The sequence below is a fragment of the Podarcis bocagei genome (assembly GCF_964188305.1).
Source record: "Podarcis bocagei genome assembly, chromosome: Z".
Lineage (NCBI taxonomy): Eukaryota > Metazoa > Chordata > Lepidosauria > Squamata > Lacertidae > Podarcis > Podarcis bocagei.
In genome coordinates this window covers 13,160,666-13,304,495 of record NC_138140.1, presented here as the reverse complement: position 1 = coordinate 13,304,495, position 143,830 = coordinate 13,160,666, and the positions used below count along the sequence as shown (strand labels likewise).

The 143,830-nt window shown below is 45.4% G+C and overlaps 3 protein-coding genes and 1 long non-coding RNA gene across 4 annotated transcripts in view; 2 read left to right on the top strand and 2 right to left on the bottom strand.

Annotated features, from left to right (window-relative positions):
• NSMF (NMDA receptor synaptonuclear signaling and neuronal migration factor) overlaps positions 1–23,122 on the top strand; it is a 54,922-nt gene extending 31,800 nt beyond the window's left edge. Inside the window, exons 5-15 of the mRNA XM_081180307.1 lie at positions 1,592–1,644; positions 2,093–2,182; positions 5,167–5,288; positions 5,735–5,818; positions 7,164–7,197; positions 9,081–9,151; positions 11,160–11,239; positions 13,529–13,631; positions 14,429–14,504; positions 14,843–17,060; positions 17,092–23,122. Of these exons, the coding sequence (XP_081036433.1) occupies positions 1,592–1,644; positions 2,093–2,182; positions 5,167–5,288; positions 5,735–5,818; positions 7,164–7,197; positions 9,081–9,151; positions 11,160–11,239; positions 13,529–13,631; positions 14,429–14,504; positions 14,843–14,940 (811 nt within the window). The 3' untranslated portion in view covers positions 14,941–17,060; positions 17,092–23,122. The remainder of the gene's footprint in view (positions 1–1,591; positions 1,645–2,092; positions 2,183–5,166; positions 5,289–5,734; positions 5,819–7,163; positions 7,198–9,080; positions 9,152–11,159; positions 11,240–13,528; positions 13,632–14,428; positions 14,505–14,842; positions 17,061–17,091) is intronic.
• Positions 21,835–27,861, bottom strand: LOC308579364. The gene is made up of 2 exons (XR_014004446.1): positions 26,816–27,861; positions 21,835–24,671 (listed from the first exon to the last, which is right to left on the bottom strand). It is a non-coding gene; the product is annotated as an uncharacterized lncRNA (long non-coding RNA).
• A 12,713-nt stretch (positions 27,862–40,574) lies between these two features.
• On the top strand, positions 40,575–75,586 carry ENTPD8 (ectonucleoside triphosphate diphosphohydrolase 8). The gene is made up of 10 exons (XM_081180308.1): positions 40,575–40,702; positions 57,831–57,958; positions 58,478–58,595; positions 59,499–59,649; positions 61,990–62,149; positions 67,405–67,635; positions 69,457–69,726; positions 70,665–70,775; positions 72,302–72,439; positions 73,977–75,586. The coding sequence occupies exons 2-10, from the start codon at positions 57,833–57,835 to the stop codon at positions 74,157–74,159; spliced, it is 1,488 nt and encodes a 495-aa protein (XP_081036434.1). The 5' UTR covers positions 40,575–40,702; positions 57,831–57,832; the 3' UTR covers positions 74,160–75,586.
• Positions 75,587–76,704: 1,118 nt separating this feature from the next.
• On the bottom strand, positions 76,705–129,219 carry LOC308579358 (discoidin domain-containing receptor 2-like). Its single transcript, XM_081180352.1, has 27 exons — positions 128,849–129,219; positions 125,487–125,639; positions 120,317–120,419; positions 119,475–119,703; positions 118,704–118,851; positions 118,053–118,158; positions 116,421–116,607; positions 115,435–115,681; positions 113,926–114,027; positions 112,271–112,434; positions 110,721–110,916; positions 109,886–110,130; positions 108,667–108,788; positions 107,013–107,210; positions 105,831–106,065; positions 100,845–100,994; positions 85,830–85,912; positions 84,771–84,879; positions 83,680–83,814; positions 83,056–83,193; positions 81,240–81,299; positions 80,662–80,743; positions 79,928–79,992; positions 78,799–78,968; positions 78,157–78,262; positions 77,600–77,723; positions 76,705–77,440 (listed from the first exon to the last, which is right to left on the bottom strand). The coding sequence occupies exons 2-27, from the start codon at positions 125,551–125,553 to the stop codon at positions 77,358–77,360; spliced, it is 3,654 nt and encodes a 1,217-aa protein (XP_081036478.1). The 5' UTR covers positions 125,554–125,639; positions 128,849–129,219; the 3' UTR covers positions 76,705–77,357.
• Positions 129,220–143,830: the final 14,611 nt, after the last annotated feature.

Here is a 143,830-nt window from a genome sequence, read left to right as displayed (position 1 = left end):
CCTTACTTAGCAAACACTTCTGCACTGGATTCCTAAAGACAGATGTAGCAATGGCAACCCCCAAGTGGCAACTGTGAATGTAAGCATGCTGGAGCAAGTTGTGGCCAAATGGTGCACTTTCAACTTACCACCACTTGACATCCCTGGAAGATACATGCAGATTTTGCTCCCAAGATGTTAGCTCACATGTTCTCATGAACAGTTGCTGCTCCAGATGTTATTTGTTTGTGTTTTGATGAGCATTTGTTCAGGATCCTGAGCAGCTCCAAAAGTGGTGTAGACATACTTTTATTTTATTTTTAAAATAATGGTTCTGTTTTGCAAATTGCGGCCCCCTAAAAAACAGCAATAACAAAATGGCTACCAATTCCTTCTGTGTCATTGCTACAGTATATACTTGGAAAGAAGGTGATAAATGTTGAAATCAGATAAACAATGAGTAAAACAGCTATCTGATATCACCCCTTCCAAACTCTGCATGGGTCACTGAGAACATGAATTCTCAAGAGAAGTATTTACAAAAGTTAGGAACAGAAACTGTATTGCGTCAAATTGATTAGGGCCACATTCACACCACACATTTAAAAGCTACTATGACTTCTCCCGGGATGCGGGTGGCGCTGTGGGTTAAACCACAGAGCCTAGGACTTGCTGATCAGAAGGTCAGCGGTTCGAATCCCTGCGACAGGGTGAGCTCCCATTGCTCGGTCCCAGCTCCTGCCAACCTAGCAGTTCGAAAGCGCGTCAAAGTGCAAGTAGATAAATAGGTACTGCTATGGTGGGAAGGTAAACGGAGTTTCCGTGCGCTGCTCTGGTTTCTCCAGAAGCGGCTTAGTCATGCTGGCCATGTGACCCGGAAGCTGTACGCCGGCTCCCTCGGCCAATAAAGTGAGATGAGCGCTGCAACCCCAGAGTCGGTCACGACTGGACCTAATGGTCAGGGGTCCCTTATGACTTCTCTCAATGAATTCTGGGAGCTGTAGTTTGCTATGGGTGCTGAGAGTTGTTAGGAAATCTCTCTTCCCCCCTCATGGAGCTCACTAGAAAGAGGTATTGACTGTTAAACCACTGTGAGAATTGTAGCTCTGAAAGGGAAACTGGGGTCTTCTAACAACTCTCAGCACCCTTAACAAAGTACAGCTCCCAGAATTGTTTCGAGGGAAACCATGACTGTTTAAAGTGGTATCTTAGTACTTAAGATGTGTGGTGTGAACATGTCCTCGATGTAAGTTTGCTCTCTTGCATTCCGTTTATCATGCATCAATCTTTCCATGAGCGCATAACGCCAAACATGCTTCTGCCAATATGCAATTAAAACACTAGAAGATGTATTCCAGCCTCCAGCTATGGTTGATCTAGCTACGTCAATAGGAAGTTAATAAGATATTCAGGGAGCTGTTTAGTCCAAAGATTCCTTGCTTTTTTTCTGTGGCTGATCTCTACTCCACACACAAAAAAAAACACCTCCAAATCTCTTTCTATATACAGCTTGATGTATTTACCACCATGATACCTTCTGGGAAATGGCCCACATCACAGTCTTCTTGGCTCCTCAGTATTGACCACCTTCTCTTTGTTCTGCTTCTTCCAGAAACTTCAGGAAGCATCTGCGGATGGTGGGGAGCCGCCGCATGAAGGCGCAGAGTGAGTGAGGGGATGGTGGTGGTGCAGGGTGTGCTGTGTTGAATCACGTCCTGGAGCCCTAGATCTCCTAGACTGGGGAAGCAGAGGGGAATCTGTGGCCTTCCAAATGCTGTTGGACTCACAACTCCCTGCAAGGCAGCAGGGCTCAACAGTCAAGGGTGTTGGGAGTTGCTAGCTTAGCAAAACCTGGAGGGCCATAGAAGTTCCCTGCCCCAGAGAGCTGCTCTTGCCTTGCTTCACCCCCCCCCCCCGTGCCTCGCTTTCTCATCCAGACCGATCCATGAATGTAGCCTTCCTTTTTTTCTCGTTCACCTGCACTAGCTGTTACAGAGTGTGCCTAAAGAGCATGAGATTGTGAGCCAGGGCGGTGTGGTGGTTTTTCTTTTGGCTGGTCGTATAGAAAGCTGTGATAATTTAGTCCCTTATTGCCATTATTTAATTTTTTTAGCCTTTGCCGAGCGCCGAGAGAGGAGCTTCAGCCGGTCCTGGAGCGACCCCACTCCCATTAAGCCCGAAAACCTCAATGATTCCCGAGAAAGTACGTTCCTTTGTTGTGTCCTCGATGAACCTCCCCTCTCGTTCCCTACCTTCCAAAACCCAAAGTCAAACTGGTTTGGCATGGGCTTAGTCACTGGGCCATCCGTGTGAACAATTCCAACTAACCCTTAGGTTTCCCCAGAATCCTGTTCTGTCTGATTTACTGTGGGGATTAAGCTGTGATGCTGCTGTCTTAGGGTGTTTAAATTTGCTGGTCTGTGTGTGAGTTGCAGAGGGCGGCCTCTCACAACAGCTAGAATGGAGGTGAGAGAGTGTCTGTCTCACTGAGCTTCCTTGTAAGCGGGTTCTGCTTGGGGACAGGTCAAAGGTCCCAGGTTCAGGCCCCAGCTCCTCCTATTCAGAATCATGAGAACTGAAGAATAATGATTCAGTGACAGTGTGTCTACTTTGCATTCAGAAGGTCCAAAGGCCCCCAGCAACTCTAGGTTGGGTTGATACACACATTCTTCCTCTAATCCTGGATAGCCACTGCCAATCAGTGTAGAGAATATTGAGCTACGTAGGCAGACCAATGGTCTGATGTGTTGTAAGGCAGGCAGCTATGCTCTTATTTGGTAAGGGCTGTAGCTCAGGGGCTGAGGTACCTGGTTCAATCTCTGGCATCTCCAGGTAGGGAACCCGGCAGATGGCCTTCTCGGTAGTGGCGCCCGCCCTGTGGAATGCCCTCCCATTAGATGTCAAGGAAATAAACACCTATCTGACTTTTAGAAGACATCTGAAGGCAGCCCTGTTTAGGGAAGTTTTTTAATAGTTGATGTTTTGTTGTGCTTTTAATATTCTGTTGGGAACTGCCCAGAGTGGCTGGGGAAACGCAGCCAGATGGGCAAGGTATAAATAATAAAATTATTATGATTGTTGTTGTTATTGTTACTGTTATTATTAGGACTTGTAGTGTCCCCTGAAAGGAAATCCTGGAAAGCAGCTGCCAGTTGGTGTAAACAGTAATGAGCTAGACGGCCCAATGGAACAGACTGTTTCTATGAGGCCAAGGTTACCTGCACAGCCTGCTTGCATTTTCTTCCCACCTGAGAGCTGAAAAGAGGCTGGAGCTAGATAGGACACCAAAAACATGCAGCCTTGCCTCTTGTTATTTGTTTTTTATTTATTAACCCATCCTCCATCTGGGGAACCTTTGATTGTACAGTTGTACAGACAATCCTCATTTTGCGCTGGGGCTACAGAGCGCACATCAACCCATTCTGACTCCACTCCACCCCTTTTCATGACATCTTTATGGTGCTTTGGGGCTACTTTCAGGTTTGGTGCCATGATGTGCAATCACACATCATTCAGATGCGCCTAAGCCGGGAATTGGTAGTTCATCAACAACTCCCATCATCCTCCCATTCAGTGTTGGCCATGATGACGGGAGCTGATGGCACGCAGAGGTTGTTGGGCTTTGCGTGCCATCAGCTCCCATCATCATGGCCAACATGGTCCTCCAAAGGCTCCCCAGCCCTGATATATAGAGATAGCAAGAGGTATCACACATAATATAAGCAAACCACACAATAAAATTATAATACCGCAAAACTTTGCATCAGAGTAAATAGAGACAGCTAAGTACAGTATCAATGGCAGTACAATAAAACCTTTTTAGATGCTCAAGTGGTTCTTCCACTCCTCAATTAATTTCCACAAGTACCCTACAAGGTAGGTGAGCTGGCCCAGGGTCACCTAGTGAGCTTCATGCTTGAGTGTGGGATTCGAACCCTGGTATCCCAGGTCTTAGTCTGAAACTCTAACCACTACATCACACTAGCTATCATTGTGATGATAGCAGTGCCAGTCAGAGTGACAAGGGGAGACCATTCCACCAATGAACCTCTGTGGTATCACCACTTTATTCATTTATAAGATTTCTTACCTGCCTTTCATCCTATGCTCCTAGAGTGGCTTGCAATTTTAATATATAGGTATAAAAACAGATCAAAAGAGTTAAAGATTTTAAAGAAGTTTGAAACATTCCAACTGGAACAGAACAGTATGAATTCAACTCAAGATTATGGGTTCCTCAAAGCAAAGGAATCTTAGTTGTCAAAGACCAGAGCGAAGAGTTTCATCTTCAGCAAATAGTGAAAGCTCTGTGACAAAGGTTATAATACTTTTATTACTTAATAAATTTATATCCTGCCCAGAACCCCAGGGCAGCAAACAGATTTAAAGATGAAAACAAAGCAAAACAAAACACATTCTGATTAAAGCATTCTAAAGACAATTACACCTAAAACATTCTAGAAGCAAATAGAATTAAAAACATACTTCCATCCAGTGATCTTGAAGATACCAGAAACAGTATTCTTCAGCCACCAAACACCTGTGTAGACAGGAATGTTTCAGATCATTCCTGGAAGTTAATAATGCTGGAGACAGATGCCCCTCTCTAAGGGAGGACATTCCACAAAGGGGAAACCACCACTGAAAAGGTCTATTCATGTGTCGGTGTCAACCGGTCAAGTCCAAGATGATGGACACCTCTGTATGGGGAGGGAGTTCCACCACAAGGGAGCTTCCACAGAGAAAGCTCTCACCCATGCCGTCATTCCACATGCTTCTGAGGAGCCCTCTCTAAAGATTAACCCTGCTGTAAGCCCCCTAGGAAGTCCTTGGTATTAGGCAATGTGGCAAAGACGCAAACTAAGTAAGACAGGAAGATAAGCATCCTTGAATTGGGTTCAAAGGGGAATGCTCAGCCAACATAACTCTTTCAGAATCTGCATCCTAAAGGCAGCAACCAGCCTGTGATGTTTTGGTCTCCCCTTTTTTCAGTTTCGACGGCAGGCATCTTCCGGGCTTCATCTCTGATCATCTGTTGGGGCCTCTTAATTGCTGGTCTGATCATGTGAGGAAGGAGGCCAATGTGCATGTGGGCCCCTTCTTAACCAGGACACTTTAGAACATTGTATGTGTGTGTTCATGTGCATAAGGACCCCTCTGCAATGCTTCTCCCTCTGTATCTCACAGGCCATGAGCTCCAGGATTCTTGCTGTGCACTTGACAAGGGCGTTGACTTGAACTGGGAGGCAGAGAAAGAGCTTGAGGCTGCAGCCTGCAGCGGGGAAGACTTCATCCCACCCAAGATCATGGTGAGCAATACCCAAAAAGCAGTACGGGCAGCTGCCAAGGGCAGAAGTGGGGAACGCTTATCAGTACAAGGGCCACATCCCATCACAGGAAAACCTTGGGGGTACACATGCCAGCAGTCCAAGAGGCAAAAGTGGGCAGAGCAATGGAGGAAAAAAAATCATTTTTGCTAGACACACTCAGAGATGCTCACCCCTCTGTGTCCTCCAGGCAGGCAGGAGGCATGATCTCAACTAGGCAAAAGCCTTATTCAAGGAAACAGTGAAGCAGGGCCAATGAGGGGTATGAGGAGTGGTTGTGGGGTTGTCCTGTAGAATAAAGAATTAACCAGTTCAGGCCTCCATATATGGGATGTGGCCCTTATCCACTTGCCCCTGGCACTCCCTACCTCCCTTCTGTGCCCATTTTAATTGTCTCTCCTTCTTTCTTTCTCCTTCAATTTTTCCAGCTCATTTCCTCCAAGGTGCCCAAAGCTGAGTATGTTCCGACGATCATCCGCCGGGATGACCAGTCCATTATCCCCATCCTCTATGTAAGTCATAGCACAAGACCTCAACGGTCCATTCCATCTTAGTAATTTTCTGAAGTGGCATCACTTCGCCAAGTGCCAGAAAGCGTATATTGAGGAATTCCCTCCCAAGGGAGGTTAGTCTGGTCAGAAAGGTCTTTGGAACCTAAGGAGCAGGCAGTGCTGATCACTGGGCTGCTGTCAGGGCAAACCATGACAAATTGCTGGTTCCAAATGTGTTCTGATGCATTTTAACATTGTTTTCAATTAGTTTGGTTGTGTCGCTTTGCATTTTATAATGTTGCGTTTAAATGTTGTAAGCTGCGTTGAATTCCAACTTGGGAGAAAGGCAGGTTATAAATCCATCTAATAATAATAATAATAATAATAATAATAATAATAATAATAATAATAATAATAATAATAAAAATAAAAATAAAAATAAAATATATCTCTTTTAGGGAGATTCCCGGTAAAGCTAAACCAATAATCTGCATTCTATGCTGATTCTATTATTATAACATTTTATCACGCTGTTCTATGTTATTTGAATCTCCATGCTGTTGGCTGTTTCTGAGTTCTATTTTGGTTGGAGAGTGGGATAGAAGTATCTCAAATCCATAAATAAATTGTAGGCAGAAGATTGGTGGAAGATCACATTAAACGTGGGCATTGACTGATAGTTTATGGGAGAACTTGGCCAGTACAGTGGTTGTTTTCCTTCTCTTCCTGGATTATTCCCATGTGACAGAGGTTGGAAACGTTAGCTGTAAAGAAGAGTCTGTGCTGTTATTAATAAATAAATAATATTCCATCAGTGGCATGTTACAGCATAGCACGAGCAAATATAATAATAATAATAATAATAATAATAATAATAATAATAATAATAATAATAATAGCAGGGCATGCTCAAAATTCAACTCTTTTTTGGCTCTATACCAGAGGTAGCTTAAATAATAATAGTAGTAGTAGTAGTAGTAATTTTATTATTTGTATCCCACTCATCTGACTAGCCACTTGGATGGTTTTAAAAGAGGATTGGATAAATTCATGGAAGAAAATGCCATCAATGGCTGCTAACTACAAGTGCTTCTGAATACTAGTTGCTGGAAATCGGGACGGGAGAGCACTCCTGTGCTCAGGTCCTACTTATGGGTTTCTGGTTAGCCACTGTGGGATCAGAATGCTGCACCAGACGGGCCATTGGCCTGATCCAGCAGGCCCCTTCTTATGTTCCAACTCATTTAAAAAGTTAGTATCACTTTTTTTCTGCCTAGCACAATGCGCTTTGTGCCTTTCTGATGGATTGAAATGTGGTGTGTTTTTAAAATAAAAAAGCAATGCCTCTCTGTTTGTTTGCTTCCAGGATCACGAGCATGCCACCTTTGATGATATTTTGGGTACGTGAGTGTTTGGTAATTAAGCTGAATTGAACGGGACTGGGACTGGTGGGTGGGTGGGTGGGTGGGTGACATTGTGCCCTGAGACAAATGGCTAGAACCTTTGCTTCACTGTGAGTTCTGAATGCAAGACAAAGGTTTCTTCACACCGCACTGGCTCCAAAGGAAGCTCATCTCTAGAGAAAAGGGGAAGGAAGGGCTGGGGTGCCTTTTGCTGGCCTCCTTCTAATCTTCTTAGGCCTGATGGACTGCAATCCCCTTCAGCCTCAGTCAGCACAGAGGGTTTTAAAAGAGGAGTAGACAATCAACCAACTTCTCTGTTGTGGCCAATGACCAATACAGTGGTACCTCTGGTTACGAATGCTTCTGGTTACAAATGCTTCAGGATACGAGCTCCGCTAACCCGGAAGTAGCTGTTCCTGGTTGCGAACTTTGCCTCAGGATGTGAACAGAAATCGCACGCCAGAGGCGCATGCACAACGGGAAGCCCCATTAGCAAAAGCACGCCTCAGGATAAGAACGGTTGCAGCTTAAGAACAGACCTCTGGAACGAATTAAGTTTGTAACCAGAGGTACCACTGTATTCAGAAAGAAACTTTTTATGTGCATATATAAAGTAATGCAAAGCAAAATAGAAAACCATAGCAGTCAAATTACTAGTAAATGCATTGTGTTATAAAATGCTGGGTGCAAAAAAAATATGAAATTATAAGTTTGTTAAAATTAATTCCTGGCAAATTTTACATGCAGGAGAACATTAGCCACCCTCGAAGAGGTGAATGCATATGTTCTGATCTGGAAGCATAAGATGCATCTGATCATCCTGGCAATTTCTGTAAAAAGAGTTCGGTAAAAAATCTTAGGTACCGTATTTTTCGTCCTATAGGGCGCACCGCCCCATAGGACGCACCTCATTTTTTGGGGGGGAAATGAATAAAAAAAATATATTTCCCCCCCCCCAGCCACGGCTGCCGCCCCAAGCCTTGCGCACACCCGCCCGAAGCACGGGGCGCCCTCCAGAGGGCCCCCGTGCTTTGGGCTGCAGGCTGCCGCCCCAAGCCTCACGCGCCTGGCGGGACCTCCCGCCAGGCGTGCAAGGCTTGCGGACACCCACCCGAAGCACGGGGAGCCCTCTGGAGGGGGACGAGAGGGGTCGGTGCGCACCAATGCCTCTTGCTCTCCAGGCTTCAGCGAAAGCCTGCATTCGCCCCATAGGACGCACACACATTTCCCCTTCATTTTTGGAGGGGAAAAAGTGCGCCCTATGGGGCGAAAAATACGGTATATCATGATAAAAAGAACCCTGCATAAGAACTCAAGTTATCAATTTTACCTCTACAGATTTGCAGGGGTATTTATGCTGACATTTCTTTAACCTCCCCTCCAGACCTGCTGACGGAAAAACATTTAAATGCACCACAGAAAATGCTTTACTTCACACAGCACATAGTTAAACTATGGAACTCACTCCCACCGGAAGCAGTGATGTATTTAAAAGAGAACTGGACAGATTCATGGAGAAGAAGGCTATCAGTGGCCATTAGCCATGATGGCTTTGCTTTGCCAGAGGCAGCAATTATTCAGAATACCTGTTGCTGGAACTCACAGGAGGGTAGAATTCTGCTCTTGTGGTCAGGTCCTGCTTTTGGGCTTCCCAATGGGGAATCTGGTTGGCCGCTGTGGGAACAGGATGCTGGACTAGATGGGTCATTGGCCTGATCCAGTAGGACTGCCATTAAGTTCTTATGGACCAGCCCTTTGATTCCACCACGATGGTGATATCTGCACCTTGGTCAAAGCCTTTGCCTGCATGCTGTACATGTCTTATATACCCTTCTCTTCCCTCCCTGCCCCCCCACCTGCCCCTTCCCTTTCTTCCATAGAGGAAATTGAGAAGAAGCTGAACATCTACCGGAAGGGCTGCAAAATCTGGAAGATGCTGATTTTTTGTCAGGTATATAAATGCCCCCTGGTCGTTCCTTTCCTTCCCAAATTTTGGATTCACTTACCACTGCCTTGTTCACAACTTTCCCCCAGCCCTTCCCCCTATTGGCTTGTTCTCAAGAAGCTGGACTGAAGAAGTCCTTTCAGCCTGAGGGCCAGATTTCCTTCTGGGCAGCCTTCTGAGGGCCACATGACAGTGGTAGGCAGGGCCAGTGGCAAATGTGGGCGGAGCAATGAATCACAATTTTGCCTTTGTACAGTAGGCTAGTTTTCTACAGAGATTGACATACACACACTCCTTTCTGCCCTCCATCAGGGCAGTCAAAAGGGTTCAAGGACACATTGCAGCCAGGCAAACACACTCAGGGGAGGGGACAGTGAGGGGTGTGGCCTGGAGTGAGTTCTGAGGGCCAGATGGGGCGGGTGGAGGGCTGCATTCATCCCCCTGGGCTTGAGGTCCCCCATCCCATCATAAACTCCCCTCTCTGCTTCACCCTCCCAGTTTTTGAGAGATGCTAGACTGCACAGCACCATCTTCCAGGTCTGTTCCCTCCCCTTGGCAACCACCAACAGCAGATTTTTTTCCTGGAGCCTCCATTTTTGTTGGTGCTGATTCATGAAGGAGGTTGGAAAGTCTATACTTAACCCCCACCGGACTGCCACCTCCAAAGGCCTAGAAAATGTGTCATGTTTCTTAAGCACTCTGGCTTAATCAGGACTGGCTATTCTCATTATTATCTTCTAAATGTCAAAGCCCTTGTTTGTGTGTTGCCTGGTCCACCTCCTTATCCTTTTTCAATTGTACGTTGTTGAGATTTCCAAAACAAAGCAGAGCACACAAAAGGCCTGGAGTTTTCACATTTCCACCCCATCAGACACACGCCCAATACCTGTAGGCGTTCTCTTGTTCAGCAATACCTTCTTCTCTGGGCATATTTGGAGTTTTATTGGTCCGCATTCACACTGTACATTTAAAGCACAATGATACCACTTTGAACAGTCATGGCTTTCCACAAAGGATTCTGGGAGCTAGAGTTAATTAAGTGTGCTGAGTGTTGTTAGGAGACCCCTTGCTTCCCTCACAGAGCTCCTGTTCCTGAAGTGGTTTTACAATCAGCCCCACTTCCTGGGGAATGTCAACTTTTCCTCTGAATTTTTTTGCAATGTAGAGATCTGTTAAAATGTAATCAGTGAAGTCTGTAACATGGGGTGCACTTTCAAGTAAGTGAACCCTGCTGAACTCAAGCGGGGCTTGTTTCTGCATAAACATTAGCAGAATTTCAGTGTTAAATCACTGGAAAGCAAGGCTTTTAAGAATGATAGTTGACTGATTGTATGGTTTTTTTAATTGATTAATTTGCATGTTCAAACAAAAGTTCTAAAGCAACAGACACACTTCCTTTGCCTTTTGAGGATGCAAGCAGCAGCTTAGTAGAGGTGTTTTCTCTTTTGTGAGAGAGCAGGGGGAAGCCTCTTCTAAGACCGCATTTGCACCATGCCGTTAAAGCTCTATGATACCACTTTCAACTGTCATCACTCCCCCCCCCCAAGAATTTTGGGAGCTCTAGTTTGTCCAGGGTGCTCGGAGTTGTTAGGAAACTCCAATTTCCCTCACAGCTACAATTCCCAGAGTGGTTTAACAATCAGTGCTTCCCAGAGAACTCTGGGAATTGCAGCTCTGTGAAGAGAACAGGGGGTCTCCTATTCAGCTTTTAGTAGGGTGTGTGGGGGGGTAGGATTTGTCCTTTGTAATCCACTGAAAGATGAATACTTTTAATAATTAATGGTTCTTTTATTTATTTGTTTGATGCATGTTAAGTTTTGCATTACGTATGTTTTTATAATGGTAAGTCACTTTGAGACGTTTTTGTTGCAAGCAGCAAATAAATGTAATGAATAATAAGTGCCTCCCGTTAGGTGAAGCTGGCCAAATAATAAAGGAAAAGCAGTAACTGCAACAGCTCTACTGCAGCACACGCAGGCTGTTTCTCCAGACTCTGCCTCTTTTCCCCCTGCAGGGCGGTCCAGGCCACTTGTACCTTCTGAAGAATAAAGTTGCAACCTTTGCAAAAGTGGAGAAGGAGGAAGACATGATCTAGTGAGTGAGAGGATCCTGGGCTTTTTGCTTGTTTCTCATTTGGGAGCCACAGCTATGTGTATCCTGCATGTGTGGAACTTTGGACTAAAGTTTCAACATCTCAGCATTCACTGTGAACTATACTGAGACCAGCTGGTATAGGGCAGTATATAAATTCTAATAATAACAACAATATAGTTTCCAGTTCTTAGGACTGCAGAAAATTGCCCGTCCATTTTGGCTGTCTGAAATCTCTACATGTGCACAGCAATTGTGCAGGGTTTTGCATAGAATTTGGAATCTGGAGAAGCTTCCAGATTGTTGTTGATTGGGAGAAAGCAAGCTTTCATGACTTCCAATAGAACTCTCCCCTCCTGAGTAGCAAAATAGAATCGTAGAACTGGAAGGGAATCCAAGGATCACCTAGACCAACCTCCTGCAGCGCATTAAACAGCATAAAATAAATAAGCAAATACATTCATGTTTGTGGGATTTATGTATGGATCGCTGCATTCAGATCTCTCTCGTGCAGAATCTGGGATGTGTTGGCCCAGAACCAATCAACCTTGGGTGACGGTCTTACATGGTTTTTGTCCTACCCTTCAAACACATTTATTTATTTAAAATCTTTCCACCCCACTCTTCTCCATAGAAGATGATCCCAGAGCGAGCTACAGATTGATTGCCCATAAAATAAAACTCATTGCCAATAAAAATACATAGCCAACAAAAACACACACCAAGTAACACATCAATACTAAAATCATAACAGCACAACTGAGCAAACCTCAAAGCAGCAAGCATAGAGGCCAGTGAATCACTCACAGGCCCAAGTGAATAATTAAGCCTTTATTTATTGGTGCTGAAAGAGCAGGCACCAATCAGTTCTGGGATGGAGCACTTGAGAGACAACAGTAGCTCAGTGAGCTTTGTAGAGGTTTGAACCCAGATGCTTAGCCAGTGGTGGAGCTTCATGCTCCAGCACCAGGGGCAGAGAGCAGGTGGGGGCGTGGCTGGCGTATGTTCCGGGGTGTGTGGTGCGCGTCCTGGGGGTGTGGCACCCAGTGGGGGGGGCAGCCACGATGGCACCCCACCAGGATCATGATGCCGGGGGCGGTACGCTCCCCCCGCCCCCCTCTTCCTCCGCCAATGGGCTTAGCCTGACGATCTAATCACTGCACCACACTACCTCTCTGTTATATGCCAAAGCTTGACGTTACCTGGGGGTTGAGGTAGGGGAAGGTTAGCATCAATCTGTGCTGTTTGGGGCTGTTGGGAGTTGTAGTCCAAAGTGCCTGGAGGATGCCAGCTGGCCAAAGGCTGGTGCAACTAGTGGGTAAAGACTTCAGCAGACCAGGCACCAGTGAATGATCTGCAAAAGTGGACATGAGAGGGAAACAACTATTTGCATTCAGAGGTGAAACAGTGGGTTTAAACAGGGGTTCCCAAATTCCACTGGGTGGTCAGTGGAATTACTAAGAGGCAAGGGGTTAGAAGGGCAATGCTGATGGCATAATGACTATCAAACTTCGAAAAACTGGTGTCACTGGATCAAGTTCATCAGTTTTGTTGAATTAATTAAACTAGATAGTTTTCATTGGATTTTGAATAAACGTGCAATTAATTGCTGCTGTTTAGGATTTTTGTTTGTTTGTTATTATCTTCCTGAGTGGGTTGTGAATCACTGGGTTAAGGCATGGGTGGGAAAACCTTTTTGATCCAGTGAGCCAAATATTGATATCCTGCCACCCCAGCAGACCAGCTTTGACCACTCAGCTGTTGACCATCTGACATCACTCTGGTGCCAGGTGGGTGGTCCTTTGCACCTGTCAATAGAGTTGACCCACTGGGGGAGGCAGGGGAAATACCACACAAAGTGGGACTGAACTCCCCACCAATCCTGTTTTGCATGAACATTATTGAAAGTGGGAACACGTATAACTGCCCCAATACCAACCTAAGCACAAATCATTGTGAACACACCACAAAAAGGAGGGCTCCCAAAATGGACTGCCCACACATGTTTTTGGTCATAGAATTGTCCAACCCTCTGCAATGCAGGAATCTCAGCTAAAGCTTAAAAACCTCCAAGGAAGGAAAGTTCACAACCTCCCAAGGAAGGTTTCAGTGTGTTTTGTGTTGGTGGTGGCTGTCTCTGAGCCCAGGCATGGTGGGGGCAAGTTCCATTCGCCTGCACTTCACACATTAGGCAACCAGCCAGCCAGGAAAGGTCATGTGGCAATTGACAGGACGCCTCTGTGACTGACTAACGGGTTATTCCATCTTCTCTCCCCCCCTCCCCCCTCCCAGTTTCTGGAAGCGGCTGGGCCACCTGATGAGCAAGCTGAACCCGGAGCCAAACGTCATTCACATAATGGGGTGCTACGTGCTTGGGAACCACAATGGAGAGAAGGTGAGGCCTGCTACCTTGTTCCCCAGAGAGGCTCCAGGTGGCTCCAGCACAGTGTTGGGGAACCTGTTTCAACCTCTGAGGGTCACATTTCACCCACAGGCCAGTGGTGGGTGGAACCAAAGGAAAAAATTGGGTGGGGCAATAGATGTGATTTGTACCTCTGCACAGTAAGCCACATCCCAGCTATGCAAATCAGTTACTACATGTGCACACACATGCACACTCCCTATTCCATCCTTCCTTCAAAGCAAGCAAGAAGCATGACAACAGTTTACAACAGTTTACACCCCAGATAGGCAAAAGTTTCCATGGAGCATGCAGGCCAGGCCTGGTGGGGAGTGGGCATGTCCAGGGAGAGTTCCAAGAGCCGGATAGAGAGCTCTAGAGGGCCGCTCTAGCAGTTCTGATCCAGCTCTGTCCTCTGTGCTGTTCTTTTCTGGAAATAACTTCTCAAAGTCTTCCTGTCTGATATCACAGTAGTGAAACATACTGGGTAGTGGGGAAGAGCCATGGCTCAATGGCAGAGCATCTGCTTTGCATGCAGAAGGTCCTAGGTTCAATCTCCAATGGCATCTTTTGGTAGTGCTAGGAAACGCCTTAAACCCTGCTGACAGTCAGTGTAGACCATACTGGGCTAGATGGGCTGGTGGCCTGGCTTAGCATAAGGCAGATTCCTGTGCTCCAACAGCCGTGGGCCCTGGCAAGAAGCTGTGCAATTGGCAGCTGCCCAAGGCTGCCAACTGCAAACAGTGACCCTGGCCAGAAATCAGTGATTGTGAAGCTCCTTTGCCTTTCAGCTGTTCCAAAATCTGAAGAATCTGATGAACCCCTGTCGGGTTACTTTTGAATCTCCTCTCGAACTCTCTGCTCAAGGTAGGTTGCTCTGTTGCTTGGTGTGGGGGCTGATTCCAGAGTCCTCTGGGAAGGGGGGCTTATTATTGAACTTTTCTGGGAATTGTAGCTCATTGAAGACAAATGGGGAATCTCCCTAACAGTTCTCAGCACCTTTAACAAACTACAGTTCCCAGGATCCTTTGGGGGGGGGGAAACCATAACTGTTTAAAGTGGCATCGCAGAGCTACAAATGTTTAGTTTGCAGATAGGGCCATGAAATGTGGACTCCAAGGGGTTACACCAACATAGTTTCCATAGACGTTGACCTAACCTTGCTACGTGGTATTGACTCGGCCTTCTCTGTGTTGTGTTTCCAGGGAAGCAAATGATCGAGACTTACTTCGATTTCCGCCTTTACCGCCTCTGGAAGACCCGCCAGCACTCCAAGCTTTTGGATTACGATGACATCTTGTGAGCCAAGCAAGCAGTGGCTGAGAGTGGGTTGGTTTTATTGGAGTCCCAAGTGTCGTGCAGAGGGAAAGAGAGAGACCTTTTCGCAGGCACAGGGGAGGCCTTAGGCGCCCCGTCTGGGGTGGTAGTTTGTGCTGCAGAGCAAAACAGGAGTGTTGTCAGAACGTCGGGAGACTTGGAGAGTGCAGCCTGCTTACCTGGAGTGCAGTGTCTGATGGAGGGAGCGCTGTTGGAACAGGACAGGATAGGAATATCCTCATGGAACTGAGCTGATTTTTTGATCACAAAGGGCCAAACTCCATTGCAGGTCCTTTTTAAACAGACATTCCAAGCTCAGGTTTTCTTAACTACAAAAACTCAACTGATCATCTTTTATTCCCCCGCCCCCTTCTTCTCGTGCTACCAGAATGGGGGAAGCATCGCCTGTGTGCAATGCCTTGTGGTTTCATGTGCGGATGTTGCCTCTTCTTTCACAGGCAAAGGAACACCATGCTCAACCCTGCGTGCTTTTGAGATGTGAGGTCTGAAATGGTCCGAAATGGATTAAAGGAAGTTCAGGCTTTAAAATCTTGTCCATTTTAATAGGATATATATACATATATATGTATATGTGTTTGTGCGTGTATGCATACACACACACGCACACACACACTTTTTTATATGAATAGAGGGAATATTTAATTAGCTAATGCTGTAAACACACATCAGTAACTAATAGATGAGATATTTTTGGTCTGCTTGAAAATATATTTGAAATAGGAATATATCTTCTGTAGACATATATATATATATGTAATCACCAGCAGGATGGTTTTCTCACACGCTTTTTTCCTGCAGACCTGCATGTCTGCTGTTACTTGGTTTCCAGGTTAGCTGTGGAGGGACACTTTTCAACTGTGGGCTCTCTTAAGAGGGTCAAGGTGTCCTTTCAAGCAAATTTCTGATTTGCAGCTTGGCGAAATGTTCTTTTGCCAGCCGTTTTTTCTCGTTTAGATATACAACAACATGGCCAAGAAGGATCTTGGTCTGTTTCCGCAAGTAGATATATTGCAAACTAGAAATGAATAGCCATCTTTCGAAAGACTCTCTCTTGCTGCACTTAACCTAGTTGTTTGGGTTTTTTCTCTCTCTGAAAGATGGCTGCTGTATAAGGAATCAGGGAAATGTCTGCTGGAACAGCTTAGTTACAGAGGGAATGTCATCTGCTTGTGTATGGTTCAGAATTTCAACATAGGGATATGGTGTCCCTTTCTCTCCCCCCCCCTTCTTTTGCACAGAGAAGGGAATTTGCTGGTAGCAAACTGGCTCTTACCACATACTGGGCTTGTCTATTATCTGTGATTGATCGTAGTTTGGATGATCCAGACCTGTGCTTATTTACCTTTTGGAAGAAGTGCTGTGACATAGCCACGTTTTAGGTTTTTTGTGGTCCTCCTACCTGTTCAGGTGATATGAATACCTGAGGAACCTGCACTTTGTGACAAAGGTGTAGTCTCCCTGGTTATTTTGGGTGGAATTTCCTGGTCTTACTTCTTTCCATGAAGCGAAGTACTTTGGAAGCACTCAGTTGGCCTCCCCTATTTTTCTTAGTTTCTAAGAAGATTGTGAAGTGAAAACAAGTATATATGCACTATAAATCTTTCTTGTGGTAAAATGAAAACCCCACTTTAACAAGTCCACCACCCCATGTTCTCCATTGTTGTGATGGTCTCCATGCACCCTTGCTATCTGTACCATTGCCAGGGCAGATGACGGAACCGCAACCCTCACTGTCTGCCCATATTAATGCTACAACAGCTGTTCTGAGAAGCGGCGTTAACGAGAGCATCCCAGGTAGCAAGAGAGTGCTGCTGTAAAATCCACACTGTTCAAATGGCAATGGGTGTTTTAGATTTTGGAATTTTCCTGTTTCAATCATAAAGAATTTTTTAAATATGTTTCTTTTAAAAAAAACAAACCTGAAGGGTTTTTCTTGTTTTTGTAAATCTGTACAGCAACTGTATTCTACAACCTGTCATTTTATCTGTCAGTGGCAATCCTTCATTGAGAACCGCACACAGGAGAACATAAATTTCAATATTGCGCTGGGGGGAAAGATCCAAGTGAGGGAATTTGTGGATCTTTGTGTGTGTGTGTGTGTGTGTGTGTGTGAGAGAGAGAGTGTGCGCCCCCCCAAAAACCCTAATCATCAAAAGATCTGAAGCTGAAGCGGGAAAGTAGTTGGAAATAACTATTCAAAAACAAAAGTTAGACAGTTTAGGAAAAACATAAACTCAAGACTGTTTAACCCACACAGTTGGCTCATTGCTGTTTGTTATGCAAAGCAGGGGACAAGGCTTTGATTCTATTTTTTGATTTTCACAGACACTGTCGAGCAAATACTTAACTAAGCAAAGGACTATTTTTCCTTTAAAAGGGGTGAGGGGGTGGGGAGTGGGAAGTTTTACCATCTTAGCTGTGCCACTAGGGGGCAACCAAACACTTATTCCCTAGCACAAAGCCTCTGCGTAGAGGTGAGGGTAGTGGCAGCAGTTTGGTGGGATGGGGACCGCTTCATACATGATGCTCTTCACACACAGGAAATCTCAGCGTGAGATAAAGCTGAGTGCAGAACCTGCGTTGTGCTGTATGTCGCAGATCAGGCAGCCAGCATGACATCTGCCTGGTCCATAAAAAAATTTTGGCACAAGGAAATCACACTTAAAGAACTGTATCACAGGGGAACAGAATAAAGGTCTGTCAGATCCAGCAGTCAATCTCCCAGCAACCACCCCTTGAATGACCCTGCAGAGAAGCTCGTAAGCAGGGTGTACAATGGAGGAGGCAGCCACTGCAACTTCACCTCTAGTATCCAAATATATATGGTAGACTGCTTGCAAACATGGAGGCTCTCTTTTTAGTCCTCGTGGCTGATAACCACTGATAGACTTGGCCTCCATAAATCTGTCTAGGTCAGGATGGCCCAAGTAGGCTGCAAGGGCACTTTGACGCAGAACTCACAGGCCACACACTGCCCTTGCCATACAGAGCGGTGAGGAGGCCAAAATTTGACACACACACACACGCCCTTAGCATTTGAACTGCCTTCCCAAAGATGGCTAACTGGGAGTCCTAGAGCTGGGAAAGCACTTACTAGGCTTTGGGAAGGAGGCAGGAGAACTCTAGTACCCTGTCAGAGTAGTCATAACTTCCTACCCAAAGCCGGGTGGGCTTTGGGAAGGCAGCAGAGTACTGGCGGGGGGGGGGGGCATCAAATGTTGCCATAGGCCACCCAGAAAGGCAGGCTGCACATTGGACCATCCTGGTCCAGCAGTGGAGCAAGCTGATCAGGTGCCTGGGGCGGTGCCCCAGGGGCAGGGCGAGCTGGGGCAGGACGTTCCATGGGGCCTCAGAGAAGTCTGCCTGCCTCCTCCCACTCAGCTGCCCTACAGCTGGGGAGGAGGCAGCGGGCGGACTGTTTGGGGCAGAGTGGAGCCTGTGGGCGCCCAAGCCACTGCGTCACTCCCAGGAGAGATGCGTGGCTTGGGCGTGCTGCAGGCCCCACTGTGAGTGCCGCCCAGCATTTTGTCACCCCCCTCAGTGGTGACACCCGGGGCAGCCTGCCCCCACTGCAGCCCCGTTCCTTTGCCCCTGCCCCTGGTCTAGTTCCTTTAAAAAAAAATTTAAGCCCTGCCTTCTAGCTGTTTCCAGCTTCATGTGACAGTTGTATGTTCTGATTTCCCAGATCTTAATGTAGGGGAGAGTTGTGAGTGTGTAACAGTCCTTAGAGACGCCTGCGCGCGCTCTCTCTCTCTCTCTCTCTCTCTCTCTCTCTCTCTCTGTGTGTGTGTGTGTGTGTGCTGTAGAGTTATGCCATTGGAAGGGTCTCGTCAGAGCCAATGCTTTTCTTTGAGAACCACCCAGGAGAGGGATGCATTGATATCTCTCCCTGAGTACCTTGTTCTATCCATGAACCTCTACTCTTATTTGCGGTAAGAAAGTGTTTCCTTATGTTGTAACCAGATCTACCTCCCTGTAGTTCAAAGCCATCGGCTCGTCATTTTCTTGGAGGATGTGGTGAACAGACACTCGTCCTCATTTCTGCCAGTCTCTTACATAGCCCTACTTTTAACACTTTGTCCCTTCAAACGTGCTCACCCACTTCAAGCTTTCCTTGATCCAGTTTGCCTTCTGCAAAAGATCCCTTTGCAATCTATCGGTCAGCATATCCCTCCTGAAGTCTGTGAATCTGGGGCCAAATTCAGTATTCCTCTCCCCAAAAATTCTTTCTACTGGCACTCTTTTTTTAGCCCTCCTTTTGGCCACTGCACACTGGAAGCGTTTTGTTAAAAAGGATGGGAGCAGGGTTCTAGCCCTCGAGGATGGAATGATAAGGTTGCAACTTCTCAGGCAGTGCTCAGTGATTAGAACTGAGGGAGAGGTGGTTTTTCAGGCCATGTGGCCTCCTTGCATAGCTTTTGTTCCCCTTTGTGTGCAGTGAAAACAGGATGCTGTAAAATACAAACACTGAGAAACAGTACATCATCCATGTGGTTTGCAAAATCCAGCTTTCCTTGAGCAGAATACAATGTCACCTCTTTGCAGAACTGATTTTTATTTAATGAATGTAAAGTTCAAAAACAAGTCTATTGATTGATGGTGTGAGAAGCCACAACAGCACCATTTAAACACTCCCATGTTTACAGGACTATTTGCCAAGAACCCTGAATTAAAAATAGTAAACGGCCTTATGCTGTGTCAGGCCATAGATCCATCCAGCTCAGTATTGTCTATGCCAGCCTTTCTCAGCCTTGGGTCACCAGATGCTGTTGGACTACAACTTCCATCATCACTGGCCCTGTTAACTAGGGATGATGGGAGTTGTAGTCCAACAACTTCTGAGGACCTCAGGTTGAGAAAAGCTATACTGACTGGCAGTGGCTCTCTAGGGTTTCAGACAGAGTCTTTCCCAGCCCTGTCTTGGAGATGCTGGGGATTGAATTTGGAACCTTTAGCATGCAAGGCAGATGGTCTAGGACTGAGCTACCACCCTTTCCCAAAAGCATGGTCCTGCCCAGCATCTTTTTCAGATGCACCACTGCCTGATCTATGATCCCTTTCAGTACTTGTTACTCATTTAAATATAGTCTTTACAGAACGTAAAATGCTTGCAAATCTTCAGTCATTGATGCAAAGAACTAATTCTTTTTGCTTCAGAATAAATACTTAGAGCCCCACACTATGCATTTGAATATTTCATGAAAGACATACCCTTTAGTGAAAAGAGAAGCAAGGCAAATCAGAAGGTCTCTGAGAAGTCAGGTCTTTATCTGCCTCCTTCCACTCTGCACTATAAAGTGGCATTGGTGGACTTCCTTGTGCAGGGAATGCTATGGAAATATGGGAACTCATATAAGGAGATGCTGTTACTAGGTAGGGTACTTTCCTATTTTAAAAGTCATGCTTTCTCTTGTGATGCAGTTTCAGCACCACCACCCTGCATGACATGAATCTGGTACAACCACCATAATTCTTGTGGGTTTTTAGTACCAGCAATGGTCAGTTTGGAGCACCATGTGGACATAGGGCTGATGGGGATACCTCCTGTCATCTTCTGGGAGGACTTTGGTAAATCTACAGTAGCCCCATTCACTGCAGTGCTCCTGGGCTTTCTCTGAAATTCCCTCTTAGCAAGGCAGAAGAAAAAATTATCTTGCACAACTGCCTCTTAATGCAAACCAAGCAAAATCAGAATGTTCTGGGAAAGAGATTGGTGTCCAACCATTGCTTCCCACTTCTTTGCTCCTGCAAAATATATACATGCCTTTGTGACATAAGTAACACCCCAGCTTAAGTCAGACCACTGGTCTGCCTAATTCTGAATGCCCTCAGTTTCTCAAGCAGAGAAGTCTTTCCTAGTTCTACTTCTGAAAATGCCAAGAACTGAATTTGGAATCTTCGGCATGGGAAGATGTTTTTCTCACTGAGCTATAACAAATTACCATTCAATACAGTCAACTGCATTCTTCCCAATGCCCCATTGTGTTTCTGCGCTTCAGTTCTGGAAGTCCCCAAGCAGAAGGTGGCCTCAATGTGGACACAGTTCTGTTTGGGCACCATGTACCTCAGTTTTTGAGCTTCTGGCATGGAAAAATTGTGTACGGCAAGGAGTGCACTGCATTCTAAAGCCATGAACCTTTGAATTTTGTCCCAAACCTAATCCTTTTTAAAAATAATAATCAAATGAAATCACTGATTAGCTGACATGGTGGCATTTTATCCTCACTTCATTGCTCATTACAATTGGCAATTTGTACTGTTCACTGAAGACCAGGACTGTACTGGGGTTGCATTAGAACTTACCTATTCCAGTATACAGCAATAACACATCAGGTGGGTTTCCTGTGACAATAACCCCATTCTTTCTGGCCCTTGGTCTTCTCCAAGGAAGTCCATTTTGTGAGGCCCATGCCATGTCTTACTATCTTGATCTCCAGGATCATTCTCTCTGTTGAGCATAAATAGCATCCTGGCTCCGATGTAGCTATGAGCCTCAAGCTTTGGACAGGGGAAATATTATATTTGGCCAGATTCCTAGACTTTTGGATGGGCATGTGCCAAATTCTGTGGTTACTGTTAGCTTGTTTTGCAGCCTTGCCATTTTTTTGGTGCAAAAAGGGATGATTGGGTTGGTCTGAGCATCTATAGTGCTCTCCACAGTGGGTTGTAGAGTGACACTGAGGCCTGGGATAGAAAAAAGATGCTATATGTCAAGGGCATTTCACCAATATGACAGTTAGCTAAATGTCTTCACAATGTCCCAATTTGGAGGGTAACTAGAAAGTTGGATTGATGCAAACTAGTGGCACTGATAGATGTGGTCTTATCACAAAGGATGCTGTGTTGGTGAATAGATTCAGTTTTTGTTTTTCACAAACAAGTGGATAGTATTACCTGTCCTGCATAATCTGAATGAGATATTTGTTGACTGGGGGAGGCATACAGAAGACATTCAGTGTGGTGTAGTGCTCACCACTGCAGGTAATGACCAGGGAGTCCCTCATTCAAATTCTTACTTGGCTATGAAACTTATTGAATGACCTTGGGCCAGTGACTATATCTCAGCCTAACCTACCTCGCAGGGTTGTTGTGAGGATAAAATTGTGTGCTTAAAGGCAGAAGAACCTTGGGTGCTGCTCTGAGTTTTGTTTTTAGAAAGGGCCATATAAAAATGTAACATAAATACAGAAGAGCAAAGCAAGCTCTAGCTTCTTGTGTCTAATTCCCCCAGTGAGAGAGATATTTGGAACATCACAGATGAAGCTCCTGAAACTGGAAAGCTTTTGAGTGTTGGAACTGGGCTGCTTTTTAGTTTTCTGTTATGCTTTTGGTAAAAGACACAGGCTGTGATACATTTAAAGGACAGAGAAGGAACTCTGCATTTAGGAATTGCTACTTTCAACACAGCTGCTTCCATTGCAGAAGAAACTTGCCTCCTCTGCAGTGGGAGATGCTAAAACAGAAGTGCAAGGGTAGACAGCAGGGTGCCCTCCTTTTCTTGTTTGACCACAACACCCATCAGTCCCTCCCATCATGGCCTGTGGTCAGGATGGTGAGAGCTGTCTCCCATAGCATTATGTGCAGTTCTCTCTGTAGCAGCCGCCGACCTCAGGAGTATAGGGTGAGGTTTGTGAGCATAAGAATTATCTTGTTGGTTCCCACCAAGGCCAATGGGTTGTATCCAATGTAGTGCTGAATTAAAATCACTTAGCAGTATACTTGTCTCTGCTACTGAAATGTTTTGCACCAGTGTAACATAGTTGTGCAAGAGGCATAAGTAGGTTGCTCACCTCTCCACTACAGCCTTGGCGCTAGCAGGCAGTGAATGTTGGATACAACTGGAGCTTTGCTTTCAGTCCCTGGCTCCATCTGATTTACCACTGTTGGGAAGAAGAGGCTGGGACCCTGGTGTGATCCAGCAACACAGTTCTTAGTTCCTAAACCTCCTTCATTGTCCTTAAGTAGTTTTAAGGCTGGCCTTGTTGGTTCATCACCGTGCAGGTGGTCTTTCGCCTCCCGCCTCTTCAAGCTGGGCTTCTCATCTCCTGTCTCACTCACCTGTATTCAATTATCATTTCCGAAATAAATGAAAGTTTCTAGGTTTTCAGATGTGATTTAATAAAAAGAACCCTTGGGGATGACTGACATTTGGTGTCCTTTGTTCTTTTCACCACACATACCTTGTTTGCTATGCACCTTGTTTATCAACCACCCTCTGCATTGTTCCCATTATACAGGAATTTAGGAGACTCATGTTTTCATTATACGGAACACAATTTACTTATTTGGAACATACAGAGTCAGTGTAGTGGTAAGAATGTTAGACTGGGACCTGGAAGACCAGGGTTCAGATTCCCCACTGGGTGACCATGAGCCAATGCCTGTCTCCCGGCCTAACCTACCCCACAGGGTTGTTGTGAGGATAAAATGGGAAGGAGGAGAACCCTGGGTAACACCTTGAGCCCTTTGAAGAAAAAGTGGGCATAATCAGATTTTAATGGAAAAGCTATGTTGGTCAACTTTTCAATCTGTTAAAGCAACTCACAGGAGGATAGTATGATGATATAATTTGCAAGTGCGGACCTATGTTTTGGTTTTGTTGAGAGCAAAGCATCTTCAAGTCCATGCTGAAGCATCTTTCTGGGCATTATGTGTTTCCAGGATCCAAACTGGTTCTGCCTACCTGACCACGCTATTGGGTGTTTCTAGACAGGAGGGCTTCCTGTTTGGCCTGGGACTTTGCACGCACAGCAATAGTCTTCCTGGCAAGGGTAACCAACATGGTCCCTCCAAAATTGGTGGACTCCAGCTGCCATCAGTGCCAGCTGACCAATGGTGAGGAATGATGAGTCATTCAGCAACAGCAGGAGGCCATCATATTAGGCGACCCCTTCTCTAGTGTATTTGTTTGCTTCTGACTTCATTGTTCCTGCCTTCTAGCATCCCTCAGTTGCCTACAGCTTAGCCCTCGTAGACCTGCACTTATTCACATGGCAGCCATTTATATATCAGTCTTAAACACACCATTCACGTGCACCTTTTTTCTGTGGCTTTCTCTCTCCTCACCCTAGGAAGACCCCACTGCCTTAGGACTTGTAGAGTATCTCTAAAAACAGCAACACAGGTGCAGCCGCAATGTTAGCGGATATTCCATTGTATTCCAATGTTTGAGTCAGTGACCCTGGAGCCCTAGAACTAGCAAGGCTCCAAACATGACCGCTTGTGTTTACTTCCACCCCACCCCCTTTATTTTATCAAGCTTCTCTTATCAGGAAGGGACTGTAAATTGGCAGAACTTCTCGTTTCCTGTAAAGTGACACATTTACATGTCTTTAAGCCAACATGCCTTAATCTGATACTTCATTTATTGTTATACTCGGTGCCTAAAATAGAATCCAAAGTTGGCTTTGCCTTAGTGATCTAGATACAGACTAGATTCCAGCCTGTTGACAATGCAGAAAAGCTTACATGTGGCTTACTGAAACTGGGTTGACCTTAGCAAAGGTGTGGCTTCACTGACCCAGTGGTTGCTTCCATCTGTGGGCTTGGTTTCAGAGGGCGAAGCAGAAGAGGATGAAGGGAATCCCTTTTGCTGACCTGAATCTGGAATGCTAAGTGGCTTCGAGTTGAAGCGGACCTCCTGCTCTTTACCCTACAGTAGGCTTAGCTGCCAGATGTTGTCTTCCAGTGGTGTCTCTTGACGAAGCATAAAGAACCATTGGAACACAACAACACAATATTAATTTGCAGATTTATCAAAGAAAGTGAAAACGGGGGTTATTAAGGAAATAAAATTGAACGTTATAAAATAGGGAAATAAAAAAAAGTGAATAATACTAATACTGTAGTATCAAAACACACACCATCAATTCACACTATGGATGCAGTAACCATTAGTACATTCAGTTTAAGAGAAACAGACACGTTAATATAAGCCCACATTCATACCACAATCATACCGTGATGCCGCTTTAAATAGTCCCAACAAATTCAGGGAGCTGCAGCTTGCTAGGTGTGCTGAGAGTTATTAGGACACACACACACACACACCCTGTCCACCTCACAGAGCTGCAAATTCCCAGAATTCCCTGTGAGGAGGGATTGATTGTTAAACCACTGTGGGAATTGCAGCTCTGGAAGGGAAGCTGGAGTCTTCTCACAACTCTCAGCACCCTTAACAAAGTACAGCTCCCAGGGTGCCTTGTGGGAAGCCATGAATGCTTAAAGTGGTATCATAGTGCTCAGTATGAGCAGTGTAAATATGGCCCAGATGTCCAAATAGGTGTCCACATAAAACTCAAGTTGATAAGAGATAAGTTCAAATGTGGCCAGGGCTGTGACAATTCTGACAATTCTGTAGCAGATGCTGGTTATTTATTTTTCCAGGCTCACAAGTGTGTATGAGTTTCTTAGCAACCATAAAGGCTAACAACGTCCTCTTTTTTTGTCCTGCCATTTAATCCCCATAGTACTGGGATATGATTTTTAATGTACATATGTGAGGATTAATAATTTTGCCAATAGCTACATAATGGATGTGGATAACCACATTGTCTGCCTCAACACATCAGCTGCTTCAGCGAGGCATTACAGCATAAAGAATCCAAGTTTACGCAGTGGTAGAGAGGAGTTTGTGGCCACACCAGATACTGTAAATTAAAACAGAAGTGCTCCCCGCCCCGCCACCCCAAATACTGCTCAGGGTGGAGTCCCACAGGAGGTAGATGATGTGAAACTGTCTCATTTGGGAGGTGGAATTGATAGAGGATTCAAAGGGCAGTAGATATTGGACACAATATCAAAATCTCAGCCTGGCAGAAACTATGGAACAGAATGATAATTTTTTTGGCTTGCTCCAGATGAAGGAGAATATATTAAAGATGGTGTATAAGTGGTACCTGACACCAACAAAAGAGCAATGGTTAGATAAACTGACCAGAGTTCACAGAATTAGTGAACATGACCACTAAAATAAGGGATTGTGATGAAGGGAGGACAAGGGCTGAGTGGGAATACTTCAGAGAATATTTAAAAAGAAATGATATTACAACTGATCTGCAAGAAGGGGCAACATTTTGAACAACAGTAAGATAAAATCAAGGAATTGGTAGAATTAAAATAAGGTGAAGAAAACAATGGAAATGCAGCAAACCAAGACTTTATTAGAATGCCACTGAAGGTTAGGTTGGGAAGTCTGAAAAAAATAGTGTAAGATAAAATGAGTAAGGCACACTGTAAAAACCAAAAAAGCATAAATAAAAATAAAAATACACTGTGGGGGGGGGGGATGAAAGGATACTGTGAGGTAGGGATGGAAGGACAAATTGGTTTCTGTTAAATGCAAACTGACCTAATTTGCACTTCCTGAAACTAAATGCTGACTGGAAAGGCAGCTATCCTTGAAATTTCTCACTTTGCCAGATTCTACAATGTGACTATCCAGCCCAAAAATGTGCACAGTAACACACATTATGGGCAGTGGGGCATATGAATGCACAGGTGGGTGAGAATCACATACATAAAATGTTTTATACCAGGAAAAGTCACTTGGGAAAATGCATATATATTAGGAGACAGGGTCATTAAGATGCCGATGAATTTTCATGAGGATTTGAAAAAGGCAGTGTGTGTGATGCAGAATTGTGGCAAACAAGACATATTCATCCACCTGTATTCTGAGGGTGCTCCATGAGGGGATAATGGTGCTTCCCCATGGGGCATCTGGTTGGCCACAGTAAGAACAAGTTGCTGGACCAGATGGGCCACTGGGTCCTCTTACATTGTTAGCAAGCACAGGTGAAATGTGGAAGGGTTGTAGCCCAGCGGCGGAGGATATGCACCTTGCCTGCAGAAGGTCCTGTGTTGAATCCCCAGCATCCCCTGGTAGGAGTGGGAGAGACTCCCTGTCTGAAACTCTGGAGAGCTGCTGCCAGTCAGTGAAGACAACACTGTGCTAGATGGTCTTATTCGGTATAAAGCCGTTCTTAAATTGTCAGTTCATAACCGCGGGACATGTGTTAATCACCCTCCACAAGCCAGTGTTACATGCACTCTTAAAAACAAATGCGTAACACAGACACCTTTTGAAGGCAAAAGCAGGAAGAGGAAACTGGTAAAAAAAATGCACAGAATGAATAGGAAGTATCAGGGAGGGGGAGTGCATTGGTTTCTGCTCCCTACCCTCTTATCATACATCTTTCAGCGTCTTTATGTAAATCCAGTGGAGCGATTTGAATTGCCAGGTGGCCAAGTTGAAAAAGAGGCATCCCAGAATGCTGTTGGCTGGGCCTACGTGTCATTGCTACCGTCTCAAGCTAAGCTCGCCTTACAGAAAAGGCTTTTGTGCCTGCTTAGAGGCATTGTTGTCCGGCCACACTCCAGACACTCCCAACTAAGAATTTATTATCATGCCACCTCACTGTACCTACAAATCTTGGTCTTTTGAAAAGGGTTGTCTTGTGGCTCAGATGATGAGTCTTGGACCTAGGCCATGGGATGAGTCTTCTGAGAGCTGCCATATTTTATCAGGTTACACACACACAGAAACAAATTTTTGCTGAAAGCAGACCCATTGAAATTTGACCCATTGCAGCAGTTTTTGTTGTTTTAGTAAAAACAAAATGAAGCGCTGGTACTCATCTACTGATAAAAGTGCTGTGGGTGCCAGCACAAAATGGCTGCCATGGGCTGCATAGAAAGAGGTGGCAGTGAGTAGTGTCACAAAAAAGCCCTGCATCCAAGTTAGTCACATCAATTCCAGTGGGTTTACTCTAAGTAGGACTAACACTGGATACAGCCCTCCAGGTTGCCTCCAGCTAAATTCTACTCAGAGTGAACCACAGACTTGTTTAATCTAAGGGACCTAGTCCTATTATTACAATTATTAGGGTTGTCTCCAGCTAAACTGTACTTAGAATTGACCTTGTTGAATTTAATAGATGTAGTCGTAGTAATAATAATAAAAATAATAATATAATTTAAATATTTCGTGTAAACTGCTTAGAGTTTTGTCACAATCAAGTAGCATATAAACATTGTTAACTACATAACTGTTGTTGTTAATTATTATTATTATGATTTATGATTTATAATCCGCCCATCTGGTTGGGTTTCCCCAGCCACTCTGGGTGGCTTCCAACAGAATATTAAAATACAATAGTCTATTAAACATTAAAATCTTCCCTAAACAGGGCTGCCTTTGGATGTCTTCTAAAAGTCTGGTAGTTGTTTTTCTCTTTGACATCTGGTGGGTGCCTGGTTCCCTGTAACTTGGCTTCTTGCTGGGAGGGAACAGCCAGAAGGCCCTCGGCACTGGACCTCTGTTTTTGTTGTTGTTGTGTAACACAGGGTAGCCACTTGACAGTGGAAAACATCAAAGCTTGCAGGACATCAGTTGAATTGACATGAAAGTACATACGTGGGGCTGGTGGATGATAAAACTAGCTTGCTGATATATCCTTGAAGAACATGGGTGCCTTTTGCTAAAAAAACGACCCAAGCACCTTTTCTGTTTTAAGGTAAAATATATTTTTAAAATATTTTATTTTTCTTTATCCGCCAGACTAAGAAGGGTTCCTACAGTCCCTAACTAAAAAGAAAATGTGCCAAGCAATAGTTTGCTCACACCCCTGTGCGTTATGGTTAATTAAGGGGTTAATTAATGCTGCCTTGGTGACTGTAAATGCAGGAACTCTGCCTCCATGAGCTAATGAGTGATAAATGAGGACACCCTGAACTAGTCTGGACCTAAATTACCTATGAGATGTCCTTCCCATTGCTGAAGCTCTGTGGAGCGTGCCTTCTCAAGGATTCTACTTTGCACTTTAAGTCTGAACAGGAGTAATAGAACCCCTGGTGTCCTTGGTAGTCCCCCTCCAAGTCTGACCAAGAATGGGCATTCCTGCTAGTAACTCACCTATTTAAAACACAGTCTTGAAGTCCTCCAAAGTGTGAGCCTTTTCCTCCATCGGAGATTGAGTACATGTTGTTTTGCCTGTGCTAACTGCTCACATTTTCCCTTTCATCTGATTCCTGTAGTGTAAAGGCTTGAACCCTCAATAGAACTAGGTTGTTGCAAAGGACAGATCAGGGCCATAAAATACATGCTGGCATGGATGAATGGGCACTAGATTTCCCTATTTAAGAAAACATTCTTTGTGGTGGCTGGCTTTTTCTGCTGTGTTGGTCAATAAAACAGATGGGCAATTCTATAATCGCTTGCATTATACAATCCTTGCATGCTGGTTTCTGTACCTTAACTGGCCCAACCTACTTCCAATACTGGGTAGAGTGAGAAGGCACATAGGCATGGGGTGAATAACAAAGCCCCAGACAAAATTTCTCTAAAACAAGTTGTGTTTTTCTTAATAATCTAGTAAGGCAATGTTTAGCAATTTTTGAGAAATGTATATTAGAAATAATATAATTTTACCCAGAACAGCAAATATTTTTTTTAAAAACCCAACAGAGATAAATTCATCCAGTTACATCAGTTCTATACTATTTTCAGTGTTCCAGTTCTCATACGGTTTGAACTATTTTTTATTTATTGCAGCTATTCAGTTCCAGCTATGCAAGTTTTCATCTCTCTGACTTCATGACTTGCATAATAATAATTTATTATTTATACCTCACCCATCCGGCTGGGTTTCCCCATACTAACTACCCTGTATTCTACCTTTTATCTTCACATACAAAATATTTTCATCCCCTCTAACCTTTTAGCCAAACAGGACAAACGTAGACTTCTGGTTAAATTTCTGTTTCTCCTTGATTGTCAGGTTGCTAAGATGGACTTTTGACCCTCCTGTGTAAAACTTCCTGAGCAAGGTATCCTCTTAAACTTAACCTTCCTGTGAATTTTTGACCGTCATATGCCCGAGAATATTTTAAGCCAAAAGGAACCATTTTATAAGCCACATTTTACAAACAAAAACGAACAGAAAATGGTCTATATACCTTCACAACACCCAGAAATCTTCTCCCCCTCATTCATCTCTCTATTTTTGTGCAGGCACATTTTCACACACTTGTTTGGGAATTGTAGTGAAGGCGCAACGAAAGTCAGCATGTTGCCTAAGCAACCCTGGGATGCTCCTTTTCATTCTGTGTATGTAATGCCAAGAAGATTGGAACAGAAGTAACAAAGTCATGCATCTGGGGCTTGGATGCTCAACTTGGCCAGGAGGATCCAATCAACTAGAACCAGAGTATACCTAAACAAGTTCTAAACACAAACACAAAACAAAGAATCCACTCAATGAACAAGGAGAGTCTGAAGTGGCTTAGTAAGCAATCCCTTTTATTAGGGAACTCTGAGAATTGTAGCTATGGGAGGGGAATAGAAGATATCTCTTAACAACTCTCAGCTCACATCACAAATTACAGCTCCCAGAATTCTTTGGAAGAAATCATAACGTGGCATGGAAATATCTGCCAATTTCAATTCTCTGTTTATCGTTTTTCCATTCTTCAGCTCTCTGGATTCAACAACATTTTAGTGTGATTTTCTCACAATAAACACATTTTTATATGCAGATTTGATGAATATACACATTATTTGCAACACAATGTTCACTAACAGTACATTTTTGTATGTTATTTTCTGTGCTTTTTTTCTAGTAAAATAGCACTAAACCAACACCATGTTGTTACCGTAAGTGACACACTTTTAACAACAACAAAAAGAGGTGCCAGTACTGCGTATCCTTGAGTAGCACTGGTTTAGGGAAGTTTTTAATGTCTGAGGTTCTATTGTGTTTTTAATATTCTGTTGAGAGCTGCCCAGAGTGGCTAGGGGCCCAGCCAGATTAGTGGAGTATAAAGAATTATTATTATTAATAATAATAATAATAATAATAATAATAATAATAATAATAATAATAATAATAATGTTATTTCTCTAACACCTTCATTTTTATGCACACTTACTGCTAATGTATGCATTTCTGTGAACATTGGTTGGAGAATTTCACTGCAAAGCTCAGGTAACTATGAAGTTTGAAGGATAGCTGTGTTTCAGAAAGTATGAATGTGATAGATTTGGCTTTAAGTGAGCACTGGATCAAATTTCTCATCCATGCCTAGCCATGACTGTCAAAGCAGAGTAAGAGTGCTTTAAATGTCTGAAACAGAAGTGGCCATAGAGGGATGACTTGGCTCAAGCAGCCTGCTGGTGATTGAGTGGTATATGATGGGGGTGGCAGCCCCTCCTCCAAATGTCCCCTGAGCCCTCTAACCTCACCTGTTGATTTCAAGTGTGGTGAGGATACATTCAGATCTGGGGAATATTGGGCTAGTTTCCCTGAATATAATGCTGGTGCTTCTGTCCTATTTTCTAACATTCCTTTCACGCTGTAGCACATTTTCTCTTACAGAACCATGGCTTTTCGACTGATATGCTGGCATTTTAAGCTAAATTTCATCCACACCTTTGTGACACATCAGTGAGCATCACTGGAGAATGCTGCAACTCCCCACACATTTTCTGCACAGAGGTGCTTCCATTCCCCCCAGGATGTTCCCACTGAAGTGGGAGAAAAGAATTACATTACATGCTGGTATGCCACCCGAATTCCTGCAATTTTCTGTGTTGAGGCAGCTGCAACTGGATTCCCCCCCCCCCCCAGGAATCAAATGGCACAGAAAGGAGTGTTAAGCATGTACTGTATTCTGTTAACATGTTATTTATCTTATTATTTATTAATTAAATTTGTATAAAGATCTCAGGGTGGTTCACAGCACAAAAATAAAAAATAAAAACACAGAATACATCATAAAAACAAGAACGAAAACAAAACAATACCCCCCCTCACACAAAAAACCCCCCATTTAAAAGGTCACACAATGATAGTCAGCCAAAGGCCTGGTTGAAGAATAATGTTTCCAGAAGTGATTTTTACATCATGGGAAAGCTCATATACAATCTATCCTACTAGATAGATGCTGAGGCTATTCTCACTGAAGAGCAGCAAGGCAGATCTACTCTAGATCAGTGTTTTTCAACCACTGTTCCGGGGCACACTAGTGTGCCGCGAGATGTTGCCTGGTGTGCCGTGGGAAAAATTAAAAAATTCGAAAGATTTTTTTTTTTAAAAAAAGTCAAATTTTCGCCCACTAGGCGGGCGCCGGACTGTGTCCACCCTATTTTCCATCCATCCTGGGTGGGGATCAGATCAGATGGGATCGGATGAGAGCAGACAGGTGGTCCGCTCTCATCCGATTCCCCATAGAGAGCAGTGGGGCTCTGACATCTCCCTCTTCGCACACCGTGGTGGTGTGCCTCGTGATTTTTTTCATGAAACAAGTGTGCCTTTGCCCAAAAAAGGTTGAAAAACACTGCTCTAGATCGTTGCTTTGTCCTAGCTCATCTCATTAAGATGTTCTTTAATTCCTCCTCACTTTCTGCCATCAAAGTTGTGTCATCTGCATATCTGAGGTTGTTGATATTCTTACGGCAAACTTAATTCTGGCTTGGGATTCATCCATTCCAGCCTTTTGCATGATGAATTCTGCGTATAATAAGCAGGGAGACAATATACAGCCTTGTCTTGCTCCTTTCCCAATTTTCCTCTGAATGGGGGTGAAAGAGGAGAGCACAAAATATGGTCTGAAGCTCAACATCAAAAAAACGAAGATCATGGCCACTGGTCCCATTACTTCCTGGCAAATAGAAGGGGAAGAAATGGAGGCAGTGAGAGATTTTACTTTCTTGGGCTCCATGATCACTGCAGATGATGACAGCAGTCACGAAATTAAAAGATGCCTGCTTCTTGGGAGAAAAGCAATGGCAAACCTAGACAGCATCTTAAAAAAGCAGAGACATCACCTTGCCAACAAAGGTCCGTATAGTTAAAGCCATGCTTTTCCCAGTAGTGATGTATGGAAGTGAGAGCTGGACCATAAAGAAGGCTGATCGCCGAAGAATTGATGCTGGAGGAGACTCTTTGGAGTCCCATGGACTGCAAGAAGATCAAACCTATCCATTCTTAAGAAAATCAGCCCTGAGTGCTCACTGGAAGGACAGATCCTGAAGCTAAGGCTCCAATACTTTGGCCACCTCATGAGAAGAGAGGACTCCCTGGAAAAGACCCTGATGTTGGCAATGATGGAGGGCACAAGGAGAAGGGGACGACAGAGGACGAGATGGTTGGACAGTGTTCTTCAAGTTACCAACATGAGTTTGACCAAACTGCAGGAGGCAGTGGAAGACAGGAGTGCCTGGCGTGCTCTTGTCCATGGGGTCATGAAGAGTCGGACACGACTAAATGACTAAACAACAACAAGCACATTTCATAGATAAGTATGCTAAGAAACCACATGATGTGATCTACGCAGCTTTCATTGACTTGAAAACTGCATTTGACTCAATCTCGCAAGTAAGACTATGGGTGAAGCTGAACTCAACCATAGGCAAAAGATTACTGTACCTGATTAAATGCTTATACAAAGATACTGTGCTGAAAGTGCGCCGCTCCACAAATGGTCAACTTACAGGATGTGTACCAGCTACAAAGGGAGTTAAGCAAGGGTGTATCCTAGCACTGTTGAACTTATATATAAATGACATTGTCCAGTGCCTAACATCTCCAGGGTATCATGCCCCACTGGCCAGAAAACCCATCTCAATTCTACTATATGCAGATGAAGCGATTCTCCTATCTCATACAAAAGTAGGCCTAAAAAGACTGATCAGAGCATTTTCAGGGTATTGCCAGAGAGAACAGCTGGCCGTGAATTACAAGAAAACCAAAGTCATGGTCTTCTCAAGAAACTTTAGAGTCCATAGATGGCATATGGACAACCAGCCAATCAAACAGGTCAAAGTTTTCAGATATCTTGGCCTTATTTTCCAGTCCACAGGGTCATGGGGATCACACCAGAAATGTGCAAAAGAAAAAGCGCCCCGAAGCACCAAAATTCTGACACGCTTTTTCCACACAAAAGGTTGCAAACATATAACCTCAGTTCTGGAAGTGTTCCAAACTAAACCCCTAGCACAGCTATTATATGGGGCTCAGATTTGGACTGGCACTCAACTGGCCTAAACTCAAATCTCTCTGGTCTAATACCCCTAGTGCAACAAGACTGTCACAAGAGTGCCTGGTCTAAAACTGTCAATCAAAAACTTCTCTCTTGTGGTTTATCCCCACAGCCTAAATGATATCGAGCGTCAGAACAACTTGGCCACAATAAGGAAATTTTGCCCATGGTATGACCATTTTCCATCCTCCCACTTTGATTCTCTGGCTCCCTATCTAGCAATTTAAAAAATACAGACGTGCCTTTACCCTCACAAGACTGAATGTACTGCCCTTATGTCCCTGTGGAGATGGCAGCACCGAATCAGTGGTGCATGCCCTCCTAGCTTGCACTCTTTACAAAGACCTGAGAAACGAGATTATCGCCCCTCTTTTACTGTCCATCCCGGGTTGCCCAACCACTGCCACAGTGTCTTTACTCCTGGCAGATCAAGAAGACCGGTTCACTGCAAAGGTTGCAAGGTTTCTAGCTGGGGCAATCAGAATAAGGTCCACTATTTATCTGCTCATTCAGGACTCTAAACTGTGTTTTATATAATCGACTTTTTATTTTGTTCTGTGTATATTGCAATGTTCTTTTGTTGCTATGGCTGATGCAAATAAAGTTTCATTCATTCATTCATTCAAAATGGAAATTAAGAGTTACAGAAACACTGGGGAAATGCAATAAACTGCCGTGTGAGACAAAATGGACTGTTTCAAGAAGTGGCAGAGAGACATTTCTAGATTCGTCTGGCAGGGCAAGAAGCCCAGAATAAAATTTAAAATACTAACTGATGCAAAAGAAAGAGGGGGATTTGCCCTGCCAGATTTTAAACTCTATTATGAATCAGCAGCCTTCTGCTGGTTGAAAGATTGGCTGCTTCTTGAGAACACAGACATTTTGGATTTAGAAGGTTTTAACAATGTTTTTGGGTGGCATGCATACTTGTGGTACGACAAGGTTAAAGCACATAAAGCATTTAAAAACCATATTGTCAGGAAAGCATTGTTTAATGTCTGGACAAGATATAAAGACTTACTTGAAAACAAAACCCCAAGGTGGTTGTCACTGATAGAGGCAAAGGCCCAGAAAAAGCTCAATATGGAGGCCAAGTGGCCGAAATATTGGGAAATTTTGGAGCAGGAAGGAGATAAACTGAAATTACAGAGTTTTGAGAAACTAAAAGATAAAGTGCGAGACTGGCTTCACTATTACCAAATAAGAGACAAAAAAATTGGCTTCCAGGTGAAAAAATCAAAGTTGGAAACAGAACTGTTAGATCCTAAAACAAAGATACTTTCAAGAATGTATAACTTGCTGTTAAAATGGAACACTCAGGACGAGACGGTTAAATCTGCTATGATTAAATGGGCACAGGACGTTGGACATAACATCATGTTTGCTGACTGGGAACAGTTGTGGACCACAGGTATAAAATTTACGGCATGTAATGCCCTAAGAGAGAATATTATGAAAATGATTTATAGGTGGTACAGGCAGCGGCGTAGCGTGAGTTGTCAGCTCCCGGGGCAACGCAAGTAATTTGCGCCCCCTAACCCGGGGCAAGGCAAGTAATTTGCGCCCCCCCAACCCCCAACCTGCGAGTTGGCGCTGGCGCTGCCGCGCAAACAACGCTGCTTGCCCGGAGGAGGGGGGGGCAGAAGCAGCCGCCGCCTGTGGCTGGGCCGAGGGGATGGCGGCGGCGGCAGGGTGCAGAGGCTGCCCGTGCCCGGCCAGGCGTCGGTGGCGGCGTCGGCGCTGCTGCAGCGGCTGCTCCTCCTGCGAGCAGTGAGCGGAGCGCAGCCACAGCGACGGCGGGGGGCGCGCGCGCTAGGGCGCAAGGCTGGCGGTGGTGGCGGGGAGCCCGGCGGAGGAAGGAACTTGTCCCTTCCCTCTGGACTCGCGCCCCCCCAGATGTTGCGCCCGGTGCGGTCGGCACCCCTGGCACCCCCCACGCTACGCCACTGGGTACAGGACACCAGTCAAGCTTGTAAAAATCTATCACTTGCCCGATAATAAATGTTGGAAATGTAAAGAAACTGAAGGTACATTCTTTCACTTTTGGTGGACGTGCCCAAGGATTAAGGCTTTCTGGGAAATGATCTATAATGAAATGAAAAAGGTATTTAAATATACAGTGATGCCTCGCAAGACGAAATTAATTCGTTCCGCAAGTCTCTTCGTCTTGCGAGTTTTTCGTCTTGCGATGCACGGTTTCGAATAGGAATGCATTGAAAATCAATTAATGCGTTCCTAGGGAAACCGCCTTCAGACCAGGTCCGGGGACAGTCTGTCCCCGGACCTCTTCTGAAGGCTGGGGGGGGGACAAGGGCTTTTCTTCCCACCCTCAGCATTTTAAAAAACCCCGGGACAGCGGAGGACTTCTCCGCTGTCCGGGCGATCTTAAAATGCTGGCGGGCGGCATTTTAAAATCGCCCCGGGACAGCGGAGGACTTCTCCGCTGTCCGGGGCGATTTAAAAGCCCCTGGGAAGGCAGGCAGGGGGGACAAAGACTTTCGCCCCCCGCCCGCCTTCAGAAGGTGTTCCCGCCCCCCCCGCCCCGCTTCGGAGCAGCGTTCCGAAGCGGGGTGGCTGGGGCAGGTGTTCCCGCCCCCCAGCCCCGCTTCGGAGCAGCGTTCCGAAGCCGGGCGGTGGGGGCAGTTGTTCCCGCCCCCCGCCCCGCTTCAGAGCAGCGTTCCGAAGCGGGGCGGCTGGGGCAGGTGTTCCCGCCCCCCCGCCCCGCTTCGGAGCAGCGTTCCGAAGCCGGGCGGTGGGGGCAGGTGTTCCCTCCCCCCCGCCCCGCTTCGGAGCAGCGTTCCGAAGCGGGGCGGCTGGGGCAGGTGTTCCCGCCCCCCGCCCCGCTTCGGAGCAGCGTTCCGAAGCCGGGCGGTGGGGGCAGGTGTTCCCTCCCCCCCGCCCCGCTTCGGAGCACCGGGAGAAGCGATCTCCCCGCAGCCCCTTGCTTCAAATGAGGTCCGGGGGCAGCGGGAAGCGCTTCCCGCTGTCCCCGGACCTGGGGCTGCGGGGAGAAGATCGCTTCTCCCCGCCGCCCCTTGCTTCAAGAGAAGACCCGCTGTCCCCGGGGCAAGCTTCGTTTTGCGAAGCAAGCCCATAGGGAAATTCGTCTTGCGAGGCAACTCGAAAACGAAAAAACCTTTCGTTTTGCGAGTTTTTCGTCTCGCGAGGCGTTCGTCTTGCGGGGTACCACTGTACTTTCCTGAAGAAACCAGAGGCCTTTCTTCTGGGCATTGTCGGCCAATTGGTGCCAAAGAAGGATAGAACTTTTTTTATGTATGCTACAACAGCAGCAAGAATAATTATTGCAAAGTATTGGAAGACACAAGATTTACCCACTCTGGAAGAATGGCAGATGAAGATGATGGACTATATGGAATTGGCAGAAATGACTGGCAGAATCTGAGACCAGGGAGAAGAAACGGTGGAAGAAGACTGGAAGAAATTTAAACACTATCTGCAGAAATACTGTAAAATTAATGAATGTTAAAATGATGTTGGACTGAAAATAAGTGGTTTTGGTATTAAGGCTAATAAGAATACGTAAATATAGATAGTTATATGGATAAAATATATAGTTATAATAGGTTAAGAATACAGAGTAAAGATAAATGTAAGAGGGTAAGGATTTGCTGAAAGGACTTTGTAAACGGGAATACAAAAAGGGGAGGTGTGAGGAGGTCAAGGAAATAAGCAAATGAACTTAAAGATATTGAAAAATGGATTATTTCTTTTTTAAGATTTTTTTCTTTCCTTTTTCTATTTTTTCAACTACCTTTTTTGTATTTTGTATCACACTGTTTTTCTTTTTCTTCTTTTTTCTTTCTTTTTTCTTTCTAGGTCTCTTTTTTGGTAACTTCCTTGTTAGCTTTCTTTCCCCCCCCCCTTTTTTCTTCTTCTTTGTATGTGTAATTGTTGGTTTAATTATTTTTAATTTTTAAAACCTATGTTTAATGTAAAATCTCAATAAATATTTTGCCGTGTGAGTGCAGCCTAAGATTCAACTGTAAGTCTGTCTTCCTGACACTGACTGGCAGCAGTTCCTCTGGGTTAAATTATTATGAATATGGTTATGATTATGATTGTAATTATAATTATAATTATACATTATTAATACAGCGCCCATTTGGCTGGGTTTCCCCAGCCACACTGGGCGGATTCCAACAAAAGATTAAAAATACATTAAAACATCAGTCATTAAAAAGTTCCCTAAACAGGGCTGCCTTCAGATGTCTTCTAAACGTTAGATACTTGTTAATTTCTTTGACATCTGATGGGAGGGCATTCCACAGGGCGGGCACCATTACCAAGAAGACCCTCTGCCTGGTTCCCTGTAACTTCGTTTCTCGCAGTGAGGGAACTGCCAGAAAGCCCAGTGTCCCAGCTGAACGATGGGGGTGGGGACGCTTCTTCAGGTATACTGGGCCGAGGCTGTTTAGGGCTTTCGAGGTGACCACCAACACTTTGAATTGTGCTCGGAAACGTACTAGGAGCCAATGTAGGTCTTTCAGGACCGGTGTTATATGGTCTTGGCAGCCACTCCCCGTCACCAGTCTAGCTACCGCATTCTGGATTAGTTGTAGTTTCCGGGTCACCTTCAAAGGTATCCCTACATACAGTGCATTGCAGTGGTCCAAGCGGGAGATAACCAGAGCATGCACCACTCTGGCGAGACAGTCCACGGGCAGGGAGGGTCTCAGCCTGCGTACCAGATGGAGCTGGTAGCTGCCCTGGACACAGAATTGACCTGTGCCTCCATGGACAACTGTGAGTCCAAAATGACTCCCAGACTGTGCACCTGCTCCTTCAGGACCAGGGAGTCCCCCACACCCGGCTGCCCTCTGTGCACCCAAACAGTACTTCTGTCTTGTCAGGATTCAACCTCAATCTGTTAGCCGCCATCCAACCTCCAACCGCCTCCAGACACTCACACAGGACCTTCACTGCCGTCACTGGTTCCAATTTAAAAGAGAGGTAGAGCTGGGCATCATCCGCATATTAGTGAACACCCAGTCCAACTCCTCTGATGATCTCTCCCAGCGGCTTCATGCAGATGTTAAAAAGCATGGGGAAGAGGACAGAACCCTGAGGCACCCCACAAGTGAGAGCCCAGGGGTCTGAACACTCATTCCCCCCCCCCACTTTCTGGACACGGCCCAGGATGAAGGAACAGAACCACAGTATAACAGTGCCCCCAGCTCCTCTAGATGGTCCAGAAGGATGTTATGGTCGATGGTATCAAAGGCTGCTGAGAGATCCAACAGAACTAGGAAACAGCTCTCACCTTTGTCCCTAGCCCACCAGAGATCATTGCCCAGCGCGACCAAGGCACTTTCAGTCCCATGATGAGGTATGAATCCCAACTGGAAGGGATCCAAATGGTCTGCATCCTCCAGATGTGCTTGGAGTTGTTCAGTAACCACCTGCTCAATCACCTTGCCCAAGAATGGAAGATTTGAGACTGGGCGATAGTTGGCCATATTGGCTGGGTCTAAACATGTTTTTTTTTTAAGAAGCGGTTTAATGACTGCCTTTTTCAGCAGGTCTGGGAAGGCTCCCTCACAGAGCCCATTGCCCCGCAGAACCATGCAGAGTCCATCGCCCAGCCCTTCCCAGCTCGCTTTTATTAGCCAGGATAGGCAAGGATCAAGGAGACAGGTGGTTGGCTTCACTCGTCCAAGCAGCCTGTCCACATCCTTGGAGGTAACAGATTGGAATTGATTCCATGCAACTCAACTAGAGTTGATTCCATGCAACTCAGCTCTCCTGCCCCGGCCCTGCTCCCACGGCAGAGTCTACCTCTTTCCAAATCTGAGCGACTTTATTTGCAAAAAACTTTGCAAAATTGTTGCAAGAGATCTTGGGGTCTTTACCAGGCCAGAATGCCAAAGGTGGTTCCATTAAATTGCAAACCACCTGAAAGAGTCTCCTGCTGCTATTTTCTGCAGATGCAATAGAGGCAGTGAAGAAAGTCCTTTTCGCTGTCGCTATCGCCACTTGGTAGGCTCGACGTTGAGCTCTAACCCGTGTCCAGTCCAATTCAAAATGAGTTTCCTGCCACTGGTGGAATTATTATTATAATTATTATTACAGACAGGGCTCCTTCCCACCCTACCTGATGATGCCTGGTATTTGAATCCAAATCTTCTGGCACGATAAGGCATGTGAGCTTAGCTATGGGCCTCCTTACCTAGGGAAAAAGGCTGACTTTGTCTGTCACTGGAGCCCTCCCTCCCTTCCCTCCCTCCCTCCCTCCCGGTTTGGCACAGGTGACTGCTCACCTGCCATACTTAGAAACAGGAAAAGAAAACACCATCTCCTTGACCCTCAATTGTGCATGCATCAAGGAAATTCTTGCTTGACATGCTCCACTAGGGAAATCGCCTTGCCAAGGCCCCGGCTTGTAAACAAAACCTGTGGGCAGGATGTGCCAAAGAGGTGTTGCTCAACTGGGCGTCCACGACACAGAAATGGGCAGGCAAAGCAGAGTCCCAGTTCCAATGACAGGGAGGGAGGGAGGCGGAGGCGGAGGAGGGCATGATTGGCTGCATCAATATCTACAAGAAGGCAACCTTTGTACAGTGGCACATCCACCTGAGTAAGCTTTGTTTGGTGGCGACGGGATCAGACGGTTCGCTAGCTGCATTCCTGCTCGGGGTCATCCAGCTTGCCTCTTCTGCCCCCTGGAGGTAAGTGGAGAGGGGCCCCCTCTTACCACGCACACACCAAAGGCAGGTATGGAGAAATTGAGTAGCAAAATAAGTTTTCTCTTTCTCTCTCTTAATCATTACTGAAATCAGGAGCCCCATCCAGGAGGTTCAGAACAGCTGTAGGAAAGGACTGCCGTTCCCAATTATCTTGCGGAACATGCTGCCACAAGAGGCTTGTTCACACATCATACTGAGCTCAGCTACAAACTTGTCCCTAGACATTTGCAAGTGTTTGTGTGGAACAGTGTGTGCCCCCTTGATTTGTACAGCCCAGCTATTTGCATACAGATTATACACATGTTGGGTGTTATTGGAACACCTCTAAGGTGTGGGCTGTGGCGACGGTAGCCCCTAGGTTTTAGTGATCTGAAAAGAAGTTTGGGTTGGGATCAGAGTTCTGTCCATGACTACTAGTCATGATGGGGAAATGGAACTTCCACGTTCAGGGGCAGTGTATCTCTGTGCATTCAAGGGTGCCAGTTGCTGTGCAGCAATATTAAGATGTGGCTGTTGCTTCCATGTCCTGTTTATTGGCCTCAGCAGCCAGCAATTGGTTGGCTGCTGTGTTGGGGAGCTCTTTTTATATGAGTGTGTGTGTGTGTGTGTGTGTGCGCGCGCGCGCATTAATGGAGGATTGACTATTGGCCAAGCATGCTGCCTGTCGGTTCCCTCATAATATCAACATGGCTTCTAGCCATGACAGTTATAGAGCATCTAGGTTCAGGAGCAGTCTATCTTCAAATGCCAATTAGATGGGAAGCAATGGTGGGAGCAGGCAGTTGCTTTCGTGCCCTGCCTGTAGGGTCCTTGCAGGTCGTTATGGGAAATGGGAAGCAGATATTTCATGGGATCTGGGTCTGATCCAGCATGGCTCTTTTATTTTCATTCATACAAAGTGGTGCTCTGTTTGTTTGTTTATTTTATTTTATTGATTTATTTAATTTATTTTATTAATTAAATGTTTATACGTAATCTGAACCTTTCATAAAAGTGTATCAAGTCAACAAAATCATAATCAGTAAAAAGCAAAATAAAACATAATAAAAAACCCAGTAGAACAACAGTAAATACCAGTAGGTTAAAAGAAAATTTCACCCTGCAGACGCCTGTCTAAGTGGTATAGTTTTCAGAAGATGTCTGTTAAGAACTTTGCTTCAGGATGAGAACAGAAATCGGGCGGCGGCACACGGCGGCAGCAGGAGGCCCCATTAGCTAAAGTGGTACCTCAGGTTAAGAACAGTTTCAGGTTAAGAACAGACCTCCAGAACGAATTAAGTTCTTAACCTGAGGTACCACTGTACCTTGAACCTGGTATGGTAGCAAAATGGCAGTCACTGTAGTTTTCTTCCTGCTCTGATTTGCAGAGAACGACTTGTGTCTTGGCTCCACTGTAGGCTGAGATAATGGCAGCATTCCTTGTCAAAATGATGGTATACCTGCCATGTGTCCCCAGGCAAAGCATTTATTTAGAGCATTTGCAGCCTGCTCTAGAGGAGAAAAGCAAACTCAGGCACCAATTCTTAAACTGAGTGCCACAGCCACCAATGGCAGTTTTGTTTATTTAACTACTACTACTTTATTATTTCTATCGTGCCCATCTGGCTGTGTTTCCCCAGCCACTCTGGGCGGCTTTCATCAGAACATTAAAAACAGAATAAAACTTCAAACATTAAAAAATTCCCAAAACAGGCTGCCTTCAGATGTCTTCTAAAAGTCAGATAGTTGTTTATTTCCTTGACATTTGAAGGGCATTCCACAGGGCGGGTGCCACCATTGAGAAGGCCCTCTGCCTGGTTCCCTGTAACCTTGCTTCTTGCAGTGAGGGAACCGCCAGAAGGCCCTCAGAGATGGACTTCAGTGTCCAGGCAGAACGATGGGGGTGGAAACGCTCCTTCAGGTATACTGGGCCAAAGCCGTTTAGGGCTTTCAAGGTGGAAATCGACACTTTGAATTGTGCTCGGAAATGTACTGGGAGCCAGTGCAGGTCTTTCAGGACCGGTGCTATATGGTCTCGGCGGCCGCTCCCAGTCACCAGTCTAGCTGCCGCATTCTGGATTAGTTGTAGTTTTACAACTATAAATTGCACAAATGTTTTGTGCATCCGTGCCTAATCTCGCCCTGAATGAATGAATCTTTATTTGCGTCAGCCAATGACCATAGCAATAAAACAACAATACGATATACAAAAAATAGAAATAAAAAGTTGATTATATAAAATACATTTTAGGGTTTTGAATTAAATAGTGAAATAGTGGATCTTATTTTGATTGCCCCAGCTAAAAACCTTGCAACCTTTGCTGTCACCTGCTCCTCTTGATCTGCCAAGATAAAGGACACTGTGGCAGTGGTTGGGCGACCCAGAATGGACAATAAAAGAGGGGTGATAATCTTGCCCTTTTCTACATTTTTTTTATTAGTGTGTGTTTTTCTTTTTGTAAATCTACCAAAATATAAAATAAAATTGGGATTAAGGTTTTTTTCTCAGGACAGTGGAAGGCGTGTGTGCTGTGTGCCGTTGGTGAAGTGGTGGTCTTTTTCTTCTGATAGGACATGCTGGGGGTGTGTGGAATGGGGGTTTGAGGAGGGTTAGCTAAAAATGTCCCTATTTTCACCTGAGGAGTGTTGGAGGGAATGTTAGACCGGCTTCGTCTTTGTTATCCTTCCACAAGTAGGCTAAAGCCTTCCTGTCCAGACAGACCTTTGGAAACTTAAGGAGCAGGCGACACTGATCACTGACTGGGCTGTGGTCCAGACAAGCAGGATTTTAGTAACTGGTTCCAAATGTGTTCTGATGTATTTCAGGTACTATTTTTAACTACAGTGGTGTCTCGCAAGATGAAAGTAATTCGTTCCGTGAGTTTTTTCGTCTAGCGAATTTTTCGTCTTGCGAAGCACGAAATCGCATAGGAATGCATTGAAATTCAATTAATGCGTTCCTATAGTCAAAAAAAGTCCAAACAAAGCCAAATTTGGTACAACAAGAGTTTATTAAGTGCTCTTTAAAGTCACACATACTGTAAAGAGCATTTCAAAAATTGAAGGAACAATAAATTAAGTTTCTAAACATGACAGAAAAACATTTAAAAATCAACAAAGTGTACAGTACATTTTCTAAGACTCTGGGGGACAACTCGAAGAAGGTTCCTCTTCCACTCTTTGCTTCTTGCTGAAGAACCCCCTCCTCAACTGTTCCCCCAGCCACCCACCACACAGAAATTCAAATCCAGAATTTTTTTTAAAAAACAGCAGAGTGGCCCAATGGTCACAGAAAATCATTAAAATGCAGAAAAAAAACCACACAAGCTTCCAGATTCTTGCAAACACCTCCCCAACACCAAGTCCTTGAATTCCAAACACCCCAACCCAAAATCCAAACCCCCCCAAAAAAGTTTTAAAAGTTTAAAAGAAGTTTTGGAAAAGCTTCAAAAATCACCAAAGTCTTCAAAAACCTCAAAAAAGGCTACCACACCGCGTTCTATGAGTTGCTCCTCGAAGTCAAGTCGCAACTGTATTAACGGTGTTAAGAAAAAGGAAACAAACTTGCAAGACGTTTTCGTTTTTCGTCTTGCGAAGCAAGCCCATAGGGAAATTCGTCTTGCGAAGCAGCTCAAAAAACGGAAACCCCTTTCGCCTTGCGAGTTTTCCGTCTTGCGAGGCATTCGTCTTGCGGGGCACCACTGTAGTCTGTTTTTATGACTCTATATTTTATAATTGAAGTTTTTAAATGCTGTGATCCACCTTGAATCCCAATTTGGGAGTAAGGTGGGATAGAAATGTAAGAAAGAAAGAAAGAAAGAAAGAAAGAAAGAAAGAAAGAAAGAAAGAAAGTAAGTAAGTCTGGGGAAATTTCCTGAGGGCCAGACAAAGAGGTATGGAGGGCCGTATTTGGTTCTCAGGTCTAAGGGATACAGCAAACATCCCACACACATAGCAGCAACACATTTGCCTCCCCAACGTAATGAGAGTATAGCAATGCTCTACCCATCTCTTAAAGCTCCATCATTTTAACACGCTCATAGAAAAGAGAATTCTGGCCAGGGCAGATTCTCTAGTTTCTGTAGAACTGAGAGGTGATAAACCCTATCTGTAAAGTTCCCTCATCCACAAACGGCGAATGGTTCCGCACCTCATATTCCAGGCAACTATTCTGCTTACGTTTCCTCTCCTTGCTACTATTTCCCATGATCTTTTTGATTATATGATGTTTTATTCTGATTTGGTTTCATCAATTGTTTGTAGCTATAAAGAGAAAGCAAGACACGTGCTTATTATAATAATGATTTTAAAAGTGATTTCCAAATAAGTCATGTACAGAGGAAGTAAAAAATAGATGGGCTTAAGTGTGACTAACAGCTGGATATGATTATGTTGATACAATACAAATAAATCATTATTTGGATAAGATTATGTTAACATACAGTACAAATAAATCATATACAGAGCAGACCCATGGAAATCAAAGGGAAAGTATGACTCACATTGCCAATTACATAATTATTATCATCATTATAGGAGCTCTGTCCTCCTTCAGGTGTATTCCTGCCAATCATTTTCTCTACATAAAATAAAAGAAGAAGAAGAAGAAGAGTTTGGATTTGATATCCCGCCTTTCACTCCCCTTCAGGAGTCTCAAAGCGGCTAACATTCTCCTTTCCCTTCCTCCCCCACAACAAACACTCTGTGAGGTGAGTGGGGCTGAGAGACTTCACAGAAGTGTGACTGGCCCAAGGTCACCCAGCAGCTGCAGGTGGAGGAGCGGAGACACGAACCCGGTTTCCCAGATTACATGACTACCGCTCTTAACCACTACACCACACTGGTGAGTGATACCATGGAATGAACCGGCTTAGGTCCAGGGTCTACTTAGGAAGCTGTCATGATGACAGCTAGGTAGACTATTGATCTACCTAGCTCAGTATTGTCTACTCTGATTGGCAGCGGCTCTCCAGTGTTTCAGGCGGGGAATTTTTCCCAGTAGTACATGGGTAGGAATTTAACTTGGGACTTCCTGCATGCAAGGCAAATGCTCTGCCACTGAGCAACGACGCTTCCCTACTTGTGTGGGACACCTACCAGTTGACTACCAATTACAGACCAGGCCCATAGCTCAGTTGAGCATGAGATTCTTAACCCCAGAATTTCAGAATCGTGGGTTTGAGCCCCATGTTGGAGAAAAAGATTCCTGCATTGCAGGGAGTTGAAGCAGATGACCCCCGTGGCCCCTTCCAACTCTTAAGATTCTGTGACTTTCTATGACTGAGTGACTCTGTGGTTGATATAAGATTACTAATAATAATAATATTTTTTTATTTATACTCCACCCTTCCCGGTTCAAAAACTGGGCTCAGGGCGGCTAACAACAAATTTAAAACACTTAATTGTAAAAGCAGCATAAAATACAGTATAAAAACATGAATAACAATAAGATTCAAAGTTCAGAAATCACTTTGGGGGAAATCCATCTAATAAGCATTGGATAGTCACCAGGGCTAGCTGGCTGAGTTAGTCCTACTTGGGCTAGCGAGGAGGCCAGGGGAGAATTAGCTGTGGGGTCTCAGAGCAGGTAATCTTCATAAAAGGGGAGGGGGAGGGAAGAGAAGGGAAATAAAAGAGCAGGCTGAGTACAAATTAAAGGCCAGGCGGAATAGCTCTGTCTTACAGGCCAGACGGAAGGAGATTAAATCCTGAAGGGCCCTAGTCTCATGGGACAGAGCATTCCACCAGGTCAGAGCCATCACTGAAAAGGCCCTGGCCCTGGTGGAGGATAGTCTGACTTCCTTAGGGCCTGGGACCTCTAAAATATGGTTATTCATGGACCTTAAGCTCCTCTGCAGGGCATACCAGGAGAAGCGGGCTCGTAAACACGAGGGCCCTAAGCCACAAAGGGCTTTAAAGGTCCATTAATTTAGGCTGCAATCTTGTACACACTTACCCAGGAGCAATGGAGACTAGTCCATTAGTGCAAATATGGCGCAGTCTCACTGACTTCAGTCTGCCCTCAGCCACTTCCCCCCTTACACACACACACACACACACACACAGAGAGAGAGAGAGAGAGAGAGAGAGAGAGAATCATAGGAACTGTTGCTTGTCAAGGTCTCTCTCTCTTTCTTTGCCTCTCCAGCAGTGCAATGGCAGATTCAGAAATGCAGGGTCCCTTCATGGTAATCACCCAAGCCTTCTACAATTACCAGGAACAAGCTTAAAACTTTACTCTGCTTATATTATAACCGGATGTTTAATCCAGCTCTTGCAGAACACCAGCCAGCAGTCTCAATCAAAAACAGTGATAGGCTGATCAGAGAGGAGATAAGCATTCTTTCTAATAAAGTCCTTTACAAGGTTGGATATCAGTGCAAGTAAAAGAAAACGGGGGGGGGGGGGGGGAGAGAGAGACAGTGCTTTAAAAAGTGAATTATTATACACAGCATATATGGGTGCTGTTTTGCATATCGTTCCGGAAGCAATATTGTCCACCAAGGCCAGCCTCCATTCAAAATGCAGAATATCAGCTCTGTAGGAGGACAGATAATATTACATGTTATGCACAAGAGTCAGCAGCTTGATGGGTTTCACATGTTTTTTCTTGTCAGTCTGTTACTAAAAGCACACCGGCTTCTAAGGCCACGTTCATACATTTAAAGCACCACTATACCACTTGAAATAGTTGTAAGTTCCCTCAAAGAATTTGGGAGCTCTGGTTTGTTCCCTTTCCAGAGCTACAGTTCTCAGAGTTCCTGTCAAGAGATACTGACTGTTAAACCACTCTGTGAATTGTAGCTCTGGGAGGGTAATGGGATGTCTCCTGACATCTCTGAGCACCCTCAACAAACTACAAACTTCACAGAATTTTTGGCAGGAAGCCATGACTGTTTCAAGTGGTATCATAGCACTTTAAATGTATGGTGTGGATGTGGCCCAATAATGTATTGATTCTGCCTTCAGATTCCGATGATGATCCTTGAAGAAAGTTGAAGCAGAAGAGCTTGTAAGAGCAAGACTGGGGTTGATTTTGGGGAAACTTTCTTTAAGAGATTATTTTTTAAGGGTAGAAGCATCAGTGCAGCCCCAGGAACAGGCCCGTTTCCTCAGCACCCTCATGCAGTCACCGTAGACACATTTACCTGGGAGGAAGTCCCTTTGCACTCCATGGGTCTTCTCCATTGAGTGCAAATGGACTTCCTCCCTGGTACAGAAGCTGTTTTAGGGCAGCTCCACCGGTTCCCCCACACTGGGCACTGAGTGGAGAGTGCGCCCAGTAACCACTCACCTCCTTCCCAAAGCCCAGCACAGTGGCCTAGCTCAGGGGACCATAGTACCAAAGTCCAGCCCTACCAGGCAAATGTGATATGATGATTTAATGCGACCATAAATACACTCACGCATCTCTTTATCGTCCAGGCTGCTTGCTTGTTGATGTTGACAGGTGCCTAAGGTTGAGTTTTTACTCAGTAAGGACTGCAGGCTGCATTTTCTTTCATTTGTTTGGAAGATGAGTAGTTCAAGGGCACTACGTTTAGGGGTCGGCGTTGTACAGGAGCAACAGGCCCCTTCGGAACAACACACACTCCAGTGGGGGGCTGGATGACTGCAATTCTGCCCTTCTTCCCATGGGCATAGTCAAGTGGGGGGGGGCAGCTGACACCCCCCCAATCAATAAAAATGCATAAGTAACTGAGGTCCTGCTCCCCGCCTTTCCTACTTCCTCCCCACCCAGAGATCTGAACTGATTACTTGCAGAGGGATTTTGAGTAGGGGATATCTCCCAGCCCCACCTGGAGATTGTGAGAATTGGGAATTTCTGCATCCAAACTACTCCTCAGCTATGGCCCTTCCCCTAAATTCTCATCCTCAGAGTCCTGAACAAAGAGCTGTTTCTTTAAAATAGGAACATAGAAAGCTGCCTAATCAGCATCAGTCAGACCCATTGGTCTTTCTAGCTCCATATAGTGGACACTGACTGACAGCAGCTCTCCAGGGTTTCAGGCAGGTGCCTGTCCCACCTGTTACTGGAGGTGCTGGGGATTGAACCTGCAACCTTTTGCCTGCAAAGGAGAAACTCTACCACTGAAGATTCCCCCCCTCGTGCCAAAGATCTGGATGGATGACAGTGCTTGCGGAATAAGGTTCCAGTCTTCATGGTTCTGAATAAAGGACTGGTATGAATAGAAAGCTGCCTTGTACCAAGAAAGACCATTGGTCCATCTAGCGCAGTATTGTCTCCACTGACTGGCAGTGGCTCTCCTGGCTCTTTTCCCAGTCCTACCTGGAGATGCTACTGGGGATTGAGCCTGGGACCTTCTGCATACAAAGCAGATGCTCTACCGTTGAGCTGTCCCTTCCTCAGCATTAGGCTATTACTCATATCACAGGTGATTTAAGTATATGCAGGTGTGGTTTCAGAGTAAATTTTTTTTATCCCTACCACCCCATGTACTTTCAGCCTTCCTCCACACACACACACACACAGAGAGAGAGAGAGAGAGAGAGAGAGAGAGAGAGAGAGTGTCCTATATTTTCTTGCTTTCCATGTCTGCCACTGAACCAACCAAACTTCCTGTATTTTTCCATATACTGTACCTTTGTTTCAAGTGAAATGACGCAAAAACGCACTGCACCTAACCTTTCGAAAGCGAGACTTGAGACTTATCGCACGATCCATCTTCATTAAATAATAATAATAATAAAAGTAGTGACAGACCTCAGCTGACAACGTGACTGTGTGCATTAGACATTTAAAGTGTTTTTTAAAATATCCTGCTCTCGCAGTAGAACAACCTGCCAGGCCGCTGTAAACTTGTTCAAACAGCAATGTTCTTGTGCTCTAAGAGATGTCAACGCCACTATTTTAAAGGGCATAGGAGGCTGTTGCAGCCCAGATGTTATCTTGCAAACTCCCCTGACTGAACCCTGAGCCCCAATTAAAGGGGATGTCATGCATGCCATACCCTTAACTGGAAGGGCAGGATACCAAAGGATGACCAATTCATTTATCATAAATTTATTTACATTATTACATGTGGTATTACAGTATTTATGTTTGCTTGTGGGATTAACTTACCCCATACATGCCAGCTTGATAACTTCACTCTCATGAATCAGCACTGTTATAAGTGCCATGCAATACTTGTTCCACACTTGAAAGAAATTGAAATTTTAGCTTGGGGGCACCTACACTTTGGAACTCCCTGCCTATTGACATCAGGCAGGCGCCTTCCACATCTATTTAAAACATTTTTGTTTAGTCAAGCCTATCCAGACATGTAAATGTGACTTGTTTTGTTTTGTTTTTAGCAAGGGTTGATTTTAACCATCTTTTGAATATTTTGAATACCTGGTTTTTATCAATAATTTCAATGTTTTCTTTTCTATAATTGTAAATTGCATAGGGGTTCTTGTTTTTCTGGACACCACAGTTTAAGAAAGATATTGACAAGCTGGAAGTTTAGAATCAGAGTTTTCCTTCTCCTATATGGGCTGCCTTCCCAGGTTGACAAGTTCCATCTGCCCCTCACTTCCCTCTACAGCACATGCAGAAACCGCCTTCTTGACCATTGGACCCACTATTGGTCCCATCCGCTCAACCCGCCGGAGCCTGTCTTTGCATTCAGAGAAGTCCCTAACTCACCAAGGGTTTGAGACCCATCAGCTACCTTCACCTGGTTAGCTGGCCAGTTGAAGCCATTCCCGGGTTGTGGCCGCTGTCACATGCTGACAACTTCTAGGAGTCACACATGAGAGCTAGGTGCAGAGTCGGGGCCAAAGGAGGACAAACTACCCCAGAAGGAGCATGATGTGTCTGTCACCCACCAGAGGTTCTACCTCTCCCCTAACACTCCATACACCCCATTGTTAGATATAATATAATTAATAGAATACTGGGTGCAGGTGGCGCTGTGGTCTAAACCACTGAGCCTCTTGGGCTTGCCGATCAGAAGGTTGGTGGTTCGAATCCCCATGACGGGGTGAGCTCCTGTTGCTCGGTCCCAGCTCCTGCCAACCTAGCAGTTCAAAAGCATGCCAGTGTAAGTAGAAAAATAGGTACCGCTCTGGCAGGAAAGTAAACGGCATTTCCGGGCGCTCTGGTTTCTGTCATGGTGTTCAGTTGTGCCAAAAGCAGTTTAGTCATGCTGGCCACATGACCTGGAAAGCTGTCTATGGACAAACGCTGGCTCCCTCAGCCTGAAAACGAGATGAGCACCGCAACCCCATAGTCGCCTTTGACTGGACTTAACCATCCAGGGGTCCATTACCTTTTACTTTAATGAATAGAATAGAATAGAATAGAATAGAATAGAATAGAATAGAATAGAATAGAATAGAATAGAAATATGTGATGTGGGGCTTCTCCAAATGGCCCATTCATTCAGAATTAACCCCAATTTCCTTACACAAAGTTTATGTGATGGTTAGACTAGGTCTGGCTTTTATTGAGTATTTGTCCGGCTTTGTTTGTGGGGAAGTTACATGACAATGAGCATTCATTCTGAGTTTATCTTGTTCTGCTTACAGATTATTTACTTGTCTTCCCATTAGTCATTTGTTCATCCCACACTTTCCAATGTGTTTTTCTGTCACTTTCTAAAACATAAAAAGTCATTGAAAAAAACTGAAAACATAGGAAGCTGCTTTATACTGAGTCAGACCCATTGGTTCTTCTATTTCAGTATTGTCTACACTGGCTGGCAGTGGCTCTCCAGGGATTCAGGCAAGAGAACATTCCCTGCCTGAAGATGCCACTGGGGATTGAACCTGGGACCTTCCGCATGCCAAGCAGGTTCTCTGCCCCTTCCTCACAGGACTCAGTCACCAGGCTCCCTCAGCATTCTCTTTGCCAATCTTCCCAGGGCATGTTAGAATAGGTGTGCAGGGCCCCTGGTCTGCTGGCTTAATTAGTGTGCCTCCACCCTGGCCATTTCATATTTTTTTTTTAAAGAATATTCATTGAGATTATACAAAAAATTACACATAAAGAAAAAACAAACAAAAACTAACAAACATAAGCTAGCAAGAAAGTTGACAAAAAGGCAACCTAGAAAGAAGGAAAAAAGGAAATAGAAACAAGAAGGGTAAAAAAAGATATTTTAAAAAAGGATAAATCCATTTTTCAGCATCTTTGATCTCATTTGCTTATTTCCTTGACCTCCTCACACCTCCCCTTTTGTATTCCCGTTTTCCAAGTCTTTTCAGCAAATCCTTACCCTCTTTCATTTGACTTTGCTCTATACTTAACCTATTATAACTATACATTTTCATCCATATAACTATCTATATTTACCTTTTCTTATTAACCTTATTACCAAAACCACTTCTTTTCAGTCCAACATCATTTTAACATTCATTAATTTTACAGTATTTCTGCAAATAGTCTTTAAATTTCTTCCAATCTTCCTCCACCATTTCTTCTCCCTGGTCTCGGATTTTGCCAGTCATTTCTGCCAATTCCATATAGCCCATCAGCTTCATCTGCCATTCTTCCAGAGTGGGTAAATCTTGTGTCTTCCAGTACTTTGCAATAAGTATTCTTGCTGCTGTTGTAGCATACATAAAGAAAGTTCCACCCTGGCCATTTCAACCAAGCCACATCAAGTGTTGGGCATGTAAGGATGCAGCCAACCCAAAAGGGGTTTTTCAGGAAGTATCAATCAGCTGACCAGTGGCACATGCAAAGCCCTGTGCACCCAGATACACAACTCCGAAAGACCCAGCAATCAGCTGATTTCAAACCCTGCAAGAGGGGATGATGTCATTGTGATACCAGGTGATTGACAAGTGGCCAGCACCACCCCCTGTCAGACTTCACCCGCCAAGGGTGGGGGAGGTAACAACCCGCTGGCTATCCATATCTACCTCACCACATTTGGTTTACACAGACCAATGGGAAGGCAGCATATTTCATGATGGGCAGGTGTGGCTGGTATCAAATCCTTCAGGTGCTCCTCCATCCGCATCCTGCCCCTCCTGCCCACGACTGGCTCTTTGGAATGTGCTGGTGCTGTTTGCCAAGGTTTTATTTCTGGGCAGAAGCCCAAGGCCTTGTTGAACATATGGGTGGATCCCTTTGTTGATCCTGTTTTTGTGAGCTTATTTATTGGCAGTGGATTTATCTAAGGCCTGTTATATATAGTTTCTTTGAAAGGGAATGTTAGACAAGCTATGCCAGCTGTCAAATGGGTGACAGGCAAGGAAGCTGCTGAATCAGACCCATGAGGCCATGGGTCGGCAAACTAAGGTCCGCGGGCCGGATCAGGCCCAATGGCCTTTTGGATCTGGCCCATGGATGGTCCGAGAATCCAGGCAGCCGGCATAGCGCGCGCAATGGTTTTTGCAACTCAACCAGGCTTGGGGGTCAAAAGTGAGGCAGGCAGCTGCTTGAGGCAAGCCCCTTCTCCATCTGTCATGCGCACACAGCAATCTTTTCTTCCGGGGTGGGGGGTAGGGAAGAGGGAAAAGGAGCCACAGTTTGAATTTCCACAATGGAACTGCTGGTGACTGACCTCAGGAAGGGCAGTTGCGGGAGGTGCCTTGGGAACGACGCCCGCCAGTGTCTATGGCGGCGGTACTTCCCCCCGGAGGAAGCAGGGAGCGCCTGGGTGGCTGCACTCCGAATCAGTTCTGCGCTCTGCTGGGAGGCCTCTCGCTTGTTAGCTACACTGTGCAAGCCATGGAAAGGTAAATAGCTGCTGCTGCCTCATCTTCCCTCACACAGGGAAAAGAACGTTTTTGCTTGAGTGGCGCTGGTCTGACTTAGCGTGGTCAACGGCTTTTCCCTGCACACACACATGCACACACGCTCTCCAGGGCTGACAGGAATGGTGTGCTTACCTCAGTCCCCCACCCCGCCTTATGAGAGAAATAATAACTGTCAACGTGTAAAACGCAAAGGAAGCAGCATGGGTGTATGAGGGAACACCCCCCCAAAAAAAAAAGAATCACATTTGGGCAACATTGGGGTTGGTCCTAATAAGGGTTTTTGCCAAAAATGTGGGTCATAATCATGGCAACATATATTCCGGCCCACCACAAAGTTTGAGGGACAGTGGACCGGCCCCCTGCTGAAAAAGTTTGCTGACCCCTGCATTAGGCAATCTAGCTCAGTACTGCCCACACTAACTGGCAGCAGCTGTCCAGGGTTTCATGGAACTGTGTGAGAGTTGTTAGGGGTCCCTTATCCCCCTCACAGAAATATAATTCCCAAAGGTCCCTGGGAAGAGGGACTGTTAAACTACATCCATAATTGTAAAGGAACAAGGGTCTCCTTTTCACATCCTTAACAAACTACAGCTCACAGGACTCTTTGTGGAAAGCCATGTCTGTTTAAAGTGGCATGATACTGCTTTGATTGTACAGTGCACATGTGGCCTCAGTTGCTTCACTAACTTTAGGTGGCTTGGGAAGAAATGGATGGAGGAGAGAAGAGCCATCAGCCATAGTAGTTGAGAGGAACCTCCAATTCTCATACATGAGGTCCTTTGTGAGATTACAGTGTCTTAATCTTTTTTAAAAAAAGAAAAGAAAAGAAACACTTATGATATGTGAACTGCCAAATTCTACTTTTCAAGCAAGGGTAAGCCAGGAAATAAAACGCAGGCACAGAATACCTTTCAGAAATTGGCAAGGTCTGATTGGGGAGGTGGGTTAAGGTAAGGTTACCAGGTTTTTCCCCTCAGTGAATCCAGGAACACTTTTCAACTTCAATGGATTTTGTCAGGGGACTGATTTGTAAATCTGGGGACTGTCCCTGGGAAACGGGGACGTCTGGTAACCTTAGGTTAAGGTGCTCATTTGTTGCATGTTATGGAGGAATGTCCTCTATTTGACAGCGTCCTCTATTTCTCTATTTAACAAGCCATCCCATACAAGTCAACAGCTCTAGGCGGGGATGCCAGTCATTCAGTTCCCAACTAGTTGAAATTCACAAGAGGGGCATAAAGCCAACATTCTGTCTATAGTTCTATGCTCCCACCACCCAATAGAATATAGAGGTAGAGGTAGATTGCATTTGAACATAGATGCTCCATTCTTAACTTTCATGACTAGTAGGAGTCCTGTTGGATCAGATCAATAGCTTATCTAGTGCAGCATCCTGGATCTCCCAGTGGCCAGCCAAATGCCCCAGGGAATTCCACAAAGAGGGCATGAAACCAAACAGTACTCAAAAAGTATTGATTGATTTTAATATTATCAACATCTGTTCTGTCCCCTGCTGTTTAACGGAATTTGGAGGAAACCTGAAAAAGGCACGGCAGTTATTTCCTTGAAGAGAGGATTGGCGTAACCTGCCAAGCCCCCCCCCCCTCAATATTTATCTTGCCACAACATATAGTAGACTTCAGGTTCGTTCTTAGCTAAGCCACACAGCGAACTCTGGTGTAGCCACCAATACTAACACATTAACCTTCCTTTTCAAAGCCAAAAAGGCACCCACCATGTCTGTCTATGTTCTATCCTAGGGTCGCCATATTTCAAAAAGTGAAAATCTGGACACAAAGAAATGGTTTTTGACCCACTTTTAAGAAAATTCACCAAAATCTACATTTCCGACATGGGTTGCCATATGTCTGGGTTTTCCTGGACATTTGAGGGATTTCTGCCTGGACATGACTGCCAAATCCCAGGAATGACCAGGAAATTCCGAGCGTATGGCAACCTTATATCTACTGGCGAAGGCATTGCAACTCTGGATAACAGTTCCTGGGAATCACCAGTGGGGGAGAGTTGCTCTAGCGCTCACTTCCTGCTTACGGCCTCCCCATGGACATCTGTTTGACCACTGTGGGAACAGGACTGGATGGGCCTTTGTCCTAATCTTGCAGGGCTCTTATTATTTGCTTCTGAGGAAAAGTGCTGATTCACATGCTGCTTGGTAAACAAAGAGCTGGTGTGGTATGAGCTGAGTAATCACTTGTTCAAATGTCACTCCCACCATAAATGCATTAAATTACCTTTAGAAAGCACTTATATGGCCTCAGACAACTCACTCCATTCTCAGTCACAGCTACCCGCCAGTGAGAACTAAGAGCTTTCTAGGTTCCTGCTGCTGCTGCTGTTGCAGCAGCATCAGCAGCACTTACAGAGTTAAAAGAAAAAGAAAAACCAATTGCACCTGTTTATCTACCGTGTGGCCTTGGGAGCTTTCCTTTCCATTCGGATATCTTTAGTGATCCATGTAATTGATTCTGGCACAAAGTCAAGCAGCAATCAGACGTGTCGGCCAGAGATTCACACACCCATACACACATATACCAGGGCTTCCCCCCCCCCCCCCGGTTTCAAAATTTTCAGTAGTGAAAGAATTGGGGGAATCGTCATTTAGAAGCAAGGTGCAAAAGCTGTCCAAATGTGGAAGTCATCAACATAAGTTACAACATAAGAATTTCCCCAAAATTTGCATTTGTTACTGATGCCCCAACTGTACCTGCCATTGGGCAAGTAACTCACTTGGGAGTGATCTGCAGAGGGTTGGATTAGCTGACCCTTTAGGTCCCTTCCAATGCTACAGTTTTATGTTTCTGTGATTCGTGTTTGCCTCCAGCCATACAGAAATGCATTGCCCTGGTATACAGTGCCTCAGGTTACAGACGCTTCAGGTTACAGACGCTTCAGGTTACAGATGCCGCTAACCCAGAAATAGTACGTCAGGTTAAGAACGTTGCTTCAGGATGAGAACAGAAATTGCAGAGCAGTGGCGTGGCGGCAGCAGCGGGAGGCCCCATTAGCTAAAGTGGTGCTTCAGGTTAAGAACAGTTTCAGGTTAAGAACGGACCTCTGGATCAAATTAAGTTCTTAACCTGAGGTACCACTGTAATGCATTTACTGTATCAAGCTTTCAAAATATGTACGTCTCCACCCCCATCATTCTGCCCGGATGCTGAGGTCCAGCGCTGAGGGCCTTCTGGCGGTTCCCTCGCGAGAAGCAAAGCTACAGGGAACCAGGCAGTAGGCCTTCTCGCTAGTGGCGCTCGCCCTGTGGAATGCCCTCCCATCAGATGTCAAAGAGATAAAACAACTACCTCACATTCAGAAGACATCTTAAGGCAGCCCTATTCAGGGAAGTTTTTAATGTGTGACATCTTAGTGTATTTTTGGTCTTTGTGGAAGCCGCCCAGAATCCCTGGGGAAACCCAGCCAGATAGGCAGGGTACAAATAATAAATTATTATTATTATATTATTATTATGTATGCGGAAATGGAAATAAATCCACAAAAGTTCCTATCTCCACCCACCTGCAAAAATAAAAACCCAGACTATTTCCCCATATGCCCTTCAGTCATTCATTCACTCACTTAATCTTGACTTAAAAGATTATTATTGTAATAATAATTATTTTATTTTTAATCCATTATTTTATTAAAATAATTATTTTATTTTTATTAATAATTAATAATTTAAATAAATAATAAATAATCCATTATTTTAATGTTGTATTTTATTTTTGTTTTTAAGTTGTAATCACTCATCTTGTTTTTATTATTGCTTGTAAGCCGCTCTGAGCCCGGCCTTGGCTGGGGAGGGCGGGGTATAAATAAATTATTATTATTATTATTATTATTATTATTATTATTATTATTATTAGTGGCTATTCAGGACTGGTAATAAGCTTACATTCTAAAAGCCATAGAGGGGAGGGGGGAGGGGTAGCAAGCTCAGGGGCCAGTTCACTTGCCCAGATATCCCTGTGACAGAAGGTGATTATGGTAGGATTGCCATATTCGCAAAAGTGAAAATCCGGACAAAGTTGTTGTTAAGTTGTTAAATCTTTGGGATTTTTACAGCATTTTTCTTAAGAAATTGCTCTAGTTGCCATATATCCAGGTTTTCCCAGACATCTTGCTAATTCGATGAAAATCTGCCCAGGTGCCATTTTGACAGCCTGATTCCCAGACATGTCCAGGAAAACCCAGATGTATGGCAGCCCTAGATGATGGACTCTCCCTTTTGGAGCTTGGTTGGTTGATCTCTGTCAGGGATGATAAAATGTCAAGATCCCTGTACCAAGAAGGGAGCTGGATTAGAGGACTTCCCAGATCCCTCTCAACTCATGAGTCTATGATTCTATTATCTTGATGGATGGACAGGAAATTCTTCATGTTTTTATGTATTTAGCTATGGGCAACAGATGGAGCAACTGGTACCTCCCAGCAGCCCTGGTGATTCTGAGCATGTTCTCCCTCACAGCCCTGCTCCTCATTGTGGTGGGAAACCACAATGTCACACTGCCTCCAGATAATAAGGTGAGTGTGCAGCCATACCTGATACCATGGACCTTTCTTTGAGGCATATCCACTGAGTCAGTTGTTTAAGAAATAAATGTCTTCCTATTATATAGGTGTGGGGAACCGCAGGCTTCTCCATTTGGCCTCCAGGACTCTCCCCAGGCCATATACCCCTCTCCAGTTCACACCCCTCATTGGGCTCTTTGAACTTTTCTGCCTGGCCAGAACATGTCCCCTTGAACTCTGGTTATAACTCTTCTTTGTCTGGATGAAGGGTTTGTGGGTGGGGGGGGGGTAAGCTAGCCCACTGTACAAAGTGAAGAGAAACACTCATTGCTCCACCTACTTGTTGCTGCTCACCCAGGGAGTTACCCAGAAAGAAATTTGTCCCTCTGGCCAAGGAAGTTCCCCCACTTCTATCTTAAACCCTGATGTGGTTTGTTCAGTGGTTTGTTTGTTTGTTTGTTTTGCATTCTAACTTAGCAGCTCAGGTTTTGCACCACCTGACTCTTTCATTCTAAATGTCTCCCCCTCCAGTATGGGCTGGTGTTTGATGCGGGCTCATCCCACACCTCGCTGTTCGTCTACCAGTGGCCAATGGACAAAGAGAACAACACAGGCGTGGTCAGCCAAACCTTCTCCTGTCATGTCAATGGTCAGCTTCTCCTAGTTACATAAAAACATGGCAGGGGCATCTGAGGAAGGTGGGAGAGGGATCCAACAGGTCTAAAATATCAGCTGTATTCAACTCCCAGTGACCAATACCACATTGATTATGGAACCTTGAATACAGTTGACTCTCAGCTTACGTGGGGGTTATGTTCTGTACTGCATAAAGACAAAATTGCATAAAGACAAAATACTCTCTCTGCACCTCCGAATACCCTCCCAAGGTGAGTGTCATGGTGGCTGGGATTGCTGACCTTCCCCCTCCCATACAGGCACCTGCCCCCTTTTTATTTATTTGTAAAAAAAAAAAAAAATTCGGCCAAGCACGTAAAGCTGACTTTGCACAATTTAAATGTGCCTAAGTTGTGAGTCGACTGTATATGGGTCACAGAGAGAGAGAGAGAGAGAGGGAGAGAAAGAAGGCATGTCAGAGAGGGGGGAGAAGCGATGTCACTCAGAGAGGGGGCATCAGAAAGAGGGGCGTATGAGAAAGAGAGATGAGTGTCAGAGAACGCTGGGGTGTCACAGAAAATAGAGGGGGTGTCATGGGTGGGTGGGTGGGTGAAAGAGGGAGAGTAGGGATAATGGGGATTCAGTTCAGTTTGCAATTAAAAGGGAACTTAACCTAATTCGCATTTTCCAAAACAATAAAAAGCTGTTTAAAGTGCTGTCACAGTGCTTTTAATGTGTGGTGTGAATGTGGTCTAGGTTAAGCAAAATTACCTACAAACACAGGGATATTAGGATAAATTTGCACTAAAAGCCTTAATAGTGACTTAAAAAAATAAGCTGAAGATCTGGATACATGGGGAATTGAAATTAAGATGGGAAAAAGTACAGTAATGTGTGGACAGATTTGCCCATCTCTATGCGCTTTTTTGTGTTTCAGGGAGCGGGATATCAAGTTATGCCAAAAACCCTCCGCTGGCAGGTGCCTCCCTCAAGGAATGCCTTGATGCTGCTATGACCGTGATCCCCCCAGAAAGGCAGCAGGAGACGCCAGCTTACCTGGGAGCCACAGCCGGCATGAGACTGTTGAGGTACAAAGACAAAGAGCCAGGGTTTACAGAGTGAGGTGAAACCAGTCATGTTAGCAAAACAGCTGTAGTATAATAATAATAATAATAATAATAATAATAATAATAATAATAATAATGGATCTCAGATTAGGAGTCTCAATTTTGAGCTGCTTTTTTTTTTAAAGGAGCAAGTATCCAGTCTTTACAGATGCAAATACAGTATAGGCTTGAAAGAGCAGCAGTTCTAAGGGTATAAGGCATGGTTTAGGTCCAAGCTATCTGAAAAGCTCCATTCCATCATACGAACTTGGCTGAGAGCTCAGATATTTAGGGGAGGCCCCTCCTACAGTCTCACCACCCTCACAGTCATGCTTGTTAGGGACATGGGAGAGGGCCTACTTGGTGGCTGCTCCTGCACTCTGGAACTCCCCCCCAAAAAAAAAACCTAGACTGGCCCCCTCTCTGGTGTCATTCTGCCAGCAGATGATGACCTTCTTGTTCCAACAGGCTTGGGAGAACTGATTGCTTTTATGGAAAAGACTTACGCTGTGCTGTTTATATTGTAACTATCTACATGTTTTTAATCTCTGTCTCCCCACCTCGTCTCTAAATTTTAATCCTAACATCATTTAATTGTTTTTAATTAAAAAAAATTCTATGTTTATAGTAATTCTTATTTTTATATGTAAGCTCCCTTCAGTACTATCAGAGGGAAAAGGTGGGGTACAAATAAATATATTGTTGTGCATCACCCCAATACCTCAGCAGTGTGAGATTCCAGGGTTTCCGGTTGGCTTACTCAAGGTTAATGTTTCGTTTCTGGAAAATAAGACACAGCAGAGGCTGTGGTGTCTTGATGATATATGGTTTATTTACACACAAATACAAACTGGGCCTACAATGGAGGGATTCATCATATCAGCGCTGCCAGAGGAACTTGCTTCTCCCACAGGTACAGCCATGATATCAGCCACTGTGCTCTGCCTCTGGCGTTCTATGTCACATAACTCCTAACTCTAAGCTCTGTGCTTTATTTGTAGGCAGAGGCCGAATCATTTGCCACCTCACACCTTTCCTTTGATCCTCTACTGTCCTAATGGTCCATTACCTCAGGCTTTCATCTCATGGGAAGCACCAGCTTGGCTTAATGAGCTTTTTTAGCACATGCTGATTCCTGAGTCTATAGAAATATCTCATACACAGCTTAATAATACACAAGGTCAGGGACACTATAAGTTTCTAGCGCACAGCCTAATACACATGGGTCTGACTATTTTGACACTCCAAGCATTGATTAAATTCTGCCACATGCTCAGTCCAGAGAACATAGTGGTCTAGCATCCACAAATTCATAACACTATAGTAGTAGTATCCAGAGTCCTACGCAGAGTAGACCCATTCACATTAAAGTGTCTGTGTTAGGCCCCATCTACACTATTCATTCAAAGCTATATCATACCATGTTAAACAGTCATAGGGACTGTATTTTGTTCAGGGAGCTGAACAGTCTATAAGAAAAGGTAGAGTGTTCCTGGCTCTGGATGTTCCTTTCAGCCACTGTGGATAGCTCTTCTGTCCTCCATCAATTTCTTCCCAGCTTCACTGCACATTTAAAGCATACCACTCTAAACAGTCATGTGTCTCCAAAAGAAGCGTAGTTTGTTCAGGGTGCTGAGAGTTGCTAGGAGACCCCACTCCCTCCCCCCGAGCTACAATTCACCAAGTGGTTTTTTACAATCAACCCCTCTTCCCAGGGAACTCTGGGACATGACTAATTTCAATGGTCCTACATTACATTGGCTGCAATCTTTCATTTTCAATCTTCTACTTTCTACACTACTCAGTTTTATTTGGATATACAGTTGTACTTTTTTAAAAAATCTAGCTTTAAGTAAATTCTGTTGAATGTTGTTTGCATTTTTTATAAAACACATTGAGATTGATTGATTGATTGATTGATTGATTGATTACTATATTAAGCAGTATATTTTTTAAAAGTACACACACACACACACACACACACACACACACACACACTACTTACCGGTAATTTGAAAAGTTGTTTGCCTGTCGGTACTCTGTGCATTTGGACAACTCTTAAGATAGTGTAACCAAATTTTGGATGATGGCTCCTGAGATCAATGAATGAGCACTTCTGCATTTGATTACAATTGGACACCATTTTGCTTCAAGATGGCAGACTGAACCTTTCAAAACCACACCAGTATTTGGGTTTCTTAGAATACCTGAGCAATGCTGGGTACAAAGCTGCCAGTAAATAAATAAATCAAAAGAACCCCAAACTCCAAATTAGCCTCATGCTTCCAAATTCACAGTTCTTCTTGGCAAATTACCCTACAGAATGGAGAATGAGTCTGCATCAAAACAAGTTCTGGAAGAAGTTGGCAAGACTATCAAGCAGTATCCTGTGAGTTTCCGAGGTGCTCAAATCATCAGTGGAGAGGACGAAGGTGCTTACGGCTGGATCACCATCAACTATCTGTTGGACTCCTTCACCAAGGTGGGGCTGATTCTACAAGACTATGAACAGGTTTAGGATGCATAGATCAGGCATATTGTTCCAGGGCTAGAACAAGAATAAGCCAGATATCTTCCCTGGCCATGCTGGTTGGTTCTGATAGGAACCCAATAAGGATAAGCTATGTTGTGAACTCCAAATACCGTTGTGCTCTCCAATCATTCCTGACCATTGGCTATGTTGGCTGGGGCTGGTGGAAATCCAACATCTGGAGGTCACTATTTTGGCTACTTGTGGGCTAGAGCATCTTATTAGAACTAGGAAGAGCTGGGTTTGAACCCTTCCTCAGCTCATGAAGCTGATCTTGGGCCAGTCACACACTCTCACGTAAGCCTACAGGGTTATATTAAGGATAAAAGGATTTGCACTAGCTCAAGCTCCCTTTAGCTAGGGTGGGACACAAATATAATTCTTTATCATCATGATGCTGGCTGAGGCTTGAGAGATCCTATTCCACCATGAGCTACTTCATTCTCTGTGCCTGCCACGGCTACTGTTGCTTAAATATTGCTTCTGGACCTGCCCATTTCTCTAAGTCAGTGGTTTCCAACCAGTGTGCCGTGGCACCCTGGGTGCCTTGAATGATGATCAGGGGTGGCATGGGCAACCCTAGCCTCTGTCCCTCTTTCTTTCCCTCTCGTGTCTCTGCCTCCCAGAGGCTTGCACAGCTGCTTATTGCAGCAGCCCTGTCTATAAGCTCCGCAAGCAAGGGTGCGGGACAGAACAGAGACTAGGGATGGCAGCAGCTGCTGCCCAGAGGACTCCCAAGGAGATGGGAGAGGAGGCTAAGGGAACACTCTACAAGGGAGGGTGTTCGAAAAGGGGTGAGAGGTTGCCAGCTCTACAGGCAAGGGGTGACATAACTGGGCTCCTGAGCCCCACAGGGGTGTTGCAGAAAGAATGTGGTTTGTCAAGGGAGCCATGGACTCAAAATAATAATAATAATAATAATAATAATAATAATAATAATAATAATAATAATAATAATTTATTATTTATACCCCGCCCATCTGGCTGGGCCTCCCCAGCCACTCTGGGCGGCTTCCATAAAAACCAAAAATACAATAAAATATCACACGTTAAAAACTTCCCTGAACAGGGCTGCCTTAAGATGTCTCCTGAATGTCAGGTAGTTGTTTATCGCTTTGACATCTGCTGGAAGGGCGTTCCACAGGGCGGGCGCCACTACCGAGAAGGCACTCTGCCTGGTTCCCTGTAGCTTTACTTCTCGCAATGAGGGAACCGCCAGAAGGCCCTCGGCGCTGGACCTCAGCGTCCGGGCAGAATGATGGGGGTGGAGACGCTCCTTCAGGTATACTGGACCGAGGCCGTTTAGGGCTTTAAAGGTCAGCACCAACACTTTGAATTGTGCTCGGAAACGTACTGGGAGCCAATGCAGGTCTTTCAAGACCGGTGTTATATGGTCTCGGCGGCTGCTCCCAGTCACCAGTCTAGCTGCCGCATTCTGGATTAGTTGTAGTTTCCGAGTCACCTTCAAAGGTAGCCCCACGTAGAGTGCATTGCAGTAGTCCAAGCGGGAGATAACCAGAGCATGCACCACTCTGGCGAGACAGTCCGCAGGCAGATAGGGTCTCAGCCTACGTACCAGATGGAGCTGGTAAACAGCTGCCCTGGACACAGATTTGACCTGTGCCTCCATGGACAGCTGTGAGTCCAAAATGACTCCCAGGCTGCGCACCTGGTCCTTCAGGGGCACAGTTACCCCATTCAGGACCAGGGAATCCTCCACACCTGCCCGCCTCCTGTCCCCCAAAAACAGTACTTCTGTCTTGTCAGGATTCAACCTCAATCTGTTAGCCGCCATCCATCCTCCAACCGCCTCCAGACACTCACACAGGACCTTCACCGCCTTCACTGGTTCTGATTTAAAAGAGAGGTAGAGCTGGGTATCATCCGCATACTGATGAACACCCAGCCCAAACCTCCTGATGATCTCTCCCAGCGGCCGCATGTAAATGTTGAAAAGCATGGGGGAGAGGACAGAACCCTGAGGCACCCCACAAGTGAGAGCCCAGGGGTCTGAACACTCATCCCCCACCACCACTTTCTGAACACGGCCCAGGAGGAAGGAGCGGAACCACTGTATAACAGTGCCCCCAGCTCCCAGCCCCTCAAGACGGTCCAGAAGGATGCTATGGTCGATGGTATCAAACGCCGCTGAGAGATCCAGCAGAACTAGGAAGCAGCTCTCACCTTTGTCCCTAGCCCGCCGGAGATCATCAACCAGTGCGACCAAGGCAGTTTCAGTCCCATGATGAGGCCTGAATCCCGACTGGAAGGGATCCAAATGGTCCGCTTCTTCCAGGCGTGCCTGGAGTTGTTCGGCAACCGCTCGCTCAATCACCTTGCCCAGGAATGGAAGATTTGAGACTGGGCGATAGTTGGCCATCGTGGCCGCATCTAAAGATGGTTTTTTAAGAAGCGGTTTAATAACCGCCTCTTTCAGCGGGTCTGGGAAGGCTCCCTCACGGAGGGAAGCATTCACCACCCCACGAAGCCCATCGCCCAGTCCTTCCCGGCTAGCTTTTATAAGCCAGGATGGGCAAGGATCCAGGAGACAGGTGGTTGGTTTCACTCGTCCAAGCAGCCTGTCCACATCCTCGGAGGTAACAGATTGGAATTGATCCCACTCAACTTGACTAGACAGAGCTCTAGCACTTTCCCGCCCCGGCCCTGCTCCCACGGTGGAGTCTACTTCTTCCCGAATCTGAGCGATTTTATCTGCAAAAAACTTTGCAAAATCATTGCAGGAGAACATGTGGCCCGTACTGGGCCCCGATGTTGCAGGTGGTTCCGCTAAATTGTGAACCACCTGAAAAAGTCTCCTGCTGCTGTTTTCTGCAGATGCAATAGAGGCGGTGAAGAAATTCTTCTTCGCCGTCGCTATCGCCACTTGGTAGGCTCGACGTTGAGCTCTAACCTGTGTCCGGTCAGATTCGGAATGAGTTATCCGCCACCGGCGCTCTAGCCGTCTCAACGATTGTTTCATTGCCCTCAGATCCGTGGAAAACCACGGGGCTGTCCGGGCTCCATGCAATCGGAGAGGGCGCTTCGGAGCCAAACAGTCAATAGCCCTGGTTAACTCCACATTCCAGCGGGCCACCAGGGAATCAGCTGAAAGGCCATCAACATGGGATAAAGCATCCCCTACCACTCTCTGGAAACCATTTGGATCCATTAAGTGGCGGGGGCGGACCATCCGAATTGGTCCCACCTCCCTGCAGAGGGGATGGGTCGCAGAGAAGTCCAGTTGCACCAGGAAGTGATCTGACCATGGCACTTCATTTCGCTTTTACTTAGTGTCAGATCACCAACATCCATAGAGGTAAACACCAGGTCCAAGGCATGTCCACGGCTATGGGTTGGGCCAGACTTATTCAGGGACAGCCCCATGGAGGCCATGCTTTCCACGAAGTCCCGAGCGGCCCCTTGTAAGGTCGTGTCGGCATGGATGTTAAAATCCCCTAGGACGACCAAGCTAGGTGTCTCCAGGAGAACATCCGCCACGACCTGAAGCAGCTCGGGCAGGGAATCCTTGGTGCAGCGGGGAGGTCGGTACACCAAAAGGAATCCTGTACTGCCCCTATTGCCCAACTTCCAGAACATGCACTCAGAAAACTGGGTCTTCCCAATAGGACGCCTGGTGCAAACTAATGACTTCCTAAAAATCACTGCAACCCCCCCTCCCCGCCCACATGACCTGGGTTGCTGTGCGTAAGAGAAACCTGGTGGACAAGCAGCGGCAAGGACAGGCCCATCTGCTTCATCCAACCAAGTCTCTGTCACACATGCCAGGTCAAATCCTCCATCCATGATCAAGTCATGGATGGCAGTAGTCTTATGAATCATTGACCTGGCATTGCACAGCAGCACCTTCAGGTCATGTGGGTATCCCTTGCCGATTCTAGTATCCATCCGGTCAGGACCAGACCCGGAGGCAGGGATAGTCCTCAGACAACGACTAAACCTGCCTCCTCTGTAATGACATGGTCTGGTCTTAGCGTAACTCCTCCTCCTACCCGTGATCACCGAGATCGGTTGTCCCAGTGCATCCCCCCCTGTGGAACATGCCCCAGCCATTTTATGGGCTGGGGCCCACTCCCCGGCAGCCCTGAACCCTCCCCCTAAAAACAAAAGAACACCTTAAACAAACAAACAAAACCAATAAAACAATACAAACAAAAATGTAAAAATTACAAAAACATCAAAATAAAAAAAATAATAATTCCCCAAGCCCAACCAAACATCCATCCCACCCCCACCCCCCACATACAAAAAATCCAAAGAAATTTTTAAAAAACATTTTAAAAACACTCTGTGCCTCTCCGGCAGTAACAACTGTCCTTGTGAGGCCTGTTAGGCCCCGCCCTGTGCCAGGTGGTAAGTGGCAGGGAGGAGCAGGGCCCTCAGGCACTCACTCAGGGGAGTCCTCCGCCCCAGGCCAGATGGTAAGTGGCAAGAGCAGGGCCCTCAGCACTCACTCAGGGGAGTCCTCCTGGGCAGCAGGCCGCAAGCAGCACGCAGTCCTTATGAGGCTTCAGGCCCTGCCCCAGGCCAGATGGTAAGTGGCAAGAGCAGGGCCCTCAAGCACTCACTCAGGGAGTCCTCCTGGGCAGCAACCAAAAAGGTTGAAAACCTCTGCTCTAAGGAGCCAATAACAGTTGAGTAGTGGGACATTGTCAAGATGGCAGATATCCACCAGCTGATTAAAGGGGAACATCGAGCCATTTGATGTGGGCCAATTTAAGAATGCAAGCCCTGGTGGATCAGATCAAAGGCCTGCCTCTGGTATGGGGACTCTGTAGGCCCTCCTGATGTTGCTGGAGTTCCAATCCCATCAACCCCAGACTTTTGTGCTGAGGGTTTCTGGGGTATAGTAAACTAATCAGGTATGTTTGTTTTGAAAGGTCTTTAAGAGCTTACCCTTGTCTAGTCAAAAGACCATAGTTAATAAACTCCAGTTAAACCACTGGACCGGGTTCTCACATAATGCTAAACCATGGTTTATCAAACTATGGTTGTTAAATCATGGTTCAACATTGTGTCTGAACAAGGCCATAGAGCATTAGGAAATGCTAACCAGAATAAATGCAGAGGTGGGAAGATTGTTTTTTTCAAAAGTGGAAAGGAGCTCAGTCCTAAAATCAGGTAGATCTCTAAATGATCTGCCCCTTGCCAGGCCCCACAAGTGCTAACCTGTTGTGGTATCTCTGCAGTATTCTGCTAAAGACAGAGAATGGATTCACCCCACTTCAACCAATATATTGGGCGCATTGGATCTCGGAGGGGCATCGACCCAGATTAGTTTTGTTCCAGCTGGCAAGATCACTGATCCAAACGAAGCCGCTCACTTCCGACTCTATGGGTTTGATTACACCATCTATACCCACAGCTACCTGTGCTATGGTCAGAACCAAGCCCTCCAGCACCTGACCCGGATTATAATCGTAAGTCACCCGTTGCCATTCAGAAGCTAGCCCTGGTCAGAGAGACTTGGCCGGTGGTGAGAGGTGTTAACTGAAAGGGACAGGAATATCATCTAGGAATATCATCTACAAACCCCTTGAAATCTCCTGAGATTCTTGGCAGACCACTTAATGATTTTTCTACCTGTTGTACCCATTGAAATGTGCTGTGCCAGATGCTGTATGACTTTTAACGGTATTTTTATTGCTACTTTTATTTCTTACATATTTTATTTTATTGTATTACAGTTTGTTGCATTGGATTAAAATCGAACTAAAATAAGCAATAAAAATACACTTTAAATCAGTATGAATATTTAACATGAACGTGCGACAGACCACCTGAACAATGCTCACAGACCACAGTTTGCAAATCCCTGATCTGGGCTACAATAAAACAAAAATAGGGATCAAACCTTAAAGAATTTCATGCACAGTGTGGTTTTTAGATGTTCTTAAAGAAACTTAAAAAGCAGGCACCTTCATTGTATGTACTCTTTTCAGTGCCTTATAAAAGCATACTTATTTAGGCAAGCCTATCCAGACGTTTCTGGGACGCGGGTGGCGCTATGGGTTAAACCACAGAGCCTAGGACTTGCCGATCAGAAGGTCAGCGGTTCGAATCCCCGTGATGGGGTGAGCTCCTGTTGCTTGGTCCCTGCTCCTGCCAACCTAGCAGGTCGAAAGCACGCCAAAGTGCAAGTAGATAAATAGGTACCGCTCTGGCGGGAAGGTAAACAGTGTTTCTGTGCGCTGCTCTGGTTCGCCAGAAGCGGCTTAGTCGTGCTGGTCACATGACCCAGAAGCTGTATGCCGGCTCCCTGTCCAGTAAAGCAAGATGAACGCCGCAACCCCAGAGTTGGTCACAACTGGACCTAATGGTCAGGGGTCCCTTTACCTTTGCCCAGATTTTTAGAATGTTGGCTTGTGTTTAATCTGGTTTTTAATTTATCATTGATTCATTGATTTTATTCTGTTTACGTTTTAAGCTAGGGGGAGGGGTAATTGTAAAGATTTATTATTATTATTATTATTATTATTATTATTATTATTATTAAATCAAAAGAAGATAAATCATTTTTAAATTGTCCCCCCCCCAATAATTTTATTCTTTGATTTGCTTTGTAAGGTTTTATGAAGCTATTAAAAATAATTTTGGATAACATATGCAAATGAAAAGGTATAATTAACAGGTTGTAGGTAAACTTAAGGTTTACCCCAGCTCTAATTGTCTTTTTTGCTGGAGTAGAATTGATTTGTTTTCAATCACATTAGCCTCATCTGTGCTACATACTTAAAACAGTATCATACCACTTTAAACACTCATGGTTTCCCCAGAACATCCTGGGATGTGTACTTTACTAAGGGTCTGAGAGATGTTAGGAAATCCCCTATTCCCCTCTTAGATATACCATTCCCAGAGTTCCCTCTTCGATTGCTAAACCACTCTAGGAAATGTAACTCTATGAATGGGAAATAGGGATCATTCCACTCCTCCAGGAAGTAATGATGGCGACCGACTTCAATGACTTCCAAAGAGGATTAGACCAATCCATAGAGGAGGATACGGCTATATGTTCCACTTCCACTGTATGCCTCTGAATGTCAGTTGCTAGGAATTGCAAATGAGGACAGCATTATTGAGCTCAGGTCTTGGAGCGTCCCATTGGTGCCTCTGGTTGTCCATTGTGTGAACAGGATGCTGGACTCGTTGTGCCATTGGCCCAATCCTGCAGGGCTCTCCTTATGTTCTTATGAAGGTACATCTGGACTATGGTTTCACTCTGTGGTTCTTGTCTCCAGAATTCAAGCTCATCGGATCGGGTCGATCATCCTTGCTACCCAGAAGGCTACATTTCATCCTTTACAACTGCGTCTGTCTATAGCAGTCCGTGTGCCAAGCAATCAATGCCACCTCCAGCCTCGAAGAACTTTACTCTGGTGGGCACAGGCAATGCCACCCTATGCCGGGAAACCTTCAAGAGTATTTTCAACTTCTCAAAAAACTGCAAATATAATGACTCCTGTGGTTTCAACGGGGTCTACCAGCCTAAGGTCAACGGGAAATTTCTGGTATGAGAGCATGCCAATTCATGCTAAAAAGTTGGGAATTGGGATGTTCCTCTGTGTGTCTGTGTTTGTCATGCCCTTGGGTTCACACAGAAGTAATGAATAGTCCAAATGCACATAGGCGTAGCCGGGGGGGCAGCTGCCCCCCCCCATAAAATAAATAAATAAAAATACTTAAGTTAAAGTAGAAATTGTGACAGATTTTTCTGAGTGCTTTGGGTCAAAAGAAAGTAATTTAAAACAGCTGATGTTGAGGCATTTCATTCCAATTCTGCTAGAAAGAGCCAGATAGAGGATGATGACAGGTGGGTGTCCTGCCCCCCATAACCCAAATCCTGGCTACACCCATGCAAATGCAATGTATCAGTTGAATAATACTGGAGTGTTTATTACTTTTGTTTATTGTTTGCTTATTCCACTGAAACATAGTTTTGATTTTTTTTGTTATCTCTTTTTCTGCTTTGTAAATGAATTTCATTACTGATTTATCATCTGATTTTATTTTGTTGCAAGCTTTATTCAAGGACCTCATCCTTCGGTTTATTAGCTAAAGTGAAAAATAAAGTAGAAAACTGCTTTATATTGAGAGGAACTCCAGGGTTTCAAGCAGGGTTCTCTCCAGCACTACCTGGAGATGCCATCAGAGATTGAACCGGGGACCTTCTGCATGCAAAGCAGAGGCTCTACCATTGAGTGATGGCCTTTCTGCTAAAAATAAACTAAGATCCTAGTTCTCATGGTTCTGAATAATGGGCTGAATTAAATAAGAACATAGGTCCATCTAGTTCTCTCCCAGCCCTACCTGGAGATGCTGAGGAATGAATCTGGGACCTTTTGCATGCAAAGCATCTGCTCTACCACTGGTCCACACCCTTCCCCAGGCTTCTATAGCCATTGCTGGTTTGATGTCTCACCTGTTCATGTTTTATTTTAAATTTCAGGCTTTTTCTGCCTATTACTATACCTTCAATTTCCTGAACTTGACTGAAACTCAGCCACTGGCCACTGTTGAAGATACTATCAAGACGTTCTGTGCCAGGAAATGGGATGAAGTAGGTATCCTATCATCCTGGTGTGGTTTGGAAGGAGGTCACAAGAGACTTGTTGACCAATCTGTAAAATGAACATATATTTACAAATATATCGGTTGAGGCACTCCAGTTCGGTAGCCCAAATTCTGCTGCTCGCACACCAGATCTCTTGGGCAGAGTTGATGAAGGACCTTTTTCTGCCTGAGGACCACATTCTCTACTGGGCAACCAGACAGGGGGCCACATATCATTGATGGGTGGGGCCAGAAGTACAAGTGGGCATGGTTAGAGAGGCAAAGATGGGCAGAACAACCCATTAGAATTTTCCCTTTCGTACAATAGCCTCTTTCTGTACACATCCCTATCTATCCTCCATCAAGCAAGAGGCATGATCATAGTTCAAATGACACAGCCCAGCCCAGCCAAAACACTCAAGGAGGGCACAGAGCAGAGTTGCTGAGATGTGTGGCCTGGGGAAGCAAGTGTGGTTGGAGAGGAGCCAGTGTGGTGTAGTGGTTAAGAGCGGTAGACTCGTAATCTGGTGAACCGGGTTCGCTTCCCTGCTCCTCCACATGCAGCTGCTGGGTGACCTTGGGCTAGTCACACTTCTTTGAAGTCTCTCAGCTCCACTCACCTCACAGAGTGTTTGTTGTGGGGGAGGAAGGGAAAGGAGAATGTTGGCCGCTTTGAGACTCCTTCAGGTAGTGATAAAGCTGGATATCAAATCCAAACTCCTCTTCTTCTTCTTCACCTGGCAAGAGGCCTGAGGGCCAAATACAGAGATTTGAAGGGCTGGATTTAGCCCCTGTACCTGAGGTTCTCCACCTTTTCTCTAGGAAGACAGCCAACAGCCTTCAGATGCTACCAAAGCCCCAGACTCAGTTCCCTGGGTCTGTTCTCAGCCTGCTCCAAAGTCGTCGACAATGCTTTTTACCTACACAGAAAGGTGTTTTAGCAGGAATACAGTTCGACACTGTGATATGAACTACACCTGCCAAAACCTTTTGTACTATGCAACCATGAAGAACAAACCATGGTTCCTTATCCCAGATGAGGCCTTGTTTGAGGTACTGCCACTGGGGGCCGTCCAGTTGGCATTGACCTATGCTCATCCTTAAAGGTGTCACAAGACCCAAAGCTGTCTTTTCTGAAACACAGCTGCCCTTCTGGAAAGTCCTGAAGGTTCACACAACAGCACCCTTCAGTCACCTTAATCCAGGCATGGGAAACCCTGTCACCCTCCAGATGTTGCTGAACTAGAATTCTCACCAGCCTCCAGACAGCACAGCTCATGGTCAAGGGTAGTGGAAGTTATAGTCCAATGACATCTGGAGGGCCACAGGTTCCCCATCCTTGCCCTCAAATGATTTCAGGTAGTTGCGCTGAGTTGCTGCTGGTCAAAGTAGCCAATGTGGTGCCCTCTAGATATGGTCAGACTCCAACTTGCATCAAATCAGGCAGTATATCCAATGGTCAGGAAATGAACACTCTCCTACCTCAGCTGCTCTTGAAATGCTGTCTCTCTCTCTCTCCCTATCTTTCCTCAGTTGAAATCCAGTTACTTCAACGAGAAGGAGGACCATCTGAAAAACTACTGTGCTAGTGCCAACTACATCCTTACTATCTTGCTGGACGGTTATGGCTTTCGAACGGACACCTGGAACAACATTGCCTTCCGGATGCGGGTGAGGGCAGAGCTGGAGGTCATGTCACTATATATGGTTTAGGTCCAAGGTATCTGAACCAGCCCAGGTTTTGAAGGGACTGATTGTTTGCAGAGAGTTTGTCCTTATCCCTTCTGACTCTGCCCATTTCACTTCCCCACCCCCACATAAGCCATTCCTTTCTCCTCCTTGCCAATGGTCTGAAAAAAATCACTTACACAAGGGCTTCTGGAGGTGAAAATAGATATAGATCACCTGTGTGGGATAATTAACAAAATACTTAGCTGGAACTCTAGATCCAAAGCACAGGACTAAACACTTTCTCCAGCAAGAGAGAGCCCCCAGCAACAGAGTTTAATTTCCCCCCCAATTTTTTTTATTGATTTTCCAAAAAATTTAAACAAACAAACAAACATACATACATCTTAACTGTACTTAATCCAATCTTAGTAACATTGTTAAGTGACTTCCTCAAATCCCCGACTGAATTTCAGTATATATCATTGTAACAGTTTTCCAAAACAAGTTTCTCATAAAATTTACTTAATCACTTAACATCTTTCTTTCTTTTCATCTTTACTTTAAACCTATTATTCTATAACTTCACATATTTAAATCCTAAGCCTATCTGTTATTTGCAAGTATTTCTATTTAAATTATCTTAGCATATTTTACTAAATAGTCTTTGAATTTCATCCATTCCTCCTGGTACTCCTCCTCCTTCCGGTCACAGACTCTTCAGGTGAGGTCAGCTAGCTCCGAAAAGTCTATCATCTTCATCTGCCATTCCTCCACTGTTGGCACTTCTTGTGTTTTCCAATTCTTAGCTAATAAAATTCTAGCTGCAGTTGTGGCATACAAAAACAATCTAACATCTTTTGGGGCAATTCCAAACCTGTTATTCGAAGAAGAAAGGCCTCTGGTTTCTTAATAAATGTATATTTCAACTTTCCCCCCCAATTCATTATAAATCTTCTCTCAGAAGTCTTTCACCTTAGGGCAGGTCCACCACATATGATAAAAGGTACCCTCTTTTTCTTTACACTTCCGGCATAGATTATCACTATTATGATATATCTTTGTCCAGCAACAGAGTTTAAAAGTCACAGAAGCAAGCAGCAGTGTAGTGTGAAGATAGAGGCTGTTGAAACCATTTTAATATCCCATTTAGTCCACTTTCAGAACTTCCCTGTTTCTGCTGCTCTTAGCCACAGACCCCAAACCTTAGTGAGTTTTGAAATGGTTTGCTTACAAAGTTCAAAAAGTCAGGTTCATGCATTTATCTATATAGCAGCAAGTAAACACGGGTAGAAATCTTGGGATACAAAATATAGTGAAATAGCCCTAAGTACTGGAGCCCCAGGTTCTTTCCCAGCCCAGGAGATGCTGGGGGTTGAACCTGGGACCTTCTACATGCCAAGCAAACACTGTTCCTATGACAAGGAAGCTCACCTCTGCCTGAAATGCCAGCTTTGTGTTGGCTCATGGCAAGGCTATTAGCATTAAGTGGTAGGCACTGTGTTTGCCTTTCTTTGTGACTCTACTCTCTCTCTTGCAGGCTGCCAACTCGGAAATTGGCTGGACTCTGGGCTACATGCTGAACCTCACCAATATGATCCCCGCAGAGGCCCCCCGACAGCTGAGAGGGCACGAGGAAGGGGTGTGGGCAGCCAGCATTTTCTTCATTGCCGCTGTGCTGGCAATCTGTATTGCCCTGCTGGTCATGTATTTACTGCGCTGAGAGAAAGGGGCTGCATTTTGGACTGTTCACCTCCCCGCAGCCTTTGTGTGGGTTAGGGTGGGGCAGTCAGCACCAGCCCCTCAGTGGACCCACAAGCAAGCAAACACTAAACAGATTGGCAGGCGCCACCAAGCCAGACCAGCTTCAACTCTCTAAGACCCAATGGGACAAACATACACTACTTGCCCAACTAACACTGATTATGCCTTTTCTTTTCAGAAGTACATGCAGTATATAATTTATTGTACCGCAATCCCCCCCTCCCCAGCAGTATATTAGCTATGTAAACCATAAAGTCCCTGGTTCGAAACTTATCTCTTCCGTGAGCTGTTGCAAAGGCCAGAGGCAAGCTGCTTTCTTTCTCATCAAATCCTCCCCCCCCCAAAAAAAATGGGGTGATGATAAAACTGTTCTGTGTTGCAGGAATCTCCTAAGACTCACTGGGCATAATGGAGGTAGGGGTTTGACCCCCCCCCCCCCGGAAACACTCTAGCAATATTATTACTAATGTAAATTAATTGTAATAGGAATGAATTTACAAGTACTATTAATATTGTTTCTCATCCGCTGTTTACTGGACCAGTAGTTCACTGGTGCCAACCTGTGGGGCCCATGCAAGTAACTGGCAAATGCAGATGCCTGCCTTGGTGGGCAAGAGAGCGGGACTTCAAGGCTGCTTATCAGGTCTTAAGATTGATCTTGGCACCAAGGTGAGAGACCAGTTTAAAGCAGATGATAGATTCTCAGGCAAAGGAATTGCAAGGTGCCAGGAGTCAATCGGACAGGAGCTACAGTGGTCTGATTCAGGCCTGGAAGAGGAACTGCCTGGGATGGGATCTCCAAAGATGCAGCCACGGACAAAAAAAGTGTACTAGAAACACCATGCAAATACTGTAAATACTTGGGGGAGTTGATTCTATGGGGCTGGTTCTCATCTCCCTGTTGTGGACAACTAGTTACATTCTTTCTTTCTTTTTTGCACCAAAATATTTTTGTGGGTGAAAGGATCTCTCTCAACCCCATCAGGAACTAACTTTCCACAAGACTTAAGGCATGTGCAGGCTGTCTTCATTTTCCAGTTGGGATTCCATTACATACCAGCAAAATTCAAATTTGAAATGAAATTGAATATGAAGTACTTGGGCAACAAAAAGAGACCTGGACTTTTTGTAGCAAGAAATGCGATGGGAAAATGCATGGAATAGCACTTACATGACCCAACACCATAGAAATTCCCTGCAAACAAATTGGAATGAGTGTGCAATAAACAGTTGGACGCTATATGACCTCCCTGCGAACTCTGCAGAAACAAATCAGGACAAATGTTCAATAAACAGGTCATCAGGAACTGACCTCACAGTGCTCGCTAGAAAACTTTATAATTCTTTTTATTGCACATTTCTCAAATAAAAACTTTGCTAAGTGTTCACTGTGGACTTATGAAGCCAGGAATTATCTGCAGTGCTCTGCTTTTATTGAAGGATTTGGTAATGAAGACTAAATTTGGCTTTCAGAGAAACTTATCTTTCATGAAGGAAGCTTTGCACTAGTCCTCCTGGGTTTATGAAACCAAGGATTACCCAGCAGCACTTTTCCTTTTAGTGCAGGATTTGGTATTGGAGGCAGGGTTTGGCTTCCGTGATTGGCTGGGGATGATGGGAGTTGTAGTACAAAAGAGCTGAGGGCGCCAGGTTGAGGAAAGCCTACCTTACAGGCTTAGATGGCTGTAAAAAAGGAGAGGAGACAAGTTCAGGAAGCTAGATCCACAGCATACATTTGAAGCATGCCTAATGCATATTTAAAGGTTGTAACTTCTCACAAAGAATCCTGGGAACTATAGCTAGTTAAAGATGCTGTGAATTGTAGCTTTGTAAGGGGGAAACCATAGCTTCCAGGATTCTTGGGGAGGGGGTCATTACCTCAAATGTGCATTGGATGTGCTTTAAATGTATGTTGTGAACCTGACCGTAGTCATGAGGGAGGGACACGGGTGGCGCTGTGGTCTAAATCAGAAGGTTGGCAGTTCAAATCCCCATGACGGGGTGAGCTCCCGTTGCTCTGTCCCTGCTCCTGCCCACCTAGCAGTTCAAAAGCATGTCAAAGTGCAAGTAGATAAATAGGTACCACTGTGGTGGGAAGGTAAATGGCGTTTCCGTGCACTCTGGCACTCATCATGGTCCTCCGTGCGCCAGTGGCGGTTTAGTCATGCTGGCCACATAACCCAGAAAACTGTCTGTGGACAAATGCTGGCTCCCTTGGCCTGAAAGCAAGATGAGCGCCACAACCCCATAGCCGCCTTTGACTGGACTTAACCATCCAGGGGTCCTTTACCTTACCTTTACCTTTTACCTTTTAGTCATGAGGTCTAAATTCACATTCAGCAGATCCCTGAATCACAGTTGCTGGGGAAAGCTGTCCTTGGGGAATGGTTGTTGCCTTCCAGCCCTGCACATATAGCTTTGGTCTGATCCTGCAGGGCTCTTCTCATGTTTTTACTGTTAGCAGACCTTGCAGCTTGGAATTAGAGTGGAACAATCACTTCCAATTTCTGGAATTCAAAGGCTTTATTCATGCAGAAACTGTTTACAGAATGAGTGGAGATAGAAGGAGAGAAATAGCATATATCTTGTCTCAAAAAGTTAGGACAGAGCAACAAACAAAATAGCTCAGCTTTTAGGGGTGGCATTAAGGATGACAAAGCAAAGCGATAAGCCAGTGCTGGCAAGATTGCTAGACCAACAGTGCCCTCTGGTGGTTTAAAGTAATTCATGCATTAACTACAAACTCAAAAGAAGGAAATATATTTGCTTTTCACCAACACTCCAATCCAATTAACTTTATTGTACTGGCCATTGGCCATGACAAATGTGAATCAAAAATAAATATAAGCAAAAGGGATGCTGCGCCACAAGTAATAGTCTCTATTTAGATCTCTGAGTTTCCCTTACATTTCACTGCTATATTGTCCAGGGTATTCTTGCTGATCTTTTCAGCCAGCAAAGCAAAAAGGGTGACTTTATGAGTCACTGAAACGTTACTAAGAAGCCAACACTTCACCAACACTTAGAAGCATTTTAAGCATGTCTGAAGGGCACCACAGCACCGAATGGCAAGGGAAGGGTCGATTGTAGCATCTGTGATTGAATGGGTGCGTGATCTAGGGGACAAACCCCCTTTTTTCTGTTCTAGGAGCAGGTGTCAACAGCACTCTCGTACAGCAAAGCATTTTGGGAAAATGCCAGTGGTTCCATTGCAGCGTCCTTCCAGCCACTCCTCGTTCACTGTGAAAACACAACCAAGGTGAAGGCAGGTGGGTTTACGGCCAAAGGCACAGATCAAGAGAAGGGGATGAGGAAGGTGCCTCTGGTGCCTTTTAATCTGGGGGGGGGGGTCATTTTTCCCTTCAGGGACCATCAAACATCCATCTCTGCCCTGCCTACCTTCAGAGAGGATCTCCAGCTTGTCACCTTCTTTGAAAGACAGATCCTCCTGGCCCTGAGCAGTGTAGGGGTGACACGCAGTCATGTGGTAGAGTACTGGCCTGCTCGTGGTATCCCTTTGGGCCTTCAGAACACACACAAATGGGACTGGATCAACACATGCACTGGAATCAGAGGGTTGGTAAGGAATCTCAAGAGTCATCTAGTCAAACCCCCTACCAATGCAGGGAATCCACTAGTGCAGCACCCGTAATAGGTGGCCAGCCAGCTTCTGACAAAGAACAGCCTACCCACTTCCAAGGAATTTCGCTTCCACCATCCAACAGCTTTTACTGTCAGAATGAGGTCATAGAGGGAGCTTGAGCAAAACAATTAACTCTACCGCTTCAGGTTGGAGGATACCATTTCTGAATATTAATATTATTAATAAAAATAATATCTCACTAAAAATTGAAAACAGCAAGGCAGGACTGGTGTGCTAGCCTCCTGCTTGCAGGGAAAGTTGTTGTTGTTGTCCAGTCTTTAAGCCCGATAACCCAACACCAATCAACGCGTACCTGGCACCAGAGGGTCAGTTGACCACCTTCCATGCTTTGCCAGATGTTCCTCAGTTCTTCATCATTGCTAACAGGGATCAGCTCATCACTACCTGAAATCTTGTACCTGAAAAGGATCAGTGATGCAATCATCCACAGGTACATAGGAAGCTGTTAAGGCAAGAGTGGCATGGACACACCATACATTTAAAGCTCATGGCTTTTCCCAAAGAACCCTAATACATATGCATTTTTGTAAACATTGTTGGGTTGGAGAACTGCACCACAAAATTAGGAGAAGTGCAAATTTCAAAGGATAGCTGTGTACAGTGGTACCTCGGGTTACATACGCTTCAGGTTACATATGCTTCAGGTTACAGACTCCACTAACCCAGAAATAGTGCTTCAGGTTAAGAACTTTGCTTCAGGATAAGAACAGAAATCGTGCTCCGGCGGCGCGGCAGCAGCAGGAGGCCCCATTAGCTAAAGTCGTGCTTCAGGTTAAGAACAGTTTCAAGTTAAGAACAGACCTCCATAACGAATTAAGTACTTAACCTGAGGTACGACTGTATAGGTTTGAAGATTGTGTTGGAAAGCCACAGATCAGACAGATTCGGCTTTCATCCCTACCTGGTGCCAGTTCATGTGTATCTCAGAACCTACCTCACTGACATCCGTGTAGCCTGCTGGCAGCATTCTTCCTGTAGCAGGTTCCTAAAGTCAGCCAGGGATGGGGCAGGACTCATTTTCACCTTGACGGAGTAGGACGTGTGAATCTTCAGCAGGATGAACTCATTGGTGATGTCACCAGCCTCCCCAGAAGAGGATAAGTCCTGCTCAAGAGATGGAAAGGTATGGCTGAGCAAAGGGAACATCTGAAACAGTGTGTGTGTGTGTGTGTGTGTGTGTGTGTGTAGTATAAATAAAAATATAACAACTCCCCTTCCTGACACCCCAAACAGCATTTTCGGGTACAGATTGCATTTCATGGAAGCACAATATAATCTACAAATAGGATTAAGAAGCTTTTATTTTAACTTGGTATTCAGTCTCCTGTAACAGTATTTTTCCCTTCACAGTGCTCATTGTTTATTTATCACCTACAATCAAAATAAATGACTCTGTTCTTTAGATCCACATCTCATTTTTCTTAATTTATCTAACTTTTCTCTAGTTAATCCTATTTTCCCTTGCAAAGACCATACCATCTGAAATGTAGTTGGCAGGGGTGGCCCATCCCATTTCACCACCTGAAGTAAAACAGGAATTGCTGCCCCACCACCACCATGTACCCTACTTCCAGCACTGCTGCACCCCCGTTTTTGCCAAACTCCTCAAAGCATTGCAATTCAGCTTCTCCGCCTTGGGGCAGTGAGGATGAGTAGCAACACTGTGCATCCAAACACCTCCCTCTTGACAATGGAAGTGGTGGGAAGAGGACCGCCTCTTGCGCTGAGGTGGGCGTTTCACCCCTCCTCATGGATGGGCCAGCTCAGTTAATTGGAACCATTCTGCCAGATTCCTAACTATTTATAAAACCAATAAACAAACACCAGTCTGCCAAAAACATGTCCGCCTTTCTTTGACCTCTCATTGCTTGGATTTTGTGAGACAATCTTTCCAGGACAGCTGGCTGGCAAACTTTACAATGCCAATATTATAGATTCATACAACTTACAGTTCTTCTGAAGCAGATTTTAGGGCTGTTCATGATGCAATAGCTAAAGCCCTTTTGCAACTACATTATATTATGTTACGTCGCATTATTGCTATGGCAAATATAGAGTCTCACCTCTAGGGATGTATTTTGACCAGTGATGTTCATGACTGCCCTGTCGTCATCTTCCTTGGCTGGTGCTGCAAAACAAGCTTCACCCACTTACTAATAAAGCTGCATATGCTTTTATATTTTATATTTATTTTAGTTAATATTTATTTAATGTTTAGATTTTAAAATTTATACCCCACTCTTCACCATATGGCTCTCTTAAAGTGGCTTACAATAACAAAATGCACAATATGCAATTTAAAGAATCTCCCCTCAAGATAAAAAAAATCTAGGAACTGTAGTTTATTAAGGGTCTGGGAACTCTAGCTCAGCCTCTGGGAGGTGTAAACTATAGTTCCCAGGAATCTTTGAGGAGGAGATGTGTTTCAAATTCCAGGTGTGTACACAGCCTAATTCCATTAGTTAAACCCTGCCTTTATCACATTACTTTTATACCCCATGCCATGGTTCTTCCCCCTCCCCATTTTGCCCTCACAACCCTGCTGGATAGATTGGGCTGAAAGAAAGGGAGAGGAGTTACTGGCCCAAGGTCACCCAGTGAACTCTGTGGCTGAGTGGGGATTTGAACCCTGAGCTCCCAAGTCCTAGTCAGACACTCTAACCAATATGCAACAATGGTTCCTTCTCCCTCTATCTCCTTTGCTGTAGGCTCTGTAGCTCTGCACACCCACTGGGAGAAACGGGAGGATATAAAGGGTCCCTCCAGACATCTGACAAATCCCCTTCTTGTGGCTGACCTGATTTCTGAATATTTTGCCTCTCGCAGGGCAGGGTGGGGGGTTCTTTTCCAGGTGGTGGGGGAATCCCACTGCTGCCTTTCTGCAAGAAGTGAGAAGTTTCGAGATATGCCAAATCCCTTGTATGCACACACACAAAAGGTTGCTACTCTCTTTAGCTTGGGGTGGGAACAAAAGTAGATGATAACCAGAGGAGCAAAGCAAGGGGTGCTAAAGTTCAGGAATACCTAATACAGGGTTGCCAACTTTTCCAGCCAGCCTCTGTAGCTGTGCCTTCTAAGAGCAGCTTCCTTTGCATCTCTGAGGTGGTTAATATGTTGATCTACGCACTGCAATAAGTTTCTGCACATCAGCAAATATTGTATTGAACAGCGCAGGCACTGGCTACTTTCAGGTCAGCTGGCCACTTTTATGGCTGTGAGAGAGAGGCAGGCTGATGTGGCAATCAGGGAGGTATAGGTGGTTTAGAGCAGGCAGTGCTTCTAGAGAGAAGGCAGGGGAAAGAAATTGGCAGCTGCTGTCTCTGCGCCAGGAGCCTGTGAGCATCCCACATACTTCCCTTGCTTCCCTCCCTTCACCTGGGGCTGGGGATCATGAAAGCGGATGCCACAATCTTCCTCAAAAGCAGAAGAGATGACCTGTGAATGGAAGGAGGGTGGTATAAAATGAGCATTACTTTATTTATCATTTTCAATTTTATACATTTCACTGATTTCACTATCATTTTGACATTTCAAAACATGACTTCCTCTTTCTGCTGTTCCTTAAATTTATTTTTAATATTTTCTGCATATCCAAATTAACTTCATTTGCTCATTTATTCCTCTATTTTAAATATATACTCTTATAAAACTGCAGGTTATTACAAGAATCCTGCCAATGTTCTTATCTGTTTACAATTTATCTGTAAATAGTCAATAAAACATTTCTATTCTTTTATAAAAAGTTTGCTATCTTGATTTCTTATTTTTCCGGTAAGTTTTGCCATTTCTGCATATTCCATGAGTTTTTGTATTCATTCTTCTTTTGCTAGGTCTTCTTCTTTTTTCCATTTTGGGTCAAGTAACATTCTTGCCGCTGTAGTTGCCTGCATGAATAAATTTCCTTATAGCTTGGGTAGTTCTGACCCTAAAATGAGCATTACAAGCCAGAGGAGTGCAGTGTCAACTACTGGCTGTTATTTGGGATCCTGAGAACAAATACATGTTAATGGGCCTTGTCTTGGAAGCCTCTTATTTATGGAATACTCTTGCTGTGGGAGGAGTTCCTGGCTCCAACCTTGTCATTGATTTGGCACTATTTTTGATTTCCCAGGCACTGGGGCAATGCCTATTATTTGCTATTGTACTGTTAAATTTATGTTTCACAATGCTTACGTGACTTTATTGTATGTTATTGGTTGTAAAGCAAAGTATTCATTTAACAAACCTTAACAACAACAACAACAACAATTTTCTTTCTCCTGTCTTGGCTCATCCATCTATCTCTCTATCTCTGTCTGTCTGTCTGTCTGTCTATCTATCATCAGCATAAGGGGCACCAGCTGAATGCAAGAATGGTTTGGAGTAAGGCAGACCTGGCTGTGGGTTGTGAAGGCCGCTCCCTACAAGGCCCTTTCCACCTGGCCTAGGGGGCGGGGCCCACACTCACTAGCCCTACTGAAGAGGCTCCTCATGAGGCCGGAGGAACATCACCCGGCTATTGTTTTATTGTTTTATTGATTTAATATGCTGTAAACCGCTTTGAGATTTTTTATTAAAAATGTAAAGCGGTATAGAAATTTAAAAATAAAAATAAATAATTACTCTGCAGTTTGTGCAGCCATAGGTGGCCATGCCAATTCTAGCATGAGGAATGGCAGGCAGGCACAGGCAAGCTATTTAACAGAGGGGAAAGCAAGCCACTGTATGAAGTGACTACCCCCTCCCTTCTTTAAAAGGGCATAGAGCAAGAGAGGAGGGGCTTGGGACAAGTAGGATGAGCAAGGGTGGGAGCCCCTAGCAAATCCCTCTACAAAAAGTGCCAAAACGATTTACAACCAGAGTAAAAATGCAATCAAAAATATAGACAAGCCTGTTTAAAAAAATACTCAAAATGCAAACATCCAATAATTGATGATGGCCAAAAGTCCAAAAAAGAAAGAAAAAAAGAAAGGGTGCTTTTGCCTGATGCAATACAATGGCAAAATTGGTGCCAGATGGGACAATTTTGTAAACAGGGAACCTCCCCGACAAGCTTTATTTCTACATGCAAGATTGTTGGGGAAGGGGAGTTGTACAGAAGAACATTCCAGAATGAGAGCCCCACCCCTCTCCTTTACCAAAGTAGTTCAGCCCAGAAGCATGCTGACTCCCTTTGGGGAAAACTAGCCCCATCACAGCAGAAGAACATCACCCCTTGTATCTGCGGAGTCAGAGGTTCTACCTTGGCCTGGCCCAGGAAGTCTTTTTCTTCTAGCTCTTCCACGTCCTTCTTTGGGGGCTTGAAGATCTCCCCCTGAGGGACACTCCGGGGTTCCAAGAAGAGATGTTCCTAGGACAGGGCAGGTTTAGGGTAGACTATTCACAACAGGGTTATCTTGTCTTGGATATACATATTTACCTGAAGCTGCAGAAAGGAAGTTCATCTTGTCTAGGCTCCTGCCTTGCAGAGGAAAATCCTCTGTGTAAAGAGTTGCCAGAGGGCAGTTCTCTCTTTCAGGGGTGGGGAACCTGAGGCCCAGGGGCCATATGTGGCCCTCCAGGCATCTCCACCTGGCCGTTGCAAATCCCCAAATGCCACACCCCTTGCTGCCCTCTCTTTGCACCTCCCTTGAGTGTTTTTCCTTGGCTGGAATGTGTCCTTGAACTCCAGCAGTGCCTCTTGCTTGTCTGGATGGAGAGGTGTGAGTGGGCAATAAAAAGGGCACCTGGAGACGCCCTGTGTGTTTCAGCCTCTGCTAAGCAACCTCTTCCTTGGAAGGTGGATCTACACTTCCAGGAAAAACTGACTTCCTCAGGTTAATGCAGCAAATCATACCTGCACTTGCTTCAGAGCACTATCAAGGTGGTGGATTTGACCCTTTGGGGTCTCTCTAGCAGCCTCCTTCAGTGTTTGCTGAGCATCCTGCCACTGTCCAAGATGGCAGTGAGCCGCAGCAGTGTTGTACGCCACCTGCAGACCACACAAGAAATAACATTTCTGCTGGATGCAAGCCTCAGACCTTACACTGGGTTCTTCAGCAGGAAGGAAAGTCCTCAATTACTAACTTTGTAAGACCTCTAAATAGTAAACTCTTATCATTACACAGGTTTCATGGCAGAGAATCGTAGGGTTGCATCCAGTGCTAATCTTACTCAGAGCAGACCAGTCAGATACCTCTTGTTGGAAGACCACAAGAAAGATCTAATTGCAACCACACTTTCCCTATACATAATCCCGATACATGAGTTCAGTGGCACCCTGTCTCTGACAGTGGAAGTGGAACATAGCCATTGTGGCTAGTAGCCACCGGTAGCCTTATCCCCTTCTTTTAATTTGTCTAATCCTCTTTTAAAGCCTTCCAAGCTGGCCACCATCACTACTTCCTGTGGGAGTTCCCCCTCACAGAGTTACAATTTCCAGAGTGGTTTAGGAATCAATCGCACTTCATGGTGATCTCTGAGAATTGTAGCTCTGTGTGGGGAATGTGTATTGGGGGCGGGGGGGGGTTGTTAGACGTCTCGGCATCCTGAACAAACTAGACTTCCCAGGATCCTTTTGGCTAATCCCTGACAGTTCAAAGTGGTATGCTACTGCTTTCCAGAATGGGAAGTCCATGTCCCATGAGATTCTGGGAGAACATGTGCACATGTTTATTTGTACCATTCAGCTTCTGTGTACACAGGTATACAGACTGTTTGGGCAAGCTGTGAAGGGAAGGGTAGAGGAAGTATGAGAGGATAGGCTATGAAAGGGGAGGTGTGAGGTGAAGGAAGTGTAAAGGGAGGGGGGGTTGGCCAGGTGTAGAGGAAGGGGGGTTGGCAAAGGGGTTGGTGAGCAGAGCAAACAGGGGCAGCAGTCCCTAGTTATGTCTATTATGGATTGCTTTGCTGCATCATCATCATATGATTCTCTTAATATCACCTTACCTCCCAGGCACACAACACAAACTTCAGACCCAGCTGCTTATAATCAATGCAGGGGTTCTTCCTGAGGTGCAGCAGGGCAAGCCTGAAATCATTCAGGGCTTCTTCATATCTGGCAGGGGGAGAAAACAACAATGTCTGTGTTTAGGAAAGTAAAAATACGGTACTGAGATCAGGAAAAGAATTGCACTGTTATTGCTGTTAGATATATCCTAGGTGTAAGGAACCCCCGTGGGGTCTGAGGACCCTCCAGCCCTCCCCCTTTGGCCAACATCCCCTTAACCATGCCCACCTACCCCACCCCTGATGACATATGTGCACAGAACAGGATTGCAGAGACAGAGCCGGATTTACAGAAGCCGTCCTGGTTTCTGATTTGATTCTGGAATGTCCCACTTTTCCTTAGGACGTCCCAACATTTCATCAGAGAAATGTTGGAGCATATGGTGTGCAACCCTCAAGCCAAGGAGATAAGTAACTATACATCCTTTGGAAGACATCTGAAGGCAGCTCTGTATAGGGAAGTTATTTTAATATTTTATTATGATTTTTATATATGTTGTAAGCCGCCCAGAGTGGCTGGATGGAGCAACCCAGTCCAATGGGTGGAGCATAAATCATAAAGGTAGTAGTAGGAGGAGTAGTAGTAGTAGTAGTAGTATGGAATCAAACATCCCTATTTTCATTGGAGAAACGTTGGAGGGCATGGGATTGAACTCCACTTTCCGGTTTACAGAACCCACAGGATTTCTGTTTCTCCTCTCTACATTTAACAAATCCCCTATTTATCAGAAATTCAACAGATGAACATCTTTCTGGCATGGAGCGAAGCTGGAGGTAGCTGAATTCTCTCCACCATTCCACGGCTGTTAAAGGATGGAGGGGCTCCACTAAGAAAAAGGTGGCAACTTGACATCAGTTTCTGCCCCACATATGCTGCATAGCTTGGCTAGTTGTTTGCCTTCCTTTTCCCTGCTTGTGCGCTGGATTCATTCTGGCTCCTATAATATTTGTGTGAGCTCAATTATTGTACCCTTTGACAGTGAAACAGCAGACACTCACCTCTCCAGCAACAGGTAAGCATATCCTCTCTGGAAGAAACCCACAGCTAAGCAATTGTCTTTGGAAATGGATCGGTCAAATGCCTGGAGGCAGAAAAATAACATTAAGGTTGCCAGATTTCTTTTTTTACTCCTGTGCTTTTTAACAGCAGGAGAAATTCAGCAAGAAATGCTTTTTTCCTGGCACAGAGATGAAACAATGAGAAAAGGCATCACTTGTTTGCTTTTACTGGGTGTCAGGCTGTTTAGAGGCAGAGAAATAGAGCCAGCCATAAAAAGTTGACAGCTTTTTCTCAGCAGGGCAAAATGCATTTTGAGCATGTTGTTTGATTTGGTTTGATATAAGGAGAATTCCCTGGGTGTCTAGATCCAGATTTGGGGCAAGTGTTCTTTGGTGAGAGAGCGCATGCAGTGATTTAAAATCTCAAAACATGCAGCAAAGTAAAGCGTGGAAATGCAGGATGTTAGACGTTTAAAATAATCCCCTTCTAAGCTGCTACAAAAGCTCCCCACTTTCCTTAGCATATACAATATGTTTGGTAAGATAAATATGATTTACTTACAAAACCATTCAAAGATCAGATTCATGTGCTTTTCCATAAAGCAGCAAGAAAAGCCAGGCAGCAAAACTTAGGTTAGTTCTAAAAAGGTAAATGTTTCTAAAATTCAGCTTAGGCACCCTTGCTGGAAGAGTTAACATGGCAGGGGGAAATGGTGGAATGTAGGAAAACAAAGAGTTTGGTAACCCTTCCTCCCAGCCTGAGGGGGTGTGACCTAGTTAAGTCAGGTAGGACAGCTCACTCTATGTTTTTAACTCCTTCATGCATTAATTATAGTTAAGCATGTTGGTTATATTAGGTGAGCTATTTCCCACAGAGAAAGGGACTGCAGCTCAATGACTTTGAACCCACTTGCTTTGCACATGGATGGGACTGAGTTCAAAACTGACCCCTGACATCTCCAGTGAAAAAGCGGGGGGTGGGGAGATCCCAAGTAGCAATAGCGAGGGAAAAGTCATATTTTTGACCAAGACCCCAGAAAGCTGCTGCCAATCAGAGTAGGCGACATTGGTCTAGATGGGCAGATATTCTGACCTGCTGGCATAACAGAGCTTCCTATGCAGGAACCAGGTATAAACTAACTCAGCCCACCTTCCCAAGCTTGGTGATTCTGAGAAAGAAATGCAATGTCTCTTCCGGAATTTGTTACCTTAAGCTATTGCTGCACTGAGAGGCTAATTCTGTTTTTGCTTGCAAAGTAGGTCAGGAATTCTTCCAGGGATAAAGCATTAAGGAAGAAACTTGCAAAGTCATTGTTTCTTCTGTAAAAAGGTATTCCACTGAGGCTTAACTAAGGTTGGACAAATCAATCAATTTCAGTTTCTAATCTTTCCAACCTTTTGTTCAGTTTGCCAAATTTCTGGATCAGTTTGCAGATTAAAAAAAAAATGTTCTCATGAAAATTGAGCAGCTTTGTACATATTTCTGCCAACATGCACCTCTCTTTTTTGCAAGTGATGTCCCTGTTACGGAAATTACGGGGGGGGGGCACATCTTTAAAGTTAAATATTACAAATATTATGCCTGAATGTATCCTTTCAACTGGACAGCTCAGGGAAGTTACCTAGCTTTAAAAATAATATAAAATCATCTCCTTTCTCAGTTTCCTCCATTCCAAAGCTATTTTCCCCTCGGAAAAAGGACTCCAGGAAGTTCCCAGAGGTGACAATTGCTGGGCTCATTGTTAGCCAAAGGAAGCCAAATCACATCACCAGACTCGCCTCAGGCTCCAGACATGCAAAGGAACTTCTATTGTACTTTTGGGTGGTGGGTACTTAAGACATATTTGTCTATGCTAATCTTATACCTGAGTCTTGCCCTGCCATGTCTGCTTATGCTAATCTTGTACCAAGGACTTGTATGGACATGTTTGCCAAGGTTAACCCCTCCCCTTTTGTGACATGCCAGTGATGTAGCAATGATGTAGCAATGATGCTGTACGAACTGTATTCTGGGATATGGTGGGAAAGTTTTAAAAGTCTTTGTCACCCCATCCTTGGGGTTCAAATTTGCTCTTTGAACCTATTGCGCAATAAACTTTGGTCTACAGCTATTTGCTCCGGTTGGCTGGACTCCTTCCTTTATTCCGCAGGGACCTGCAGGCTCTGCCTGACGAGCTGGGTGACTGAGCAGCCTCACACCTAGATTTTCCATAACATCCCCTAATATTTTTGTATGTTATTTTCACTAATATTTTCATTATGTGTTCTTATGGCTGGAGAATTACATCACAAAATTTGGTGCAAATATTTATGTGTGTGAATTAGGTATCTTTGCATTAACACGAAAACTGAACCAAATTTCTTAACATCCCTAGGCTTAGCCATATCAGAACACTTTTTCTGTTTTGGGCTTCTTGTATTCTGCCTCACCAGTCCCAATGGGCACCAGCTAGTTCTGGAATCTGAGGCATGTTGCTGACTCATTCGTTCTGGGAATTTCTAAATTTGTTCAACAGTTGCTTCCTGCTGCGTTAACCTGGTTCTCCAGGAAGTGCTGAATATGAATATCCTTTCTCCTCCCCACAACACTTTTTATACCTGCACTGATTTACTTTATGTGAGGCACTTCACACGTTACATTCCTTACGTGCACAGTTTAAATACTTCTTTCCTCCCACAAGTGTATACCTATTGATTTATATTTTTTTAGTGTCATAGTGCAACCCTGATTTATTTATTTAACAACATTTGCAGTAGACCACTTATCTGATTTTTTAAAAAATCACACGCCTCTAAGGCAGGGGTTGGCAAACTAAAGTCCGCGGGCTGGATGAGCTGCACCTGGGTCGTAAATCCGGCCCGTGCCCCACGCCACAAAGCCGGAACCTGCTGTGAAGCCGAGACTCCCAGCAACGGCAGCGGGAGGAAGAGGCCGAGCAGCGGCGTCTCTGCCACTTAATTGCTGTGCCTGGTTTACCTCAGCGCAGCGCGGGACCTCTCTGCCAATCAAATGCTGCGGCTAGTTTACCTCAGTGGGGTTTGATTGGCAGAGACATCCCCACGCCGTGCTGAGGTAAACCAGGCGCGACGTCTGTTTTGCAGAGCTGCCGCGACTCGGCCTCTTCCACCCATCGCAAGGAGGCAAGGCAGCGCCCACCACCGGCTCCGGCTCCGGCTCCGGCTCCGGCTCCTTCCGCCTCGCCACCTCCAGACAGTGGACCGGCCCGCTACTAGTAAAAATTGCTGATCCCCTGCTCTAAGCGATTTACAATGGGCAATCTAAAACAGTCATTTAAAAATACCAGTTAAGAGAAGCATGGAAAACTAGTTAACATACATTTTAAAAATATAATAAAATCAGCAGCCATAAAGCCATTATGCATAATAAAAACACATGTAAAAATTGGTTGTTAAAATGACATGCCTGGGTAGGTTTGCAGAAGTAAACAAAACAAAAAAGTACAGTGGTACCTCGGTTTATGGACTCAATCCGTTCCGGAAGTCCGTTATTAACCAAAACCGTTCTTAAACCGAGGTGCACTTTCCCTAATGAGACCTCCCGCCGCTGGTGCCCTTCCACCATGCGGATTCCATTCTTAGACTGAGGTAAAGTTCTCAAACCGGGACACTACTTCCAGTTTTGCGGAGTTTGTTAACCGAATTGTTCTTTAACTAGACGGTTCTTAAACCGAGGTACCACTGTATTTAACAATTGTTGAAAACAATATAGTGAAGGCCTAATCTACCTCACAGGGTTGTTGTAAGGATAAAATGGCAAGGGGGGCTGCCACCTTGAACTCACTGAAGGAAAGTTGGGATATGAACGTAATAAATAAGCAGATAAAATATAAATATCATCAATACATATGAATATGTCATACAGGCAGGTCTGGCTCTGGGTTTGAGAGGCCCAGGAGCAAAGTGTGCTCTGGTGGGCTATACACGCATGACTTTCTTGGTGGTGTCAGTATCGGTGGCTAAAGGACTGCCACCTTCATTTCCCACAATGCTCTGGAGCGTCCAATCTACTGCCAACCCATGACGTTGTGGGAAATTAAAACAGAGGTAGACCAGCCTTTTTCAGCTTGGTGACTTCAGGATGCTTTGGACTACAACTCCAGTCAGCGCAGACAGTTCTGTGTTGTGTGTATGCTCCATGGAAAACCCGAGTTCGAACCTGTCATGTGTGAAATGGTCTTAACACCTACCTCCAGAGCTTGCTGCAGGTCTCCCCTTGAAAGATGCAGGCAGCCAATGTTGAAGCTGATCTTTGAAGGAGGGTTTTCAATGCTGCAGAAGATGCGTAAGGCAGATTCCCAGCTGCCCTTCTCTAGAGCTAAAACTCCTTTGTTCCAATGCCTGACCAGGTCACTGTAAGCCATTGTCCTTCCAGTATGAGAGGAAGCAATCTGATTTGGAAGGCCTGGCTCTTTGGAGCTTGCTCAGACTATGTGCTGTTTGGCTTTGCTTCCAGAGACAAGCAGACCAGGAAGTTGAGCATCTCTCTCTCTCTCTCTCTCTCTCTCTCTCTCTCTCTCTCTCTCTCTTTTTGTCCCAACTAACCTTTATTGCTCAAACAGGGAAATGCAGGCAGAGGAGGAGCCACTCTGGCAGCAGGTCAGTTTACAGACAAAGTCTTTTCTGTGCAGAGCCTGGGCAAACAACAAACCCTCTGTCCCAACTTTTTTATCATTAGGTGCACTGTCTCTTTTTCCTTATCACAATGTCCAGGTCTGTAGTAAGAACTGGAATTTATGAAGTAATATTGAAGGAGAGCCTTTGACCAGGTGTAAAGTGCCTTCATCTCCACAGACTGCAACCTTTACTGCCCTTGAGCCATTTAAAAGAAATGCAGATTTTCTGTGTCCCTTCTCCATCCACCCTGTCCTCATTTCCATTCCCAAATCCTGTTGAATAAATGGGATTAAGATCAGGAGTTAGTTACAGACTGCTATGAGCTGTTCCGCCTATATCAATGACCAGTGAAATGTGGCTCATGCTAGCTGCTCCACTTTATAACTAATCAACTGCATTTTGCACTAACTGGAGCTTCCATGCCATCTTCAAGGGCAGCCCCAGCTAGAGCACTTTACAGTAGTCCAGAGCATGAATTATTATGGCCAATCTAGGAATGGCCATATGTGGCAAACCAGCCCATAGCTGGTCAAAGACACTCTGCACCATCAAAGGCCTTTGAGCCTCTGGTGACAAAGTTGTATCTAGGACATAGGTGGGGAACATTTTTCAGCCTGATGGCTGCATTCTTAATGGGGTCCTTAATGGGGTATAAACCTTGTCAGGTGTCGAATGATGCCAACCTCTAGTCTCTTCTTTCTGGTCCCTGGGGTGTCAGCCTCTAGCAGTGGCATAGCGTGGGTTGTCAGCACCCGGGGCAAGGCAAGTAATTTGCGCCCCCTAACCCGTGGATTTGCGCCCCCTAACCCCCAGATGTTGCGCCCGGTGCAGCCAGGCCCCCCCTGCACCCCCCACGCTACGCCACTGGCCTCTAGTCCCTTCTTTCTGGTCCCTGGGGTGTCACTTGTCCCTGTTTTTGGCCTTATGGCCTTCTTAATTTTTTTTGTGAGAATCGGACACTTAGATAAAGAATGAACCTATATTCATCTTAGAAATGTTGGGAACCATAAAGAATGACTGTTTATTATTATTATTTATAAGATATTTATTAAGATTTTCAAAGTATTACATAGTGAAAATAAAAAAATAAGAAAATACAAAATAAAAATACAAAATAAAAATGGTTAAAAACAACTCATTCTTTCCATTACTTATTTTTCATTAGCTTATTTCCCGGACCTCCTCACGCCTCCCTTTTTTGTATTCCAGTTCAGTTTGTTGGTTCAGCAAATCCTTACCCTCTTTGTTTATCCTAATCTTTAATCTTAAAATATTGTAACATTAAATTTTTACCTATTAATAATCCATTTTTCATATTCCCTTATAATATTACAGCTGAAAACCACTTAATTTCTATCCAACATCATTCTAACATTCATTAATTTTATAATATTTCTGTAGATAGTCTTTAAATTTCTTCCAATCTTCTTCCACCGACTCTTCTCCCTGGTCTCGGATTCTGCCAGTCATTTCCGCCAGTTCCATATAGTCCATCACCTTCATCTGCCATTCTTCCAGGGTGGGTAGATCTTGTGTCTTCCAATACTTTGCAATGAGTATTCTTGCTGCTGTTGTGACATACATAAAAAAAAGTTCTGTCTTTCTTTGGCACCAATTGGCCGGCTATGCCTAGGAGAAAGGCTTCTGGTTTCTTCAAGAAGGTGTATTTAAATACCTTTTTCAATTCATTATATATCATCTCTCAGAAAGCCTTAATCCTTGGGCACGTCCACCAAAGGTGAAAGAATGTACCTCCAGTTTCTTTACATTTCCAACATTTATTATCGGGCAGATGATATATTTTTGCAAGCTTGACTGGGGTCATGTACCACCTGTATACCATTTTCATAATATTCTCTCTTAAGGCATTACATGCCGTAAACTTCATACCTGTGGTCCATAACTGTTCCCAGTCAGCCATCATTATGTTATGTCCAACATCTTGTGCCCATTTAATCATAGCAGATTTCACCGTTTCATCCTGAGTATTCCATTTCAACAGCAAGTTATACATCTTTGACAAAGTCTTAGTTTTGGGTTCTAACAGTTCTGTTTCTAATTTTGATTTTTCCACCTGGAAACCAATTTTCTTGTCCGAATTATATGCCTCCATTATCTGATAATAATGAAGCCAATCTCGCACTTTGTTTTTTAGTTTCTCAAAACTCTGCAATTTCAGTCTATCTCCCTCTTGTTCCAAAATTTCCCAATATTTCGGCCACTTGGCCTCCATATTGAGCTTTTTCTGTGCTTTTGCTTCCATCAGTGACAACCACCTTGGGGTTTTGTTTTCCAATAAATCCTTATATCTTATCCAGACATTAAACAATGCTTTCCTGACAATATGATTCTTGAATGCTTTATGTGCTTTGACCTTATCATACCACAGATATGCATGCCATCCAAATACGTTGTTAAAACCTTCTAAATCCAAAATGTCTGTATTTTCAAGAAGCAGCCATTCTTTCAACCAGGAAAAAGTTCCTGATTCATAATAAAGTTTAAAGTCTGGCAGGGCAAATCCACCCCTTTCCTTTGCATCAGTTAATATCTTAAATTTTATTCTGGGCTTCTTGCCCTGCCAGACAAATCTAGATATGTCTCTCTGCCACTTCTTGAAGCAATCCATTTTGTCCACAATTTGCAATGTTTGAAACAAAAACAACATTCTAGGCAAAACATTCATTTTTATCGCAGCGATACGACCCAGCAGTGAAAGCTTCAAGTTTGACCAAATTTCTAAATCTTTTTTCACTTCGGCCCAGCATTTTTCATAATTGTCTTTAAGTAAATTCCCATTTTTTGCTGACATATTAATCCCCAGTGTAATGTGTATGGGTTGCTCGTGCGTAAGTTGCCGCCTCTCCAGGCTTTGTTGCCTTGCTAAACCTTTCAGTCTGGGCAGCCCTTCACTTCGTGGCTGCCTCAGTCGCTAGCAGAATCCGCCAGTGGGCGTTTCTTAAATCTTTTCCAACATAAAAGTTGTTTGACACCCAGTCTCCTCCTACTCTCTCTGCGCAGAAGTCTTCTGAGCAGCGTGGGCAGCGGAGGACCCGTGCTCTCCCCGCTGGTGTCCGGTGAAGAGTCCTGGAGCCCTCTCGCCGATTCCCCCATCAGCCCCTCTATATCCCTGGTGTTGCGCTGATTTGCTTCCCCATCTGCGGAGCTGCCTCTCTCCCTGCTGGGCCCTTCTCCAGCATCATTTGAGAGCCTTCCCTCCACCTCTAGCTCCGATGTCAGTTCCCTGACACCCAGGTATTTCACTTTCTTAACCACTGTCAAACCTGTCTCATTCTGAAACCTCTCTCTCTCTGTTTATTTACCGAATTTTTCTCTCTATAAGACGCATCAGACCATAAGACACACCTGGTTTTTGGAGGAGGAAAACAAGAAGAAAAATATTCTGAATCCCAGAAGCCAGAACAGCAAGAGGGATCGCTGTGCAGTGAAAGCAGCGATCCCTCTTGCTGTTCTGGCTTCCGGGATAGCTGTGCAGCGTGCAATCGCTCCATAAGACACACACACATTTCCCCATACTTTTTAGGAAGGAAAAAGTGAGTCTTATAGAGCAAAAAATATTTAATTTATATACTGCCCTTCCTCTGAAAGGGTTCCATATCTTTGAAGAAAGACCATGGTGAGACCCCAATGCACCAGTCTCAGAGGGGCTGCCTGCTGCATCTTTGTAAGATTCTCTGCTCTTCTGCCTCCTTCTGCTCAGCATCTATCAGAGACAGTCATTCTGCCTCATCTCTGCATCAAGTTGGGTGTGAATGGAGCATTCAGTCACTGCAGATACCAGGGTGCAGCAAAAATTTGAGGAATGCTGGGAAAAGTTAAGGAAAGGGAATGCCTTGTCCCAGATGAGCCTCTCTGTACTCTGAGATCATCTGAAAAAGGGATTTTGTTCTAATTACCTTCATGTCTAAAAATGTACATTGTTAAGTCTCACTTTTCTCCAGGGCCTCAAAAAGGCACTTCAGCAGAAATTTTTGCAATGCAGAAACACCCTAAAGTATGATCAATGAAGGCTGAAATGTGTTGTACACTTATTTCATAGTAAGCCCCAGTGAACTGAAGCAGGACTTGCTTCTGAGTAAGCATGTGTAAGATTGCACTGTAAAGTCACTGGAATGAAAAGTGTTAAAGAAATTGTTCTATGGGTTTTTGGTTGATTGATTTGTATGCAGTAGTTCAAATAAGAGAATACAGCTCTCCTAACAACTCTCAGCTTCCTTAGCATCATCATCATCATATTAACAAACTACAACTCCCTGAATTCTCTGGGGGAAGCCATGACCATTTAGAGTGGAATTGAAGTGCTTTAAATGTGGGGTACGAATGTGACCTAAGATGGCCCTAACCACCCACTGGAACGGCACAATGCTTATCTGTGTCGCAGCAGACATCATAGTAAAAGCTTTCCATCCTGGGTGAGAGGAAGAATGACTCTTCTATGATAGCCTCAGTCACACATTGGTACTGCGCCCTGATATGGGTACATATCACAAGCAGACATCACAGGAAAAGTGTTGCCTCCTGTGTGAGAAAGAACAGGGAACGCCTTCTCTAAGATGGCACTAGGCCACCTGTTGGCTTGGATGATGATGTGTCTATGCATCACATGAGCCCACGTGAGAGAAGAGGCAATCCCTCCTGTGTGAGAAACTGGTGATGCCTCTTCGAAGATGGCATCTGCTGAGGGTAGCCAAAAGAAACAAGGGCAAAGTTAGCATAAAAAATGACAAATGTCAATTTATATAGATGTCAGTTTAGAATTATAATGAAGGGGGTTTGACTAGATTTGCCTGAAATCCCTTCCAACAATTTTATGATTCTTGGATGCCTTCAAACAGAAGACAGACCTTTACAGGTTTTATACACAGTTGCATCAATAATATTGTTTTCTCTTTCTCTCTTTCTTTCTTTCTTTGTTTTTCTTTCTTACCTTCTTTCCTTCTTTCTTAGCAACTTTCTAATTACTGTAGTCTGGACACAATTTTTGTCGATGAAATGTTTTAAATTCATTAATCTAACTGATTAATCAATTAAATGTTTGTGGGCTCTCTCAAAAACCAGCTCAATGCATTTGGTTTTGCAATCCCATTGGGAATCACGGGAAATGAATCTCACAAATTGCAGAAACAGGGAGAGAAAAGAAACCAACAGAATTTATTGGTCATTTGTCAATGTAAAAAAAAACAAAATGAAACAAACAAGACAAAAACAAGCCTCCATGGCAAAGGTGTGTGATTGCAAAGGAGATGCTGGTTAAATTCATATATATTATATTATGTACACATCTGAATGCCATTTCTAAATACAATATGTACACAGTCATACAACAGCCGAAACAAACAACATAAATCTGAGCTTGGTTAGCAAAAAATAAGGCAGCAGTGGGGAGAGAGAGAGAGAGAGGCCTTGTTTGAGGGAATTATATGTGCTCTGGGACAAAATGGCTGATATATCCACAGTTTCGAACTTCAAGTAACATGGGAAGAAGCTGTCCCAATTCAGGCCACCCTCAAAAGATGAGGCAAAAGGTGCTCTCTCCACAAAATCCTTCATTCCTATCTTCTGTCGCTGGGTTATGCACTAGAAAGGCCTGGCTACACCCTGCCGTGGTCATTTGCTGGGTCATTTGCAACATTTAACCTAGCAACATTGCTTGGCTGGGTCATTTGCAACATTTAACCTAGCAACTGACTCCTAAAATGGCCAGAGGACCATGGGATCAAAAGCAAGAACATCCTGGCCTGTTCCTACAGCCTACAGTTTCAGGGTTGTAGAACAGATGGCCTTCCAGATGTTGCACTGCAACACCCATCAGCCCCTAGACAGCACAACCAGTGGTCAGGAACAATGGATGTTGTAGTCCAACAACACCTGGAGGGCCAGAGGTTCCCCATCCCTGGAGAAATCAGCCAGTGAGGCTTCCCTTACCATCTCCTTTGCATGTCACAGCAGAACAAGCTGCTGTTCAAGGCACAGGAGAAAGGGGACCCTACCTGTTTCTCACATGGCCAGGGATTTAAGATAGCCAGTGGTGATACCCCCAAAATGTATGGCAAAGTTCTCTCCAGTGCCAAAGCTCCTTTGCCATACATTTTTGGTGGAAGAGCACCTGGTTGGAGTCCCTAAGACTTCATTTCAATCCGTCACATCTCCAGCTCTCAGTGCTGGGAAAGATTTCCTTAACACCACTGCCCAGCCACTGTAGACATACTAGGCTAGAGCAGGGATGGGGAACCTATTGTCATCCATAAGGTATTGGACTCAAACTTGCATCAGCCGGCATGGCTAATAATCAGGGATGATGGGTGTTATAGTCCAGCAGCTTCTGGAGGGCATCCCTCCCCCGCCCCCAGGCTAGAGACAGCCCTGTGGTCAGGCCTAGTATAAGGCAGTTCCTTTATAGCTATTAGTCTTGTCATTTTCATGACAGCTGGGGTAAAAAACAGGACTTCTGACCCAAACTAGTATTTTACATGGTAAAACAAGTCCAGTGGGATCCAATGACTAGAAACCAAATGGTTGTTATTCTGACTGTAGAAAAGCCATTAAAAATCCTCCCTATAAAATGGAAATTATGTCCTACTTCATATGGCTGTTGTGACAGAGGGAAGCTGTAGGGAGCGGGGAGCACAGAGGACAATAATAATACCACACTGGGAAGGGGAGTGGCACAACTAGTGAATTTTCCATGTGAACATCTCACTTAACATCAAGTGGATGATAGCACGGGCACCCATAGCATGCCATGGAATGTTTGCTAACATTTCTAACTTCAGAGGGGAAGGCTCAGTCATGGAATGTTGAAAATCAATACACTTGCTGCTAGGAAAGTGGTTTGGGGGTTTTCTGGTGCAGAGGGGAACTTCACACCAGAGTTAGGGAGAAAAGCAGCTGTGTAGTGCTGGGGAGGAATCTAGGGAGGTGAGATGCTTGAGAATGGCTGAAAGCCCAAGTTTTAGCAGTAGGGGGAGCTAAAAGATGGGGAGGAAGAACATCACACATAGGCTCTAGGAGAGGAGTGAAATGAGAAAAAATTGGCTAAAATTTCACATTCAGAATGATGAGACAAACAAAAACATTTGGTCTCCAGTTTAACACACCAAGATAAAAAGTCAAGCCTGAGAAGCACTGAAATTGCTTCAGAGGCTCTAAGAGCCATGTCCAGAGGAGCAGATGCAAAAACAGCAAAGAATCTTCTGGTACTTTAAAGCATAAGCCTTTGTAGACTACAGACCACAAGTTCATCAGTTGCATGAAGGTGTCATCCTGAGTTTTAAGCATATTTCACACACAGTTTGGGAGGCGTGGGGGTTGTAAAAAGTGAGGTCGGAGGGAAATGAAAAAGTACAGACAGTGATAATCATGTTCTTAACAGTAGCAATTCACTGAACAGTTCTTGACAACACAGAAATCCTGGCATTGGCAAGCACATATAATGTGCTAAAGATCCTTTTGTCCAATATTTCAAGCACTGGATGACACGAGCTCTAGTCCACAAAAGCTTATGCCATATAAAGACTCTTTGTTGTTCTAAGATTTAGGACAGGGTGGAGCTGGAGGGTGGTGGTATAGGACAGGAGGGGCCACCAAGAGCAATGAAGATAAGCCACTGCTGCTTAGGAAGGACAGGTTCCCATAGTCAAATCTGGTTGGCTATTGTGTGAGTTCCAGAAAGGATCACTATGGGCAAACCCATTTACTTGCATTCAATATGTGCATGACTGCACATATGCGCATCAGCCCAAACCCGGAAGTAACCTAAGAAGTCACAAAAAGGGGCGGAATGGGGCATTTACAGGCTTTTTCAGTGGTGTTTCAATTATAAGCGATTTCACGGATGCACACAGTGCCTCGGAACATAACCCTCGCGTAAATGGGAGGTTGCCTGTGCTTATAATATGCCATCAACAACCCAGACTGCAGTCATTTCCAAAAACCTCTTTGCTACTTAACAATGCTACAGTCAATTATATATCTGATGCTCAGGTTATCTGAATTCCAGTTATCCCCAAATTTCTGGCTCCCTGAATATACTGCTGCAGGTTTGTAATAATCTTTTCCTAGGGGGTGAGGGCTTTTTGAAAGCTGCTTCTTCAACCCCCACCCACCCCTTTCTTTTTGGATTGCAAACCATTTGGTGCCCCTGACACTCACCCACCCCAAAAATTGAGACAACCCTCTTCCGTGGGAGATTAGTTGTCTCTCTGCCCGCCCCGCCCCCATGATTAAGCCCCGGGCTTCACTTTTAATTCCCTTTTGGTGCCTTAATAAAGTGGTATCTGGAGACAGAGGGAGGTTTCATTTACAGCATACATTTAAAACACATTTAAAGCACATGACTTCCCCCCAAATAATCCTGGGAACTGCAGTTGGTCAAGGAATGGCAGCCCTGTAAGGGCTAAACTACAATTCTCAGGATTCATTCAAAGGAAGTCAAGTGATTTAAATGTGCTTCAGTTGTATGGTGTGGATGCGACCAGATATCTATGTCAGTCCGTTTTGGCAACAAGTTCATTAGCACACAAGGCATCAGCATCATCATGACAGTAGTAACAGTGTCCACTATTTCCCCCTAAAAGATCCTCCACCACAAAAAGACCTCTATTTACCAGAGAGCCCTCAGTGACCTTCCTTTGACCATTAACATTCTTTCGCCCCTTTTTAAAACAATTTTAAAAATCCAGTGTGTAAGAATTCACACACGTACACCCTCCCTGCGAACATGCAGTCACATCAACCTTCCTCAAACCCCTGAAAATGAAGCTGTGCAACTCTTTGCTATTGTTCTGGTCACAAATGGCTGCCCTCCTGTTCCTTGTAGGGTTCCTTCAGGGAGAACAACACACCAACATGACTTCCAGGAAGAGTGAACACACCCCTGAAGAACTGAGCTTTCCTGACAGGTGGAATAAACCCCAACTGTGTTTTGAATATAGCAGTTGCTGAGAATCACGAGTGCGGAAAGCGCTGTTGTGCTCAGGTCCCGCTTCCACCACGCTTCCCACTGGGGCATCTGGTTGGCTGTTGTGAGGATACTGGATTAATGGGCCACCTGGCCTGGCCAACCAACAGGACTCTTCTTACAGTCTTCAAAGAGAGTGTTTTTTGCCACTTTTGTGAGGAGGAGAAGAAGAGAATGGGCTGATACAAATACCCTCTCCAGGAAGGAAGGCCCATGAGAAGATGTTTCCTCAGCCCAGAGAGTCTCTTGGCCATGGCTGAGGGAGGCAGCAGCTGCCATGGCTGCCTCCTTGGAGCAGAGGTCCCAGGAAGTGGATTTTGACTAAGGCAGTGAAGCCCCCTCAAGTGGGGCCGTATTTCTTTGGTCATGGCAAACGCCCATGCAAACTCTGTGGTAAAATACGCAGCAGAAAGGGCATGTCACACCCAGTTCCAAAGGAATCCCAAGAGATAACCACTCCAGCTGTCGCCTCAGTTGTCTGTTGAAATCCACCTGGTTTCAAACAATGTGGCAAGGGGGCACAACCAAAATGCTAGGATGTTTTAGGCCAAGAAGAGGCAGGTGGGTATCTCAACTGTGTCCCTCGGGTGCTTTTTGCAGGTCAAATGCTACCGTCCATTTGCTCCACCAGAAACAGGTGGATGGCCTCGAATGCTGGGCGATCTTTGATGTCACGGCTCCAGCATTTCATCATCAAGGAGAACAGAGGATTGGGGCACAGGGGCGGCTGAGTCAGATAGACCTGTGTGAGCAGGAAAAGAAGAGTGAGGGTGGCGAGGGATTTTCGAACCACAGATTTCTGGGCTGAGCTGAAGATGCTACCCATCTAGTTACTCTTTAATGGACTGTTGCTGTTTTACTGGTTTAAATTTGTATATATTTCTCCATCCTACATAAATAAATGTAGAACTCATAGGCTTTGGCTTGGAGCTCTTCCTCCAGTGAGCAGCAGCTGGCTGTGATTCTGAAGTAACAGGAAGAGGTAATAGTAGCCAGAACCACTCACAGCATCACACACAGGAAGAGGAAATAATGATTTCCTGCCCTCTTAAGCAACCCAACCTCTGGCTTTGGAGCTCATCCTCCAGAGTGGATCAGAAGCCAATAAAAGAAGAGAAAGAGGTGGCAGCTAGGAACCACATATAGCAGCACACAGGAGAAGAGGAGACACTGATTTCCCCCCTCTGATCTCAGAGCCAGTCCTCCAGGAAATAGCTCTTGGATGTGATTAAAAACTGAGGAAGTGAGAGAAGAAGGTAGCAAGCAGGGCCCACACACCACCAGCAGCACATACAAGAGGAGAAGAAACCAACTTCCCACCCTCTTCAGCCCAACATGTAAAGCACCAGCGTCAAAAGGATGCCCACGTTCCCACCATGCAAAACATCTGTTTTGGGTACCTGCCGGCCTTGGTCTCGGAAGAACTCCCCCGTGTTCTCAATGACCTGCTCATCAGAGAGCCAGCTGTAAGGCTGCTCCTTGCACAGTGTGAACATCTCCCATAATGTCACACCAAAAGCCCAGACGTCGCTGGCCGTGGTGAACTTGCCCTATGATGAAAGAGAAGAAGGCCACAGTGTCAGAAGACCATGGCAATGTGCACATCCCTCCCCACCACAAAGAGTCCTGGGAACTGTAGTTTACCCCTCACAGAGCGACAGTTCTCAGCACCCTTAACAAAATATAGTTCCTAGGATTCTTCTGGAGGGAAAATGTGCTTTACATCTATGGTGTGTGTACAGCTTATATCAAGACTGAGCTACTTTTGGCCCTTGGTTGGGAGTTGTCATTGCCACAAACCCTGAACCTAGGCAACAAAGTCACACCATATAAGGACTTGCGAGCAGAAAGGAATTGGACTTAAAAATTTACTTTAATTTGGTACTGAAACGGGAAGGTCTAAACAGGAAGTCAGCCTTCCGTTTCTTTGTAGACAGAATAAAGCAAAGACAACGTAAACTAGAGCTCAGAAAATCGCTTCTAAAGGATTGGCTTTCATCATTTAAAATTGTTGAACCCCCCTTCGGCAGCAGGAGAAGAAGGGGGATCTTTTTTGGACTGTTTAAACCTGCAGAAGTGAGTTTAAAGTAAAGTAACTTTCCACCGTCCTGATCCTGGAGCACGGTGTCAGGACTGACGTTTGAAGCTCATTGACCAGAGACAAACGTTTTTGACAGATAGTTAAAGGAAGAGAAACATAGTGATTCCATTGTTTCCTTTCGCACTTTAAAGGAACAAATATTGACAAAATATCTCAAAAAGGATACTTTGTGGCAAGAACAAATAGAAGTTCTCCCCCTAGAGCAGGGGTGTCAAACTCAAATTCATCGGGGGCCGCATCAGCAGTTTGGTCACCCTCAAAGGGCCGGTTGTATCTGTAGGACTATGTGTCCACTCTTTATTATCATAAATTATTGCCACTGCATTCAATTATTACTGTTTTTTGTAATAATGTAATAATGTAAGTAATTCCCGCTTGGATTACTGCAATGTGCTCTACGTGGGGCTACCATTGAAGGTGACCCTGAAACTACAACTAATCCAGAACGTGGCAGCTAGACTGGTGACTGGGAGCGGCCGCAGAGACCACATAACACCGGTCTTGAAAGACCTACATTGGCTCCCAGTACGTTTCCGAGCACAATTCAAAGTGTTGGTGCTGACCTTTAAAGCCCTAAACGGCCTCGGCCCAGTATATCTGAAGGAGCGTCTCCACCCCCATCGTTCTACCTGGACACTGAGGTCCAGCACTGAGGGCCTTCTGGCAGTTCCCTCACTGCGAGAAGCAAAGCTACAGGGAACTAGGCAGAGGGCCTTCTCGGTAGTGGCGCCTTCCCTGTGGAACACCCTCTCACCAGATGTCAAAGAGAAGAACAACTACCAGGCTTTTAGAAGACATCTGAAGGCAGCCCTGTTTAGGGAAGCTTTTAATGTTTGATGTATTTTAATATTCTTTTGGAAGCCGCCCAGAGTGGCTGGGGAAGCCCAGCCAGATGGGTGGGGTATAAATATATTATTATTATTATTATTATTATTATTATTATTATTATTATTATTATTATTTATCCCGTGAGTCCTGTATCTAGCAGTATTTTGCTTTTGTCTTCCCGGTACCCACATGCATCACGCCAATTTTATTCCAGGCAGTAAGTACTGGTACCTTACTCAAGACTCGTTAACGTGCTGTAACTACCAAAGCCTGATTTCCAATACGTGCTTTCGCGTGTGTGGGTGGCATTTTAATCCACATTAGTGACTGACAAGGTGAAACTGGAGCAGGGTAGTGATTCCAAATCACCGCCACATTCAGAATAAAGGCTTGCCATCGACTGGTGTATTTGTCTCATCAGTATTGTAACAATTCGATTCGGACCATTGGTCCATCTAGCCCGGCACTGCCAGGCACTGACTAGCAGCGGCTCTGCAAGGGTTAAGGCAAGAGTCTTTCCCAGCCATATCTGGCGACAGTGAGGGTTGAGCACGGCTGACTAGCAGCGGCTCTGCAAGGGTTAAGGCAAGAGTCTTTCCCGCGCTAAACAGCCTCTCCCCAGCGAGGGGTTGCTCGCAGAGCACAAATGGTCACGTTCAGACCAATCCACAAACTCCTTACGTTGTGTTAGCGGCTGATGTGGATCGGTAGCCTGCAAATAGTTTAAACTGCCACTTTTTGAACAATAGACCCTGCGACAGGCGTAACCACTCTATTATGTCGACAAGCAAGGTCGAAGTTCCACTGGGATTTATTTAAATGTTTGCTTCGGAGGAAGCGGTTTGCGGATCGTGGCCCTAATGCAATTCCCAGCTAGTTTCCCCATCCCAATTTAATTATCCTTATGGGATTTTTATGATTACCAGGAGCTTTCCTCGCCTTGCAACTGCCTCTCTGCAAAAAGTGAACACGTGCCTTGGGAGGAACGAGACTTCTTTAGAAACCAGCGCGCTTTTTCGCGTGGTTGCCGCTGGTGCCAACCGGGGAGGCGCGGAGAGAGGAACCTATAACTTGATATCTCTTTCTCCGCAACAACTGCTTTTCGGAGAAAGCTCTGCAGAGCGAGCCGCTAAGCAGGCGTGAATCCGGCGCTCTGATCCCCCGAGCTCGGCTGGCGCGCCAAAACGCCACCGCCCGAAAAGGAAAAGTCCTCTGTCGCCTCGCCATTGGCTAGCAGGAATGGTCGTGGCTTGCTATTGGGCAGCGTGGAGGGGAGAGCCCTCCTTTAGGAACGTACTATGGCTTGTCTGGCATTTTTCTCTCGGGGGGGGGAGAAAGGGGTGGGACGGCGCGTGCCTCCTTTCCCGCTTTGCTGCTCGGAGCCGGACTCCCGTGCGCTTCGCCTTCTGCGCGCTAAAGCGAAGAGGCGGCACTGCGGCAGCCAGATTTCGTGCGGAGGGAAAGCCCAGCCTTGTTTGCACAACCTCGAGCCAGTCAGTCACATAAAAGCATCAGCCCGCCCCCAGGGCCGGCCTCCTTTTCTCTGAATGTGCGGTGCTGCCACCCCACCCCGCCCCGGTCTTCCCCTCAATGAATACACACAAGCTTTCTCCTTTAAAAAAAAAAGCGCGAATAAAAAAAAGCGCTGGCGGCCGGCGGCGGCTACACGGGCCACATGAGGAGGTCTGCCGGGCCGGATTTGGCCCGCGGGCCTTGAATCTGACACCCGTGCCCTAGAGGGAGACTGTGAAACTGTAACTAATTCCAGGGAGCTTGCAGCTGTCTCAGATTACAATCGTGGGAATGGACTTGTGACCTTGTAGGACAATGTATTCAGAGGCTCTGTTGTGTGCTCTCTGTAAAACAAGTGCCCTACTGGAACAGTTAAGTGAGAAGATGGATTTGATGACTAATGCGGCCAGAATTTTTGAACAGGCAGTGGGAAACTATGTGGAGCCCACCCAGGAATTAGATCAGGAGTGTGTCCTGACAGAGCAGATGAGAGAAGAGGATGTTGCTGAATCTTGGGCGTCAGAGATGGAGGGAGCTGCGGCCTTGCAGGAACAAGAGCTTTTGGATCTGACAAATGAACTTGGAAAAAGCCAGACTTGGAAAGATAAAGTTTGGATTGGTTTGGAAATGGGGGGTTGGATAGACCCCCCTATGCAGGGATGTTTGGACTTTCTGAGTCTGGCAATGGGCCGTGAGATGTTTGGAGCTGTGGGGGCTCTCAATCTTGGAGGGATTCTGAAACATCTTCTTAAACACCACATGGAGTTGAGTCTGGACTATGGAAAAGGGGCTGATTTGTTGAAAAGGGTCAAAAACATCACCAAGCTGGAGTTCCCACGAGTGAAAGGAGAATATGAAGAAGAGCTGCGGAAGGGACATGGAAGAGATTTAAGGGCCTCGGATATAAGGTTACCAGGTTAATGTGCTAGATCAATGGGATAAAAAGGACTGACAAAACCCGGGACCAGGAGGAAGGGACGCTGGATGAAGATTGGATTGTTTTTATTTCTCTTTTTATTATCAGGATTGTTTTATAAAATTGATGAATGTTAGAAAAATGTTGGAACGAAATTACTTGGCTCTAGCAAAAATGTTTAAAGAATTAGGCAAGAATATTATGGTTGTGAGAAGTCGGTGAAAATAAGATTTAAGTTTTAAGTTTTTAAGGTTTTCTATAAGATAAGTTGAAAATAGATTAAGGTAATGTAATGACAGAATACTATGAAATATGGAAAGGATTTGCTGCATAATTATTAACCAGGATACAAAAAAAGGGAGGAGGAGGAGGTCAAAGAAAGAAGGCAATGAGAGTTGAGGATTTGAGAATGATGGATTTATTTTTGTTTGTTTGCGGTGTATTTTTGTTTTTTGAATTTGTATTGTTTGATGTGGTTTGTTTTTTCTTTGTTTTTTCTATTTTCTTTTTCTGCTTTGTTTTTTCTTTGTAATCTCAAAAATTTTCAATAAATATCATATTTAAAAAAAACACAAAGTCACACCATAAATAGCATTAGTGTGCAAATCCCCCATCAGTCACTAGCTTTCCTCAAGACCTCCATGCTGCAGATTTGATGCATCTAATCTAGAGATTTAGATGCGGTTTAGCAGCCATTACCTCTCTCTTGGACTGCCAGGTAATTGTTGTTCGGGTGGGACCCCCGCTAGTGATCTCCAATAGATAATTCTCAACTACACTACAAATCCCAGGATCCTCTGAGGGAGCAAAACAGTTGCAGTGGTATATAATGAAGTTAAGTTCATAGGGCAGCAGACATGAGGCGAAAACCTTCAAAGCAGGGCTGGTAAAGGGTGTGGGCAGGGGAGAATTCCGAGGGCCAGACAGAGAGGCTTGGAGGGCCATGTTCACCCCCGATGCCTGAAACTCCTCCCCAGTCCTGTCTTAAATACATTTGCAACAACAGCAGAGAGATATTGTGCCTCTTACCAGCAGGATGCTTTCCCAGGCCATCCAGCGGATTGGCAGCACAGCCCGGCCCTGGATCCGGTAGTAGTCGCCACTGTACAGGTTCCTGCTCATGCCGAAATCGGCAATCTTAATGGTGTAATTGTTCCCAACCAAGCAGTTGCGTGTGGCCAAGTCCCGGTGCACAAAGTTCAGGGAGGCCAAGTACTTCATGCCAGAGGCAATTTGGGTAGCCATGAGCAGGAGGTGGAGGCAACTGAGAAATGAAGAGAAAGGCGAGATAATCAAGGGAGGATCTTTTACAATCCCACCAAACCTCTGCCATTTCTGCAGGTCAAGATGGGAAAATCTGTCTATTTCAGTTTCTCTCTTTTCTCATCATAAATTCAGTTCTCCACACCTACAAATATAGGTGTGGAATACTGTATATATATTCCTCGTGAAAATTATTTGGCATTTTAGTGCCAATTTCTCCCAATATGCATGTTTTTTGGTATGCAATTTTACCCCATACAGGCTCTGCATTTTTCCTGGAAGCTGCCCAGAGTGGCTAGGCAAGGTATAAGAAATATATTGTTGTTGTTGCAAAAAAATTCCATGTATGATCTTTTAAGTAATATATGCATTTATCTGCACACTTGGGTAAAATGCATTTTTGTACCGATCAGTTGGTTGGGGGGTTGCACTGCAAAATCTGGAGGAACTCAAATCTCCCAAAGTTGGCTGTGTTTCAGTTCCCGAATTGTTTTAGAGAGCGGGCATTTTGCAGGCTCACCTTGACATGTGAACGGAATTGAATTTCTTTTCTATCTGTAGCCATGAGGGCTACATTCAGCCTCCACCTCCATAGTTAGCACTATGTGGTGGGGAAGGATGTGCACTTGCCACTAAATACCAATAGCTGGGCTTCCCACAGGCATTTTGTTGGCTACAGTGGGCTTCATTCTGTCTAATGGCAGGGTTGACTCTATTGGCCATGATTGCTATATGCAGCCTCCACATCTGGAATCAGTATGCCACAAAACACCAGTAGCTATTTCCCTTATAGCTTGCTTGTGGGCTTCCCAAAGGCCAATTTGGCCACTGTGGGCAGCAGCATAGTGGCCTAGTCGGGCCATTGGTCTGGCCCAGCAGGAACAGCATAAGGGGGGGGCTACCCGCTCTTTTCTCCCCCCCGGCCCACTGCCCCTTCCCCTCCATCACCTAACGCAGGGAATGTTGTTGGAGAGTGTGAAGGTGCTTCTGCTCTGGCGTTGCAGCAGGAACTGGTGGAGATCCCCATTCTCCATGTACTCGGTGATCATGCACAGCGGATCGTCCCTCACGCACACACCCAGCAGGCGGATGATGTTTGGGTCCTTCAGCCGGGACATGATCTTGATCTCCTTCAGGAAATCGTTCCTTGGAACAAGATAAAGACACGTAAAGAGAGTAAGCCAGTCACCTGATGAAAGACATCTTAAGTCAATTTATCAATGTGTTTTAGCCAATCAAGAGACTGCTCAATGACACGATGTGCAGGGGTGGGGAACCTCAGCTCCAGGGGCTAAATGCAGCCCTGCAGGCCTGCCTGGCCCTCAGAATTCACAGAGGCCACACCCCTTCACTCTGAGCCCTCGGAACTCTCCATAGGTGGGTTTGCACTAAAATTATTAACAACAGCAACATACTAATTGTCACCTGTACAATTGTCTCAAGGCAATGTTCAACAAAAACTGCAAACAACAGCTAAAAATACACACAAAAGTAAGTACATTTGAAACAAAACTAAAACTACACAAAATGTAAACAGCTTTGCAATTTCTCGTAAACTACTTTGCTTTGAGCTTTTTTTACATCCAAGAGATGTATAATTTTTTATGAAACAAAAGATAGATACTAATCTGTTTTTCAATCTGGGAAAGTCTGTCAGAACAAATATATCTTATTTTTGGAGGTGGGTGGTGGGTGGGACGTAACTATGTACACAAGTTCTGGGAGCAGGTTGCTCAGCTGAAAGGACCATCTCTCCCCATATAAACCAACCCAGGCTCTGTGTTCATCATCTGAGGCGCTTTTTCTTCTTGTGCATCCTCCACACGCAGTCCAGAGGGAGGCAACACGAGAACGGGCCTTTTCGGCAGTGGCTCCCTGTGTGTGGAATGCTCTCCCCAGGGAGGTTCATCTGGTGCCTTCATTATACACCTTTAGGCACCAGGGGAAAACATTCCTCTTTAGGCCTTTGGCTGATTAATATTCTACAGCCTTTTTAATGTGTTTGTGGGAGTTATTGTTTTTGTTGTTTTCGTTTTAACTATTTATTTGTGCTTTTACCTTGCTTTCTTATCCTGTGGACCACCCTGAAATCTTATGAAGGGCTGCACATAAGTCCAATAAATAAAATAAAATAAATAAAATATGAGCTTATTTGGCAACATTCATGATTATTTTATATGTTTGGTACAAATAAGAACTTTGTATTCCACTATGGGGTCTCTTTTACACCACTCATTCTTTTTAATGCTTTCCATGATTTTTATTTTATTACCCTGTAATTTATTCTTCCTGCTTTTATGACTGTTTTTATTATTGCTTTTAGGCTTAGGGATTTTCCTTTGTTTGAATAATTTTAAATACGTATAGATTCAATTGTTTCTGGGAAGTGCAGTTGGTGGGTTCCTGTTGTTTCTCGACAGGAATTACGTTCCCACAGAATAGGGGCAGCCACACTAAAGCCACTGCTCAGAGTTACTGCAGAGCAGGCTTCTGAGATCTTTGGAATTTGCAGCAGCAATAACAAGTGAATGGATTTCTCCCAAACCCCCATCCCTCATGAGAGCAGACTCTCTCTGGAATTGGCACCACAGCTTGTGCTCACCTGGCTGTCTTGGTGACATTGGCTCTCAGCATCTTTACAGCTACCAAAACTGCCTGGCTGGAGGCTTCTGAGGAAGCACGACCCAAGAATTCCAGGAGACCATCAGCTTCGCACAGGTGGACCTTCGTGGGAGAGGACAAAATCAATTTTAGAGTAATTGTCAAGCAGAGATGGAGAGAAGTAGACTCTTCTCAATGCCCTATCCATACCGTCCATTTTACCCACAAGCCTGTTAGGTGCATATTAGAGCAGACAGCTAATTAACACTCTTGCAATCTACCTGAAGAATAATTCTTAGACTATTTGGAAATAATGGTAAAGGCTAGATCTAGCTAGGAGGGCCCAGGGTGCAAAAGAGTCCAGTAGTTGTTCACAGTTGTTCTGTCGGCTATTTTTCCAGACCCTGTTTCTTAATCACGACTGTGTGCTCTGCAGATATAAGGAGGCAGAGATTTCCAGAGTTTGTCGCTGTCAGCACTGTTTCTGTTCCACTACGGTTCAGCTTCTGCTAAATCCTATGTTACTTGTCATGCAATTCGCAAAGGTCAAAATGAAAGTAATTAATTTCAATGCATTTCAGTGAAAGAGGGGCATCAAAAACAATGCAGAAAGTAATGCAATTATTTCTGTAGTGTTTGTGGATTAAAAAACAATGATGAAAGTGGATATTTCTTGTGTCCCCTTGAGTGATTTCTGTTCCTGACCTCAGACGAATATGTGCAATGTGGCAAATTCTATTCACCGTTATTGTTTCCAGGGGAATTCTCTGACAACCCTCATGTACTCTGCACTAATTTGGCACACATGCAACCTAAATTCTGCACCAAGAAAATCTGGACTCTGAGACATGAATAAATTATGTGAATAGAGCAGATTTGCTCCCCCCCCCCCGTGGTTATTCTGCTAGTGATAAGGCATTATGGACAGGGATCAAAGCTTCACCCCAACCATTGGGCATGAGATTCAGCTACCCTTCTGTCTGGCTGAGAGGATTTCTCTCTCACCCTCTTAAGGACAGAAAGCTGCTCTCTTTCAAGGAGAGCTGGCATTTGCAAGAAGAATGATCTCTGAGCCGGCTATAATCCTCAGGGTTCTTTTTCTGCTCTTTGGGGAAATGCAGCTTGCACAGCCTTGTCAATTGGCAGCCCTCAAACCAAATGGAGCCAGCTTTTCTCATACCTGGTTTGAAGTATATCTGGAAAAAGGAATAAACACACACCTCCCCAAACTGCCCTTCTCCCAGCTTTTCCTTGAGCCGCAGCTGCTGCCTTGGGAACTCAGCCACTGTGATGTCCTTCTTGGTCAACGAGTCCACTGTGATGGCTGGCACGGCATATGTGTTGTTTCCCGTGACGCCTTGCAGGCTAACAATGTCCGTCTCTGCATAGTGGGGGACGTTGTTCTGGAATCCCTGGTGAGGGGTGCACTTGGTGATGTCTGGCTCGGCATAGTCACCACTACATGCTAGAACAACAAAAAGGGGGGTTGGCAGATGAAGATGTTGGACTTTTTGGAGCTGGCCGACCTTACTGGAAGAATCCGCGATCAGAAAGAGGAACATCAAGAAGATTGGAATAAATTTAAGGAATATTTAGCTAGATATCATAATATAACATAAGTTGAAATACTTGCAAGTACTAAATTGGCCTAGGATTAAAGCATGTTGAATTGTATAATACTATGGATTGAGAATATTATGAAAAGCAAGGAAGATAGCAATTTGAACAAGTTAATTTTATTAGAAAGTGGATATTGGAAAACTGCTATAATGAGATTTATTGAAATTCAGTTGGGGGGATTTGAGGAAGTCACTTAACAATGGAAATAAAATTGGATTTCTAAAAGTTAAGTGTTTTGCATGTTTGTTTGTTCTTCTTTTCAATATTGTAATGTTTTTTTCTTTTCTCTGTGTTATATCTGTTATATCTGCTAGAGGCAGAGCACATAAGTATATGCTTCACCCTGCCTATTGGTAGAGCCAGCCATAGTTCAGAGTCCACACAGTCCAATCTGTGTGCTCTGAAATGCATTGCTACCACTGCAGGTGGTCCTACCTGAGTCCTCAGCGCTTTGGGAGAGCTCAGGCAGTTTCTGAAGGAGAGTGATGGGCTGGTGATATTCCAGGTCCAGTGGGAAGACCCTCTCATAGGTGGGGTTAGTCTGGTGGATCTGTGTCTGGCCATTGACAATTCTGGAGCTGTAAAAGGACAGCCGAACGGTGGCGTCTTCTTCCAGGATCCGCCGAGGAGCCTAAGAGCAGAGAGGAGAAAGCTGGTGAACCCTCTACATCAGGCATGTCCAACTCCAAGGAGACTGCAATCTACTCCCACTATAAAAAACTGGCAGTGATCTACCCATTGGATTGACCAAAGTTGTTGAGTTTTTGGGAGGGGAGGATTGATCAGAGCTGTTGAACTTTTTTGGGAAAGAAACCCTCATGACTGCATGATCATCCTTGAAAGTGTACAGTCAATACCTGATGATATTTCAGAAGCAAAGGGACATGTATCCTTGTACTCTTTTGTTTGCTACCTTATCCTTGTACTTAAGTGTGTGAGCCCATCAGCCAAAAGTCTGCCATTCTGAATAGTCTATTTGGTTAATTGGTTAATAATAATAATAAACCCACAAAAGCAGGGCTTGAAGGCAATAGCCCTTTCCCATTGTTGCTCACTAGTGGATGATGTTCACTGGTTGACTTCCTCATGCTCAAAACTAGAGATCTCCTTGCCTCCTCCATAAATGTGTCTAACACCCTTTGAAAGCCATCCAGATGCTCACACTGCATCTCTACGACAGTGAATCCTGCACAGAATCATAGAATTGGAAGGGACCCCAAGGGTCATCTAGCCCAACCCCTTGCAATGCAGGATTCTCAACTAGACCATACATGACATCCAAGCTCTGCTTAAAAGCCTCCAAAGAAGGAAACAGAAGTCATTCCTTTCATCTGTCCTGAACTGCCCCCACAGGGTGATCCAGTTCCCCACCCCGATCCAAGTCCTAGAACACTCAGTGTGGGAGATGCTCATGTGATTCCTCAGTTCCCCAAGCAGGAAGGGTCACAGCTATTTCAATGAAAAAGGTCCTAGGTTCAATCCCTGGCATCTCCAGGTAGGTCTGATAGGGTCCTTTTCTGAAATCCTGGAGAACTGCTGACAGTTAGTCTAGGCAGGCACCTTTCAGGTGGGTACCGTTGCCATTATAAGAGAACAAGGGAGGCGTTCATGATGAGTTTCGACGCTTCTTTTTCTAGAAAAATAGCATTGAGTGTAGGCATTATTGAGCTAGATGGATCAATAGTCTGGACTCGGTATAAGGCATCTTCCTACTCAATCAATGGGGCTGGCTCCTCTCCTTCCTGGAGGATAAGCTTGGGTTGCTAGGACAGCCTTGCATTTAAGCACTAGCCTGGTTACCACTGGTGAGAATGAATTCTACACTGGTGAGTGTGCTGGCTGGCAAAGGAGAAACAGCCCTCTGTCCCCCATTCTGATAGTTGAGGAAGCTTGTTTGCTGGCTGGTAACATTTGTGGGCTTATTTACAAGGTTGTGCTAGGAAGTTTTCCCGCAGCCAGACAATCTACCATAGGACACAAGATACCGTCTCCAGCCGCATCTGGACGTGCTGCCTCCACAGGATAGCAACAATGACGAAAAGCAGCAGCAGGATAATGGCCACAAGGCAGCTGACCAGGCTGGAGGTGTTGGAGTCCTCTGACTTCGGAGCCACCCAGGGACTCGTTGCAGCAGGTGGCGAGGTGGTCCCTGCAATGGCAAGGAGGTGGTCAATCAATCAATCAGTCAGTCCGCTAATCAAATAATTGTACTTGTGGCAGATTCCACAGTGGTCCTTGAAAGGGCAGGCAGTAGCACTAGATATAAGAATAATTAAATAGGCTGAATGCTAGTCTTACTCAGAGCAGACCCAACGAAATTAAGGGATCTAGGTTTTTATGTTTTAATTTGAATTGCTTTTAGAATGTTTTCAGCTGTAGCTGCTTTCTGTTATTTTTGTTTGCAAGTTTTTCCAGAATATTTTAATCAGTTTTAGAAGGACTTTGCTTTTTGTTTTTTAACCAAGAGCTGTTTAGGGGGAAGAGGGTATAAATGCAATAAATTAGCCACGACCATTATTTTCAATCGGTATACTCTGGATTAGGGCTAACTTTGAAGAGTTATTTATTTCTGTGACTTGCATTTTGATGCTTAGGATGCCTCAAGTCTGCTGCAGCCATACTGGACCATCAACACATCATTCCTCTTTATTAGTTGTTCCCAAATGCTTCCCCAATGTTATTAAATTATTGATGTCTGGAGGGGCTCTCTTGAGCTATAGCACAATAGACGTGGGGGGAATTACAGGATTTCAGCAGGAAGTTACAGGACATGTGCGGATTGAAAATGAAGCTGGATGTCTGCCCCAGGGAATGGTAATGAAATCAGTACAATGTATAAGTGTTCCAATATAAAGAATGCACAAATGATCATGAATGCAGAATAAAAAAGGGTGCCTGGATACCAAAAAATCTCTAAGTGGATCGCATAAAATGCTATCATAAAAGCACATGCCAGAATGGAAATGGTAAAAAAAATCAATAGAATGTTAAGCAAAATATTGCAACGAAAATGCTGAGCAGTGTGATCAGAAAAGTAATAATAATAATAATAATAATAATAATAATAATAATAATAGTTGTTGTTGTTTTGCTGTTGTTGTTATTTTATACCCCGCCCTCCCCAGCCAAGACCGGGCTCAGGGCGGCTGAGTAAAAGTAAAGTAAGAGCCAGTGAAAGCAGTAGTTGTATAACAAACAACAATCTCGCCTACATAGCTTTTATTCCTTTAAATTGAAAAAGTCTCAGACGCTTTCAACTGGGGAAATGCCCTTTGCCAACCTAGTTGCTGACGTTCCTAAATCCTTGACAGGGACACCAACTCCTTGGGGTCCGAGCCCTTTTCAGCACCCTCAATATTATGGAGGTAGAAGCCACCCCTCCGCACTATCCCACAAGCGCAGAGCACAGCGTGGTGCAGTGCAGCTCAAGTGCCTGGCTCCTTCTCCTCCTCCTCCTCTTGCCGCAGAGAGGAAGGAGGGTTGATGCAGCCTCCTGCCAGCGGCGGTGTCAGGAGGAGGCAAAGGAGGAGCCACCGGCCATTGAAACCATGCAGCCAAAGCGTTCAGCTCTGCCCCTGGCTCCACCGAACGTCCTCTGGCGCCTCTGATCCATGGACATGGCAATCGGCCTCATACTTACACCAAGTCCCTTCTGTTGCGTTGAGTTCCTCTGACGGGAGTATCTCTGAGGTTGTGCTTGAGGCCAGAGTGACCATAATGGGGTCACTGGCATCCATATCTGCTGGAGAAGCAATGACAACAGGGTGTGGGCAAGAAACACATTAGTCTGTCGCTCAGAGCCTGGCCATTTCACATTGCGGAGCCAGGTAGAGAGAACTTGGCCATCCAGACACTCAGCTGGAGAACAGCAAGATCTCATTTTCTGTGGGGTTTATCCACAGGGGGGCCTTCCAGCTGTTATTGGACTCCAATTCCCAGCAGCCCCAGCAGCCTGCACAGTCAACAGTCAGGGATGAATGGAGCTGTAGTCCAACAAAATCTGAACAACTACAGGTCTCCTGTCCCTAGTGCCTCAGACTCGTCATACTGGCTAATGGCACTCCAGATCAGGCCATCTTCTGTAGCCCTCTCCCTTTTTTTGGTCATGCATATTTTCAACCATAAGGGCTAGATACTGCTTTAAATGAAAGCTTACATTATAAGAAAACTGAATTCTTCACACACCACCTATACCAGTGTGGTATAGAGCAGTGTTCCCCAACCTTGGGCCTCCAGCTGCTTTTGGACTACAACTCCCATCATCCCTCGCTAGCAAGACCAGTGGTCAAGGATGATGGGAATTGTAGTCCAAAACCAGCTGGAGGCCCAAGGTTGGGGAACACTGGTATAGAGGACAACGTATTAGAATAGGCCCAGGAAGACAAAAGTTCATAACCTCCACTTAGCAATGAAGCTTTATGACATATAAGACAGCAGGTCTCTAGCCTGGGAAGTTTCCGGTGCACAGTTTGGCACAAAGAGAAGGAAAGATGAGGGAGGAGAGGGGTGGGAAGGCAGGGATTGACAGAGGAAGAATGGGGTTATTTCAATTACACCTATTTAAAACTTTGTTCTCTTGAGCCTGTCACTCTTATATCCCGCAGCCCAACCAACCTCACAGGGTTATTGCAAAGATAAAGTGGGAGCAGGGGTGGTACAAAAACCTAATAAATAATAAAATAGAGGCGCGGGTGTCTTGGGCTTGCCAATCAGAAGGTCAGTGGTTCGAATCCCTGCGACAGAGTGAGCTCCCATTGCTCTGTCTCAGCTTCTACCAACCTAGCAGTTTGAAAGCATGCCAGTGCAAGTAGATAAATAGGTACCGCTGCGGCAGGAAGGTAAATGGCGTTTCTGTCATGGTGTTCTATTGAGCCAGAAACAGTTTAGTCATGCTGGCCACATGACCCAGAAAGCTGTCTGTGGACAAACGCCAGCTCTCTCCGCCTGAAGCGAGATGAGCACCATAACCCCATAATTGCCTTTGACTGGACTTAACCATCAAGGGGTCCTTTATCTTTTCTTTTACCCAATAAATAATATAATCATTAATAATTTGATGCTGTTGAGGTGCATCTGGAAGAAACACAGTATATACCAGGCAAAATATTATTCTGCACTTGCAAATGAAGCTATTCCCAAGGCTGCTCACCTGATTGGAAGGAAATTTCACTGATCATCATCCAGGTGTCAGCAAAGTAGAAGTGGCAGAGTATGGCTTTCCCCACACGCTGACTGAGGGGGACGGTCACAAATCGTGCGCTGGGGTTCTTGTCATCCAAGACAGTGTCCACGCCCACGGGGTCTGGCTCCCACTCAGCGATCAGCCGTGGCTTGAAGAAGCACTCCACCCTCTCAAAGATCTTCACTCCCTTGGAAAACATGTTGTTGCAATGGACCTGGAGTTGGAAACAGCAGTGGCCACGTTCAAGCACTCTTTTCTCCCTCAGTGGACCGGGAGGGTTATAAAATGGCTACCAATACAGGATGCAAGCAACATGGCTGCCAAGGGCCCTACCTTCATGGAGGTTTGTTTTTTAAAACATAGTTATTAATTTTTCTGACACAAAGTGAGTTATAACAGGCTTAAGACATAACATAACATAAGACATAACATAAAACATAACATAACATAACAGAACAGAACAGAACAGAACAGAACAGAACAGAACAGGCTTAAGACAGTTCAATAACTATACATACGGGTAACCTTATTTATTTATTATTTATCTTACCTCTTTCTTTTTTCATATATATACAGTATATGGGTTACAGGGTTCTGAGGTGAAGATATAATCAAAAGGTCCACTAGTGTTAGGGTACATTGGAGGCAGAGAGCAGGCATTTTTCTTATTTCTGTGTTTTCTCAAATGAGTTCTTTATCTTTTGTCCCCTGGTTGCCTTTAGTTTTTGTGTTAATTTCTCTAAAATAGCACATAGCCAAGCCTTTCGGTACCACTGGATGATACAAACTTTCCGTAGTGTCCTTCAGTTCTGAGCTCAGGCAGCCAACAGTAAACAACTCAGCAGCACTTTATGGATGAAATCTAAACTTCTGTCTAGAAACGTATTTAGCAACACCAACATCAAAGTTGGATGTATCCATTGACCAGTGATCTCAGTGATCTCCAGACATACCTTCATGGATGTGAAGTTCCTTTGCGAGTCGAACTGGAACTCCATCTCAACAGCACCGCTGCTGAAGCTGTCGTTCTTCCAGCCAACGTAGTCGTAGCCTGGCCACACACGGTACTGGTGGCTCTTGGTGAAATCGTCCAAGCCCAGGACACCATCTGTCAGCTGGCCCAACCCACCATGCAGGAGCCTGGCGAGAGAGCATTTGCGGTTACACGCCAGTAAGGAGCATCCCTAGACTGAGAGGTGCCGTCTTCAAAGACATGCCAGGCCTTTCCGCCGAATGATCAGCTTTCGTTAAAAGGAGGGGAGATGAGAGGGTTAAGAAAGCGGACAAAATACACTTAGAGACAGTGGTTTTTCCCTGGGGGTACTCAAGGGTATGCAGTACCAGCACCACTTTTGTTGTTGTTAAAAAGTGTAGCACTTACTGTAACAACTTCATGGTGAGTACCGGTGCCTATTTTTCTAGGGGGAAAAGCACTGCTTAGAGGGAAGTAGCTAGATAAGGGCAAAGCTAAATGGGTTGTTAAACTGCATGCATAGAAAATGAATGTGCATTATCTTTTTTGCTTTGCAAATAGCAGCTGGCGGGAAAAGAGGAATTTAACTCATTGGGCCTGCCAAGAGCTCCTTATTTAGTGTACATTCATGATGACTGATGCTCTCGATGGGCCTGTGAATGTTTCTTCATTTCCAACTGGTGCATGTCCTGCTACTTCCTGCTGAAATCCTGCCCCTTTGCATACCACAAATATTCAGGGTGGGGTGCCCCGCTTTTGTTGTGTCATAGCACAAGAGTGCCCCACCGGATGGCAATAATGCAGCAATGTTGAGGAAGCATCATGGAACAACTCATAGAGCAGAATGGTATGTGGACAGTCCCGTATAAATCCAGCACAAATACTCTATTAAACCATCAATGGCACACGGCAGAATACACCCACATTTAAGAATGAAAAGCACCACTCTGGAGGTGCCCTTTCTCTCCCTGTCATGCCCCTGACCAAAAGATCCCCTGTCAGAAGCTCTGTTGGTGCAAACCAAGCGAAGTGTCTCTTGAAATGAAAAGCAACTTCAGAGAGAAGAGATTTCTGTTGAGACTGCCTGAGGCAGTGAGAGAAAGAGCTAACCTCTCCCCCACCACCACCGCCGCCCCGCTCACTCTCATTAGTCCTGGGGCTGCTTAAGATTTCCCTTGGGTGCCATTTACCGGACAACAAAATGTACTTTTTAACTGCATTCCCACCATTAACAGCACACCCAGTTTAGCCCTAAGATTTCCAGTGGCTGGACAGTGTGGCTGCAGCCTGACTCATTTGCTCTCCCCTGTGACTAATAGAGGTCAAATAAGTTATGCAAAACATATATGCATATTTTCTCAATCTGTTATGCAGATTGCGAAATGCAGCTTCGTTGCGTCACACAATTTTTGTTGTCATAGTTTGAGTGCAGTCCACCCGCTGTCCAACTATTTAATGCCTTTTCTGAGCACCCAAAAAATCCCAGGCACTGATCTCCTTCCATTGCCCAGTTTGGAAGGTGGCCTTCAGGCTGAAAAAGGTTCCCCATCCCTGTTTTAGAGAACTGAGGGAGAAAGGGATATTTCACCCACCCACGCAGGGTGCTTCTTACCTGCGCTCCTGATAACCATCATAGGTTGAGTCGTTCAGGTAAACGATGGGGTGGCCGGGAGCTGCAATCATCTCCCCCTCAGGCATGCTATAGGATTCCAAACCATCTAGGAAAGGAGACAACTAGGGGTCAGTTGGAGGCTTTTGAGCCCTCTGCCTGCACAACCTACCTGAGCAAGACGAACAAGGGTCTTTTCCCCATCTCTTCTTGGCCACAGGTGGCCAAGGCAGAAAACAAACAGGCTTTCAAGCCAGACAGCAAGAATGAGCCTTCTGGTGGCAGCTCAACCGATACCTGAGCAATGATTTGCTCAGTGTTGTGGATCTAGACCAGAGTCAGCAGCTATATAGTGCGAGTTGGGACTCTGACCAGTGGTACTGCTGAAGAAAGAACCCAGCAAGCATCTCCACCTCAACGTACCATATGGAGCAGCCTTCTTCAAGATGGTGCCCTCCAGATGTTTTGGACAATAACCCCCATCATCCCTGACTGTTGGGGCTATTCTGGCCAGGGCTGATAGGAGTTATAGTCCAAAATATCTGGAGGACACTGGGAGGAGGACAGCTGATACAAAGAGTTACAAACACCAGGGTCCTACTACCAGAATTCCCTGGAGCCTTATCAGGGACTTGCTGAAGTTCAAGTCCTTACCAGACCAAACACAACCATAGAGTTCCACCCGCATGCAGACAGTCATGGGCTGCTCAGTCACTGGGATCACTCGGATGTAGCGGGCAATGACAGGCGGGCGAAGGTCTTTCAGGACAACGTCATATGTGTCAGTGTTGCCTTGAATCACCTGGATTGGAAAGAGGTCATGATAAGGCTACTGTGCAATCAGCATCTGATAAGCAGCAAACACTAGAGCACTGATGAAGAATCGCAGGCCAAGGGGTCAAATGTGGCCCTCTGGGGCCCTCTATCTGGCCCTAAGGACTCTAACCATGCCACACCCCTCACCAGCCCTACTTTGCTACCACACAGCCTGTTTATCAAGCATTCCCCCTGATTGGTTTGCAAGGGGATTAGATGACATTGGCTATTTAATGAGCATTCCACCTGATTTGTATGCAGGGAGGTTAGATGATGGTTGCATCAAAACAAGGGTTATACCTGGAGAGCCACTGCCAGTCAGTGTGGACAACACTGAGCAAAATAGGCCAGTGCTCTCAGTATAAAGCAGTTTCCTATGCTTCAAAGTAAATACCTTGGCATCCGCTGTCAAATTTTCAACCAGAAACAGATCCAGAGATTGGTCTGAACCGAGCGCAACAAGGAGTTCAAGGGCTGAAGTTGAAGAGAGTTTGGAGGTCACATGGATAGGTGAACTAATAATTATTTTTAATGAGGTTTAGTAACTTTTGAAGATTTTCAAGGGCTCGTCACTCTTCTTCAGAGATGTCCTGACCGCATCTCACCCACCTGCTTGTTCTGACGATCTTTCCAAGAGAGCCATCGCTCCCCGTTGCGGCTATAGTCGATCCGGTAGGCACGGGCAAACTCTTTCCCAGTTGCCCGGGCGTGTCGACCTTGTGTCCCCACCAGTGTGATGAAGAAGAGTTTATGTAGGTCTATCTGGAGAAACTGCACATCTTCAGGTTGCAGGAGACCGGCTGGACACCATGCCCCATCACCCTCTTCTCTCAGCAACCTGAGAGATAGAGAGAGAAAAATAATGTCAGAGCTCAAAAATCAGGTATGAAAGTGGGAAGAACATGCAAGGCCAGCCTGAGCACAGAATTCATGTGTTCTATGTGGGGCTGCTCTTGAGATTGGTCTGGAAGCTGCAGCTAGTGCAACATGCCATGGCTTGAGTGCTCACTGGGGCAGGATATCACCACCATGCTCTACTACTGCTGGGGAAAAAATGCACTGGCTGCCAATTAGCTACCAAGTTATGTTCAAGATGTTGGTCCTGTTGTATAAATCCCCATACAGCTTGGGACCAGAATATCTGAAAGATTGGTTCATCCATAATATACGTGATTGATCACTGTGCTCTGCATGAAATGCCTATGAATACCACCTTTCCAGGAGGTTGTTATGCACAATATAGGAACCTTTGGTATAACACAACCTTTTGGAATTCCCTCCTGTTAAATATTATGACAGGTATAATCTCTGTTGTCTCTCTGGCAGCTGCCAAATAGCTCCCTCTTTCAACGACAAGAGGTATTTCCCAGTCTGTACTGGATTTTTTCTTTTAGTTCTGCTTTGTTTTATAGCTTGCCCTGAAGCTAAGCCCCACAGGTCATCCTGCTCACCGTGCATACTGAGGCCCCGTGGAGTCATACCACTGGCTGGAAGCAGTGATGTCCTCATCTCGGATGGTCCCTTCGTGCATCCCCAGAGGGTATCGGCATATCGCTGAGGGAAGGAGAAGAAGAAGAAGAAGAAGAAGAAGAAGAAGAAGAAGAAGAAGAAGAAGAAGAAGAAGAAGAGGAGGAGTTTGGATTTGATATCCGGCTTTATCACTACCCGAAGGAGTCTCAAAGCGGCTAACATTCTCCTTTCCCTTCCTCCCCCACAACAAACACTCTGTGAGGTGAGTGGGGCTGAGAGACTTCAAAGAAGTGTGACTAGCCCAAGGTCACCCAGCAGCTGCATGTGGAGGAGCGGAGACGCAAACCCGGTTCACCAGATTACGAGACTACTGCTCTTAACCACTATACCACACTGGCTCTCAGGGAGGGAGGGGACGGGAGGCAAAATGGTCACATTAGCATAAAGGCAGAGAACTTTTAAGAAAGCAGAGATATGCCAGGTTATCACTCTACAGGATCCACTTTCATTTTATCACTGCTCAGGATTGATTCATTGTGGGTGGGGGGGAATGGTCTCATGTTAACAACACTGGGAGTAGCACTGCTTTAATTGACCGCTTGCCACTGCCCTGGGCCCATTCTCCACATAACACCTTCTGAAGTTGCAGAGTCGCCAGTAAATGCCTCCTTGGGTACTGTGAAGTCATAAGAGTGCACAAACTGCCCTGCTAAATTGCGTTGTCAGGGGGGCTGCAGTTCAGGGGTGGGGAACCTTTTTTAGTCCAAGGGTCACATTCCCTCATGTGACACCTTCTGAGGTCTATGTACTAGTGGATGGAGCAACAGGTATGGCTCCTAGCTCTGTACAGTAAAAGCCAGAGGTTTCTACATGCAGCCAACTCTGCATGCATCACACAGTCTGCTATCCATGCAAGCAAGAGGCATAACTGCAGTTCAAAAGCAGGCAAAAGCTCTTTGATAAGAGAGCAGAGCAGGGCCTTCGAGGGATGGGGGTGGGAGCTTGGGAAGAGTCCCAAAGAGGGCCACTTTTGGGGCCTAAGCTTGAGGTTCCCCGCTCCCCTTGTGGCTGCAAGATTCCTGCCTTAATCAGGGGTCAGGCTAGATGGCCTCTGAGTTCCCTTCTAACTCTTATAATTCCTTCAAACCAAGCATTTGAAATCCAGTCACCAGAGCTCTCTCCACCAAACAAGATGGAAAGGGTGCCAATCCTATGAAGGCTGCATTTGTTGGGCTCCCATCCCAAATCACGACCATAGCAGCTTTTGCTTGAGAGCAAGGAGCAGATCTTTATTCAAGCTGGTAGTGGTACAGGCTCTGTGACAAGCGCAAGGCTCCAAAGTCAAGATTCCAAGGTCTATGAGCACGGCAAGGGGTTCATCACAGCCAAGCAAAATCTACAAAAGTGTCCCCACAAATGACACACCCCTCCCACCGAGCTTTTAAATATGAGGTGGGTGAGGTTGCTTGTAGAATTCTCTTGCCATCCTAAGCCTGATGCACATGCGCCCATGATTTCCACCTGGACAGATGTGTCTGATTCCCACCTAGGAAGGCACAAGACTGTGTCCTGCCCCACCCCCTCCAGCTCCACTGCCCCCTCTTCCTATTCACCCCCTCCCTCTGGCTAGCCAAAGTCCCCCTCCTCTCCAATGAAGAAGAGTTTGGATTTGATATCCCCCCTTTCACTCCCTTTAAGGAGTCTCAAAGCGGCTAACATTCTCCTTTCCCTTCCTCCCCCACAACAAACACTCTTTGAGGCGAGTGGGGCTGAGAGACTTCAGAGAAGCATGACTAGCCCAAGGTCACCCAGCAGCTGCATGTGGAGGAGCGAAGACGCGAACCAGGATCACCAGATTATGAGTTCACCACTCTTAACTACTACACCACACTGGCTCTCAGACAGGCGTAGAAGAGAGCCACCAGTTCTGCTTCTCCCTCTTTGACATCTAGAGGCACAAGGCAAGGTCCTCCCTCCCGCCTCAATCCCTGGGGGCCAGCCTTCCAGCCTTCCAGCCCTCCATCTGCTCCTCCTCCTTTGTTTTCTTCCGTCTGGGGCAGCCAAACCATGCCAGATCCTGACAGAGCTGAGGAGCCAGTGAAAATTCAATACTTGGCCTGATATTCTTCACCTATAGATAGTCCCTGGGTAACATCAATATATCCTTATAGCTTCCAGTGCCACTAATAGGCTGATAACTCCCACCTAGCCCTACATTGCCACCCCAGAACTTCCTCTCACTCTCTTGTCCTGCATTGCCAAGCCTGTCCATTTCTGGCACCACATTTTAAGAAGGATGCAGGAAAACGGGGTTCAGAGCTTTACCCCACAGTCAAATCTGGCCTGTGAAGCTAGATCCTGATAAGCATCTGGCCCATGGAGCCAAAAATGTTTCCCCACCCTTGTTGTCAACCAACCCTCTCATCTTTCCTGCCAAACCCTGCCCTCCTTGTTCATTCTCCTGCTTTTACTTAATTTAATTGATTTGATTCCATTTATGAACCGCTTCCCATAAAATATCCCGAGGCAATGTCACCATAAAAACACCACTAAAAACAATTTGAAATAATTATATATGTGCAAACATTAAAAGCAATATATATATAAATGCAATTAAAAGCTACAGTGGTACCTCTGGTTAAGAACTTAATTCGTTCCAGAGGTCCGGTTCTTAACCTGAAACTGTTCTTAACCTGAGGTACCACTTTAGCTAATGGAGCCTCCCGCTGCCGGTGCACAATTTCTGTTCTCATCCTGAGGTAAAGTTCTTAACCCAAGGTACTATTTCTGGGTTAGCAGGGTCTGTAACCTGAAGCGTCTGTAACCTGAAGCGTCTGTAACCCGATGTACCACTGTATTCTGAATATAAATCCAGTTAAAAACAATTAATTAATGCAATATATTGATGCAATTTTAAAAATTTGCATACAGTCATACCTCGGGTTGAATGTGCTTCAGGTTGAGCGCGTTCGGGTTGCACTCCGCAGCAACCCAGAAGTAACGGAGCGTGTTACTTCCGGGTTTCGCCGCTCGCGCATGCGCAGACGCTCAAAATGATGTCATGCGCATGCGCGGAAGTGGCAAAACGTGACCCGCCACATGCAGACGCGCCGTTGCGTCTTACATTCCATTCAGAATGTGAACGGGGCTCCGGAATGGATCCCATTCGCATCCCAAGGTACCACTGTATGTAGTTGCAAATTTCAAAGTTAAAGGCATAGAACAGGCATACTAGCCTTGCCTTTATCTTAACTCCTTTTCTCCTTTTGTTACCTATATTCTGTCCACTGTCAAGTCAGGTCAGGTCAGGTGACCTTTTACAAGAAACATAGCCAAACACAGTGCCTTTCAGAGGCTGTGGACTACAACTCCCAACAGGCTTGGCCCTCGCCCTTGCTGGCTGCTGGAGTCCAACATCATCTGGAGAGAGTCGTGCTGGCTACCACTCCTTTACAACATTGCAAAAATACAGCCCTTCCTCTCTGTCCCCTTGGCAGAAACCAAAACAAGCTTGTCTACACTTTGTCACCTCTTACTTAGGCCAATCTTCCCTAGCCTTGTATCCTACAAAGGTTTGGACTCAAGCTCCCATTAGCCCAAGCTAGCATAGCCAATAGTCAGGGATGATGGGAGCTGCAGCCTGCCTGTTCCAGCGCCTGAACCTCCAATTGCCCCATGACCTGGCATGAGTCCGGCACTTCTGATCCCAGCTGCTGCCTAAGAAGGTAAGGAGAGTCTGCTGGATCAGGTGAACAGAACGGCCCATCTAGTCCAGCACCCTGCACTCACAGTGGCCAACCAGATTCCCCAGTGGGAAGCCTGCAAGCAGGACCTGAGCACAAAAGCGCTCTCCTTTCTTGTGGTTTCTAGTCACTGGTATTCATTGATAGCTACAGGTGAAACTCAAAAAATTAGAATATCGTAGAAAAGTTCCTTTATTCCAGTAATTCAACTTCAAAGGTGAAACTAATATATGAGATCGACTCATGACATGCAAAGCGAGATCTGCTTCTACTTCTCAGAGGTCCAATCTTGCTCGATTTGCAATCCTTGTTTTGCTGATTTCCTTGAATATTCTAATTTTCTGAGATGCTTAATTTGGGGTTTTCATCAGCTGTACGCCGTGACCATTGCAATGATAACAAATCAAGGCTTGACATACCTCACTTTGCATGTCATGAGTCTATCTCATATATTAGTTTCACCTTTGAAGTTGAACTAGTGAAAAAAAGGAACTTTTCCACAATATTCTAATTTTTCAAGTTTCACCTGTACATCCTCCATGAATTTGTCCAATCCTATTTGAAAGCCATCAAAGTAGATTGCCATCACAGCCTCCTGTGGGAGTGAGCCCCATGAAGTTAACTATGCACTGTATGAATTTATTTCTTTTATCTATCCTGAATCTTCCAGCATTCAGTTTCACTGAATGTCCACAATGTAGTAGTGTTTTGAGAGAGGGAGAAAAACTTTCCTCTATCCACTTTCTCCATGCCATGCCCCATTGTATAAACTTCTATCACGTCACCTCTTACTTATTTCCCACCTCTAAATCAAAGTCCCAAATGCCACAGTATCACCCCAATTTCTGCCTCATACAAGCTGTGCTACGGCCTCACATTCTGTTATAAAACACAGCAGCTAGCACTGAGGGTAGGATGGGGGAAGAAATTAAGTTTGCACCGAGAGGCATAGCAACATAATCTGTATTTTCCAAAAGAAGATGGCAACTAAAACACAGCCATCCTTCAAAATTTGCACTCTTCTGAATTTTGCAGTGCAGTTCTCGTCAAATAATGTGTGCAAAAAATTCAGACGCCAGGGTGTAAGTGTGCATAGAAATGCATTCAATCCTGAAAATAGCACAAAATTGAGCGAAACATCCTTGCAAATGTTTTCTAGGCCAAATTGTAATTAAAAAAATGGAAGAATTTGCACTAAGATGCTAACGAATTTTACTGAGGGCTTTTAAAAAACAGCAACCACAGACTGATGTGGAGAGCTGAAAGTTACAATGGATTGACAGACTGTTTTTCCCTGAGGGTCTCATGAGCACCACAAGTGGCAGGAACCCAGAGGTCCCTGGCTGTTGGGGTACAGAGATTGGGATGGCTCACCCAACAATTTAACAACACACCAAGAGCTTCCTACCAGGGTTGACTTCAGAGCTGGAGCAACGAGAGGGGCTGGTGAGCAGGAGGAGTAGCAAGCAGAGCATCCTTGGAGATGTGGGAGACGATGCCCACAGCCCGCGGGGTCAGTCGGGCGGTCCTCCCTGGCCGCCAGTCACTGCCATTCAGATCTCTGAGAAAAGGAAGAAAGACATGATTGGCTTGCAGCTAGATTTTCAGGCGATGTGTACCTATGGTGATATAAAAGTGGTGTCTAACCGTTTTTTGTTTTTTTTGGTCCAAGATCTGCATTTACCCCTGGCCCACTCTTTAAGTAAACAGAGATTTATGGACACAGGGCATGCAAGTTTACTATCTTATATGACAGGGATAATCATGCATGTAAATTGTATGCAAATTACCCAAGGGCTGCAAAGGCAAAAAAACATCATAGGGGTGGCTTAGCTGGCTATCATAGGGGCTGACCCTTGAGTGTTTCATTGGGCATGTTCGGACTTGCTATTTTGGGGTAGGATTCAGTCACATACTGGGAAATTCAGTATGATTGGGAGGTCACTCCCCCCCCCCAAAAAAAAACTTGACTTTTTGCAATAAGGAAGGTGACGGGAAAATGTAATGGAATGGTAGGGAGGCACTGCTTTCACATGCCATCAGCTAACCTTCCTACAAGCAAAGCAGGATGAATGCTCATTAAATAGCCAACTTAATCTAATCTGCCCAGAAACAGATCCGGTTGATCAATAAAATAGTTGTCAGGAAGCACGCATTCATAGAATACCTTCAAGGTGAATTTTTATTTAAAAATATTTCCAGGTTATAAGAACATAGGGAGCTGCCTTATACTGTACCATGTCAGACCATTCATCCGTTTAGCTCTATATTGTCTACACTGACTTGTAGCAGCCCTCCAGGGTAGGGTTTACTTATTTACTTATGTAGCCGAAGCCAAGATACATAAAACAAAACAAAATTCATGACAGGCAATATAATTATTAAAACTGTGCATTCCGCCAAATAAAAATCTGCTGCAGTGAAAAATTTAACATGATTTCCACAAACACTTCTCTGAAAGATTTAAATCTTTGAACAAGGCTGTTCTTAAGTCCTCATAAACATGTACAGACTCTCTCTTTCGGAGGAATACAGGAAGCTGCCTCATATTGAGGCAGGCCATTGATCCCCTTAGACAACAAGGCTCCAGAAGATTCCTACCCCAGTCTGTGCTGATTGCAAAAGTTGTGCTAGGGGGTGGGGGCTGGGTTTAGCAGCCCTAACTCCTTTCCACCCTTTTCAATCTAATGGGATTCCTTTGCATCCCTTCCATCGGTAATACACATTTGTCCCGAACCTCCTCACTTATGCCCAAGCACAGATAGGAAGGTGAAACCAGAAGCAGTCCAAATTGTCCAGACGGAGAGCTCATGAAAGTGTTAAGATCTCCTCGCCGGGGGCCCGGGGTGGATCTAGTTGCTAATTGCTAACAGCTGGCAAAATGTACATTAAAAAAAAATCCACCACAGCCATTGGATGAACAGAAACATTGGGAGCCCATCACAGAAAGAAAGAGGCGGGCTAGGAGAAGAGGAGACAGAACAGCTGCTTGAACCTTGAGTTGGCGGGAGGGGTGGGGGCAAAGGCACCCATTCCATGCTGGAGAGAAGCCACTCGCTTATTCTTGTCTCATCTCTCATTCTGTTGCATACGCGTGCACTGCCTCTTGTGTGCCCTTGCACATGCAAGGCTCCTGGTGCTCATGTTCTTGCACACTCAAAACATTGCTACATGCGTACCACTCTTGATAGCACACAACACACCCCTCCTCCAAGTCCTCTGCAGGGAGCTGTTTTGAGGAGGAAGTGGGCCCCTCAGCATCTGCCCACCTCCTGCTCCTCTCTCAAAACCTTTGTGGAGTGGCTAGATCCACACAAGCTCCTGCCCACTTCCCACAGCCTGGTGCGCCCTCCACAGACAAAAGGATGCTTGTTATTTGTTCTGCCTCATTCCACCCCTTTGCCCACATCTCTAGATTTCTCCCCAGTTTGGAATTGGCTGAGTTGGGCCCACACATTTCACCTTTTTCAGCCAGAGGGTCACAATGCCTTCTGGATGACCACCCAGGGCCAGAAACAAAAGTGGTTGGAGCAATAAATGTAATGTACAACACGAGTTGGGCAGCTCCAAGTAGTGGCACCACCATGTGGCAAGTCAAGCACAGATGCAATACACCAGACAGGCCATTTCCGGGATTAAGGGAGGTCAAAGTGGAGGCAAGTATTTTCAGCTAGGTTAAAGGGACTCTTATCATGGCAGAAGCTCCATGTTTGCCAGTTAAGAAATGGAGCAGAGGTAGCTTTTCAACTTGTAAGCCAGGGGTGAAGAAACTTCTTCAAGCCTAATGGGGCATGGCATTCCCTTCTGCACAACTTTTCAGGGGCTTCATGCCACTGGTGGGTAGGGCCAGAGGCAAAAAGCAGGGGCAATTAATGCAAAAAAAATCCCTTTTAACAGTAGACACGCCTCTCCAAAACCTCAATCCAGGCAAGCAAGAAGCATTATGAGAGCTCAAGCGCATATTCCAGCTAGTCAAGAACACTTGGCCTGGAGATAGTTCCTAGGGCCTGATAGAGAGACCTGGAGGGCCACAGGAGGGCCCCAGCCCTCAGATTCCCCACCAATGTAGGCATGTGGGAGGAGGGGCATAAATGTGGATTAGAAATTAATTGGGCAAGCAGAAATGATGGATTTATGACAGCATAGCCACCCATGTGTCATCCAGACCGTTTCAAAAAGCAAGAAAGTGGATCATGCTCATCACTATCATCATGGCATGCACATGCTGAATATTGATTCCCCAAACGTCACCAATGCTTCTGCGTGTCTTATGTTCAAAGGCCAAGGCCTGCTTTTTTGCAAGAAAACATGGTACACTTTCACCAAGTAACACATTGCACATCGGCTCTCCTCACGTGAGAAGAGAACGTCATGCATTTCCTGCTCTTGTTTGACCGAGAGAACGCTGCGCATCTCCTGCACACTCGAAGCACACCAGTTCCTGCCCTTCCGAAAATAAAAGAGCCTGATCCATCTTCCCCACACACAAAGCGAGGACGCCGACACCCCTTTCCCTCCTCCCAGAGGAAACGCGAAGCATCCTTGCGCCCCTCCTGGCCTCTGCATTGCCCACTCCTGCCTGCTGTGGCCAGGGCACCCAGCTGAGTCCCCTCCCTCCACAGCCAGGAAGCACAAGAGGGCACGGCTGGGCCTCAGTGGCTCCAGGAAAAGAGGGCAAGCAGCCAATATTGTCTCGAGCCTGAACAAAAGAGAAAGCATGCAGGAGAATTTTCAAAGGGGGCTGACCAGAGTTGCAGAGAAGGGCCCTACCTGACAGGCCTAGCCTTTGTGCAGCTGCCTCCACCGCCATAGCAATCCCAGCCTTCCTACTGCCATGGATTCCGCTGCGCTGGGCTTCCCAGCATCTCTCCCAACACCACCCCGCTTCGCAAGCAACTTTTCCAGCAGTTTGGAGATCCGCTCAAACTTGTGGCTCAGACTCCTCCTTCTCTCTCCCTCCAGTCCTTCCACACACAGGCCCAGGAGACTTCCTTGCCTTTGTCACTACAGTTTCTATGGCAACACCCTGACGGAGGCCATGGAAAAGAGATTTCTGTATATGTGTGTTAAAAGAGGGAGAGAGGCGGGAAAGAAAAAGCTGCTGTCTCCTTTAGCCTCTGTCCCTCCTTCCTTCTCTCTCTCTCTCTCTCCCTCTCCCCACCTCCCACCCCCTTTCTCTTTTCCTCCAGCCCCCTTGGCTGGGAGCAGCCTCCATTGGTGGCGGGGCCAGGCTTCAGCCTGGAGTCAGGCCAAGCATTGCATGCACATGAAAAACCCACAACATTAAGGAAGGGTTTTCTGCCCCCCCCCCCCAAGTAAAACAGAGGCTGAGTGGTGTGCACATGTTGGTGTGCTTCAAGGCTTTCTTCTCTCTCCCCACCCCCCTTTGACTCCCCTCACCCTCAGTTTATTTCCATATCCCTACAAAAAACTGAGAAGTCCCACACCAAGGCTGGAGCAGGCCCAGAGCTGCTGCCGCCGCTCCTCCTCCAGGATCAAATCTCAGCTCGACAATGCCGAACTTTTGCCCTTTGCAAATGTTGTGGTTCGTCAAGAGGGTTTTGGCCTGAGGGTGTCCAAGGCATGCACAAGCAAAATGAGTAGTATATCATGTAGGGCATCTTGGGGAAACGGCCACTGTCAGAGGGAAGGACGTTGGGCTGTGCAATGTCAGGATTAAAGGCAATATGTGGTTGTTCCCTTCCTCAATCCCCGCAACAACCCTGTGCAGTAAGTTAGGCTGAATGAGGCTGTGACTGTCATCTAGTGAACTTAATGGCTGAATGGTGGTTCAAACCCTGGCCTCCCATTTCCTAGTCTGACACTCTCTAACCACTACACCACATTGGCTCTCATATGATGCCCAGTCTTTACGCTGCATCTATTCTGATTTGTTTGCAAGGATGTTGTTGCGTTACTTTACGTTACGTTATTGATCTCCCGCCTTTTTCTCCAAGGAGCTCAAACTAGTGTGCAGGGTCCCCCCCCCTCCAACCGCATTTAATCCCCACCACAACCCTGTGAGTGAGGTCAGACTGAGAGGTAGTGACTGGCCCAAGGTTGTCCAAGTGGGGGTTTGAATCCTGGTCTCCTGGGTCCTAGTCCAACACTAACCATCTTACACACTGGCTCATTGTTATAGGACAATGGGTGTTCATCCTGATTTTGATCCCATTGCCCTATACATATAAAGCAGTATCGTGCTACTTTCATGATCATGGCTCCCCCTCTTGCCACCAAAGAATCCTGGGAAGTGTAGTTTGTTATGGGCACTGAGAGTTGTTCTGAGACCCTTATTCCTCTTCCTAGAGCAGGGCTAGGCAACCTAAGGCCCATGGGCTGGATGTAGCCCAATTGCCTTCTCAATCCGGCCCGTGGACGGTCCGGGAATCAGCGTGTTTTTACACGAGTAGAATGTGTCCTTTTATTTAAAATGCATCTCTGGGTTATTTGTGGGGCCTGCCTGGTGTTTTTACATGAGTAGAATGTGTGCTTTTATTTAAAATGCATCTCTGGGTTATTTGTGGAGCATAGGAATTTGTTCATCCCCCCCCCAAAAAAAAATATATAGTCCGGCCCACTGCATGGTCTGAGGGACGGTGGACCAGCCCACAGCTGAAAAAGGTTGCTGACCCCTGTCCTAGAGCTACAACTTCAGAGTGCTTTAACAACCAAACCTTCACAGGGAACTATGGGAATTATAGCTCTGTGAGGGGAATAGGGGGTTGCCTAGCAATTCAGTGCTTTGGGGGGTACTAAAGGGTATGCAGCACCGGTACCTTTTTCACCCAAATGTTAAAAGTGTGGTACTTACTGTAACAACTTCATGGTTCATACTGACACCTCTCTCCCCCCCCCCCCACTGCTCAGTACCCTTAACAAACTACAATTCCCAAGGTTTTATGAGGAAACCATGACTGTTTAAAGTGCTATGATACTGTATGGTGCAGATGGGGCCTAAATCTCAAAGCAGGAAAGTGGATGTGTATTTCACATTAAAGGCACACAAAGGTAAATAATGTGTGTAAATGAACATGAAGCACAGTCTGCCGTTTCACATACCCTGCAGCTGTTGAGGTGTGTTTTGAACTGTAGATAACAACATTGTCAGGCAATGCTGGCTCCGCCCGCCCGCCCAAAATTAAAAACCAAGGAGTCATCATCCTGTTCATCTTTAACTTAGTAGGGGACATAATAAACCAGACTTCATAAACTTGATAGCCTCCAAATGTTTTGGACTACAAGTCCCATCGGCGCCAACCAGCAAAACCATATTAGGGGGCAGCTATCCCCCACTCTGGGTTGCCTGTTTCCTTCCTAATTGTCTCCCTCTGTGACAATGGAGTCTTTTTGCACAGGATCCTGCTGCCTTTTTGTGGAGTAGCAGCATGAAGGGCTTCTTTTTTCTTTTACAAATTCTTCAGAGAACAAGCAACCACCACTCCAAAACGTAACAACATAGGAAGAGTCCTGATGCGGGATCAGGCCAAAGGGGGCCCACCTAGTCCAGCATCCTGGTCTCACAGTTGCCCACCAGATGTCCACCATCCCGATCACTCTTCTCTGCACCATTCACAGCTGTACAAAATCATTTTGGCGAAGTGGCAGGGTAAAGTCGTGAGCCTCTGATATAATGTCTTAACGCCCATCATGCATCTGGTTTTACATGTCTGTGCAATGGGAACAAGAAGCATCCATTCCTCTACCACTGCCACCACTGCCCAAGATTTAACTTTTAGGAAGAACCCAAGGCACCAAAACTGCTTGCAAGTCATCACACTAACAGCATTTTAACAAGGCAATCCCCAACCCGGGGGGGGGGGGGTTTACGGAGAATAATTTGCCAGTTATGTACACTCTGTGGGGCAACTAAGTAATTTTAGACCCTGAACGTTTACTATTCTATTGAGGGGAGGGGAGGCCTTTACAGTCATGGTACTACTTCAGCAATGAAGTGGACAATTGGCATTTCTTTTCTCCCTACAACCCCCTGTCCTGCTCCAGTACCGCTGACCGCCATACCACACTTGATAGCTGCTTCTACATTCTTGATATGTTAGAGTAGGGTTGGGAAGCTTCAGGCCTGACAGACAGAATACAGGCCTCCAGACCTCTCTATCTGGCCCACAGAACTCTCCCCGAGATGCACACACACTTCACCAGTCCATACCCCTCTCCCCAGGTCACACCTCCTCCATCCAGACCACACACCCTCTCTCCAAGACACACCTCTTCCCCAAAGAAAATACAGTGGTACCTCAGGTTACAGACGCTTCAGGTTACAGACTCCGCTAACCCAGAAATAGTACCTCGGGTTAAGAACTTTGCTTCAGGATGAGAACAGAAATTGTGTGGTGGTGGCGCAGCGGCAGCGGGAGGCCCCATTAGCTAAAGTGGTACCTCAGGTTAAGAACAGTTTCAGGTTAAGAACGGACCTCTGGAACGAATTAAGTTCTTAACCAGAGGTACCACTGTACCCTCAGGTTCGTGTCTCCGCTCCTCCACATGCAGCTGCTGGGTGACCTTGGGCCAGTTACACTTCTTTGAAGTCTCTCAGCCCCACTCACCTCACAGAGTGCTTGTTGTGTGGGAGGAAGGGAAAGGAGAATGTTAGCCGCTTTGAGACTCCTGAAGGGGAGTGAAAGGCGGGATATCAAATCCAAACTCTTCTCTTCCTCTTCTTCTCCCTCTCCCCAGGCCACATGCCCACTCTACAAAACCTAGAGTCTCCTTAGTCCACACACACCTGCCTCCAATACAAACCCTCTCTCCTCAGGACATACCCCTCACCGGCCCTGCTTTGCATCTTGCATACTTTCCCCCGGCTGGGATGCATCATTGAGCTCTGATCATGCCTTTTTCTCGACTGGATGAAGGATAGAGAGGGGCGGGCAAGAATGTGTGTAGAAACTAGTGTGACCATGGCACAATCTAGATGTTTCACTTTGGGAATGTAGCTGCAGAAGACAAATCCCCAAAGGCCTTGGAGGCAGCAATCTGATTACATCAACTGACTGTGTGTGTGTGTGTGTGTGTGTGTGTGTGTGTAATACACAAACTGGCCAGCAGCAACAGTTCTTACATAAGGAAGATGGGTGGGGTGGAGAGTTAGGGACGGCAGGGGGGGGGGAGAAATTCAATTCAGTTCGCAGTTAAAGCCGAACCACCACCCCCAATTTCCAAAACAATATGAGAAGCGAAGCCCAGTGACCCTTCAAAAATTGCAGTTCTCTGAATTTTGCGAGGGTACCCACCCCATGCATTGAACGTGGGACCTTCTGCATCTGGATCAGACACTGAACTACTGTCTCGTATAAAAGCGAGACTCCAGTCCTCATAACTGTGAACAGGAACTTGTGCCAAGTCAGACCTTTGGTCTTTTGGAGTCCGCATTGCCATCACTGACAGGCAGTGGCTCTCCAGGACTTCAGGCACGTACATAGAGTGTCTCCCAGTTGTCCCTGGATATATGATGGACATTAAACCTAGGGCCTTCTGAACCTGGGACCTTCTGCATGCAAAGCAAGTGTTGTGCCCCCCCCTTCATATCTTTTCCCCACCCCAGCTTCTCCTGCTTTCTCAAGTTAGCTTCTGGAAAGGCAGCCTTGCTGCGTATCTTCCCCAAGCAAATAGGATTAACCAGGAAGGACAGCCAAGCAGCCTTCAGCCTTGCTGGGAACAGCATGTACAACAGTGCGAAACCTCACACCCCTCAGGGCTTGAGGCCTCTGAGCTGCAAAGCAAATGCAGAGAGGAGGAGCACTGGGGTGGGGGGTGGGGGACTTGCAGGCCAGGCACTCTCCACACAGATCAGGAGACAATGAAACCTCCATGGTCAGGGGCAGTCTGCCTCTGAATACCAGTTGCTGGCAATCACAAGTGGGGAGAGAGCAGCTGCAGTCAGGTGTCAGGTCCTGCTTGCAGGGTTCCAAGGGGTCTCTTGTTGGCCACTGTGCTGTATGCTGGACTGGACGGGCCTTTTTCCTGACCCAGCAAGGCCCTTCTTACATTCATAAGAGGGTTAAGGGAAGGGCCATAGCTAAGTGGTAGAGCATCTGCTTTGCATGCATAAGTCCCAGGTTCATTTCTGGATATTGTGATAGGAATTTTGAGGTCTTAAAGGTAAAGGTAAATAGACCCCTGACCATTAGGTCCAGTCGTGGCCGACTCTGGGGTTGCGGCGCTCATCTTGCTTTACTGGCCGAGGGATCCGGCGTATAGCTTCCGGGTCATGTGGCCAGCATGACTAAGCCACTTCTGGCGAACCAGAGCAGCGCACGGAAATGCCGTTTACCTTCTGCCGGAGCGGTACCTATTTATCTACTTGCACTTTGACGTGCTTTCAAACTGCTAGGTGGGCAGGAGCAGGGACCGAGCAACGGGAGCTCACCCCGTCAGGGGGATTCAAACCACTGACCTTCTGATCGGCAAGCCCTAGGCTCCTGTGGTTTAACCCACAGCACTACCTGCGTCCCTATATGATAATGTTCATAAGTGTACCAACCAAGCACGTACATAGATCAGCACAGGAAGAACGACCTGAAACCATTTTGATTCCCAAACTGACCAAATGTTTTCCCCGCAAGGGGGGGGGGGTCAGGAAACCTTCCCATTGTCTCAGGAATTGAGTAATCAGCATTTTAATGGGTGACAGACTATCAGGAGAGGCAGTCAGATAACCTGGCAAACAGGAAAAACAACATTTAAATTTCTGTTTTAGACCGCCTTTTCTGTGATGTAGGTATGATGTATCTGAGGGGTAGTCTTAGGTTACACCCCTTCTGTGATGTATGTATGATGTTTCTGGGGGTGGTCTTGATCTACAGGGTGGCAATTTCAAAAGTCTTTATAAGGCCTTGCGCGCCATTGTTCTGAGTTCCTCCTCTCTCCTGCGGGTGAGGGGAGCACCCTGTTGCAACAGATCAATAAAGATCAAGCTTACTAGTTGCTTTGCTTCTCAATATTCTCTGGTGGGCCTCTGTTATTTTCTCCTACCAATAGGGAACCTACATAAGGACTCTATATGGGCTCTAAGATACCCCATAAGGGAAAAGGGAAATTTTTGTTTACAACAGTAGCGCTAGGACTCTCTCTCCAAAATCCCAGAGATCTGTCCCAGCCACTGCAGGCAGTACTGAGCTTGATGGGCCAGCTCTGTATAAGGCGGCTTTCTCTATTCCTCTGCCTAAGGGAAGAGCTGTATCTCAGTGTTAAGAGCATCTGCTTTGCATGTAGAAGGTACCAAGTTCAATCTAGCCGTCCCATCAGATTGCAGCCAGCAAGGCCAGTGATTAGGGATGATGGAATTGTTTGGAGGATGCTGCATAGACGACCCCAGGTGTAGCTAGGGTCCACTGAGCTGGGTGGACCAGTGGCCTGACTCAGTATAAGCATAGCTTCTTGGGCTAGTTGAAAATGCTGGAAAACAGATAAAAAGAAGCTGAACAGAGGTGGAACTGTACCAGTGCAGGGCAGCACCCCAAAGTTCTCATTCCTTCCTTCTGCGCAGTCCCTCCATAGCTACACATCAATGACTAGACAAAGAAATAAAGGGGCATTCTCTAACCAGGAAGCTGGCAGTCTTTGGTGCATCATTACCTGGGTAACTCCTGTCTCTAGGCCTCAAATTAGGCTCATTAGGTGGCTAATTTGAGGAGGCAGAAATAGCTCTTGCTAAAGAGCTCTTTGGAGGAAACACCTGGAGACAGAGTCCGTGCGTGCAAAGAAAGTTCTTCTCCCACGCAGGCACGGGCAAAGTCTTCCACCCTGGCGGGACAGGGACTTTATGAGAAGTTGCTCAAGCTCTGATTGGCCAGCACTTGGCACACAGTCACAGATGAAGGGCGGGGGGCTGCTCATAACATCCCCAATTACAGGGAACATAGGAAGCTGCTCTCTTCTTCCAAGTCAGACTACTGGATCCATCAAGTTCATTGTTGTCTACTCCTTCTTCCAAGTCAGACTACTGGATCCATCAAGTTCATTGTTGTCTACTCCTTCTTCCAAGTCAGACTACTGGATCCATCAAGTTCATTGTTGTCTACTCCAGGGACTGAGCAGGAAGTAGATCTGGATTTACTGGAAGACAAGAGCAGAGGGAGGTGATTTATACTGAAACAGACCATTGGTCCATCGGGCTCAATATTACCTACTCTGACTGGTAGAGTCTTTCCAAGACTTTCTCAGCCCTATCCGTAGGTGTTGGAGATTGAATCTAGGACTGAGCTATAGCCCTTCAGAATATTTCAGATTAGCTACTTTGAGCTGCACCAGGGGTGAGGGGGGACACATCATATATTCACACACAAAATATTTAGAAGGTGTGTGTTCTTTTTAAAGTTTTGCTTACAAAATCTAAGACAAACATGCCTAAACCAGATACCAACTGATTTAGAGCATCAGATCTCCACACTACCCAAAATGTGTTTTGATGAAAGATTTCCAGAAGAGCTACATCACTGGCCATCGGCCCATAGAAAGGTTACACAGAGACCCAGACCATTGCTCAGAAGTACAATGCCCTCAGAGCACTGTGTACCTACTGGACAACTGCTTAGGCCTGATGGCCCAGCAAAAGCCATCCAGCAGGAGGTTGCTTTAGCAAGTACAGATTCACACTGCATCCATGGAGTTTCAAGCACTGCTGGATATAATCTCTGGCACTTTTGAAAGACCCAACCCCAAAATTGAGATTATCCAACTGGTCTTAATATTTAACCAATTTAAGGCTCTTGGGGCATTCACCAATGGAACACGGTGTCCTCTGTTCATTGAATGTGAAGGGACACCTGACCATTAGGTCCAGTCGTGGCTGACTCTGGGGTTGTGGCGCTCATCTCGCTTTATTGGCCGAGGGAGCCGGCGTACAGCTTCCGGGTCATGTGGCCAGCATGACTAAGCCACTTCTGACGAACCAGAGCAGTGCACGGAAACGCCGTTTACCTTCCCGCCGGAGCGGTACCTATTTAACTATTGGCACTTTGACGTGTTTCAAACTGCTAGGCTGGCAGGAGCAGGGACCGAGCAACGGGAGTTCACCCTGTCATGGGGATTCGAACTGCCAACTTTCTGATCGGCAAGCCCTAGGCTCTGTGGTTTAACCCACAGCACCACCCGCGTCCCCCTCTGTTCATTAGGGATGGGCAAATCTGTCATTTTCTCAGCCGTCACATTTCCACAGTAGTTCACAATTTTTTTGCTTTACTAAAGAAATTAACCAGCATTTTAAGTGCACATTACATGCTTTTTGGTAGGCATTTTTACCTAACGTGCATATTTTCACAGTTTTTTTAAATGAAATTGGGCTTTTCTGTATTGTTTTAACAAATGCATGCATTTTTATGCACACTTTATTGTGGCACATGTTCACTTGGTTGGAGAGCTGTATAGCAAAACCCAGAGAAGCATGGATTTCAAAGGATAGCGTGATTTCATTTTGGGAGCTGTTTTGAGATGTGCAAATTAGGTAGAATCAGGGCTTTTTTTATATAGAAAAGGAGGTGTCAGAGGTTGTTGAGCTATTGAGCTTTTTTTAAGGGAACACCCACCTTCTCTTCTTTGCACCAACACCACTTTTGGCACTAATCGTTGCAACCACATGCTTGCTGCGTGATCACTGAAGAGGTGACAGAATTCAGAACAAATTCATTCCCCAGCCCTACTGTCCGTTGACATGGCTACTGATGATGATGCCCACTGGGTGTGGAACCTGCATGCAACACAAAGGATCTGGGTCTCGTTTCAGACATATTCTGTGAGTTCCATAGGACTGGGAAGTTGTCAAAGACTGCATTCCCTCAGAGCCATTCTGTGTGGAGCTACATGCCAGCAGTGGATGGGGCAAGGTCTAAAAGGGTTGGGGTGCCCTTTTTTCTTTTTCTCTCTTGGTGCCCCATTCCCCCCCCGCTCCCCCCCCACTGTTGCCCCCTTTATCTCTCTCTCTCCACCCCATTTTATATTTTTTCTCTTTTGACACTCCCTTACTTTCTCTCTCCCTCTGCAGTGCCAGCCACTTTTGTACCCATTTTTTCCATCCTTAAGGGGCACAGGTGGCGCTGTAATCTAAACCACTGATTCAGGGCTTGCTGATCGGAAGTCCGGCGGTTCAAAATCCTCGCCACAGGGTGAGCTCTTGTTGCTCTGTCCCAGCTTCTGCCAACCTAGCAGTTCAAAAGCATACCAGTGCAAGTAGATAAATAGGTATCACTATGGCAGGAAGGTAAACGGCATTCCCATGTGTTCTGGCTTCCGTCACAGTGTTCCATTGCACCAAAAGCGGTTTATTCATGTTGGCCACATGACCCGGAAAGCTGTCTGTGGATGAACACCAGCTCCTCAGCCTGAAAGTGAGATGAGCACCGCACCGCGTAGTCACCTTTGACTGAACTTAACCATCCAGGGGTCCTTTACCTTTATACCTTTATCATCCTTACCACCCATCCAGACCCACATATAGCAACAGGGCTGCATGTTGCCTACTCCTGGCAGAAGTCATTAGCCGTGGCAAGAGAACCATGATATGTGGTGGACTGGTGTGAGATTTTGAAGTGCTGCAAACTTACCTCTACAAACTTTAGGATTATCCCTCTAACACTGAACTGCAATGTCAGAAACTGCCTAGGAACCCTATGGCTGTATTCAGTGTTTTTTTCCTTTAAAAATGTTTAGGGCTACTCTCATTTTGACTCAATAAAATCACCATTTTATAGTTCAATCGGGGGGAAATAAAAACAATAAATGGACAAAAGTACAAAGATTCACAAAATGTGTGGGGGAATGCGTACCCCTGCGTATCCCCAGAAAAAAAGCACTGGCTGTATTTATACGTTGTGTTTTCTGTCCTCCAAATCCTACTACTACTCCCTTGTCCCCCACTTCTTATTTATTTATATTTATAAAAGTATTTCTATACCGCTTTAATGTCAAATATCAAGGTGGTGTACAGCTTAATTCTGCACTCAGCTTGATGGGATTGTTCTGGTTTGATCAGACCATAGTTTGCTGTTACGTCCAAACTGGCAAACTGTGTGATTTGAGTGAACCCTGCTAACCAGAATTGCTAACAAGGACTGCAAACTATACTTTTTAAAAAAATGTCAAGAGCATCCAGTAATATTTGTTAGGATTTATTAAGCACCTAAACTACTCAGTGCTGCCCTGCCAATCAACAACTTCAGACTTCCCCAGCCTGGTGCCCTCAAGAAGTTTTGGTCACAGCTCTGAGGAATCCCAGCCAGCATTGTCCAAAACATCTGGAGGGCACCAGGTTGGGAAAAGCTGAAATACAATAATGCATAACTTTGGCTACTGCATTACAATTGGAAGGAGAATCCAGGAAAAGACAATAGACTTCCGAAGTTGCTCAGGTAATACCAAAGTATTTATTTATTAAAAAAAACTTAACATTCTGTTCATAAAAGATATCCAAGACTCTTCACAGAAGCAAATAAAAAAAAACATTTTTTTTAAATCCGTGCAGAATTTTTGTGAAAGTATATTCTAACTATGGATGGTGTGTGTGTGTGTGTGTGTGTGTGTGTGTGTGTGTGTGTGTGTGTAGAAGAGAGGCTGTCCCTTGAAACACAGGCAACACAGATGGTGGTAGAAGATGCCACAGTTCACCCTGCTTGGCACCGTCACTGCAGGACTTTGAGGCAGATGCCCAGAGTCCATTCAGCAGAATGAGCAGGAGGGTCTCCAAAAAACAGCAGAGCTGGCTTATCACAATTTGAAGTGAAACCATGTGTATTACCATCTAAAGAGGAGGATATAAGATCATTAAGTGTTTGGAATGGCTAGGGGATAGACGACTGTCAATTTCGCTTTTTCACATTTCCAATCTTAGCTTAGTTCAGTTTGCAACATTTCTGCACAGTTTGCTTTTAAAAAAAAAGTCATTGTGAAAATTCATCATATTATTTTGAAGCAAATGTCTTCCAGTATACACATTTGGGTATGCAATTTCCCCTGATATATACATTTTTGCAAAGCATTTTTTTCTTAATAGAATGCATTTTTGTATGTTATTTTCATGAGTATAAGCATCTTAATGCACACTTTCCCCCCAACATACACATTTTGCAGATGTGACATGGTCTATAAACTGCATTGCAAAATCCGGAGAAATGTGCATGTCAAAGGATAGACAAATTTTGGTTTGCACATTATTCTGGGAACTGTGAATTAGAGAGTTTCTCTTTAAACTGTGAAACAAACTGAATTTTTCTCCCATCCCAAGATTGCACCACTGCAGCCCCAAAACAAGTATAGATTCCACCCTGACGTGCTTAAAAGCTGGAGTAACAACATTGGTCTATCCAGCCCAGTACTGTCTGGACTGAATGGGAGCAGCTCCCTAGGAAATTAGACAGGGTCTTTCCCAGCCCTACCTGAAGATTTTGGGGATTGAACCTGGGATCTTAAGAATCAAAGAACTGTAGAGTTAGAAGGAACCACGAAGATCATCTAGCCAAACCCCTGCAATTCAGGAATCTTTTTTGCCCAATGTGGGATTCGAACCCACAAGCCTAGTAGAGTCTCGTGCTCTACCAACTGAACTATCCCTCCTGCGTGCAAAGCAGTGCTCTACTACTGAGCTACAGTAGGTAGAATTGGTTGGTACTATTCCACCGGAGCTCTTTTGTTTCAGCTCAGGAGAAACCCATTATGAGTTAGTGATCCAATAAAAAAAGCACGGGACTGAGTGTTTTTCCCCTTGCCTCATTTCTTCCCAAGGGAAAACCGGCTCTTTAGCAATAGAGCAGAACAAATGGCAATCCTAGAAGACCCAATTTGCCATTTGCTCTGACTGAGCACTAAAGAGCAGCTTTCCCTGGGGGAAGGCACTGGGACAAGAGGGATTGTGGATACATCCCAAGACACACAGCGCTCCCCTTGGGCATTTGCTAGGCTTTCTCCACATAACACCAGGTACAGAACCATGAGCATAGGCATCTAGTTGTGTGGTGGTGAATTTTGAAGTGCAGGAGCTCCTCATGGCAATCCCTGTAACCCTGCCCCTCAGGAGAATCCAAAAAACGCAACAAGAGCTATTGATTCTATATTGTAGATCATTACAGACACACATATACAAAGAGCAAACCATACAGCATACTGCCCAACTTACAAATATCAGCCAGTCTGCAATCCTACACATACTTTTCTAGGAGTAAGCTCCATTAAAAACAGTACTGACTGCATAAGTTCAGCTTGCAAAGCACTCTAACCAAAGATCTTCACCCTTTTAATTAGAAGTGCAGTGCGTTCCTATTTAAACTGCTAGTGAGAATAACTCTATCTGAGAAAAGGGAAAAAAGTGTCCAAGCCTCTGCCTGAATGTGGGCTTCATTTGCTGACTTTCTCATATTTGTCACAAACTTGAAAGACTCATTATCACCTTCATTCACCTGCCAGAGCAAGAAGAGTTCATCAGTTCCCCTGGTGCACCAACAGATGGTTTCATCACTCTTGCTCTGGGTGGGTGGGGGGTGGAGTCCTGAAGCTGAGCTCGCACTGTGTCCCCGTTCACTACACCATTGTCAACATCTCTTCTTGTTCCCTGGATTGCTGCCAGGCCAGCTCTGTGAGCATGAATGATCTAGGACCCTCTTTCCCTCCAGAGTCCAGGGGCCATCCAGCACATTTGCTGGCATGGCACTGTCCTGTCTCTCAAGCTGGGCTCTCTCTTGAGGTCCAGTGCAAATGCCACTGGGGCTGTCCCTCTCTGCACACCTTCATCTCCCGAGGAATTTGACAGACTCTTGAAGTGATGGGTGCCTGAAGACACACCAAGCAGCAAGTCCTCAGTGAGGCCCTCCCTCTCGTGAGCAGGCTCCTCCATCAGAACTTGCAGGAGAACAACTCCAACGAAAAACAGAAGCCACCTTTTGGCAGGGTCCGTCTTCTCCCTCAGGCCGCGTCTTCTCACAAGAGGTGGGTACAGTATTCGGCTAGGCTTTCTTCCCCTCCGGGATGGGTGGCCAGGAGACCTCTCTGATGATAATGCTGGAGAGCTCACCAAAGTACCAACTGCTGAAAGCTCTCCAGCAACAGGTGCGCCTGTAGCAATGGGCATTGTCTGGCTGGCCAACATGGTTCCTGTAAAAAGAAAAGCCCCAGGAACAGCACAGATACGGCCGCACCTGCTCTCACCTCAAAAGGGTGATGTTTAGGGTAGTAAATCCCTATCCGGAGTCTCCGTTCCCGGCTTGTCAAGGCACAAACTGCAGAGATGGGTGGAGTGAGGCTCTTGCTGTGATTTTTAGCCTCTCCAAGGCCTCCTTATCTGCTTTTTATTTGCCCTTTTTGCCAACCCTTCTTAGGCTATAAATACTTTATTTGCCAGGGAGGAGCCACTCTGACTCATAGGTGACTCTGCCCCAAACCACACCCATAGGTGGGGATGGCTAGTGAGGCCAAGGGGTTCCTGCCTCCAGCTTTATGCAAAATGCTCAACCTCAACCTCAGAGAGCTCTGTTGGAGATGATGGGTGGACTTGGTACCAAGCTGGAAAAACAACAGAAGCTCTTACCTAGGGACAGCCAAATCAGTCAGTTTTAGTTTCTCTCATTTTCTCATTTTGCCAGTCTTAAATTTAGTTATATATGTCAGCTTGCATTTAAAAAAAAAATCCTTGTGAAAATTCACCAAGTTTCTCTTAATGCAAATAATTTTGCAAAGCAATTTCCCCTAATATAATTCATATCTGTACATAATTTCCACTAATATACATGCATTTCAATGTACACCTACTCTAGTATTTTTAATACATTTACTAGGCTGAAGACCTGTAAATGAATCTAGAGAAGAATGAATTTCTGAAGGATAGCTGTGTTTCACTTCGCATGTTCTTTCAGAAAGCGAAAATTTGTAGATTCATCTTTAAATGCAAGTTAAATTGCATCCCCCATCGGCAATCCTACTCATATATACCCTGCATCATCTTATTGCAAGGGCAGCGGCAGCACTGCTGCTGTTCCCCCTTGGAAACTGATAACTGGGGTATTACAAGGTTCCTTTGTGGCCCCAGTTCTCTTTAACATCTATATATCTTCTCTGAGGAGACTGCCTGTTTCCATCAGTGTGTGGCACCACCAAACTGTGATCCTATCATTCAGTAGTGGTAAAATCTGAATAATTTAAACCTACCAGCATGGTACACAATTTGGATGTTAGCAGTAACAAAGAAAACTACACATGAAATCTGGGATATGCAAAAAAAAAAAACCCAAAAACAAAAACCTGTACTGTAATCATTTTACACCACCTGGTAGAATTTGATCACATATAATTCCAGCAAAGACTTACACAAACACACAGCGATGGACATTTGGCAACTTTAACAGATGCAACAAGAACCCTGGAACCTTTTATTCCTTGAGGAGTGGTAACCCTTCAAGTAAGTGCAAGTAGATAAATAGGTACCGCTATGGCGGGAAGGTAAATGGCGTTTCTGTGCACTGATCTGGTTTTGCCAGAAGCGGCTTAGTCATGCTGGCCACATGACCCAGAAAAATTGTCTGCGGACAAATGTCAGTTCCCTCAGCCAGTAAAGTGAGATGAGTGCCGCAACTCCATAGTCATCCGCGACTGGACTTAATGGTCAGTGGTCCCTTTACTTTTACTATCATGTCATTTGAGTCTTCCAAAGCTAGGCACATGGAACCCTTTCATGCATTCCTCACAGAACTTGTGGTGGTGTATAAAGCAGCTTCATGTGTTCATGAGCAGCATCTATTGCTCAATGAAAGAGCA

Coding starts and splice junctions, on each gene's coding strand:
- ENTPD8 (XM_081180308.1), top strand. CDS start 57,833: ATGGGCAACAGATGGAGCAACTGGTACCTCCCAGCAGCCCTGGTGATT. Junction 62,150..67,404: donor TGTTGGACTCCTTCACCAAG/GTGGGGCTGATT, acceptor GTATCTCTGCAG/TATTCTGCTAAAGACAGAGA. Junction 67,636..69,456: donor ACCTGACCCGGATTATAATC/GTAAGTCACCCG, acceptor TCTTGTCTCCAG/AATTCAAGCTCATCGGATCG.
- LOC308579358 (XM_081180352.1), bottom strand. CDS start 125,553: ATGCTCTGCTTGCTACTCCTCCTGCTCACCAGCCCCTCTCGTTGCTCC. Junction 83,194..83,679: donor GTGCTCTGAAGCAAGTGCAG/GTATGATTTGCT, acceptor GCCCTGTCCTAG/GAACATCTCTTCTTGGAACC. Junction 77,441..77,599: donor GCTGGAGATCCTCTCTGAAG/GTAGGCAGGGCA, acceptor GTGTTTTCACAG/TGAACGAGGAGTGGCTGGAA.